General features: G+C 47.3%; 8 protein-coding genes, 1 long non-coding RNA gene and 3 other non-coding genes across 31 annotated transcripts; 8 read left to right on the forward strand and 4 right to left on the reverse strand.

Moving 5' to 3' along the window:
• Positions 1–871: 871 nt before the first annotated feature.
• Positions 872–10,084, reverse strand: Proca1 (protein interacting with cyclin A1). 5 transcript variants are annotated; one of them, XM_038326764.1, is made up of 5 exons: positions 9,833–10,084; positions 4,164–4,247; positions 2,315–2,438; positions 1,929–2,087; positions 872–1,845 (listed from the first exon to the last, which is right to left on the reverse strand). In XM_038326764.1, exons 3-5 carry the CDS (start codon positions 2,347–2,349, stop codon positions 1,191–1,193), a joined length of 849 nt encoding a protein of 282 aa, XP_038182692.1. In that variant the 5' UTR covers positions 2,350–2,438; positions 4,164–4,247; positions 9,833–10,084; the 3' UTR covers positions 872–1,190. The 5 variants fall into 5 exon arrangements, with proteins under 5 accessions (XP_038182692.1, XP_038182690.1, XP_038182693.1 ...); XM_038326762.1 differs by having other exon boundaries at positions 9,709–10,084; XM_038326765.1 differs by lacking the exon at positions 4,164–4,247.
• A 3,723-nt stretch (positions 10,085–13,807) lies between these two features.
• Positions 13,808–17,412, reverse strand: Rab34 (RAB34, member RAS oncogene family). 3 transcript variants are annotated; one of them, XM_038326878.1, is made up of 11 exons: positions 17,325–17,412; positions 16,440–16,643; positions 16,148–16,239; positions 15,586–15,651; positions 15,397–15,498; positions 15,244–15,308; positions 15,061–15,112; positions 14,713–14,794; positions 14,538–14,628; positions 14,312–14,419; positions 13,808–14,218 (listed from the first exon to the last, which is right to left on the reverse strand). In XM_038326878.1, the coding sequence occupies exons 2-11, from the start codon at positions 16,491–16,493 to the stop codon at positions 14,151–14,153; spliced, it is 780 nt and encodes a 259-aa protein (XP_038182806.1). In that variant the 5' UTR covers positions 16,494–16,643; positions 17,325–17,412; the 3' UTR covers positions 13,808–14,150. The 3 variants fall into 3 exon arrangements, with proteins under 3 accessions (XP_038182806.1, XP_038182804.1, XP_038182805.1); XM_038326876.1 differs by having other exon boundaries at positions 15,586–15,654; XM_038326877.1 differs by lacking the exon at positions 17,325–17,412 and adding an exon at positions 16,897–17,056 and having other exon boundaries at positions 15,586–15,654.
• Positions 17,413–21,566: 4,154 nt separating this feature from the next.
• Rpl23a (ribosomal protein L23a) lies at positions 21,567–23,815 on the forward strand. The gene is made up of 3 exons (XM_038327076.1): positions 21,567–21,665; positions 22,354–22,537; positions 23,620–23,815. Exons 1-3 carry the CDS (start codon positions 21,641–21,643, stop codon positions 23,798–23,800), a joined length of 390 nt encoding a protein of 129 aa, XP_038183004.1. The 5' UTR covers positions 21,567–21,640; the 3' UTR covers positions 23,801–23,815.
• LOC119813815 lies at positions 22,214–22,282 on the forward strand. Its single transcript, XR_005285263.1, has one exon. It is a non-coding gene; the product is annotated as a small nucleolar RNA SNORD42 (small nucleolar RNA).
• On the forward strand, positions 23,455–23,526 carry LOC119813830. Its single transcript, XR_005285276.1, has one exon. It is a non-coding gene; the product is annotated as a small nucleolar RNA Z17 (small nucleolar RNA).
• A 44-nt stretch (positions 23,816–23,859) lies between the features above and the next one.
• Positions 23,860–24,447, forward strand: LOC119812424. Its single transcript, XR_005285081.2, has 2 exons — positions 23,860–24,090; positions 24,232–24,447. It is a non-coding gene; the product is annotated as an uncharacterized LOC119812424 (long non-coding RNA).
• LOC119813816 lies at positions 23,882–23,945 on the forward strand. Its single transcript, XR_005285264.1, has one exon. It is a non-coding gene; the product is annotated as a small nucleolar RNA SNORD42 (small nucleolar RNA).
• A 26-nt stretch (positions 24,448–24,473) lies between the features above and the next one.
• Positions 24,474–28,417, reverse strand: Tlcd1 (TLC domain containing 1). 4 transcript variants are annotated; one of them, XM_038327074.2, is made up of 5 exons: positions 26,866–26,988; positions 25,889–26,076; positions 25,660–25,742; positions 25,492–25,574; positions 24,474–25,301 (listed from the first exon to the last, which is right to left on the reverse strand). In XM_038327074.2, exons 3-5 carry the CDS (start codon positions 25,721–25,723, stop codon positions 24,918–24,920), a joined length of 531 nt encoding a protein of 176 aa, XP_038183002.1. In that variant the 5' UTR covers positions 25,724–25,742; positions 25,889–26,076; positions 26,866–26,988; the 3' UTR covers positions 24,474–24,917. The 4 variants fall into 4 exon arrangements, with proteins under 4 accessions (XP_038183002.1, XP_038183003.1, XP_038183000.1 ...); XM_038327075.2 differs by lacking the exons at positions 25,889–26,076; positions 26,866–26,988 and adding an exon at positions 28,375–28,417; XM_038327072.2 differs by lacking the exon at positions 26,866–26,988 and having other exon boundaries at positions 26,058–26,425.
• Positions 28,297–40,211, forward strand: Nek8 (NIMA related kinase 8). Of its 4 annotated transcripts, none has more exons than XM_038327069.1 (15): positions 28,297–28,569; positions 32,448–32,653; positions 32,861–33,093; positions 33,289–33,420; positions 33,924–34,132; positions 34,266–34,345; positions 34,433–34,614; positions 34,701–34,851; positions 35,749–35,825; positions 36,154–36,271; positions 37,972–38,122; positions 38,379–38,542; positions 38,647–38,805; positions 38,945–39,103; positions 39,507–40,211. In XM_038327069.1, the coding sequence occupies exons 1-15, from the start codon at positions 28,523–28,525 to the stop codon at positions 39,530–39,532; spliced, it is 2,094 nt and encodes a 697-aa protein (XP_038182997.1). In that variant the 5' UTR covers positions 28,297–28,522; the 3' UTR covers positions 39,533–40,211. The 4 variants fall into 4 exon arrangements, with proteins under 4 accessions (XP_038182997.1, XP_038182996.1, XP_038182998.1 ...); XM_038327068.1 differs by having other exon boundaries at positions 28,300–28,569; positions 39,504–40,211; XM_038327070.1 differs by having other exon boundaries at positions 28,505–28,569; positions 32,503–32,653; positions 39,504–40,211.
• Positions 40,212–40,794: 583 nt separating this feature from the next.
• Traf4 (TNF receptor associated factor 4) lies at positions 40,795–46,633 on the forward strand. Its single transcript, XM_038328533.1, has 7 exons — positions 40,795–41,026; positions 43,764–43,815; positions 44,426–44,530; positions 44,601–44,762; positions 44,848–45,009; positions 45,094–45,249; positions 45,479–46,633. The coding sequence occupies exons 1-7, from the start codon at positions 40,884–40,886 to the stop codon at positions 46,109–46,111; spliced, it is 1,413 nt and encodes a 470-aa protein (XP_038184461.1). The 5' UTR covers positions 40,795–40,883; the 3' UTR covers positions 46,112–46,633.
• Positions 46,634–49,190: 2,557 nt separating this feature from the next.
• Positions 49,191–103,030, reverse strand: Fam222b (family with sequence similarity 222 member B). 5 transcript variants are annotated; one of them, XM_038327696.1, is made up of 3 exons: positions 102,889–103,030; positions 59,667–59,788; positions 49,191–52,191 (listed from the first exon to the last, which is right to left on the reverse strand). In XM_038327696.1, exons 2-3 carry the CDS (start codon positions 59,746–59,748, stop codon positions 50,585–50,587), a joined length of 1,689 nt encoding a protein of 562 aa, XP_038183624.1. In that variant the 5' UTR covers positions 59,749–59,788; positions 102,889–103,030; the 3' UTR covers positions 49,191–50,584. The 5 variants fall into 5 exon arrangements, with proteins under 5 accessions (XP_038183624.1, XP_038183625.1, XP_038183629.1 ...); XM_038327697.1 differs by lacking the exon at positions 102,889–103,030 and adding an exon at positions 52,561–52,688 and having other exon boundaries at positions 49,191–52,079; XM_038327701.1 differs by lacking the exon at positions 102,889–103,030 and having other exon boundaries at positions 49,191–52,079; positions 59,667–59,790.
• Positions 103,031–116,175: 13,145 nt separating this feature from the next.
• Eral1 (Era like 12S mitochondrial rRNA chaperone 1) lies at positions 116,176–124,393 on the forward strand. Of its 4 annotated transcripts, none has more exons than XM_038328845.1 (11): positions 116,176–116,467; positions 118,471–118,598; positions 118,998–119,075; positions 120,997–121,043; positions 121,185–121,246; positions 121,402–121,514; positions 121,595–121,837; positions 122,966–123,115; positions 123,231–123,311; positions 123,423–123,473; positions 123,569–124,393. In XM_038328845.1, the coding sequence occupies exons 1-11, from the start codon at positions 116,185–116,187 to the stop codon at positions 123,641–123,643; spliced, it is 1,311 nt and encodes a 436-aa protein (XP_038184773.1). In that variant the 5' UTR covers positions 116,176–116,184; the 3' UTR covers positions 123,644–124,393. The 4 variants fall into 4 exon arrangements, with proteins under 4 accessions (XP_038184773.1, XP_038184775.1, XP_038184774.1 ...); XM_038328847.1 differs by having other exon boundaries at positions 122,969–123,115; XM_038328846.1 differs by having other exon boundaries at positions 123,423–124,393.
• Positions 124,394–127,957: the final 3,564 nt, after the last annotated feature.

A 127,957-nucleotide genomic window follows, 5' to 3' on the forward strand; every position in this document is an offset into this window, starting at 1 on the left:
CCTTCTGAGTGCTGGGATTAAAAGTGTGAACCACAACCCCCAGCTTATTTTTAATTATGTGTGTGCATGTGTGGGTGTGTGCACAGAAAACCAAAAGAGGATTATGGGTCCCTTGAAACTGGAGTGGTAGAGCTTTGAGGACCGTGCATGAGCATTGAGAACTCAGGCGTTTTTCAAGAGCTGAGCCGTTTGCTGGCCTGCCTCTCCTGTCTTACATTAGCTGTCCTATCTATGAAAAGGAGACGGTGGCACACTCAGGGCTGAATGAAATGTTGGGCCAGGGCCTGGGCCTGGCAGTTTTTAGCCATCAGACTACTGTGATGTTCTCATCTCCCACACAGTGTAGAAAAGTAAGCCTGAGCCCCTGGGCACCCTTTCATTTCTCAGCTGTGCCTTGGTCTCTGACAGCCAGAGAAGTCAGTTCCTGGCCCAGAATGGGTCCCTCACCTGATCATCCTCAGACACTCAGGCCATGGGAGAGGGACTATTTCCCACCCCTTTCCCTTCCTGGCTCAGTATCAGCCAGCACCCTGGCTCTGGTTCCTTCTGCCCGCAGCCTTCTTTATTCTGTGTGTCTGAGGCTTTATCTCGCAGTGATTCAGTGTGGGAAAGTAAAGCCTCCCTTCTTTGTCCCTGCTGAGTCGCCACTGGTGCCTGCATTGAACTCATACCCGCTTTTCTTCACCCTTTGATTGTGTTGGTGGGAAAGGGCTGGCTTTCTCCTGGAACTCTCTACTTTCTCCAGCATAGCAGGTCTGCTGCAAGGGGCTCCACCAGCTGGGAAGATTGTGTCCTCTGTGGTGCTACAGCCCTTCCCTTGGGCCACTTGAGGAGGGACAGGCAGGCCAAGTGAGCAGCAGGTTCAGTTTATTGAAGGTGGCGCTGCATAGTGCTGCCCACCACAGGAGTTTCACAAATAGCGCTGGTCTCCAACATCCGCTCCCTCCCTAGACAGATTCTGCCACCTGCTCCTAGGTGGGTTCTCTCTCCCTCCTACCTAACTTCCATAGACATAGACTTCCTCCTTGAACATAGGATTGTCCCTTGAGAATCCCCCTGACCTCTGGTCCCTTGGCTCTAGTAGGCCCAGAGCCAGCCACCTCCCCCAAAAAGAGGCCCTGTTGGAGGGAGAGAGAATAGCAGTAGGGGTCAGTTACAGGCTTGATTTATTCACTCTGGTTGCCCTGGCCTCAACTGAGATTGGGGTTGGACACTGGGGGAGATTTTCTCTTGCTCGTCTTCTTGTTTTGTAAGGTCTTTGTCCCATTCTTTTTGGTTTGGGCGGTGCTCTTTTCTTTCTTCTTGGGCGATGTTGATTCCACAATATTTTCATTGAAGCGCCCCTCTTTATTCCGTTCATAACTGTCCTCGCTCTCTGGCTCTTCTCGGCTTTCTGGGCTGGACTCTGATGTCCTGACTAGTTCTGGAGGGGAAGACTCTGATTTCATTGGGCTTTTCTTCTTAGTTAACTTGCCCTTCTTGACATTTTTCTTCTGTTTTGCCTTTTCGTCCACCATCTCCTCGTCTTTCTCTTTCTCCTTTTTCTTCTTTATCTTCTTGATGACCTTGCCCTCCTGACTCTTGTTTGTGGGGCTCTCAGAACGCCAGATGGTGATGGGCGCTGCTGAGTCGGGAGCCCTGGTGACTGGCCTGATGTCTGGGTCAGTAGGTATGTCAGTGGGACACAACTGAGTTGGACTGGGAGGTGGGGTCTCTTCCTCCTCCTCTTCCCCCTCCTCCTCCTCTTCCTCTTCCTCCTCATTTGGGTCACCTGTCCTACATGTATGATGGATGGAATGGGGATGGTGGATTACTGCCAGAGAGAGGGGTCTGTAGCGTTTGCACCTGGGGGGAAGAGACAGGAAGAAATGAATGAAGCTGAATCAGGCACCCTGGAGTCCTGTCCCCACCAGCCAGCTGGTACTCACCACCTGTACCAGATCCGCTCCACACACTCTTCCTCTGGGATGAGTTCAAAGCAAGGGGTATGGATGATGTTGAAGCAGGTTGCACACCCATCTCTGGAGCAGGTCGGGCCTACATCTCGGGAGCTGCTAGTATTTGTCTTCTCTGAGCAGTCCTTCAGCCTGCCATACACCAGACTCTCAGCTTGGCTCCCATACCTCCATGACTCCCCAGGGGCCCAGAGGGACAGCCAGCTGCTTCTGGGCCTGGCCCAGGCTGCCAAGAGAGCTCCCCATTCATTGTTCTTGGAGCCGAGCAGGGTTTAAGAGCTGGGGCTAGGCTGGCTGCACCAGGCCAAGGCTGGAGGGGAACCTGAAGGGGATGGGTCCCCCATGAAGGGGGCCCTCACCTAGATTCACAGTTGCAGTGTCTGACGGTGTGCATGTGCTGCTTGTGATGGCCACAGTCCGAGAAGGGGTGGATGACACACTGCTGGTGTTTCCAGCAGCACCTGTCAGTGTCCTCGCAGTCACCTGAGGGAAGAGGGATCCGGGTCATTGGGAGGCAGCCAATCACACCCACACTGCATTCCCCCACTATGTAGTTCCCCAACAACAACTGCTACCATCAGAGGTGGTGACATGGTGACTTAACTCCATTTCTCTGCATTGCCCTGTCCTCTTATCCACTGCGCTGATAATGTCGGGGAAATATTGCCACACATGGGATAGAGAGGATCCCTGCCAGGCTTCCCTTGCTGTTCTGTATTGCCTTTGTCACTTCCTCTTCTGGGGAATCCACTGTCCCAGGCCCTCTCCAACTCCACAGTGTGGGTAGGGAATGGCCATGGCCTTGTCTGGCAGCCTCCTGCGTGGGTGGCAGTGGGTCCTCGACAGCACGTTCCTTACCTGCTCTGGCTCCTCTGCTCCCTGGCTTCACCTCCTCACTTCTCCTCATTCTCCCCTGCTCTTTACTAGTCAAAACCCTTGTCTCGGGCTGGAAGGTGCTCAGTGGGTGGCATAAGAGGAGAAACCAAGCTCCTGCAGGTTGTCCTCTGCCCTCCACATGCTACCACGGCCACACATCAAGGCTTTTTTAAAATTGCTTTAAGCTGTTGGGTGGTGGCACTCGGGAGGTAGAGGCAGGTGGATCTCTGAGTTTGAGGACAACCTGGTCGGCAGAGAAAATTCCAGGACAGTCAAGACTACTCAGAGAAATCCAACCTGGGTGGGGAGGCTGCTTTAAATATCCCAGAACCACAGAATGCTGAACAACCTGCCCCAACTTAATGCCGGTCTGTGAGACTGGGGAAGGTTCCCACTTCTTACTGAGCTACGTGGGTTTTCCATGGGACTCCCAGTGTTCCATCTCTGACCCTGCTTAGGGTTCCAGGCAGCCCCTGATTTCTGCACCCGTCTAAAAGGTAAACATGTCTCCTGCCCCACGTCTCACAGAGGAACAGCCCTACAGGGGAAGTGATGAGTTCCGCATCCAGGCTGGAAGGCTGTGGTTGGCTTCCCCCCAAGAGCCCTTGGTGATTATGCCTTTATCCAGCTCCTGGGAGTGGCAGAGCTGGGCAGGACATCAGGCAGCATGAGAAGACAGCCGTGTGGTCTGAGGTTTTCTTCTGCTCTCCTCTTTCCCTTTCCCCCACAAGACTGTGAGGCTCCCTAGAGATTCCAGAATACCTCTCACCCACTTTCTCATGCCTCTTCTCCCCAGGGAAAGTAAGGGATGTGTACAGCAGGAGCTTGGACTATCGCCCCTGCTTTTTTTTTTTTTTTTTTTTTTTTTTTTTTGGCACTTAAATTGAGGCAAAGGGCAGCATAGAGGCATATGCTCTGAGCCTAGAGTCAGTCATGCCTGAGGTTTGGGGCTCTTTCACTTGACAATTTGCTTTTCTGTGCCTCTCCTACCCACAAAATGGGACAGGGATAGCTATTATGCAGGGTTACAAGGACTCAGTTCATGTTTGTGACCACAAAGTATTTTACCAAAGACAGGGGTGATGAGGACTCAAGGCAGGGCCTTCTCCAGCATTGCAGAAGACAAAGAAAGGATGGGCAGCTGGGTTCTCTACCATATGGCTCCTGGGGTCACACTCAGGTTATCAGCAAGCACCTTTACTTGTTGAGCCGTTTCACTGGACCCTGGGACACCTGAGTGATCCCACTGAGAGCCCTTCCCTCCTCCAAGATGTTAGCTCTCACAAATAGGGGTAATGTAGCCTCTGGGGGCCATAGGTCGCATGGACCCACCTTCAGAGGAGAAGGAAGACACATCACTGCTGGACTCCACACTAGCCAGATGTCTTCTCTTCCAGCTGGGAAACCTGCTTATATCTGAGAGAGTACAAAACGGCAGCAGTGACAACAGCCACCTCCCCATGTCATTCAGTCACTAAACATTTTCTAAGATGCTAGGATGCTGGGCCCAGATATATATCCTGGGGATGCAGGGATTTAAGAACCAAGCCACACTTCTCCAGAACTGAAGGGGAGAGGCCAGGAGAGAGCAAAAAGGTTCATGGCAGCAGTGTGAAAATGGAAGAGAGCCAGGCGGTGGTGGCGCACGCCTTTTAATCCCAGCACTCGGGAGGCAGAGGCCAGCCTGGTTTACAGAGCTAGTTCTAGAACAGGCCCCCAAAGCGACCTGTCTCAAAAAAAGAAAGAAAAAAATTGGGGGAGAGAGTAGGGTAGACTGGAGGGTGAGGACTGTGAACTTGAGCGGAACTGTAGTGATTAGGCAGGGAGGATAGGGCCAGACTGGTCCGAGGTGTGGAGAGCCTGGGCAGACCACTTGTTTGTAGGGTTCCATAGGATAGACCCCATGGCCTCAAACATACTCAGCAAGTGTTCTGCCACTGAACCATAGGAATCAGAGATGCACGGAGCCAGCTGTTGAGGCATACTGTCATCCCAGCACCTAGGAGCAGAGTCAGATGTTCAAGGTTATCTTCCTCTAAAGCTAGCCTGGTCTACATACCAAGTTCTAAGCCAGATAGGGCTACACTGGGAGACCCTGTCTCAAAAAAAAAAATCATTAAGTGCTGAACGCTTTGTGAAAATTTCTACAGCACTGCTGTTACCCTCTGCAGCTCCAGCCTGGGAAAGAGGTGCCCAGTGTCCTATGGTGCTCCAAGCCTCCCTCTTTACTCTTCTCCTTGACAGGCTACACTTTCTTTTCTTGATGTTTATTTTTTTTTTTTTTATTTATTTATTTATTATGTATACAATATTCTGTCTGTGTGTATGCCTGCAGGCCAGAAGAGGGCACCAGACCCCATTACAGATGGTTGTGAGCCCCACCATGTGGTTGCTGGGAATTGAACTCAGGACCTTTGGAAGAGCAGGCAATGCTCTTAACCTCTGAGCCATCTCTCCAGCCCCTTGATGTTTATTTTTATGTGCATGGTTGTTGGGCCTGGGTAAGTGTCTGTGCATAATGTGTATAGTATCTGTGGAGGCCAGAAGGAGGCCTAAGAACTAGAGTTATAGCCTGGAGCTGGTGGGCCTTTAATGCGAGCACTTGTGATGTCTGTGAGTTCAAGGCCGGCCTGGTCCACAGAGTTCCACAGTTCCAGGAGAGCCGGGGCTGTTACACAGAGAAACCCTCTATTGTTATAGAGAGTTGCGAGCAGTCATATGGTCACTCTGGCAGACCAGTTAGTGTTCTCACCCACTAGGCCATCTCTCCAGACCCGCTCTGAACATTTTCAAATGGAACACTCCAGCCCTTTTTCTAATATGCATTTCCTCCCTTTCCTTCTCAAGTCATTCATTCACTAACATTCAGCAAGCAACTCCATGAGGCAGTAATTAAGGGGGTTATAGGCCCACCTCCAGTGAACTCAGACTCATGTTCCTTCTCAGCGACCTGCCCCTTTATCAGCATAGCCTTGACCAAGGCTGCTAGCAACATCTCAGCTCCAGCCCCAGCCTTTTCCTCTGAACTGTTAGCCAGTTACTCCCTCGCAAACTCTTCCTTGGACTTCCATGAAAGCCCTCATCTTTGTTTCAAGACAGAGTTTCTCTATGTAGCCCTGGCTGTCCTGGAACTCTGTAGACCAGGCTGGCCTCAAACTCGCAGAGATCTGTCTGCCTCTGCCTCCCTAGTGCTGGGATTAAAGGCGTGCGCCACCACCGCCTGGCTTGCTTTATTATATTCCACTGATGTGTGTGTATATTGTGAGCACGTGCTGTGTGATTTTGTTACTATGGCTTGTGGCCTTGCTTGAAGTCAGACGTGGTGAGCCCTCCGGCATTGCCGTCAGCGCTGCTTTAGCTGCTAGCGGTTTTGTGCTTCCATGTGACTTTTATTTTCCATTTCCGTGAAGAATGACGTTGAAATTTTAATTTGGATTACACTGAATCTGTAGACCGCTTTTGATAAAATTTGCCATTTTCATAGTATTAATTCTTCCATAGAAAATAGGTCTTTCATCCTTTCGTGTCTTTATTTCCTTTATTCAGTGTTTTAAAGTTTCAGCTGTTGAGATCATTACATCCTGGATCAGGCTTGTTCCAAGGATTTCTTGTTGTTGCTATTTCAGGTCATTGTGAGTGAGGTTATGTCCTTATTTTCCCCACATTTATTTGTGAGTCTGCGTGTGTGGGCATGCCATAGTGCGCATGTGGAGGGCAGAAGACAACCTGTAGGCATCTGCTCTCTCCTTCTATCCTGTTGGTTCTGGGGATCAAACTCCAGTCATCAGGCTTGGTGGCAAGAGCCTGTTCCTGCTGAGTATCTCACTACTGGCTACTATTGTAATCTAATTTTATAAACAGCTACTTTGTTGAAAGTATCAGCTCTACTATGCTTTTCTGGTAGGAACCTGCTTGTCTCTTATGTATAGGGTTATCTCCAAATAATGATACATATTTATGTTCCTTTAATTTCCCCCATTTGTCTTATCGCTCTAGCTAAAACTTCAAGCATTATTAAGAGTGGACTCGCCAGACAATGGTGGCGCACGCCTTTAATCCCAGCACTCAGGAGGCAGAGACAGGTGGATCTCTGTATATTTGAGGTCAGCCTGATATACAGAGTTAATTCCAGGACAGGCTCCAAAGCTCCAGAGCTAAGGAGAAATCCTGTCTCAAAAAACAACAACATGCACTGTAAAAAATAAAAAAAAAAAAAAAAAAAAAAAAAAAAAAAACAACAACAAAAAGTAATTGTGACCCCCAGCCCACCAATCATCTTCCTGCTCCCCATGTGTTTCCCGTAGTTAACCCTTTTCAGAAAGCACCATACATTTCTGCTAGAAATCAAGGGATAAGCCTTGCACTCCCATGCCGTATTGGTCTACCCCTCCACCTTCCTGTGCCTTCCCTTAGACCCCTATTATCTTTCTGCTTGTTTGTTGTTTTTGAGGCAGAGTCTCGCTGTGCAGGCCTGGCTGGCCTGACTTGCTTACCTCTGCCTCCTAAGTGCTGGGATTAAAGGCTTGAGCCACAAAACCAAGCTCAAACTCCACCATCTCTGACCTAAGATACAGCCACAACTTCCCGCCTGATCTCCCCAGCTGTGGTCCTCACTGCCTGCCTTCAGTCCTTGCCATACAGCCAAGCTGAGTTTTATAGAGTACCAACTGGCGGCTTCTCTTCTTCCTGCCATGTGCTGGAATCATAGGCATGTGCCACCAGGCCTGGCTTCTGCCCTTCCTTCACGATGAAGTGTGGACTTCTTATCATGCCAGTAGGACCCAGAACCCAGTTCTGTCCTCACGGACAGCTTCTCCCATCCCTCACTTTACTTTCTCCCCTGCCTCTCTCCCACATGTGACCTGCTCAGCTCATGGGAAAATGTTGTCGCCCATGATGGCCCACATCTGTAATCCAAGAACTTGGTAGACTGAGGCAGGAGGGCTAACCTGGGCTATACAGCAACACCTTGTCTCAAACACCAATACTGTCCAAGTGGAATTAATTGTGTGTGTGTGTGTGTGTTTTATGTGCCCTCTGACCTGCTACCATGGTTCTAGGAAAGACATTCCTGTATTTACTCCTTAAGAATAATAACCGTATTTCATCCGCCTCTGTATCCAGAAATAGCTCAGTCTTTGTTGGCTGACTGAGTGTATGTATTCAGTCTCCTACTGGAATACATAAATTCACTATTTGAGCCACAAAGAGGCACTAGAGAGTCTATCCCTGGTTCAACTCGGGTACTATGTTTTATCTTTTTATACATTTATCTTTGGGATCATTTCATACAGATCTATTTCACATAGTGGCAGGAGGAAGAGGTACAGAATCGAAGAGGAGTGGCATTTAGAAAGGCAGCTTAGACAACAGGCTGGCCCAGAATTCCCCACATTGCCCAGGCTGGCCTTGAATTTATAGTAGTTCTCCTGTCCCAAGAACTGGAGTCACTAGCAGGAGCCTCCCTGCTCACTTTATTTATTTACTTACTTTGACTGGGGCTGTGTTGTGGAAAACGTAGGGGAAGTCTCTGGGTTTCACACAAGCTAAGCAAGCATCCTTAGCTACAACTCTGGCCCTCAGCTCTCCTGGGAGTTTTTCTGGGGGAGATGGTTTCCCAAGATGTACACTTTCACAGTCCTAGACTTAGGGGTCAGGAAAAATGGCTCAGAGGTTGAGGTCCTGAGTTCAATTCCCAGCAACCACATGGTGGCTCACAACCATCTGTAATGAGATCTGGCGCCCTCTTCTGGCTTGCAGGGGTGCATGCAGGCAGAGCACTGTATACATAATAAATAAATCTTTAAAGTGTGACTAAAAATTGTATAGCAAGGGACCCAGACCCAGAGAGGCGAAGTGACCTGCCCAGGATGAAAGGTAATAGACAGCAGATGCAGAAGTAAAGCCCAGGTCTTCTCGGTTTCCTAGCCTGTGTGCTTTGTTAGCTAAGGAAACATACAAGCTCCAGAACTGAGTCTTAAATCATCATCCCCTAAAGCACTTGTGTGTAATCCCTATCATTGCTAATTCCTCACTTCTGATTTTTTGTTAATCATGATCCACAGCCTCCCCTATTTATTTTGAATCCTAAAGTCATTCCAGTAAGGGCCTGCGTCTAGGTCAGGATCAAACTGTTGGTTTTCCTTCCTCCTGTCACTACGAACAGGATTTGTGTGGGACTGAAGCTTGTTCATGTCCCACTAATACCCTTAATAGATGCTGATAGCATCAGCTGTTTGGGAGGGAAAGAGGATTTAGGAAGGCAGTCTGCCCCTTTGTCTACAGAGGAGAGAGGGGAGCAGTGACCAAGGCAGTACTCCAGAGCTCCTGCAACAGAATGAGGATGGGTAATGGTTTGAAAGGAGGAGAAAAGCTGTGGTCTCTTCCTTGGAACAGGTAGCAAGGGTCTAACTCAAACTCACTCATTTGTATGCTCATTTGTAGAGGTCTTCCTTGTCCTGCGAAACCCCTCCCCTCCTTTGAGGCCCAGAGAATGGGCACCATAGCGCCAAAAGGAGACAGTAGGAAGGATGAAACAAGAAACCAAAGAGGAGGCTGCAAGAGAGGGGCAGTGAGTCTTCCGGGAAATGTCTCCTAGGCTCAGGGACCCATCTTGGAGGTGATTATGATGTCACTTGTGGAACCCTCGGACTCTTTCCTGCCCTCAAGGTCAATGGAACCGATTGTCCAGCCCCGGCTGGATGGGTGGGTTCTTGTCAGAGCCTCCCGCCTCTGGGGCAGCAGGCTAGGTCGGCGGCGGGCAACCTGACGCTCAACATTTAAGCTTTGACTCCGGAGCGTTTGCTTCAGGTCAAGGCAAGAGGTCTTCCAGAGCCCCACCCAGCCACGCCCCCAGCCTTCCGCCCCGCCCCTTTACCGGTGCTCTCGCTCTCGTCCCAAATGTCAGTTTTGCAGCCACTCTTTTCCTCAGTCCATCTTTTAATCGTTAGTGTCGTCCTGACCCACATCGCTGTCAGCCCAGTTCTTCCACAGAACTCTACCTCGCAGAGTTCAACGTTGAATCTCAGCTTGGTGGAGCCCTCGGCCCAGCAGTAAGCTCCAGTCCAGCCCTTAGCTCCGCCTCATGCTTGCCCAGCTCTCAGCCCGCCTCCCCCCTCCCTATCTTCCAGCCCGGGTCTAAGCGTCAGGCGTGTTCTACATCCGGGATCTTAAACTCCTTCCAGGACCCTTCGTCACGCCCTCAACGCCAATACCTGCTTTTGCCTTACAGATCACATGTCATGCCTAGCTCCTTGCTGATCCCTGCTTCTAGAAAAACCCTACCGAAACCCCGCCCCCAGCAGGTACGCCCCGCCCATTCCAATCTCAAGAGCCTTTGCCCTTGTGGACCTGCCCCGCCTTCGGAGGCCGGGACGTCCACGAGGTCCGCCCCCTGACAGTTCAGAGAGCAGTCTTCTTGAACTTGGCCTTGCGATGTCCTGGCTTTGGGTCTGCTTGAAGACATGCTGGCTCTCTTCTAGTCTGTACGATACCTCCCCACACTCCCAGACCACTAGACCCATCCACCCCAGTTCCACCCTTCAGGTTTCTCCCAGTCCCAAAGGTCACTTAGTCCTAGGTTCCATACAGCTCATTTTCCTGTTCAGACAGTAAGGTGGCCTACATTCATGGTAACTTCGTCCCAGTGCACACCCTTTACACCCTCAAACACAGCATGCACACTTATACATCACACACAGTGATGCCAAAAGTCTACACACAATACACAGAACTATTTTAACAATGTGCACCCACACATGCAGACGGTGGAACTCTACACTCAGGCCCCAGGGAGCACTCCAGTACTGAGGTGGCTTCTCGCATGCACGCTGAATTAACCAGCTCTGTACAAGGAGGAACCCAGAGCTGTGGGAACAGAGATGGAAAATAGACACAAGACAGAATGAATGAATGAGAGCTACTTTGTAGACATTCTACACAGCACATACCACTTTCCCTCCAAGCAGCTCCCCAAACCAGAATATGTGTACCTCAAAAAACAGAGAACAGCTGGGCAGTGGTGTGCTAGCCTTTATTTGTTCGTTCGTTTGTTTTTATGTGCATTGGTATTTTGCAAGCATGTTGGTCTTTGTGAGGGTGTTGGATCCTGGAGTTACAGACAGACAGTTGTCAGCTGCCATGTAGGTGCTGGGAATTGAACCCGGGTCCTCTAAAAGAGTAGTCATTGCTCTTTACCACTGAGCCATCTCTCTAGTCCTGGTGCTCACCTTTAATCCAAACACTTGCAGGCAGATCTGTGTTTGAGGACAGCCTGGCTTTCATAGTGAGTTCTAGGACAGTCAGGGTTATATAGAAAGACCTAAACTATAATAATAATAATAATAATAATAATAATAATAATAATAATAATAATAATAATAATAATAATAATAAAGCTGGGCGGTGGTGGCGCACACCTTTAAACCCCAGCAATTGGGATGCAGAGGCAGGTGAATCTCTGTGAGTTTGAGGCCAGCCTGGGCTACAAGAGGACAGGCTCCAAAGCTACAGAGAAACCCTGTCTCGAAAAAAACAAATAATAATAATAATAATATTGAAAAAAAGAAAAAGAGCCGGGCGGTGGTGGCGCACGCCTTTAATCCCAGCACTCGGGAGGCAGAGGCAGGCGGATCTCTGTGAGTTCGAGACCAGCCTGGTCTACAAGAGCTAGTTCCAGGACAGGCTTCAAAGCCACAGAGAAACCCTGTCTCGAAAAACCAAAAAATAAATAAATAAATAAATAAATAAATAAGAAAAGCAGGGACAAGGCCAGGTAAGATGGCATGTGTCATTGTGCCTTTTAATTGGGAGGCAGACGCAGGTAGATATCTGAGGTCCAGGTCACGTGGGGTTAACCACGAAACCCTGTCTCAAAAATAAATAAATGTAAACCCCTAGAGCTAGGGGTGGATTACCTCCACAGGAGTTGTTGGCCAGGGAGACCCACAAAGCCTCTAAGACAATAGGACTATGACCATTGCTGCCAGTGACATTCCAAAACTGAACTGAAAGACCCTGTTGTTACTGATGTCACGCATTGGTTACAGAACTTGGAGAAATAAGTCTAGGACTGAGCCAAAAGACGTCCCCTACCGGTGGTCTAGCTCTTGTAGTACCATAAAGTGCCACAGAGGTTGCTGGGGTGAATCATGGCCTAAAGTCCTACTCAGCTGTGAATTCTGCATGCTTTGTGGGTTACGCAGGCACGCTGTGTCAGCTAGTGCAGCAGTGGATAGCAGTTATGAATAAAACAATTTTTTTGATTGGGTTTATGCCAAGTCTGCTCCAAAAAGGAAACTTCACATCTAATATGGGCCTTAGATAAAACCTATGGTCAGAGAAGTCATAGGCCCCTGTGGAAAATCAACAGCTATTTTTTCTTTTTTTTAATATTTATTTATTATGTATACAATATTCTGTCTGTGTGTATGCCTGCAGGCCAAAGAGGGCACCAGACCCCATTACAAATGGTTGTGAGCCACCATGTGGTTGCTGGGAATTGAACTCAGGACGTTTGGAAGGGCAGGCAATGCTCTTAACCTCTGAGCCATCTCTCCAGCCCCCTTGTTTTGTTTTTCAAGACAGGGTTTCTCTGTAGCTTTGGAGCCTGTTCTGGAACTAGCTCTTGTAGACCAGGCTGGCCTTGAACTCACAGAGATCCACTTGCCTATGCCTCCTGAATGCCAACAGCTATTGCTTTGGTAAGTGAGAATGATGTCTACAAGAGCTAGCTCCAGGACAGGCTCTAAAGCTGCAGAGAAACCCTGTCTCGAAAAACCAAAAACAAGAGAGAGAATGATGTCCCAGCTAAGCTGCTTCCCAACATTTATGACTGTAAGTCATTTTCTCCATTTTCCCCACTTGTGTTTTACAGCAGAAGAAATACTGCCAAGACTTGTTACCAGCTGTGCTCTGAAAGATGGGAATAAATAAAAGACATCAGCATCCCACTGGAGTTAATTGACCATAGTCAGATTTCCATATCACTTCTTCCAAGGCTCAGGGACCATTATGAAAGGGGGGCAGAAAGGGTTTAAGAGTCCAAGGAGGGGGAGAAGTGTTATGTAGCAATTTTATTTGACATAAAACCCTCCATCTTAGCTGGGTGGTGATGGTGCACATCTTTCATCCCAGCCCTCGAGAGGCAGACATCTTTGTGAGTTCGAGGCCAGCCTGGTCTACAGAGCAAGTTCCGGGACAGCCACACACAGAGCTACAACAGAGAAACCGTCTCGAAAAACCAAAAAAAGTAAAAGAAACAAACAAAAACCCTTCCATCTTAGAGGGAAACCCCTTAAAGGACATAGGATGTTCTGCAGGAAGTTTTCTTAAGCTCAGGAAGTAAAGAACTCAAAGACTTCAGGAAGTCCCTGAAACTGAGCATATTTAAGTCAGGACTGCTTAAGAGACACTCTTAGACAAGCTGAACTGGCTGGAAGAAAGCTCCTCCAACCTGTTCAGCTGCCTGAAGATTGCAGTAAGCTCCAGGTTTCATAAGCTGGCACTCATACTGGGGTAGCTTTGGGTGATGCAGCTTGGCTGGAGCTATTTCTGCTCCTGGAAGAAGATGCTCACCCATGCTGCTGTAAGTCACCTGAATCAAACTCACTGGTTCACTAAGCTGGAGAACATATCCTTAGTCTGTCATCAATTTCCTATCTGGGACAAATGGACCTAGGGACACTGTCACACAGTTCGCAGATACAGAGTAATTTCTAGGTCAGGCTGGCCTACAAGAGACCCTGCCTCAAAGAGAGAGGGAGACAGAGAGGAAGGAAGGAAGAAAAAAGGGTTAGTTATTCAGATTTTATCCCAATGAGGATTGAGAGGATACAGTCAGTCCTCCAAAGCCTGATCTCTGAGGTTTTAGCCAATGTGAGCCCTGTGTTAGGAGCAAGAATAGACAGAATCCCCACAGGGGCTCCAGTTCCTAAATCACTACATCTATTATCCCCTGTAAAGAAACCCAGCCCAGAAAACGCTAATAACAGATTTTAATGCATAAGGCACAGTATAAGGCTGAAATTGTTATACATCATCATACATAACGGGCCCAGTAGGCTGAGCAAAAGCAGCAACACTGACCCCCATCAGGCACCCTGGAGAGCCCCAGAGGAACAGGGGGTCATCCAGTCTTTGGCATGGTACCTGGGGGCAGGAAGTGACTAGCATGGTCCCAGTTACCCTCTGGGGGCACTGTCTTTAAGGGGCGGCTCTTTGGTCTGTAAAAAGTCAGTGCAAACGTCCAGGGGTTGAGCTCAGAAGCAGTTGGGGTGGCACAGTCCCCCAGGAATGGGCAGTTTCTGGACAGTCCTCTCTTCAGGGACAACATGCGGCCTTTCTCTTGCTGGCAGTCAGGTAGAGGTTTTTGTCATCACTGTTGATGCCTGGAAAAGGTGGGAAATACATGAAGCAGGCATTGGAGGTTCATTCACTCTTCCTACTCCCTGCCTGTCACCTTCAACTGGGTAAACACTTACGAACAACATCCCCAATGCGCCGAGCCCCCGATTTCTCCAGCTCAGCCAGAACATTGGCCTCAAAGGTCAATGCTGCCACACGGAAGAAGAATTCCCGGACATTCTCACCTGACATGGGGAGCAGAAATGAGTGCTTAGGGGAAACAAGATGGACCCCGCTGTAGATGCAGGGGTGAGAGATGGGCAGGGGGGCACACACAGCAGGAGACTGGGGACCCCAACTCACCAGTGAGGGAGGATACTGCCCAAAACTCAGCCTTCATCTCTTGGGCCACCTTGAGGGCATCCTTCTCCATTAGGGAATATTGAGCGGGCGTCTGGGAGAGTAAAATCAGCATCAGATGGGGGATGGGAGTGGGTCCCCTCACCAAGCTGGGACGTCCTCCCACTGGCACACTCACACTCAGGTCCTTCTTGGAACCCACAAGGAAGAGAAGCACGTTGGAAGGGTCATTCTCCTTGAGTGCATCAGCAAGCCACTGCCTGCCACAGATGGTGGACGGCTGTCAGGAATGAGTGAGCCTGACAGGCCCCATCCACCATCTTTCCCTTGTCCAGTTACCAGCTCTGCTTTTTCTTTTTCCTTTGCCCCCCCACCTCCATTATTCAGAGGATTGATCCCAGTTTCCCATGCGTTGCTGGCAAGCGCCCTACTGCTCAGCTACAGCTTAGATACACCCTCTTTTCCTGACCATCTTTTCTACACCCTCGCTGGATTTCCCCACTGTGTGCTGGGCATCCTTACATACTTGGTATGCTCCAGGGATGCCACGTCATTCAGGTTGAAGACGATGATGATGGCTGAAAGAGGGACAGAAACAGCTGCAGGCTGGCAGACTGACGGTCGCCTGCGGCTCATTTCCCTTACCCACTCCGTCTACTCAGAAGCTTGATGCGCTTAGACTGCCTGCATCCCAGGGCTGAACCCATACCTTGAGCTCCTCGGTAATAGGTGGAAGCGATGCATTTGAACCTCTCCTGCCCAGCAGTGTCCCAACTGCAAGAAAGGAGAGTAGAACTGAGACAATAGGGTGTGTGCAGAACCGGGTGACAGGCTAGCTGGAAGGGGTGGAGGGAACACTCACAGTTGGAGACTGAAGGGGACACCCAACACTTCAAATCGTTCCATCTCAAAATCCACTCCAATGGTGGCCTTGTAATTTTTATCGAAAGTGTCTTTGCAGAACCTAGGGAGGCACCAAGTAGCCTGTAGCACTGGCCACCTCTCGGAGACTGATCCTACTTTGCCCAGCCACGCACCAGAATCCCATTACCTATTAATGAGACAGGTCTTCCCCACAGACAGGTCCCCCACAACGATGACCTTGGATATTTTAAATCTGCTGGACAGAGGAGTAGAGGGACAGAGAAAGTGAACATCAACTTTTCACTCTAGAGAGTTCTAATACTCTGACTGGGGCCTAGTTGTACCTAAGCAGAAAGTTACGTTACCATGGGAAGCCTGGGAGGTCCTGGACAGACATATGTGCTGGGGAGCAGTGTTTAACATTAGGGACATTCACGCCTCTCTTTCTCTGGGGTATGTGTTTTGGGGAGGGGCTAAGAGGGTCTTGATGGCCCAGGGTTTTATACATGTTACACAAGTGCTCTTTCTCTTCCTCTGAGCTGCACACAGCTCCAGCCTAGAGGCTGTATGGAAGGTGTATGACCTCGCCATGATGGATGCCTTCTCCATAGGCTTGCAACAACCTCGTTCAGAGGAAAGGGGAGAACTTAAGAGCTGAGGAATAACCATGTAGCCTCAAAGGGGTCATTCGAATGCCTTCAAAGTTTCTTGAGTATTTTTTTTTTAAGTTAGGGGTGTCCCTAACTCACCCCACGGTGCCTGTCCGGTGCTCCTGGCAGGCGCAAGTGACGCGGGGATGGAAGTCTTTGCGCACGTGCAAAGCGGCCTCCTTCCTCAGGCACTGAGAGGGACATTGTGAGAATGGGGCTTTTGTCCCGCAGCCAAGCAGCCAGGGGTGGGGGGTGGGGTGAGAAGCGGACCACCCAGAAACAGCGGGCCTTGCTGGGCGACAGGGCAGGGCCCAATCCAACTGCTCGGGTGCCACCTCTCCCCGCCCACACTCCGCTACAGCCAGAGGCCCGACGTGGCCCTGGTGCCTACCTGGGGCAGCTCCGCCAGGACGCGGTCCCTCCGCACGGGCGCCAGAATGTTCATCTTGTCTGCGGCCTTGCGGGGTTCCCCGGGAAGGCGCGGAAGCCTGATCCGCCCTGGTCCGTGGGGACCCGACGATCACCCGCGGCCGCGGGGTACCGACAATCACCCGGGGCCACGGGGAGCCTGCTGGAGCCCTCGGCCTCGGAGACGCTACGACCACCGTGGGCCAAGGGGATGAGACGATCACCCCGGGTCTGGGAGAGCCCACAATCACCCGAGCCCGGGGCGTTCCGAAGACCACTCGGGGGCGGGGAGACCCCTCGGCCACTAGCTGTGGGCGGGGAGTCGCGTCCTGGGGAGCCCGGACCCTCGCGGACCCTACAATGACACGGGGTCTAATAGCTCCTACGATAACCCGGGGCCGCGGACACCCGACGACAACTCGGGGCTGGGATGGCTCTACCATAACAGAGCGGCCTGGGGGCGCGGGGCCTTCCCGCCACCCCGAGTCAGTGCGCGCAGGGGCGGCGCTGCCGACGCCCGCCAACGGTGAGAGGAGGGGGCGAGGGCCCTGGACCCGCGGCGAGGCCTGCCGTCCCACTCGGTTCCCACTTCGCGAACGATGTAACACGATCCCCGGAAATTCCTGGAGAAGGGCCGCCCCCTGCCCCGCACCCAGCCGCTCCGGGGCTTGCAGCCGCCCTAGTGGCGGCCCTCGCTAACCCCCTCCTCTCTACTGCGCGCTGCCCGGGCTCTAGCTCGCGGGCCAGATTCCTTACCCCACAACAAGACTGCCTCCACCCAGGCTGGAGCCTTTTCAGACTGGAATCCCCTAAGCCTCTCTCCCCTTCATCTCCCTGTTGGGGCTGCATCTTCCTTGGGGCCCCTTACCCAGCGGAACTGGTGATGGGGAACCGGTGAATGTAGCGCAGCATCTGGCAAGACCCGGAGCTGCCGAGGGGAAAAGGGGGAGAGAAGGGGCCCAAGGAGAGGCGGCGCTTACCCTCCACGACTCTAGGCCTGGAACATGACTCATAGAGTCTGCCCGTGCTTGCCCTTCTGCCCTGAGAGGTGGGACCAAGGGCCTTCAGGGGCTGCCAAGATCGGAACGAAGTGTCCACCAAGGACCAGACATCTCAGATGTGTTGTCTTTCCGTCGAGTCTCCTACTGTAGAGGATGTAGGTAGACTGTAGAATTTCGTCTCCTAGAATAGTCACCGTTCTGGGACTCCAGGACTCCCTTTCTAAAGGTGTTCACCTTTTTTCTCCCCAGATTAGAACTGTCAAAACCAGAACAATTTTTACTTTTTACACACACACACACACACGAAGGAAACTTATGTCTGGAGCTAAATTTTTTTAAAGATTCTATTTATTACATATACAATACAGTGTTCTGCCTCCATGTCAGAAGAGGCACCGTATGTCATTGTAGATGGTTGTGAGCTGGGAATTGTGGTTACTGGGAATTGAACTCAGGACCTCTGGAAGAGCAGTCAGTGTCCTTCACCTCTGAGCCATCTCTCCAGCCCCTGGAGCTAAATTTAAAGATGTGAAGATGAATGGAATACAGTCCTAGAGAGGAACAACTAGTTCTGAGGTGAGGACCAGGAAATTACTCACAGGAAAAACTAGGCTATCCTAGAGTGATGGGTGATGGCTCTCAACTTGGGGGTCACAATCCTTCTAATCCAATATCTAATAATCTAAGATCATAGGAAAACACAAATATTTACATTACTAATCATAACTAGCAAAATTACAGTTATGAAGTAGCATCGAAAATAATTTAATGGTTGGGGTCACCACAGCATGAGGAACTGTGATAAAAGGGTCTCAGCCTTCGGAAGGCTGAGAACCTCTGTCCTGGAGAAATCATAGGCTGTTTCAGCTGTGGCTCACACCTGCAATTCCAAAACTCATTAGACTGGGTTCTGGGTTACATAGTAAGATTTTTATTTAAAAAAAAAAAAGAGAGAGAGAAAGAAAAAAGAAAAAAAATGGTCAGTAGTGGCACAGGCCTTTAATCTCAGCACTTAGGAGGAAGCAGAAGCAGACATATTTCTGTGAGTTCCATAACAGGCTCTAAAGCTACACAGAGAAACCCTGTCTCAGGGGCCTAGGGGTGGTGGTGGTGGTAGTGGTGGTGGTGGTGGTGGTAAGGGGACCTGTTGTGTGTGGTGGACTCACACTTGGAAGCAAAGGCAGGCAGTTTTTTTTTTTTTTTTTTTTTTTTTTAAGGCAGGCAGATTTTTGTGCTTTTGAAGCCAGCCTGATTTACATTGCTAATTCCAGGCAGTCCAGAACTGGGTAATGAGAGCCTGTCTCAAAAAATATAAGAGAAGGCCAGGTGTGTTGGCACACACTTTTTTTTTAAAAATATTTATTTATTTATTATGTATACATTATTCTGTCTGTGTGTGTCTGAAGATCAGAAGAGGGCAGCAGACCTCATTACAGATGGTTGTGAGCCACCATGTGGTTGCTGGGAATTGAACTCATGACCTTTGGAAATGCAGGCAATGCTCTTAACCACTGAGCCATTTCTCCAGCCCAGGCACACACTTTTGATCCCAGCACTGGGAGGCAGTGGCAGGTGGAATTCTGTATGTTCATCCTGATCTACAAAAAACAAAAGCTTAAGGATTAAAAAGACTGGTGGCTCTTGCAGAGGGGGAGAGCAGGGGTTCTGTTCCCAGCACTTACACATACACAGCTCACGTCATAGTAACCCCAGTTCCAGGGGACTGTACACTCTGCTGGTCTCCTCTGGCACCAGGCACAGATGTGCACAGACATGCATGCAGGCAAAACATTCGAGCACATAAAATAAAATTGCTTAAAATATTAAGGGGTGTGGGAAGATTCAGCAGTTAGTGGTGCGTGATGTTCTTTGGGGATTTTTTTATATTTATTTACTTATTATGTGTACAATATTCTGTCTGTGTGTATGCCTGCAGGCTAGAAGAGGGCACCAGACCTCATTACAGATGGTTGTGAGCCACCATGTGGTTGTTGGGAATTGAACTCAGGACCTTTGGAAGAGCAGGCAATGCTCTTAACCTCTGAGCCACCTCTCCAGCCCCCTTCTTTGGGGATTTTCGTGTTTTTTTGTTTTCTCTGGTTTTTTTTGTTTGTTTGTTTGTTTTTCGTTTTTCCAAGAAGGGGTTTCTCTGTGTAACAGCTCTGGCTGTCCTGGAACTTGCCCTGTATACCAGGCTAGCCTTGAACTCACAGAGATCCTCCTGCCTCTGCCTCCCAAGTGCTGGGATTAAAGGCGTGTGCCACCACTGCCCGGCCTATTTTTGTTTTTTCTAGATAAGTTTTCTTTGTGTCCTGACTGTCCTAGCACTCACAGAGATCCTCCTGCTTCTGCCTGCCAGTTCTGGATTAAAGGCCTCCACCACCCGGCATAAATAAACACCATGACTGCCCGCAAATAAAATCTTTAAAAATTACACACAAAAAATTATTTGGAGAAGTGTGTGTGTGTGTGTGTGTGTGTGTGTGTGTGTGTTGTAGCTCTTCTGGAACTCTCCTTTATCTCATGCTTTCATTCTTTAATCGGCCACTAATTCACTGTGGTGATAACTAAACCATATCTATCCGTGGAACCTCGATTTCACACAGATGTCATATGGAGAAGTTAGAGAAAATCCTGTTTTCACACCATCCAGCTTTGTTTCTCCTCTATAGTTGGTCACGTTGCAGTCTATTTGTACTGTTTATAGTTGTGACAGCCTCACTACATGTAGTGCTAGCTGGTGTAGAACTTACTACGTAGAGCCTTGACTTTGGGTCAATCTTTTGTCTCAAGAGTGCTGGGATTTTGGGTAAGCCTACAAAAGGTTTCATCTATCTATATCTACTATCATCTACTTATACTTTTTAACAATTTATTTAACTTTATCTTATGTGCAGTTGTGTGAAGGTGTCAGATCCCCTGGAACTGGAGTTACAGACAGCTGTGAACTGCCATGTGGGTGCTGAGAATTGAACCCCGGTCTCTGCTAGATTAACCAGTGCTCTTAACCACTGAGTCATCTCTCCAGCCCCTATTTATTAGATATATAAATAACTAAACCATATCTATCCCTGGAACCTCGATATATATAACTGGCTTGCAAATTGCAATGTAGCGCAGGCTGACCTTGAACTCACAGAGCTCTGTCTGACTCTCCTCCTGGTGCTGCAATTAAAGTGTGTGCAACCACAGCAAGCTACAAATTAGATTTCAATGCTTTCTTTTTCTTTTTCTTTTCTTCTTTTGAGGCAGGATCTCTATATATAGCTCTGTTCTGGAACTTGCTATGCAAACTAGCTAGGCTGGACTTGAAATACTGGAACTAAAGACAAGTACAATCCACATTCAGTTTAAAAATTCTTTTTAGGGCTGGAGAGATGGTGTAGAGATTAAGAGCACTGGCTGCTCTTTCAGAGTACCTGGGTTCAACTCCAAGCTCCCACATGGCAGATCACAACTGTCTGTAATTCCAGTTCCAGGGAACCTGACATCCATGGCAAAACATCAAAGCACATGATAAAATAAAATAAGTAGGAAACACACACACACAATTCTTTTTAATACTGTTCACGTGAGGGTCTCTGGCCACAGAGTGCCCGCAGAGGTATGTATGCTGGGAATTCAGCTCAAGTCCTCTGAAAGAGAAGTACATGATCTTAATTGCTGAGCGGCTTTCCAATCTCCCAAACTGTATTCTTCGCAGTTGGTAATGTTACTGGCTTCTGAAATGGCAAACCTCTCCCCCAGCGCTGGAAATTGTCCAAGAAATGAAGTGGAAAGGACCAGATTCAACCAGCAGGTTCTATAAACCACACACAGGATCAGTCCTAGAGAAATACACTTGGATCTTATATAAACTACAATTCCCCCAGAAAACAAAAACAAACAAACAAACAAAACCAAAACAAAAAACAAACAAACAAACAAAAAACAAAACAAAAACCTTGTCTTCAAAAAAAAAAAAAAAAAAACTACAACTCCCAAGAAGCCTTAAGGCCTTTCGAAAGGACGAGTAGCGCATGCTTGATTTCGCTCTTTAGGAAATTAAGTGGAACTGCAATTCCCAGGAATCCCCATACTATCGATCACCCAATCAGCGTTATGTATAAGCTATCGCGAGGCTCTGATGAGACTTCATCGTATAAGCTCATGGGAACGAGAGTAGGCAACCCTTTTCGTCAAGATGGCGCCGAAAGCGAAGAAGGAAGGTTTGTAGCGTCATGGGGCTGTGGCGGCTTGGCCTGGGATCTCCGCAGAGCGGACGCACGGGGAAGGTTGCCGCTGGGCTAATCCATGGGGGACTTGTTTTGGGGCTCCTGTCGCGATTAGGCCCACACTACAGTGTATGAGGACCGCGTGGGCCAAGCCGCATGGGCTGGTTCTAGTGAAGGGAGTCGGAGAGGGCACTCAGCCGGCATCACTCGCCGCTGATCGCCAAGCCATTGGCTTTCGGAAGCTACTTAAGATCCACAGGATGGCCGGGCGGTAGTGGCTCACGCCGTTAATCCCAGCAATCGGGAGGCAGAGACAGGTGGGTCTCTGAGTTCGAGGGCAGCCTGGTCTACAAGAGCTAGCTCCAGGACAGACTCCAAAGCTACAGAGAAACCATCTCTCGTAAAACCAAAAAAAGACCCCAGCAGGTTGGCGCTCCGTGTCTCCATACTTATAAGAGATGCTCTTTTTTTTCCCCACTTAAAACGGGAAAATTGCACCAAGTTGATGTTACTCCGGGTTAATTATCTTCGCCTGCAATATCGTGCATATGATGGATAAAACTTGAAATCTCCTGAGACTTATGATGTCTTCAAAGGAACCACTGATGCGCGTGTTAACAGGGCCGCCTGAAAGGATCAGTTTATGAATGGTGCAGTCTAAGTTACATTTCTTCCCTCTCAGCTCCTGCCCCTCCCAAAGCGGAAGCTAAAGCGAAGGCCTTGAAAGCCAAGAAGGCAGTGCTGAAAGGCGTCCACAGCCACAAAAAGAAGAAGATTCGCACATCGCCCACCTTTCGGCGGCCCAAGACCCTGCGGCTACGAAGGCAGCCTAAATACCCCCGGAAGAGCGCGCCCAGGAGGAACAAGTCAGTACCTCGTACCCACTAGTATGTTGTAGGGATCTAGGGTTAATAATTACCTACCTACACAGCAGTTGGCCTTGGAAAACACATAATTGTCCAATGTGCTGCTTTGGTGGCGGCGTGAGATCTTTGTATGTTAATTATTAACGTGATCAGTTTTTGAATACTTCAAAGAGATGGTGCTTATCTTAGGGTTCCAAGTGTCATGACATTTCTTGCTGGAAGGAACACGTGTGAGTGAGAGAGTGGGTTGATTAATTTATCTGCATTGGGCAGTGATGCCCTCCTAATTAATCTTGTATAGAAGTAAACTTTCAATTAACACCAAGTCTTAACGCTGTTCAAAGGAAGTTTGGAGGAATTGAAGAAATGTGTTTACTGAAAAAGCCACGGCAGGGCTGTGTCTATGGGGGTCAGTAGTTTTGAGGCACCTGGTCTTCTGTTAGGAAGTTTTGTGTGAGGCATGACCTGGCTTCAAAACAAAAGTTGTCCAGGTAGTAGTGGTGCACACCTTTAATCCCAACACTCAGGAGGCAGATCTGGGCAGGCAGGTCTCTCTGAGTTTGAGGACAGCCTGGTCTACAGAGTTCCAGGACAATCAGGGATATATAGAGAAATCTGGCTTAGTGGAAGACAACCTAAAAGTATTTGGATGAATAAAGCTTGGTCTCTCAGACCTGCAAGGAAAAAAGGTGGGCAGTGGTGGCCCACGGAAGGCAGAGGCCTGGGGGGGGTATCTGTAGACAAGGCCGTCCTGATCTATGAGAGCTAGCAAGTTTCTCTATTTGTGTGTGAGGGTCTGGCCTCATAGTAAAGTGCTAACGTAGAACTCGAGTGGCTATATGTGCGTGAGGGTGAGGGCCCTTGAAGAGAACACACAAATGGTGACCATTTCTGGGGCGTTTGGCCCCTAGAGCTCAGGTGCATGTGATGACACTGTATAGCGACCAAAGTCTGATAAAGATGATTGCTGTTTTATTGTCTGATGCACCTACTCTTTCCTAGACTTGAGCTCCAAAGTGTACCACTCTTGAATACTGGTCAGCAGCAGTTTTACTCCATTTTGTTCCTCCCATCCTTGCTAGGCTTGACCACTATGCCATCATCAAATTCCCCCTGACCACCGAGTCAGCCATGAAGAAGATAGAAGACAACAACACACTTGTGTTCATTGTGGACGTCAAGGCCAACAAGCACCAGATCAAACAGGCTGTGAAGAAACTCTACGACATCGATGTGGCCAAAGTCAACACCCTCATAAGGTGAGTGGGGCCAGTCAGGAAGGGCTGTGTGGGTTTACTTTTTGCTTAACTATCCCCTGGTTTCTTGGTGACCCTTACCCCCTTTGCGCAAATGATGGAAAACTCATGTTTGGAAAAGAATGACACCAGCAAAGGAACCCCTGATGCCGCAGAGGGAGGGGGGAGGAGTGTGGAGGGCGTGGGGGTTGGAAGAGCACTCAACTAGGGCTTCCTTCTCCACTCAGGCCCGACGGAGAGAAGAAGGCGTATGTCCGGTTGGCTCCTGATTATGATGCTCTGGATGTTGCCAACAAAGTAAGCATCCTGTCCAGTCTGTTCTGTGTCTACACTCGGTCTGCCTGTATTCCCCACTTTCCCCATCTGGCCATCCCAGCTCATTTAACCTTAAACAATTACAGCTCCACAATCATAGCTCCTTTTTTGTTTGTTTTTCAGATTGGAATCATCTAAACTGAGTCCTGCCGGCTAATTCTAAATATACACTTTTTCAACATAAATAATGCTGCTTGTCTTTTTTTTCCGCTTTCTGGTTGGGCTGCTGACATTGCTGTACTGTGGTATACACTGAGGTAACAGTGCTTATATATGGGGTGGGTGCTGGGAAGTGTTTTTCCAGCTCTGAGCAAAAAATAAATATTTACTCCATTGGAACCATGTCACTGTTACAGCCTTCATGCTCAGGTACCAGAGGTATTTATTACTTCAGACAGTGTTAGTTGTCCTGGGGCATGCCCCCATCAGATGTTCAGAGCACAAACTTTACAAGAGTTCCTTCCTTTATCCCTGGAACAGGCTGTTGTGAAACCAGTGCCAGAGTTTGGAAGAGCAGAGGGGTTATTTTAGAGTCGCCAGCATCCATTTCAGGGTGGTGTGGGTTGACTGTCTCATCCTCACCCATCCTACCGTGTCCAACCGGTTGGTCTGCTTCCCTCATCCCTTGCCCAAGAAGAGGACTTAAGAGAAGAGCTTTCATTAGTGTTTTCAATAGTGTGGGTGTAGGCTTAAGGTGGAAAAGCTGGCCCAGAATACACCCAGGCTTGAGGCAGAGAGAGTCCTAGTTTATGTTACAAAGCTGTTGGCTGTGCTTGCTGTCCCTGCCACATGTCCTGGGTTATCCTTTCTCACTCAGTCAAGAATTTGTCTTTGTGTTGGCGGCTGGGAGCACGTTCAGGGCAGAAATCAGAACGAAGGAGGCGGGAAAAGTAGATGAGGATCATCAAGTCCAACATGAGCAGGATGACCAACAAAAATGTCCCCAGGGTTCTCTCGCCAGCATACCGCAGGAAGAACTTGGTGAGGTAGACTTGGGGGGCCAGGCGGAAGAGAAAGTACATAACCAGGTTGACATACTTGTTGATGCGGTAGAGGAGGAGATGCTGTGCGTTGTTTATCTTCATCATCATCCTCAGTGTGAGGAAGATATTGCTGACCTCCACCAGGAGTGTTAAGACGCCCCCACCAACAAAGCTTTTCCAAAAGATACCAGAGAAGAAGGCACCCATAGCCTAGGGAGGAAGTGACAGAACAAGGGCTGAAAGGTGTCAGTCTTGCTGGGTACACACAACCAACATTCCCTAAGATTAGACATTTCTAGTCTGTTTAGATAAGTGAGGCCCGGAGGGAGCAGTGAGTCTTAGGCAACCTAGAGGTCGGACACTGCTGGGGTTAGTATCACACCACTGGTTTCTCACTTACCATGACATGATGAACAAGGTATTCCCAAGAAGCTCTAGTCTGTTTACTAAGCACAATGTCCACCGTGTCGTGGATGAAATATCCTAGTGGAGGGGAGGGAAAGAACAGACTGAACACTACTAGCTCCCTCCAGCCTCTTTACTCTCAGTCTCCTTGGGCATAACCTACCTGCGGAGAAGCACACAAGCAAGTAGCCAGAAAGTGACCATGCCGTCTCGATCTCCACTAGCATTTCAGGGGTTTGCCATATGCTGGAAAGGAGAAAAGGGATGTTCTCGCGGTTGCAGCCTCCCGGAGGACCCTCACCTCCCCCAACACTTGCCAGTCCCAGGGCACTCTGGGCGCCCACTATTGGCTGATTGGAGAGTGAGGAGGGGCTTGGCCGAAACCCAGGTACCTCGGGTTTCCCACAGCCGTTTTTGGTTGGGTAGTTTTCCAAACAGGGAATCAGGTGAGATCCTTGGCGTCTGTTCACCCATGAGTGATGGGAATAGCAACAGGGAGAACAGTCCGAGCACCCCGCGTAAGATCCCACGGCCGTCTCACTACCCCGGTTGTTCACTCACCACAGCAGTGCCCAGATCCCTGATACAATGGAGTGGGTGAAGGAGACAAGTAGGTTATGCCAACGCCAGGTGCGCAGGGGGTCGGTGCGCACGTGAGCGGGCAGGGGCAGGCGACTGAGCGCGCGCCGGAGTGCCCGGAAGGTCAGCGTGGCGCCGAGGAGCAGCGGCCAGGCGGGGTGCAACAGTAGGTGCATGCTGGCCCTCCCTGCCGTCTGTCTATCCGCCCTTTAGGCCGACTCCTCCGGCAGTTCTGGGAACACTACTCCGTCTCTGGCCAGCGAGCTACGATCGCTTCTGCCGCGGGCCGCCAGACCCACAGTTTCAGGGAGCCCTCAAGGCCCCTTCGCTCCTCCCCGCGCTCCCGGCAAGGCCTCTGCCCGCCCCTGCCGCCCGCGCCCCCGCCCCGCCCCGCCGCCTGCCCCCGCCCCTCGGGCGACTCTGCCGCGAGGAGGGCGCGAGCCCCATGTCCCCCGGGGCCCCGCCCGGATTCCTCCGACTTAGGGCGCGAAGGGTTTGTCCCTGCCGTCGTGGCCGAGGCACCCCTCTCTGACGTCTCCCGACAGCCGAAGGCGTCCTCAGCCCCTTTAGTGCGTGCGTCCCCACTTTCTCTGCGGCGGCCACCGGCTCCCACACCCTGGGCGGGGACCGCGAGAACGCTCCTCTTCTCAACTCTTTTCAGGGCAGAGCTGGGCGGGATCATCACACACCGGGGCCAGCTCTACCCTGCTCCTGGGGTCGGGAGCGCCGCGTTGGACCATGGCTCCGCCCAGACTCGAGTCCTCTCCGGGACCTAGACAGACATGTTTACCTGCCTCTCCCGCGCCCCTCACGAATGGTGCTTAGGAACTGTTGAGTCACCCATCATCATACTTCTCCTCCCCACCACACTCGGGCTCCTGGAGCCTAGCGGCTGTCACAATCCTCCCTCAGACAGTCCCAACCCTCTTCTGGCTCCTTGGAGGCTGGGGCGGGGAAGGCTGCGGATTTGCCCAGACAGCTGGGGTGACCCTCTCTCCATGGCAGTGGCCTGAAGCAGTTGCGGCTTCTGGCCACTAGATGTCAGCCTGCGCTTACTGTGGTGCGGGCTCCAAGCCCGCCTCACCGTGAGAAGGCAGTTCTGCCGAGTGGGATAAGCAGACACAGGAAAAGAGAAGGGCCGGGAAGTGATGGGGTGTGCTTAGGGAGGTGGAAGTAGAGGACGCGAGCAGAAAGTGGGGACTAGGAGAAGTGTTTTAAAATGGGGGAAAAAAACTAGAAAGCGGCGCTCTGACACCCAGGGACCAAAGCCTTTTGGGTGTTTGCTGTCCCCCTGATGGTTCCCGGATTACACATTAACTCCCTTGGGGCTCCAGGGTCACCGAAGGCCCAGCTGGTTACTAAGTGACAACATGATGTGTTGTCTTGGGTGAGCAGTTTACCCTTTCTTGTTCCCAAGTTCCCCGTTTGCTCACGGAAAGCCTGTCCACCAGCGACTCCGGCCTGAGCCAGTGACTGCAGGTTCCCTCCGGTCTTTCCACGTAGGCTAGCTCTGGGCGGGGCGGGGACAAAAGATAAACATCCCTTCCCACGCCTTCCTCACCCTTTCAGAAATAGGGATATTAACCCTTGGCTAACGACCACCTCCTGAATACTGGGGTTTTAGAGCAGCGGCGTCATGAATAAGGATGAAATAAATCCGGTCTAAACCCTAGCAGTGATACTAACCAGCCCACTATTTCTGGACAGAAGTGTAAGACCCACTAGGGCCCTCCCGCCCTCCACCCTGACGCTTTCGGGCTTACTTCCACTCCCATCTCACCCCCAGGAGGTTCGCGATGAGCACTGAGAACTGGGTCCCCTTAGTGCAGTGTTTTGTGCGGGCTTCTGAAAAGCCCAGAGCGCGGTGCTCAATAGTTGTGACAACCTGGAGACCACGTCACGTACTCTCCAGGTGAATCAGTTTGCCCATCTGGGGTTTTCCCGGTCACTCCCTTGGCAAACACCAAACAACCCCCGCATCCCGCCCCACACAGCACGCTCTCGGTGGTTTATCCTTTACGAGCCAGAAAGGAATCCCTTTATCTTCCTGAAGTAGAGCCACGCCTAGGCAGCGGGGACTGCTTCCTCGCTTCCCATTAGACCTTTGGGGGGACAGTCTGGTTGGCGCGGGGCAACTTAAGTGAGCGCCGCATCGCTCCAGTCTAACAACCAATGCCGAGTCACGCGTGGACAAAGTGGCTGGTAGGATGCCGAGCACTAAGGGGCTCGCCCAGAAACCCGGAATGTCTATTCTCCGATCCCTCGCTGGGGGCAGGGCCGGAGGGGAAACGCGACTCACAGTCTAAGAAAAGGCGCGGGTCTTAACAAACGGCTCGGTTCGTCCGCTCCGCCCTGAAAAAGTCTTACGGCTACAAGGCGGAGCTCCAGGGTGGGCGGGGCCGCGCACGCGCCGCACGGGAATTCCAGAAGCGTATCTGAGACATGAGATGGAGAAGTACGAGCGGATTCGAGTGGTGGGAAGAGGTGCCTTCGGGTGAGCCAGGGCTGTGGGGAGGAAATGCTAAGGGAGAAAGAAAATAAACCCCAATTCTGAACAAGAAATCCTGGCCCTGCTGGCCCCGCCCCGTAGCAGGAGCGCCACTCCAGAATACCCCGCCCAGGCATCCTGCCCTTAGGTCTAGGCGGGAAGCCCCGCCCCCGGCGGGATCACGCCCACCAGACCAGTCTGTGCTCTTGGAAAATAGTTGTTCTCACCTATTGCTTCTTTGCTGCGATTGATAATGAGCGTTAGCTACACAAGTCAGACTGTTCGGAGTATATATACAGTTATGACAAAAGCAGGCTTGATACTTCCCCGTTACGAACTTAGCTAATAGGAAATTGATACAAATAAACAGGATTTTCTTAAAGCAGTTAATAAAGTTTGAACAGTTATGAACAGTTATTAAGAGGCCGCGCACCAGATGGGATGGTATATGCCTGTAATTCCAGTACTTGGTAACAGATACAGATTTTGTATATTTGAGGCCAATCTGGTCTACAAAGAGATTATCTCCAAAATAAAAAAATTAAAAGACAGCAAGCCGGTTTTTATGGTCCATGCTGCCGTCTCAAATTTTAGAAAAAGACGAAAAAAGGGGGAATGAGGATGCATGTCGGTGGTAGAGCTCCTGCCTAGTCTAGCATGCTTGCTTTAGTTTCTAAGAACCAAAAGGCAACTTAAGGAATCCACCGGGAAAGGAAGAATCTTCTAGAAGGTGTGGTGTAAAGTCAAGACTTGAAAAAATGAGGACCAGGCAGTCCTTGTAGCAGATGAAGCTGAAGCAGCGTTTGCAATGATTCTCACCAGGAAAACGTATATAGCACTCAAGACTGAGAAAACGACCGGTGTAGTTGCGATGTAGTGGGCAAGGTGGAGAACGTGACTGTCATGGAGGGCTGAGCCAGATTATGATCTTGTAAACTGAAGGAAGAGGTGAAGTTGATTTAAAGTATAAAAGCAAGAGGGTTTTTGTCTTGTTTGTGCTAGAGATCAAGCTCATGGTGTCATAAGAGCTACACCCCAAACCAGGGAAGCGTCTGAAAACTGAAATGGGGTATGGTGGCCCACACCTGTACCCGCAGCCCCAGCGGTGGAGGGAGATAGAAGCCTGAGGATAGGCGTTCCAAGGTCTTCAGCTAAATGTCTGTGCGTCACAGCAAGTTCACGCTCTGCCTGAGCTGCGTGACATTGTGTGTCTGAAGAAAAAAAAGCAGTAGAGTGAATTTTACAAGGACTTTCTCAGGCTGTGTTAGACGGCACTGGATCTGATCCCCAGCACTAGGAGACTAAAACAAGTGTCATTGTGTCTGCTGTGTAGCGTTCAGACCTAAAAGCGATGGGAGTGAAAAGGCTGTGTTAGGACGACAGGGGACATTTTTTGTTCTGTTTTGTTTTTCAAGACAGGGTTTCTCTGTGTAGCCCTGGCTGTCCTGGAACTACTCTGTAGACCAGGCTAGCCTCGAACTCAGAGATCTGCTTGCCTCTGCCTTCCGCGTGCTGGGATTAAAAGCCTGCACCACTACTGCCTGACTTTTTATCTGTTTATCTATTTTTTTTTTTTTTGGCAGGGGCATTTTTAAGGAAGAAATTACTCATCTCTAGAGGCAATTCAGTTATCAATAGCTCTGAAGGCTGAGTTCTTTCTACAGACCTCTACCCAGAAAACAGTTTCAGAACCTGGTATCTCAGGCCGTGACAGCAATGCAGGCCTTTAATCCCAGCACTCGGAAGGCAGGGGCGGGCGATCTCTGTGAGTTTGAGGTCAGTCTGGTATAAAGCAAGCTCCAGGACAGCCAGGGCTACATAGAGAAACCCCTTGTCAAAAAAAAAAAAAAAAAAAAAAAAAAAAAAAAAAAAAAAAAAAAAAAAAAAAAAGAAAGAAAGAAAGAAAAGAAAAAGGAAAAAAAAAAACAGAAAAAGGAGAAAGGGAGAGAGAGAAGGGAAAACAAAAAGAAAACCCGGAATCAATTTCAGCACTTAGGAAGCTGAGGGTAGGTAATTCAAGGCCAAGCTCCGGGACAAAGTGAGTTTTTAAGATCATCCAGTGCTACATAGTAACACTCTATTTTAAGACAGCCCAGTGGTTTAGAGCCCTTGTTCTTTTTTTTAAAAATATTTATTTATTAAGTATACAATATCCTGTCTGTGTGTATGCCTGCAGGCTAGAAGAGGGCACCAGACCTCATTACAGATGGTTGTGAGCCACCATGTGGTTGCTGGGAATTGAACTCAGGACCTTTGGAAGAGCAGGCACTGCTCTTAACTTATGAGCCATCTCTCCAGCCCTAGAGCCCTTGTTCTTGCAGATGACCCCTGTTTATTCCGAGTACCCACATGGTGACTCACAACCATTTGAAACTAGTTCCAGGGGACCTAACACCCTTTTCTGGCCTCTGCGAGCACATACATGCAGGCCGGCAAAACATTTATGCACATAAAATAAATATCTTTAAAAACCTAAATTGGGTGGTGGTGGCACATGCCTTTAATCCCAGCACTCGGGAGGCAGAGGCAGGCAGATCTCTGTGAGTTCGAGGCCAGCCTGGTCTACAAGAGCTAGTTCGAGGACAGGCACCAAAGCTACAGAGAAACCTTGTCTGAAAAAACCAAAAACAAACAAGTAAAAAAAAACCCAAAACAAACAAAGAATTTTCTTTTGTAAATGAGATTACAAGTTGCTTATGAATGCATTGAATAGATTTATATAGGAGGAAGTCATACTGCTAAGAATGAAAACACAGGTTAAAAAGTAAATGTCTAGGGGCTGGGGCTCAGTGGTTAAGAGTGCTCTTCCAGAGGTGTACGTTTGTTTGTTTGTTTGTTTGTTTGTTTTTCAGGACAGGGTTTCTCAATGTATCCTCGAACTCACTCTGTAGACCAGGCTGGCCTCGAACTCACAGAGGTCCTCCTCCTTCTGGCTTCCTAAGTGTTGGGGTTAAAGGTGTGGGCTACCACGTAGGATTAAAGGCATTTGGTTATTTTATATCATATGTATGAGTTTTTTTGCATGCATATATGCATATTCACCATGTTCACGCAGTGCCTGTGGAGGCCAGAAGATGGAGTCGGATCCCCTGGTACTGGAATTCCAGATAGTTGTGAGCTGCCATGTGGATTCTAGGTTCTGGGAACCAAACCTGGGCCCTCTGGAAAAACAGCCAGTGCTATTAACTGCTGAGCCATATCTCCAGCCCAAGATTTATTTTTATTTATTTATTTGTTTGTTTGTTTGTTTGTTTGTTTATTTTTGAGACAGGGTTTCTCAGTAGCTATGAAGCCAGTCCTAGAACTTGCTCTGTAGACCAGGCTGGCCTCAAACTCACAGAGATCCCCCTGCCTCTGCCTCCTGAGTGCAGGCATTAAAGGTGTGCACCACCACTGCTCAGCTCCAAGATTTATTTATTTATTTTTAAATATTTATTTATTTATTATGTATACAATATTCTGTCTGTGTGTATGCTGCAGGCCAGAAGAGGGCACCAGACCCCATTACAGATGGTTGTGAGCCACCATGTGGTTGCTGGGAATTGAACTCAGGACCTTTGGAAGAGCACGTAATGCTCTTAACCTCTGAGCCATCTCTCCAGCCCTCCAAGATTTATTTTTAACAGTTTTAATCTTCTGTGTGAGTGAATGCCACCTGCGGAAGCCGGAAGAGGTCATCAGACCCTTTAGAGCGGGAGTTACAAGTGGTTTTGAGCCCACGGAAGCAGGTGCTGAGCCCATCTCTTCCTGAGCTCGGGGTCTGGTCAGACTGGCCTTGGACTCCAGGTCGTCTTCAGCCTCCGCTGTGCTCAGCTCAGTCATCAGAAGAACTTGTGGTCCATGGGCTGCCCTAAGCGTGGCTGTCACCTGCTCTGTGTCCCTAGTATTGTGCACCTGTGCCTCCGCAAGGCTGACCAGAAGCTGGTCATCATCAAGCAGATCCCAGTGGAACAGATGACCAAGGAAGAACGGCAGGCGGCACAGAACGAGTGCCAGGTGCTGAAGCTGCTCAACCACCCCAACGTCATTGAGTACTACGAGAACTTCCTGGAGGATAAGGCCCTCATGATTGCCATGGAATATGCACCAGGTAGGCCGGATTCCTTGCCTCCGCCTAGAGGGGCCTTTCCCTGCCAGGAGAGTTGGGCACCACGAGGTGGCTTCCCTCTGGGAGAGACTCGGCTAAAGGGCAGAGGTATAGAGTTCTGGCCCCACCTGTGTGCCCCTTACAGGCTCTTTGCCCTCTCTGGTCCCAGTGGGTTGTCCCCAGGATCTTGACTAGTTCTCTGGGGCACAGGTGGCACCCTGGCTGAGTTCATCCAGAAGCGCTGCAACTCCCTGCTCGAGGAGGAGACCATCCTCCACTTCTTTGTGCAGATCCTGCTCGCCCTGCACCACGTGCACACGCACCTCATCCTGCATCGGGACCTCAAGACCCAGAACATCCTTCTCGACAAACACCGCATGGTCGTCAAGATCGGTGACTTTGGCATCTCTAAGATCCTCAGCAGCAAGAGCAAGGCCTACACGGTGCCTGGATTTGCGGGGGACACTGAGGGTCTTGGTAGCTAAGGCTTCGCTCTACATCCTGCCTCTTCCTCTTCCCATATGTGGTCCTGCAAGAGGAAGCCCCTTAGCCTGCTTTGAGAAGCTACCCCCAAATGTGTCTCGGGCAGAGCCCTGCTCCTCTCTCCCAGGGCTGTAATACAGACTTTCCTCCTGTAGGTCGTGGGTACCCCATGCTACATCTCCCCCGAGCTGTGTGAGGGCAAGCCTTACAACCAGAAGAGTGACATCTGGGCCCTGGGCTGTGTCTTGTATGAGCTGGCCAGCCTTAAGAGAGCCTTCGAGGCTGCGGTGAGTACCTACACCCCTGAAGGACTCAGAACCCCAACTCCTTTGCCATAGTTCTGACCACTTCTGTGTTCCTTCTCTTGTGGCTGGCTGAGTCACCTCGGCCCTCACCTGCTGGGCTTACCCCAGGGCAAGGCTGTGCCTCTCCCTTGCTCAGCTCAGACTATGGTTGGGCTTGAGTCCTGTTTTAGCCTGAGAATTCCTGAGGGAAAGGACGTGATCCCTGACTCTTCCATCAGATTAGAGACATTCACAAAGGAAAACCAAAGCAAACCAAAGCTTTGGAGTTTCCCAAAGCACCTGGGATTTCTGAGGACACAGATAAAACTTCCTTATCAGACTAGGAAGTTCTGAAAGCAGTGTTAGGCTCTCCTACCATTCTGCTTTTTCGGGTGAGACTGGATGTCATGGGGGTGGACCTGTTTCTATTCCCTTGGTGGGGGAACTGCCTTGCCTAAGAGCCCAGCCCAGCACCCTGGCCATTCCTACATGTGGTGCCTTTACAGAACCTGCCAGCCCTGGTGCTGAAAATCATGAGTGGCACCTTTGCGCCCATCTCTGACCGGTACAGCCCTGAGCTGCGCCAACTCGTCCTGAGTCTGCTCAGCCTGGAGCCTGCACAGCGGCCACCCCTCAGTCACATCATGGCGCAACCTCTCTGCATCCGGGCCCTCCTCAACCTCCACACCGATGTGGGCAGCGTCGGCATGCGGAGGCCTGTGCAGGGAGATGGGTCCTGGGCTACCCAATGGGAACACAGGAGGTCTAGAGCTAACTCTCCATGTATGAGCAGTCACATAAGACTGCCAGGGACATTACTCGTCCTGAAGCCCCTCTGTATTCTGCAGGGCAGAGAAGTCCCTGACCCCAGGACCACCTATGACCCCTGGCAGCACAGGGAGCAGGGCCACCAGTGCCCGCTGCAGGGGTGAGTGAGTTGGGACCAGCCGCAGAGGCTCCATGCACTATCTGCCATTTCTACTAGTTTAACTGGCCTCAAACCCTGTCCTTGCAGGTGTTCCCCGGGGACTTATGAGACCGGCCATCCCACCACCACTGTCTTCAGTGTATGCGTGGGGTGGTGGCCTTAGCGTTCCCCTGAGGCTCCCGATGCTCAACACTGAGGTGGTCCAGGTGTCCGCAGGGCGCACGCAGAAGGCTGGTGTTACACGCTCTGGGCGCCTCATCCTGTGGGAGGTCAGGTTGGCAGTGGGCTTGTTCCAATGAGGGTGGGAAATCAGAAGTGGAGTTGGGGTCCTCAGGCGCCGCCCACTTCCCTGCAGGCCCCGCCCCTAGGCACTGGAGGCGGCGTGCTCCTCCCAGGGGCAGTGGAGCAGCCTCAACCCCAGTTCGTCTCACGTTTCCTGGAGGGCCAGTCGGGTGTGACCATCAAGCATGTGGCCTGCGGGGACCTGTTCACGGCTTGCCTGACTGGTGAGCTTGTTAGGGAGTACTCTGTGGAGACAGGAGAAAGCCAGACAGTGCAGTTTCTCTCGTCCCAAATTGGTCAGTTAAGGCTGCTCTTGCCTAAAGGGTTACCGCTTCTATCTGGTAGCCATTGAGATTTTCTGGCTCCCTCGCCTTTTCCTGGAGCAGTAGGCCTGGCTGTGAACCGTGTTGTAGTATCCCCATTTGACAGATGGAGAAAGTGAGGCTCTTACTAGTCTAAAACTGCACATTGGAAGGAGACCACCTATGCCTTTCCCCCCCCATCCTGCTCTTCCAGCCCCTTTTCAACGTCTTCCCTCCTCCTCTTTTCAATCCCCACACCCTCAGTGGAGATTGAACTAACGACCTGTGGGCAAGCTTTCTACTGCGAGTTGCCAGTTGCAGTCCCAAGTTTGTTTGTTTTGAGATAAGGTCTTGTCACGTGGTCTTGGCTGTCCTGGAACTTTTAGGGATCCACCTACTTCTCCCTCCTGAGTGCTGGGATTAAAGGCATGCACCACCACACTAGGTTTTTTTTTTTTTTTTTTTTTTTAATTTTATTTACCTTTTTTTTTTTTTTAAAAAAAAAGGCAGTGTTTCACTGAGTTTAACCAGACCTGCAATTCTCCCTCAACCCCAGTAACAGACTGGCGCCACCAGACCAGGCATTAGTTCCTGTTGTTTTGTGTGTGTGGTTTTTGAGACGGGCTGTCCTGGAACTCGTTCTGTAGACCAGGCTGGCCTCTAGCTCAGAGACCCACCTGCCTCTACCTCCTGAGTGCTGGAGTAAGGGCGTGCACTAGCACTGTGCCCTGCTTAGCTCCCAGTACACTCTCCCTTCTTCCACCTGCAAGTGAACCAGAAGTGCTGATCCCCTTGTCTCCCTCACTGCCCTCCTCCCAGACCGAGGCATCATCATGACCTTTGGCAGCGGCAGCAATGGATGTTTAGGCCATGGCAACCTCACTGACATCAGCCAGGTGGGCATTTTGTGTACCCTGGAGAAGAGAAGTGAGAGGGGAGCCCTCTCCCGAGATTGGGGGCAGGGGAGTTCCCAGAAGCCACATGTGCTACCAGCTCCCAGGCTGCACCTGTTCTGGGTCAGCGCAGGGGAAGTACAGACAGCTTCCCCGATGGCGTCCCACCTGTTGCTGTGTCTGCGTGCTGGGCATGTGTGCCTGTGCGGTTGGTGTTAAAGAGACAGTTATCTTCTGAGAATTTGCAGCTTCTAACTTCCGCTTGCAGGGAAGGGACAAGTCTGACATGCCTCAACCACCCTAATCACCCTGCTCTCTTCCCTCTCTCTAGCCCACCATTGTGGAAGCCCTGCTGGGCTATGAGATGGTACAGGTGGCCTGTGGGGCCTCTCATGTGCTGGCCCTGTCCACCGATGGAGAACTATTTGCCTGGGGCCGAGGAGATGGTGGTAAGCCCACTATCCAGCTCCAGCCTGAGGCTCCCTCTCAGAGCTTTCTCCACCATGGCTTCTTTCTCCTCATGCCCATCTTCCTCTCCATGGCCTAGTCTTCCTTTCCTGTTTTTTCTTGAGTTCTATTCATTCACTGGACAAACCATTATTTTTTTTTCTCGAAGATTTACTTATTGCCAGGTGGTGGTGGTTCACACCTTTAATCCCAACACTTGGGAGGCAGAGGCAGGTGGATCTCTGTGAGTTTGAGGACAGTCTGGTCTACAAAGCAAGTTTCAGGACAGCTAGAATTGTTACACAGAGAAACCCTGTCTTGAAAAAAAAAAGATTTATTTATTTGTTATACTTGCAGTATTCTGCATGCATGTGTGCCTGCAGGCCAGAAGAGGACACCAGATCTCATTACTGATGGTTGTGAGCCAACATGTGGCTGGGAATTGAACTCAGGACGCCTGGAAGAACAGCCAGTACTCTTAACCACTGAGCCATCTCTCCAGCCCTATTATTATCATACCTACTATGTATTCACCCTTTGTTAGGTTTGAACTGGTAAGATGAACAAGATGCTGCCAGATGTGGTGGTGCAGGCTTTTAATCCCAGCACTCAAGGCTAGCCTGGAACATAGCAAGTTCCAGGTTAGCCAGGGCTACATAGTGAAACCCCGTGTTTTCTTTTTCCTGGAGACAGGGATTCCCTCTGAAGCCCTAGCTGTCCTGGAACTCACAGAGATCCACCTGCCTCTGCCTCCTGAGTGCTAGGATTAAAAGTGTGCGCCACCACCGCCCGGCTCAAAAGCAAACAAAACAAAAATGTGGATTCATTCAGGCTTACGACATAGGGGAAATTTTGTTCTCCTAACAGTATTTATTTTTAATTTTTTTCAATGCTAGGAATCAAACTTTGCACATAGTAGTAAGTACATGCTCTATCAATGACCTATACCCACAGTCTACCTGGCTAGGTACTGAAAGCGATGATGTCATAGATGGGTTTCTGTCTCAAGTGTAAAGTGTGTGTGTTGGAGGCAGGAGGGGGAGGGATGATAGAGGGCACCAGGGCTGTGGCAAAGATTAACACTGGAGTGTAATTAAAGGAGGCAATGCCAGCCTGGTGAGGCAGGTGGCAGTTGGACAGGGTTTTTCCTTTTTGCGAGACAGTCTTGCCTGCAGTTTGCTGCTTCAGCCTTTTGAATGTAAGATTTTTAAAACTTTCTTTTCAAATAATGTATTTTTTATGTGCATTGGTGTTTTCCCTGCACGTGTTTGTCTGTGTGAGGGTATTGGATCCCCTGGAACTGGAGTCGCAGATAGTTGTGAGCTGTCACATGGGTTCTGGGACTTGAACCTGGGTCCTCTGGAAGAGCAGACAGTCCTCTTTACCACTGAACCATCTCTCCGGCCTGCTTGTTTTTTGAGATAGAACCTTCCTAATGTAGCTCAGCTAGTCTGGAATTCACTGTAGTCCAGGCTTGCCGCCTATTGTCCAGCATCAGCATCCTGAGTGCTGTGATTGATCCGAGGTGTGCTCCATCATACCCAGCTGCTGTCGGATGGAAAGGCTTTAAAGGATTTTCACCAGCAGTAGGGCCTAAGGAAAGCATTTCAGGCTGAGAACAGCCTTTATTCATTCCCCTTTCATCTTGGCATTACTATCCCTGAAATTCAAACTAACCAACCCCTTCTTTTTTTTCCTGTAGGGAGGCTGGGACTAGGCACCCGGGAGTCCCATAGCTGCCCCCAGCAGGTGCCCGTGCCCCTAGGACAGGAAGCTCAGAGAGTTGTTTGTGGTATTGACTCTTCCATGATCCTCACCTTGCCTGGCAAGGTCTTGGCCTGTGGAAGTAACAGGTAAAGTAGAGGCATCAAAGTGATAGGCCTGTCTTCCTACAATCCTTGGCTACAAAGTGTTTCTTTCCTTATTGTCTCCCTCCTTCAAAGGGTCAGAACTAAAGAAGGATGAAACTATTATTTGTTTCAACTCAGGGTAGGATCTGTCTCTCGATGGGACAGGTCCTAGCAAACCCCCTCTCCGCAGCCTCCCCCCCCCCCACTTGTGGGCAAAAGGCAGCCTGTACAAACCTCTAGATTCTGGCTCCATCTTTAGGTTCAACAAGCTAGGCTTGGACCACCTATCCCTGGAGGAGGAGCCTCTTCCCCATCAGCAGGTGGAGGAGGCCCTGAGCTTCACTCCCCTGGGCTCTGCACCTCTGGACCGGGAGCCCCTGCTGTGCGTGGACCTGGGCACTGCCCATTCGGCTGCTGTGACTGGTGAGTGGGACCCAGGTACAGGAGACCGAAGGGGTATTCGCCTCCTCCCCTCCCCTCCCCCCGCTTCTGTTCAAGTGCTCTTTATTTTCTTCCTATCTCCACAGTCTCCGGTGACTGCTATACTTTTGGCAGCAATCAGCATGGGCAATTGGGTACCAGTTCTCGCCGCATCAGCAGGGCGCCCTGTCGGGTCCAAGGCCTAGAGGGCATCAAGATGGTGATGGTAGCCTGTGGGGATGCCTTCACTGTTGCCATTGGGGCAGGTGAGGGTGCGCAGGATAAGGGTGGACAAGGCAGGATGTGTTGGGTTATGTTCAGTTCCTTCCCTTTGGAGTCGTTTTTTGCTGTCCAGTGTTTGGCCGCTTGCTTAGACTGTGCCCCACTCTCTTGAATTCTTGGCAGAGGGGGAAGTGTATTCTTGGGGCAAAGGAGCCCGAGGTCGACTGGGAAGGAGGGATGAGGATGCTGGACTCCCTAAGCCAGTGCAGCTGGATGAGACTCATCCTTATGTGGTGACTTCAGTGTCCTGCTGCCATGGGAACACCCTCCTGGCTGTTAGATGTGAGTCCTGTCCCCCCATGCCCCCACCCCCCACATGACCATGGGGGGGGCTGACCCAGCTCTCCTCCACTCCCCACTCCATCCTTAGTAATTACAAGTGAAATTTCCCAGAGCAGTCTTCTGCCCACAGAAAAGTGAAAGCAGAACCAGTGGGGACTAGGAAAGGGATGTGTAAAACAGAGTTTCCAGCCCGGGGGAGCAGGAGCTGCCTCCACTGCTCTCCAGGCCTCACTTGAATTATTTCTTCTAATACTTCCTGGATCTAGTTGATATTAAATGTCCACTTCTGGCCTGGCAGGAGGGTTTTGGCTCCAGGGCTCAATGAGATCAAGGATGGGTGATGCTTGCTAAGGCACTGCCTCTAGCAAGGCTGCAGGAGCTTCTCTTTGATACTCTCCAGCAGTCGCCGAGGAGCCAGTTCCCCCCTGAGGCAACAGGACTGATTATCCGAGAGACCGCCTCTGAGTGCTCTGAAAACGACTGTCTCAGGGGTCTGAGGAACGACTGTTTGCTGCTGCCTGGATGGTGTCACCAGTGAGGTGGAAAGGCCACCGAAGGCCATTTTGTTCGTCCAAGTCTCTGCCCCCAAACTCTATCTTTTATGCAGTGTCTCCAGGCTTCAGTCTGGCAGGAATTAACAGCAGGACGGTCTTCAAAGACTTTGCTAAAAAAAAAAAAAAAAAAAAAATCACACACACACACACACACACACACACACGAGGAGCCCGGTTGGAAAGAAGTCTCTGGAGGAGCCCGGTTGGAAAGAAGTCTCTGGCGGTGTCCTGATGCCATTCTTTGGACTAGGGCAAGCCAGGGCCTGTTTGTACTGGCCATTAGGCTGCCTAATCTCTGCATGGCTTGAGGTCGGAGGGGTCCCCTTTTCTCTTTCCTGTGGCAAGGGTTTGCTCTACTTCTGAGAGGGTGCCCCCCCCCACTCCCAAGAAGGGAATGCTGGAGCTACTGAGTGGTTGCCAAGGGGATCCTGCTAAAGGGTGTTCCTCACCCCAGGCCATTTCCCAGACCTAGACTGGGGAAAAGGTAGCCAGACCCGACCAGTTTCTTAAAGGTTTGAAAATAGCGCCAATAAAAATATCAAATGCCTGCTTGACATATGGTCTTTTCTGGGGTGGAGGTGGCCTCCAGACACCCCAAGACTGGGCTGGGCCCGACTGTGGTTGTAGGGCAGCGGCCAGGAGGAATGTGGGCGCAGTCAGAGGCTGGAGGCCGGGACCAAGGTTCCGCTGGCCCAGCGCCCAGCCCAGTTTCCTTGCTCCAGCAGGGTTTTCTCGGATCCTGTTGCCAGGCTTCGCTGCCTAGCACCTGGAAGCTAGAGCCACTGGTCCCTGGGCGGTGCGTGGTACAGGAGACCTTAAGGTGGCCTCTAAAGTCGTCTTATGGTGCGACCCGACAGGCACCATCACAGCGCCTTAAGGGGCCTCCACTTCTGGAAGAATCTCAGCCACGCTCTCAGTTCCAACGGGAAAGAGAAGCTCCAGCTTCCGGGGGTGGGCGAGGCTGATTTAACTTTCGAAGCCTGGCAGAGTCCTGAGAGCGACCGCATTCCGTGGGGTTGTGGAGTGGGCGGGGCGCGAGGGTGGGCTCTAGGACCGTGGGGACGCGGCTCCGCCCCCTCTTCCGGCGGGCGGGGTTGCGGACCCGGGCCGCTCGCGGCCGCCAGTCGGCGCCGCCCGCAGCCGGGGGAACGCGGCCGGAGCGAGGCGCGGGCTGTGGGGCCGCCGCGTGCCCGGCCCCGCTCGCCCGTGCCCGCCGCCAGCCCGCCATGCCCGGCTTTGACTACAAGTTCCTGGAGAAGCCCAAGCGGCGGCTGCTGTGCCCACTGTGCGGGAAGCCCATGCGCGAGCCTGTGCAGGTGTCTACTTGCGGCCACCGCTTCTGCGACACCTGCCTGCAGGAGTTCCTCAGGTGCGAGCCCGGGGCGCGGTGGGCCTCGGTGCAGGGGGCGAGGGCACTGCACGGGGAAGGGCTCGGGCGGGAGACACGTCGGGCCTTTGTCTGCGCGGCCGCCCCGTGACCTCAGGAGCGCCCACCATGATGTCAAAGGGCGGCAGTGACGTCAGGGCTCTCGGGAGGACCCCACGCACCCAGGCGTAAGGTCGCCCGGGACCTACCTGCCCAGCTCCAGGTGGGAAAGACGCCCTTCCCAACCCGTGGCCGGCCCTTCCCCCCCCCCCCCCACCTGAGCCCGGGCGGCCGCAGCCTTGAACTTTGAATCCTTTAGGGAAGGAAAGGACAAAGCCTCTCCCGCGCGGCGCTGCCAGCCTGGGGAGTTTTCACCGTCCCTCCTCTTACTCTCTCTGACGCTGAAAAAGCGGCCGCTATTGTTCTCCCATTTCACGGAGACGGAAAGAAAGGCTGCGATTTGCCCAGGGTCACACGGTTGAGGTCTTAGCTGGGAATCCAGCCCGGCCTGCGTGTGGTCACTCAGCAGAGGTTGGACTGTGACCTGCAGCCCTCCCCGCCTCTCAACTGGAAGCCCTCCTTGGGGTCTTGAGTATGACGGATGGTCGGGCACACTGGCGAAAGGGGAATTGTTCCCGGGTTGGTACTGCATATCTCTTGCTCTCTCAGGACCCAGGTTGTGCCTTGCCGCCTCAGGCAGCCGTCACATTTCTGGGCACCCTGTGCGGACTTAAGTCTCCTGCCGCCAAGGGCTGCGGCGTGGAAGGGGAGATCGGGGAGCCTCGACGCCTGGAGCGTTGCCGCGGTCCGAGGGGTACTGGCAGGGACTGGTGTGGGACTTCTGCCTCAGTGCCCCATCCCGCTGCCCTCCGTAGATCCTGGCTGACGGAAATCTCAGCAGGCTCTTTGTTTTTTGTTCCTAGCAGCCGCGGGCTCTTGCTCTCACATATGCTCCTGCTCAAGCTGCTGTGCTACCCCCTCCTCCCTTCTCTTCTCCCTCCTCCCTCCTCCCTGCAATGTACACACTTAACTCCTCTACAGACACACGGGCCCATTGTCTCCTCGGCTCCCTTCCTGGCCCTCTGGTTTCCAGATGAGGCCAGCTGAGCCAGCCCCCTCCTCCAGCTGACCCACCCTTATTGCCTCGGGGAAGGAGCCAGGAGGGGCTGTCAGGCTCACTTCCCTCCTCCTTCACCTCCTTCTCAGTCCCCTCGAGGCTGCTTCTGCCCCTCCTCCTCCCGGAAATCCCCTCTTCCTCTCCCACTGCCCCCTCCCCCCCATCCTGTCTTCTCCCCTGGGCTTGGGCCTCCACTGTTCAGACTGGAGCTGCCTCTGCCTTCTCCCCTCCCCCATCGATCTTGTGTTTCGTGGCCACTGGAGGTAGTTGAGCAGGCTCTACACCCCCCCCCCCCCAATCACTCCTATCCTACAAGTTAGGTTGTCCATAGCCTTGGCCAAACCTTTGTCCTGGCTGGGCCCCAAGCTTCGGGATAAGCCTCTGCCTGAAGCCTAGGGACTCGCCTTAGTCCCCTTGTCTCCAAAATCACTGGGTCAGCACATTCCTGAAGCAGCCAAGTGGACCCCCTCCCCCTTGGTCCACTCCTCTTTCCCCACTCCTGCTGAAGCCAGAAAGGCTGCTAGCCCCGTAGTTGCAGGCATACCTGTTTGGTGCCTGAGCATCCAGGACATGGCCAGTAGTGGGGCCAAGAGAAGGTGGTAGGGAGTGGACTGGGCACCTGGGTATGGACTGCCCAGGCTCTGGAAAGCGCTTTCACAATAGGGCTGCCAGGTAGCCTCAGCTTCCGCCTTGAGGCCTGCCTGCTTGCCTCCCGCCTACCTGACTCAGATCCGCCAGGAATGCCATGCCTAGGGGCCTCTGCCCTGTTGTGGGAGCCCTTGTCTTGCCTGGGCTGTGACAGTCGTGTGTGACAGGTCTTGTTGGGGTCAGCTAGGGCGTACTGGCAGGAAGAAGCATGTTACTAGGTTCTGGGTATTAATATCTGGGTGGAGACTGGGGGAAAGGGGGACAGAACAGCTGGCACGGGTTGGGGGTCACCAGGTTTCAGAAACCTAGCCTGTCTGAACTGTATAGTTGCTAGGGACAGACATCCCCAGGTGCTGCTTCGCTAGGGAGCCTGGGTTTTTTTTCCTTGTTTTTTTTTTTTTTTTTTCCGTCTCTGAGCAGGGACTCTAGCCCTCAGGTGATGAAGGCAGGTGGGATGTGAGTGAGGAGGACCAAAGGCCTCACTTTCCTCACTTTAGGAGCACACCCTCAGAGAGGAGAGGGGTGGTAGAATGGCCTCAAGATGCCCTTTGCCCTTGTTTTAGGCCTGGCACAGTCATGGAGGCTGGGTAGCCCTGGCATTTATCCAACCCCATCCTTGTATACCCTCCCATCAGCTTTCAGAATGGCAGTGAAAACCATTTTGTGGGAAGGGGGTGGCAGGCTGCCTGTTTCTTTCAAGTCCAGCTGCTGTCGTGGGGGGAGGGGATGCCAGCTGCCACCTGTTGGGTGAGTGCTGCCCGAGGCAGCTGTGTCTGTCCGCACTGGACGTAGACTAGCCTTTGTGGGTAGTCCAGCGCCCTTGAAAAGTGGGTCCTTCTGACCTCTGCTTTCCGTTTTGTCTCAGCTGTGGCTAGCTAGGAAGGGGCCTGGCAAGGGAGGGTGGGGACCCTGGTGGAAGGAGTGAGGCCCAAGGGCTTGAGGGACATTGACCCTCCCTGCCTTCTCCCCTTTCAGTGAAGGAGTCTTCAAATGCCCTGAGGACCAGCTTCCTCTGGACTATGCCAAGGTGAGTCCACACTGCGGGGTTGGAAGTCTGGGTACATAGTTACAGACTGTTGCCCTTGGTGGAGGCTGGAGTGTTGGCAGCCAGCAGGCACAGGGCCAGTGTCAACCGCAAGCCTCTGGATCTCGTGCCCCCACAAAGGTAGCCTGTTCTCTCCCACCAGGCCAGTTTGCAAACGAAGGCTGTGTTTTGCCCTGGGGGGCAGGCACAATGCCCAGCCTGTAGGGGTGCACAGAGCTGCTCTGTGCCCGTAAAAAGATGCTCCCTCTTCCTGTGGCAAGTTAGACCTGTGGCTGGGGGCCAGGACCCCTCTACTCAGAGGAAGGAAGCGGAGGAGGGGGGTGGTGTGCCTGAGCAGGCTTATGTGATAGGGTGCCCCCCGAAGAGACCGTGTTCCTTTGCAGGCAGTTTGGGGACCCTGGGTTCCAAGTCCAAGTAGATACCACCTCCTGTGTCCTTCATCCTTGGGCACAGAGACAAACAGTCTGAGGAGGTCTTTGCCTAAAGAGCTTATTACTGGCTGATAGACCCAACCAGCTCAGTTGAGAGTTGGGGTGAATGTGACTTACTGCATGCTCTGATCCTCGCTGATCCCCTCATGCTATGCCCACAGATCTACCCAGACCCAGAGCTGGAGGTCCAAGTGTTAGGCTTGCCTATTCGCTGCATCCATAGTGAGGAGGGCTGCCGCTGGAGCGGGCCTCTTCGCCACCTCCAGGTGAGGCTCTGGGCTGGGGAGCTGGGACTAGCCATCACTGGGCCGGTGCTGACTGAGCTTCTCCCATTAGGGCCACTTGAACACTTGCAGCTTCAATGTAGTCCCCTGCCCCAATCGCTGCCCAGCCAAGCTGAGCCGGCGTGATCTGCCTGCCCACTTGCAGCACGACTGCCCTAAGCGCCGCCTCAAGTGTGAATTCTGTGGCTGTGACTTCAGTGGGGAGGCCTACGAGGTAGGTGGGTCCAGGCTGAAGGGAGGGTGAGGCACCTAGGAGTCCAGGAATCCCTTACTTAACTCAGCCCCTGTGCTATTTTTAGAGTCACGAGGGCATGTGCCCCCAGGAGAGTGTATACTGTGAGAACAAGTGTGGTGCCCGCATGATGAGGCGACTGTTGGCCCAGCATGCCACTTCTGAGTGCCCCAAGCGCACCCAGCCTTGTGCCTACTGTACCAAGGAGTTTGTTTTTGACACCATCCAGGTGAGGCCCTTTATTGACCTATGTGCTTTGAGATTGGGAAACAAGAGTCCCGTTATTGACGACTGCTTCTGTCTCTGGTCCTAGAGCCATCAGTACCAGTGCCCACGGTTGCCTGTTCCTTGCCCCAACCAGTGTGGCGTGGGCACCGTGGCTCGGGAGGACCTGCCCGGCCATCTGAAGGACAGCTGCAGCACTGCACTGGTGCTCTGCCCTTTCAAGGAGTCCGGCTGTAAGCACAGGGTGAGATGCCCCTTTCTCGGCCCCCTTTAGCCCTTCAAGTCCTAGACAGTTTGCTGGCAAGCTGAGGCCTTGATGGGTCCCACTAGCCAACTCCTGCTGCTTCCCAGCACCCTCTGTCATCGTCCTGTGGAATTGGGTGCCCGCTACCCCTACCTGCTTCTTCTCTCCCCTGGACCTTCCTCTTTTGGTAACTTTTTCCTTCCCCCATGGCCTTGGGTTTTGCCAACAGTGCCCTAAACTGGCAATGGCACGTCACGTGGAGGAGAGTGTAAAGCCACATCTGGCTATGATGTGTGCCCTGGTGAGCCGGCAGCGGCAAGAGCTGCAGGAGCTTCGGAGAGAGCTGGAGGAGCTATCCATAGGCAGTGATGGCGTGCTCATCTGGAAGATCGGCAGCTATGGGCGCCGTCTCCAAGAGGCCAAGGCCAAGCCTAACCTGGAGTGCTTCAGCCCGGCCTTTTACACACACAAGTACGGTTACAAGCTGCAGGTGTCTGCCTTCCTCAATGGTAACGGCAGCGGCGAGGGCACACATCTCTCCATCTATATTCGTGTGTTACCAGGCGCCTTTGACAATCTCCTTGAGTGGCCCTTTGCCCGTCGGGTCACCTTCTCCCTGTTGGATCAGAGCGACCCAGGTCTGGCCAAGCCACAGCATGTCACTGAGACCTTCCACCCTGATCCAAACTGGAAGAACTTCCAAAAGCCCGGCACTTGGCGAGGCTCCCTGGATGAGAGTTCTCTAGGCTTTGGCTACCCCAAATTCATCTCCCACCAGGACATCCGAAAGCGAAATTATGTGCGGGATGATGCAGTCTTCATCCGTGCCTCTGTCGAACTGCCCCGGAAGATCCTCAGCTGAGAGTACAGCCTTCAGGGTCTAAGCAGGAAGGGAGGTGGGACAGGATCTCAGCCACTGGCGGAAACTGGAGAGGAGGCCGGACCCCCTCTCGGCTTCTTTTGCCTAGGTTGTTAGCCCACCACAACCTTCTCCCCACCACCACCACCACCCCTACCCCTCAGGTGCCTCCAATTGGTGCTTCAGCCCTGGCCCCTGGGGGGAGCAGGTCTCGGGGTTATCAAGGGCTGGAAACAAGTGATCCCAGGGCCTGTCTCCCCTCCTGGGCAGGGCAGACATGCCTTGGTGCCAGCCACATTCTACCTGGACTGAGGGGCCTGCTCAGGTGCTATGTCCCAAGAGCCATAGTGGGGGTGGGGGGGATTGGAAAAGGGAGGGGTAGTTATAATAATCTGCCTTGAGATGAATTTCTCTTTCCATTTACCCAATGTTGCCCTCTCTGGTTATTTATTTCTTTAGTGCTAGGAGGGCACAGCAGGGGAACTCTGATTTTTAATAAACCCTGGATTGTATTTATTAACTTGATTCCAGCCTGTCTCCTCCCAGTTGGCTAGGGTTCTGGGAGGCTGGGCTCCACTTAAGGAAGGGGTAACTGCTGCTCTGCTTGCAGCTGGACCTCTGGTGGACAACATGGGAATTGGCAGCGAGCGTTCTGTGGGCATGCCACCTGCAGCTGCCCTCTGGTGGTTCAATGGGTGGATGCAGGGACAGCTCCTAAGGCTGGCGTTTCTAGTCACTACCTCATCAAAGACAAGTGTTCTACTTAGGCAGGTGTGTCTTTCCCAGTAATCACCATGTGTATACACACGTGCAGGCCAAAGGTCCATGTCCAGTGTCTTACTCAGTTACTTGCCACCTTTTTGAGTCAGGATCAGAAGCCCCAGCGCTCTGATTCCACAAGACTAGTTGGCCATTGAGCTCCAAAGATCTTGACTGACCCAGCACTAGGGTGTTACAGGTGTGAGTGGTTGTGTCCAGTTCTTTTACATAGGTGCTGGGAATACAAACTCAAGTCCTTGTATTTGTGTAAGCACTTCCACCAAGGAGACCGTCTTTTTGTTTTCTGTTTTGTTTGAAACGGGGTTTTTCTGTGTAGTCTTAGCTGTCCTGGAACTGCCCTGTAGATGAGACCTACCTGCCTCTGCCTCTGCCTCCCAAGTGCTGGGATTAAAGGCACACACCACTATTGCCTGGCTTTCTGGGGCCTTTCTTGTGCTTGAGAGTCAAGTGAAACAGCTTTTACTATGAGAATTCATGGTAAAATTCATGGGCATTCATGAAGAGTTAATGAGGCTGCATGTGCCAGACATTAAGAAGTTACTGTTAGTCTACTCCAGGAGCAACAGGGGCCTTCAAGATGGATTAAGCACTTGAATTTTACCTGTAATCTCATTTGCTTTTTGTACAGTTTGGAATGGTTGCCTCCGACTATATACATTCCACTGGTCAACTAAGAGCAAAAGCAAATTGACTCCTTCAGGTGGTCTGGGGTAGGGTCTGGGATTGTATGTCCATCTGCCCCCCCGTATCCCCTCCCCCTCCCAAACTACTCAACTACATGTCCACTGCCTGGATTCATGACCAGGGGCATACAGCTCCAATCTGGGCAAGCTTTTGCCAAGTTACTTGGGTTATCTGCCCTTACTGGTAAAATAAATTTTGCAACTACTGGTTTTGGAATCTGATCATGACAGGAGCCAATGAAGAGCCTTACTCTTGGGGCCTAGACAGGAGGGTAAGCCTGTTTTGCAGAGGGAAGCAAAGAGAGAAGACAGGAGGGCTGGTTAGCTCCCCACTAGGCTAGTATTTTCACTAAGCTCAGGGCCAGTGGTCCCTCATGACACCTTGTTAGACACAGCCTGGAAACTAGAGAAAACCTTGGGCTTTAGCAGATACACAGCTAAAGTACTGTACCAGCATTTCAGAACAGCTTGGAGTAGCACTGTTCTAAGACAACTGCATGACAGACAGAGCTGGCGTGGGGTTCAGACCAGGGCGTACACCAGGCCGTGAAGTGGGCACCCTGAGCACCAGCCTGCCTTGTTAGCTCTGACAGTGGGCAGCCTGGCTTTCTTTGCAGAATTCTGACATCCATCTATGGAGCAGTGTGAATGAGGGTGAGGCGGCTTCCTTGATTAGATTACAGAACTCCCTCTCACCTCTGTCAGAAGAAATAAATGGGAGGTTTATAATATGGTGGAGATTGTATGGCAAAACATGCCCACCTCTTAGGACCAACGGCCCTTGGAGTGGACGTACGGCAGGGCCCTATGGGCCTCCACTGAGGGCTTGACTAAACTGTATGTACGGGTACGACCTAAAGATGGGTTCAGTGTGGGACGATAAACTGGGGAGCGTATTTGAGGGATGAATAGAATATTGCCACCACCGTAGAAACAAACTATTCCCCTTTTACTCGGGAACATCACAGGCTGTCCTCAAGACAAAAACCACCTCAGGCATTCACCACATTAAAATAGGACAAGGTCAGGAGGAGGCTTTTTTTGTTTTACTGGTTTATAATTAAAAAAAAAATAAACACACCACACCCATAACCACCACAGGTGGGGTGAGCGGTGGGGAAGTAGTGCTACAGTGTGAGCGGAAAGGGGACCCAGGTTCTCCCTTCGGGTGGCACGGAGTGGAGGTGAAACCCTGGCCTGGACCCTTATTGCTGGCTGGGGGCAGGGGGGGGGGGGAGGAATCAGGTTGAACTAGGAAACACCTTACATCAAAGCTGGGGGCAGTTGTTCGGAGGGGAAGGGAACCACAATGTTTTCCATGCAGACTAGAGGTGGGAGTGAGGTGTGCAAGCCCCCAAGTTAGTGTCTCGTCAGTTTCCTATGTTGTCAACGCACTCCCGGGAGAATCTGGGGAGGGGGGTTAAGCACAACGTCACAGGAGATAGTGGAGCTCTTTAAATATGACACACAAAGTCTGCTGATGGAGGGGCCCTGGGTGAGGAGGCTGCACCAGAGGTTTGGGGGCTTGGGGATAGGGCAGTAATACCAGTGTTCACAGACGGCAGGGAAACAATAATTTAGGACTTCATGTTGCTATCATTTGGCATAACACACTCAGGCATTGTTTTTTCCTTTTTTTTTTTTCCTTCTTTTAAATATAAGGCAACTTGCCAACATAATTTAAAAGCTGAGCTTCGGTCACATCGCTTCAGATCACTACAGAATTTCTGGCTAAGGAACAGTGAGAATGAACCCCAGGCCTTCAGCTCACATTCCCCAAAGACAAGAGGAAAGGCAAGGGCTTGTTATTTTTAAAGCCCACTGTGCAACAGAAGACAGGTGCAAAACTTTACAACAAAACAACCTAAAGTTACAGAGAAGTGGTGAACTTTTAGACAGCTAACTGTCACTTGGGAATGAGACACACTGGTCCTGGAATGAGTGGAAGCTGCTCTAACGGGCAAGGGGCAAGAAGGGCTGTTTCCAATCTAAGCCCCCCTGCAGCGCTCAGAACCATGCTCATTTGGTAGAGGAAGAATTCAAAGAGCTTAAGGCTTTGTGTTTTTCTTTTTGTTCTTCATTAAACTGAAGGGCCGCAAAATGTAAGGGTGTATGTATCTGTGGGGCCACGCATACAAAATGCTCCTCAAACCCACATTCAAACAGAAACATGACATTTAAAACTTACAGTGTGGACCATAATTCTTAGCCAGTGTAGAGAACCAAATGCAGTTTAACTTTTTAAATTATTTTTTTGGTGATTTTAATTCCAAACTCTAATGTGATCATCCTTTACCTATATCTAATTCTTCAAGTAAGGTAGTTTTTGTTTTGCTTTTTTTTTTCCCTTAAGGGGGAAGGGAGGCAGGGATGAGGACAGTAGTTGAGTTTGGAGAGAGGCCACAGCGACAGGTCGTCTTGGGAATGCCAGGTGGCCACTGCATTTCTCTGGAAAGGAAGTCAAGAATTAAGATGCCAACGCCAAGGTTTTCTGAGTCTCAAGGCTTCAGCAAGGCCAAGTACAGTGACTTGGGAGCAGCGTAAATGCAGAACCAAGCCTTGGGGAATGGGAGCAGCTGGGGAAGATGGAAGCTGGGTGTATTTTCATTTGACATCTTTACGGGAGTCAAGAATTAGATTCCAGAGCACTCAGAAAGTCTGGCTTCTTAGTCCTAGACAGAGAAGCCTAACTTAAGGCTCTAGGCCACTTTCCTCAGCCATACCTCAGTCTCAGCAAAAGATGGCAAGAGCAACAAGTGGTCAAGGTGGAGACTGATTGACAGGCAGGTGCTGAGATAGGATTAGCTTCTAACAGAAAACCAGGAGTAGCTCATGGGAGGAGAAAGGACCTTCTTCTGCCTCCAAATGGACCCTGCCAAGTTCCCTTCCTTAGATATCTAAGGATGATCACACTGGAGCAGCGAAACTTTGAAACTATCCAGTTACTTCAAAGTAAGACTAAGCCTAGAAGGGTGATGTATGGCGTGTTGCCTGAGGAGGGCATCATTGCCCCCTATCTATACCCTGGGTGCTGAATATGAAGACTTCGACTATCTGCGGGATCGGGGGCTCGGGTGCCAGGGGCTCGGTGGGCCTTGCTCAACATGGCCAGGCTCTGTTCTCGGAAGCAGGCCTGCTGGAAATCCCCACTCAGGTAATCCACCGTTTGCATCAAGCTGTTCTGGCTTGCCACTGGCCCACCCCCAGTTCCCGCTCGGTAGTGGGCCCCAGGAGCTGCTGCACAGTCGAGGGGTGCACCTGTGGGCTGCCCAGCATGGAACGGCATGGCGAGGTCCTGAGACCCCGAGCTGTCGCTATTGGGAGTTGGTAGGATGTTGTTCCACAGGGGTTGGAAGTAGTGACCATTGGGATAGGCCAGTGGGGCCGGGAGCCCGTTGACAGGTGGGGAAGGGGTCGGCTTCTCCAGGGAAGGCTTCAGATGGAAGGACTGCGCCAGGCAGAGTTCCTGCGGGTAGGCAGGGGCCTTGCCCACAAAACCGGGCCCTGCCAACTCGCGTCCTGCTGTATGTTTGCCTGTCAGGCCAGGGGCTGGTGTCCCACCAGCCTCGCTGCACATTTGCTGTAGGTGGGCCAGCTGGTGCTGGTTCCAGGTAACTGGCTTGAGGTCGCTAGGGTAGCCAGTAGGGGCTCGAGAGATGCCTGTGGGCAGGTTGACAGGACCTGCAGCAGGCAGCGCGGCTGTGGCCGCGTGGGTGTGCTCCATGGGATTGACCACACATGAAGGCATTGGTGTGGGGACGCTGTGGGTCGACACCCGGGTGCTTGCATTGATGAGCAGACTACGACTGATGGGGCTGGGGTTGGCGATCTGGCCCTCACACACTGAGGTAGTGCTGATGCCTGCCCGCGTCTGGCAAAACTGGTTGATCTGGTGCACGATGCTGCTCAGGTCCGGGGGCTGGCTGTGTTGCAGGGTGGCCGCCATTGAAAGGGGGATAGTTGAGGTAGACACGGTCACATTTGGGGGGGCATCTGAGTCTGGCATCTTCCGGCCTCCATGCAGCAAGGGATTAGGGGGATGCTGGAGACCCTGGTGAGTCAGGGCCTGCGGGTGGACCAAGCCCTGGGTTTGGGCTATCGGCTGCGGGTGGCCCAGGCCCTGAGGCTGCTGGAGGCTCTGGGGGTGAGACAGTGCCTGTGGTGGTGGTATACCCTGAGGGTGTTGCAGTGTCTGGGGAGGGGCATGGGCCAGGGTCTGTGCATGCTGCAGGGCCTGCTGGCGGGCCAGAGCCTGGGCCTGGGGGTGGGCTAAAGTGCTGGGTGCCACAGTAGCATAGGGTGCCACTGGGGGGTTCATGATGGCCTCAGGGAGGAACCGGGCTCGGGTGCCGTCAAAGTCCTTGAGTATGCTTTTGGCTGGCACTTTGACAATGGCAAGCAGGCCTGCCTTGGTGGCAGCCTGAGTCGGGTAGGGGCTGTAGCGCTGGGCTGATGTGTCGAGGCCGTTCACAGTACGACGAACGTGTTTCCGCTGAGGAACCTTCACACTGTTGGGGAAGATTTTTATAGTCAGTGGGTTGTTTGCGACCTTCTTAGCATACGCGTCCAATTCGGCTGGGGTAGGATAGTGAGCAGTTCTCATTTTCTGTGTAGTGTCCCCTAGAGAGAGGGAGAGAGAGAGAAGAGAGAGAGAGAGGGAAGGAGAGCAGAGAGGAGGGGCTCATCAGTCCAAGCCAACCAGCCTTTCTAGAGCCTGCTGAAGCCGTCTGTAGCCTTCCCTCGTGTCAGTCAGTCCCCAGAGTCTCGGCACAGCTGGAACTCACTGGGTGTGTACAGTATCCAGGCACTAGGGGACAGACTGTCTAAATGACCCTCACAACCACAGGAGGCAGGTGTACTGTGAGCCTGATCTAAAGATCAGGATGGCAAAACAACTTTCCAGAACTCCAGCTTGGAGATCCAAAGCCCACTCAGCCATTTCTCACAGACATTACCAGAGCTCTTCAGGACGTGGGGCTCCGTCCCTACCCGCCATCATGGCGCTGCCTGTCGGCGCCCTCCTCAGTCAGTTGGGACGCTGGTAAAGGTCCTACTCTTCCCTCTGCAGTGGCCAGCGAAGCAGCTGGGGTGCCATGCCCATGGGTGGGCAGGCCCATCTGGCACAGAGAACAAGACACTATTTCAGGAGAAGACGAGGAATCTGCCAATGTCTCCCACTCACAAGCTCACTTTTGTTTACAGTGTATTTGGTGCCCAACTGGTTGGAGATCAAAAGGCTGTATTTATCTGCCTGTGTGGAGGGAGGGTGACAGCAAGTGACAGCAGCAGGGAGGGGCTGAGAATAAAAGACTCAGACCATCTCTACGTCTATGTGACCCAGTCTGTCACTGTCCAAAAGGAAAGAGGAGGAGCTGGCCTCTTTGGAGACTGCAGGAATATCCACTCACTGTGCCTCATTACTGGCAACACTCTCCTTGTTCTCGTATCCGGGGGCTTCCCATCAAGGGGCTCCAGCGGATGCTGGGTTTCCAATCCAGAAAGAAAAATTTCCCACGACAAGAGCTCTTTAAGTATGCCAGACTCCCCCCTACAAGGGATCATTGCTGTTTTCTTCTCTAAGAGAAGGGGTCTACCCTAAGCATACACAAAAAGTACACCATTAACACTTGCTGAATGAGTAAGTATACACACTGCCCAAAGCAGAAGGAAAATGGCTTGGCACAGAGCCTGGGCTCAGCTGGCTGACTCTCCCCTGCTTCCTCCCTTGGCAGAAAGTAGCCAGGAAAGACCAAGGACTAATCTATTAAGTGCCCAGCTGGTAGCTTTGGTTGGCCTTGGCCCAAAGGAGACTCCATTCAAAGTCATGTCGCTGGGCATCAAATGGAGCAGAAGCAGACTTAGAGGAGCATGTTGGAAGAACTGGGTAGAAACTGCTCTTCTCTGAAGCAGGGAAAGAAAGAGTTCAAGTATAGGAGAAATGAATATGTGGTCCCATGCTCACAGCAGCGCAGGGATGGAGATGTAGCCAGTCCCAACTGTGTCTCCATCTTATCAGCCTCTACTACTGTCCAGTGCACCAACATTAAAGGCCCTAGAACTCTTAGAAAAAATGCTTCCGGAAACACTGCAGACAACACAACTTCAGAAGCACTCAATCATACACCTGGCTATTGTTGAAGTTAGCAGCAGCAGCACGGGGGCATGGCTACATCAGCCCTGGCAGTGCCCTGAAGGATCTTTACTTACTGTACTGGGCTTCACCAGAGGAGAATTTCAGGAATAGTGAGTATGAAGCAGAGTTAGCAGGTTCATGAAAAGATTACAATATAGATTTTAAGCATAGGGGTTGGGGAGGAGAAAGGCATCCAGGAAAGATAAAAAATAGCTGAGCATAAGAATGGACAAGTCACCCCAATGTATATTTATGATGGTAAATCACATCATTTAAAAGAGTGTAATTTACTGCAAGATTTAAAGGTTGAAGAACTCTGTCAGGCATGGTGGTGCATGCCTTTAATCCAAGCACCCAGGAGGCAGAGGTAGATAGATCTGAGTTCGAGGCAAGCCTGGTGTAGAGTGAGTTCCAGGTCAGCTAGGGCTACAGAGAAAACCTGACTTGGAAACCACCCCCCTCCCACCCCAACACCATTCCTAAAAGAAAAGAGAAGAAAAAGAAGAAAGGGTCCCAGGTTCGAGCTGGCTGAGTTGCGGTGGTTCACACACACAGTGTGTGTGCAATTACCAGCTGGAGACAAAAGCAGAAGTCTGGCCTTGAGTTCCAAGCCAGCCTGGGCTGCAGAGTGAGATCCTGACACACAAACAAACAAAAACCTCCCTGCAAGCCTGAGTGTTCACCAGGCTGCACAGACAGTAGCGTTTTGCTGCTGACTCCCAGTACAGCGCCTCCCTAGACAGGCGGCACACCTGGTGAGTGTTAGGACAGTTATCACCAAACAACAACTAGGACCCCCTGAGCAACAGGAGCCGAAAGTGCTGGGCTTTATTTGGTTCAGAGGGAACATGTAGACCTGCTTCTCCACCTCTACTTGAGATCCGCGCAGAAGACCCGGTATGGAAAGTGGTTTGTGGATTGAAGTTCTCTGCTCAAAGTGAGCATCACTCCTCAGGTTTTTTCCTAGCATGGCATTGTTCTCCTGATGCTGACCGTGAAGAAAGGCAGAAGAAGAAGAAGAAAATGAAGGTCGAGAGGGAGGGTGCAGATGGGGAGCTCCTGCTGGGGAAGATCCCTAAGTGACTAGCACACTGAACAAGAGTGCCCTTGCTCCAGAAGAGCCACCACTTGTCCCATACGAGATAGAATTAAGCATTAAGCTTAGTCCTTAAAAAAATAAATTAAAATAAAAAAGCCCAACACAGACCTTTCCCTCTTTTTCTAGGTCTCCGATACCTCATGCTGACCTTGAAAGCCTTACCCTCTTGCCTCTACTGCTGATGCCACCACCACCACACCACATTGCACTGCTGTTTTGAACCAAGGTCCCACAAAGCAGACCGGGCTGTTCCTGACTCCTTTGCCATGGCCTCTCAAATGCTTAGATTTAGAGGCATAACACCACGTCCAGTTTCCTATTTGGTTTTTGGAGATAAGATCTCACTGTGTAGTTCTGCTTGGGCTTGACTCCTTGACCTAAGTACTGGGTGCCATCATGCTCGGTTTTGTGAGCGTGTTCTTACGGTGCCCCTCCCATGTATACAGGCTCACCGGCACCTTACTTCCGGAACAACTTCCTCTAACCACAGATAATAGATCTTCAGTTTTATCTAAAAAGAAAAGGCTGTCTTAAATAGTTGGTACGGTTATAATACAGATACAGGGCAGCATAGAGAACGGGCGATCTGTGGCTAGAACAACAGTTTCCACCTAACGTCAAACTATGGCTCTACCATTTAAAAACTGAAGACTCAGTGTGGTTCCTCATTTGTCAATAGAAATGAAACCTGCTTTACTATGTTACAAAATTACTAATATTAAGAGACTCAAGCAGGAAAAATGTGATATGAACATGAATCCCAGCTGTTTATAGTTATTCAAGAAAAGCAGGTTAGGCAGAGTCTGCCCAGTCAGAACAAAGGAACTGATCAAGGAAGCAGCAAATGTAGGACCCCTGACTTCAAGCTGAGTTAAATGTCAGAAAGCAGTTGCCTAATCTAAGGCAGGGAGGGAGTGTGCATGTGTGGTTTGTAAATCCAGTTTCCTCCAGGGAGCTCCTTGGTTTTCCTTTTGTTTTGAGGTGTGGCAGAAACATGGAATCCACAAGTAGAAGACCTGGGCGTCTGATAGGAGCAAGTGCTGGCCCAGAAATGAGTAGTCATGTGACATGCAAGCCCCATGTGAAAGACAACAAGGTGCAGGGTCCGTGACTCTCACTGTACTCTGCACTCTAGCAGCTGATGAATTCCAGGTCATCCTGGGTTAGAGGAATGTCCTGTCTCTGAAAACTAACAAAAGGAGCAAGAAGAGTCTCCCATGCAGAATTACTGAATAGGACAGAGAGGCCCAGCAGGTAAAGTTCTTACTCTTTGTGCAAGTCTGGCAACCTAATTTAGATTCTAGGAATTCAGGGTGAAAGGAAAGATCAGCTCCTGAAAATTATCCTTGAACTTCACAAATGTACCACAAAAACATGCATGGATCTCCACATATACCTGTACAAGCACACGGACACTTCATACAGAAACACAAGTAGCAGTGGGGTTGTGGTGGCGCACACCTTTAATCCCAGCACTCAGGAGGCAGAGACAAGCGGATCTTTATGAGTTCGAGGCCAGCCTGGTCTACAAAGTACTGAGTTCCAGGACAGGCTACAAAGCTGCAGAGAAATCTTGTCAAACAAAACAAAACAAAACAAAGCAAAACAACACAAAACAAACAAACAAAAACCTCACAAGGTAAAATAAAAACTTAAAAATATATATGTGGGGACTGAAGAGATGGCTTAAAAGCACTAGCTGCTCTTCCAGAGGACTGAGTTTGGTTCCTAACACCCATATAGCTACTTACAACATGCGCGCGCGCGCACACACACACACACACACACACACACACACACACACACACACAGAGTATTCTTCTTATTTGGGAGGCTAGGAAAGAAGGATCACTGCCCAGGAGTTTGAGACCATCCTGGGCAACATAGTGAAGCTCAAACTCAACAAAATAAACAAACATATATAAAAATTGTAATAGAGCACCTAACTCACAGTAATTGCTTTTCCACTAGGGGGCATGCCGATATCTGAAGAAATCAAGTCACTTCAGTATTTGTTCCAGGCCCTTCCAAGGCTCTGTATGCAGAAGGTAAACTAAAAAATGATATGTTAGGTGCTAGAAAGATGGCTCAGTAGTTAAGGGCACCAGTTGCTCTTCCAGAGGATCCAGGTTCGATTCCCAGCACCCACATGGCAGCTTGCAACCATCTGCTACCCTAATTCTTGGGGATCTGATGTCCCCTTCTGGCCTCTGTGAGCATCAGGAATGCAAGAGGTACATAATAGACATATGGGACAAAATACACATATACATCCAATTTTTTAAAAAGCTAGCATGCTAGCTAGGTGTGAGCCCAACACTTGGGGAGGTAGAAGCAGGATCGCTTGGGATGCTTAAGTAAGACTCTGAATTAAAGCTGGGCATGGTGGCACATGCTTTCAATCCCAGCACTTAGGAGGCAGATAAAGGTGGATCTTTGAGTTCAAAGCCAGCCAGCCTGTTCTACAAAGCAAGTTCCAGGACAATCAGGGCTACACAGAGAAACACTGTCTTGAAAAACAAAACAAACAAATCTGTTTCAAAACGAACAGAAACAGAAAAACAATCTAACAACAAGAAGGACAACGAGAAGACCTTGACTGTTTCGGTCACTGCACCGACTGCTGTGATGAGCCGCTGCAGTATCCTGTGCTGAGCTAGAAAAGTGAGCAGATGGGCTTGGAGTTAAGGAAAAAGAGAATCCAAAAATTACAATTCCTGGGAAAAGATGGGTCAGGAGAAAAATCAAAGTTACAAAACAGAGTTCCTAAACAGCTGCAGACTCTCAAAGTAAGGGACACCATGGCACATACAATCTTCAGATGTCCAAGAGGACATCCACCTGACCCAAGTATGCGCTCCACCAGCCACAGACCCCCTTGAAACTGACATATGTCTTAGGTTTGTTTTGGCTTTGAGGCAGAGTCTTGCTCTGTATCCCAGGATGGTCCTGACTAGCACAGCCTCCTGCCCCAGCTTGTCAAGCACTGGGATTACAGGGGGCACCCCCCTTCTGAGCAAATCCCCCGTTGGTATCACTGAGCACCCTGTCGTTGTATGTTATGGCTCCAAGTGTATTTCCTCTTAGCTGTGTTCTGAGTGTGCTTGTTGGGATATCACAGAACACAGATTTATCGCCCAGTCACCACCAGGACAAAGTTAGGGCTGGAGGTCTATCGTGTGGTTGAGTACTTCCGGAGCATGCCAGGGACGGAGGGTGGGAGAGAGAAACGCTCCTTGAGGAAGCTGGCACAGCAGGACCGACTTCCAGAGTCAGACAGCCACAGCCCTTCCATCAGACAAATTCAGACCCAGTGAGGGCGAGTTTTCTGCTTTTTCAAGGACGTGAGGTCTAAGTAGGTGTTTGTTGCTGCTGATTTCTTTTTGGGGGAGAGGGGTTGAGACAGGGTTTCTGTGTAGCCCTGGCTGTCCTGGGACTCGCTCAGCCTGACTCTGCCTACCAAGTACTGAGAATTAAAGGCCTGTACCAACATGCCCGATTTATTTGGTGCTGAGAACAAATACAGGGCTTTGTGCAAGCTAAGTAATAAGCATTCCACCAAACTGAGCTACACCCTCAGCGCCAACTTAATTTTACTTTTTTGTTCACTTTTCTGAGACTGGGTAGTCCTCACCAGCCTGGAACTTGCTATGTAGACCAGGCTGGCCTTGAACCCAGATATTCGCCTGCTTCTGCTTACCAAATGGTGGGAATTAAACTTGTGTGCCACCATGCTCACCTCTTGTTTTATTTTTACACATGGTTCAAGAGCTAAGCTGCCTAGATGTTCTTGAACTTGAGATCTTCATGCCCCAGTCTTCTGAGTGGCTGACTTCATACCAACCGCTGGTTATAAACTGACTGCTCCACGCTCACCTGGTGCAGCTTCCGTGTGCTGCTGTAGGAAATGTGACTGAGACAAACTACACTAGGCATGCTGTCTATGGCTGCTTCTGATCTACAATGGAAGAGCTAAGCAGACGACACACAAAGCTCAAAATATTGGCTTCTGGCACTTACAGAAAAAGTTTGCTAATGGCTGCCATGAAGGACTTGGGTAAACTGCACAGCATTAAAGAAAGCCCCATTGCCTCACCAGCTGCCCCGTTTCGCTCTAAAAAGGTTTATTCCAAATTCAGGGCTGTTTTTACTTAGACACTATTCATGTAAGAGAGAGTCAGAAATAAAGACTATTTCCCTCGCCTATCATGTAGTACAGGGACAGAAGTCGGAAGCTGGGGAAAGTATGAATTACAATGCTCTGAAAGAATGAAGTCAAGACACGAACCTAACAGTTCTCAGAGGTCCAATCGGGCGGGACATAGACAACCACACCCAGAGAAACCAAGGAAGTCGGCTCCTGACCCCTGGGGTAAAGTTTGTTTCTAGGAGCAAAAGTCATGCTGGCTCACGGGGCAGAGAGCAAAGCCAAAGAGAGCTGTCTGTTTCCATGACAGACCATATTCAGAGATCAAGAAATCACCAAGAGTGTATACAGTCACTTTAGAGACACAAAAGTGAGCTGGACAATGAGTTTTCAGTCAGCTGCTCTCGGGGTTCAAAGGGAACATTTCTTTGAAGGGTCCTATGATACACATCCACTGAAGCGCCTTGTGGCTTTGCTGTGCAGCAGAAGGCTGTCAGTAACAAGTTCATACACACTGGAAACTGTAGGATCTGAAAGTATCTCGCACTGCTGACAGACAGGGCCTTTGTGCCTGCTGTCCTGCAATGTCAGCTCACGAATATCTTGGAAGTACCAAAAGTCATGGTCAGTGCATCACAGACATGATGCTGAGACAGCCCTCATGTAGGACAAAACACAGAAGCACACACCCTTCCGTGGGAATCCAGCCTACTTACATTTCTGAAGTCCAGTGTTCATCTGCGTGTGAGAAAGAAGCTGAAAGGGCAGGTCACCTGGCCCGGGTAGACAGGCTAGCATGGCAGACCAGCATCAACACAACACGGGGCAGCGGCTCACACTGTAATGAACAATAAAGAATAAGGTCATTGGTCGTAGGGCAGCTTCTTCAAGGAAGGTACAAGGACATCTGATATGGGAGGCAGAGTGCTAAGTATGGACAGATAAGCAACTTAATTAACAGCATGCTGGTTAAAACTTACCTAGAAATCTGTCTGTAGCAGCAATTTACTCTCAACCATTAACACAGCAAAAGTGACACCGCACTCGGAACACGCGTGAGTGAAGGAATAAAACGGGGCGAGAGCTAGCAATGTAAACACACGTCTTTGTAAAGCTTCCAGGTAGGGCCAGAAAGATAAAAGGAAGGCACCTCCTGCCAGGCCTGATAATCTGAGTTCCATCTCCAGATCCCACATGATGGAAGGAGAGAACTGACGTCTGTGGCGCAAGCACCCACACCCGTTCACACAAGTGAATGCTTAAAACAAAACAAACCTCCAGGAAACTAGCCCTGGTGAACATACACAGAAAAATTCCCCACAAAAATCATCTGCCACAACCAAGTGGGGTTTATATCAAGGATGGAAAGATGATTAGGCACACATAAACCTAGAGATAAGACGAACCACATCAATCACATGAAAGACAAATTATCCTCTAACAAAACTCAACATCCTTCTATGATAAGACCCTCCCCACAGATGGCGGCACACACGGAAAGCCCTGCACTACACAGGGTGACAAAGGAGAATCATGACTTTCAGACTAATCTGAACTGCAGAATGTGAACTTTTCTCAAAAACAACACAAAACAATTCAGGTATAGTAGAAACACCTCAAATAAAACAAAGGCCACCTATAGAGCTCCTATAATCCCAGCACCACGGAGGTAAAGGCAGGAGGGTGCTAAATTCCAAGCTAGCCTGTACTACCTACCTATATTTTAATCTCTTATCAGATAAAAATGAATGTCCCTAAAAAAATGTAAATAACCAAGTTACACTGGTTGGAGACAGCTAGTCCAGGTTTTACATATATGTTCATTATATCACACAATAAGCTTGAGTTCTGAAAGCCAGGTTAGGTGTGTGTGGTGCTGGAGCTCATAAGATTTCTTAAGCAATCTAGGAAAATGACCAACTACTGAGATATATCACCAGCCCTTGAAATATATGTTCTATACTAACATAGATACAAAAGAAAACCTTGCAATATTAAAGAAAGCTTGGCTTTTAGGGTTCATTTATGTGAGTCGCTTATCAGAACAGTGCTAACATCCAATAAGCATTTACCCTTATGCTCACGCGTTATTTAGTTGACTGTGGTTTGGCTGATCAATATTCATAACGGCTGAGTAACCCTGTTCCAGGTTCTGGTCAACTATACCCAAATGAGGAACACTGCACACTTCTGATGTCTTCAAAGTTATAAATGTTCCATTAGTCAACCAAGACACACAGGGAACTCCAAGAGACAGAGTCACCTCTCCTACCACTACGCTGAGAACTACAACTGCATTCCCATGAGTAAATACTCAGTGCTTTGTTTCTGCATTTAAAATGCAGTCATTTCATTCCTCATCTATAACATGGCAGGTCCTGAAAATAAAGAGATGTCCTGGTCCTGTGGTCTCTGAGGCGGTATCTATAGGCTCTCCTGCTATTGCCTGGCCCTGAAAACTACCTTAAGACTACAGATGGAGCCAGGCGTGCTTTTATTCCAGAAATTTTGAAGCAGAGGCAGGTGGATCTTTGAGTTTGAGGCCAGCCTGGTCTACATAAGGAGTTCCAGGACATCCAGGGCTACAAAGAACGATCCTGTCTTGAAAAACAAAACAAAACAAAAAAACAAAAAACCAAGGGGGGAAAAAGACTGCACACAGTTAAGATACATCTCCACTCTTCTGGTATAGGCAGAACAAAGCTTATGTATGTCTGAATTAAGTCTGTTGGTTTTCCTCCGGAGAAAGTGAAAAGCAGACACTATGAGAAACTTCCTCCAGGTAAGACACAGGCTGGATTCTTGTCATCTTCCACAATGTCCTGCGGAAGGCGTCAGACTATGCGGATGAAATATTACTCAAGATTACAATCGTGTAGCACTTGATTTTCAAGGCTCCTAGTCCCCCATGAAAAGATGCTGGATGACAGAACAATCATCTCCGCGGAAGCCGAGGCTGGCAGACAGCCTGTGTCTTCAGTTCTGCAATGAGATCTCAGCTACAGGGCTTCACCTCTAGGAAAGTACTCCAGCACCTAACTCAGTGCACTGCTAAAACTCCCAGTGGTCGGTACAAATGAGAGAGACAGAAGATGTTTATGTTTTAGGATATTTAGTCTTTTTGTTTTATTTTGTTTTTGAGACAGTCTTACTATCTAGCATTGGCTGGCCAGACTGGCCTTGAACTCATAGAGATCTGCCTAATTCTGCCTCCATCCATACACATTAAAGGCATGTGCCACCCAGAGTCTTTAAATAGGCACTGACTATGGCAAAGAACATCAGACATCAGGCAAACAAGTTGTTTTATTTTTTTGCTTTTTGAGACAGGGTTTCACTGTGCAGCGCTGTCTGTCCTGGAACTAGCTCTGTAGACCAGGCTCTCCTCAAACTCAGAGATCCACCTGCCTCTACCTCCTCCACCTGCCTCTACCTCCTCCACCTGCCTCTACCTCCTCCACCTGCCTCTACCTCCCAAGTGCTGGGGTTAAAGGTATTAAAGCCACCACTGCTCAGCCAGGCAGGTTGTTTCTAAGATTTGTCCTTTTTGTTTTTAAAATTCTGTGTGTGCATGCATGGATATATTCATGTGAGTAAAGGTGCTACAGAAGGCAGAGGTATCAGACCTCCCTAGACCTGGAATTAGAGGCAGTTGTGAGCTACTTGACACGTGTGCTAGTGATGGATCCTCTGGAAGAATGGCAGATGCTCTAACCACTGGGCTATCTCTTCAGTCCCCAGACAACGTTCAAGAAGCCTGGTGTGGCGCATGCACTACAAAGTCAAGGCAGGAGTACTGTTGCAAATTCAAGGCCAGCTTGGCTTATACATCAAGTCGCTAACTTTAAGAAGGAAAAACGTTCCTCAGTACAGCTACAGGCTATGTAATTTTATGGATTGCAGTCATAACCTGAAGTAAAAAGGGCCTTCACAACCTTAGCAATCGCAGGCTCTGGCGAAGAGGTGTTTGGAGGTCAGCAACGTAAGCTGCACTTTTATAGCCTTTCTGCTTCCTCACAATGGCACAAAAGGCCAGAATTCCACAGGCAACTCCCTTACCGCGGTCACTTCACCAGAAAGGACGGCGTCTAATCCAGTCTAGATGTGACTTCCAAGTATGAAGGGTGACAGAAAGGTCACTTGGAAAGCTTGTTCTATTCTAAGCACACAACTCACAAGGTGTTACTTGCAAACAGCTTGGACGCCATTTTGAGGTTGTGGGTAGCCATGTGTCTAGGCCCACGGCATCTATCATCACACCCGATGATACTCCAGTGCACAGGCACCTTCCTGATCTGTGCTGGAAGTGTCTCATCAAAGCCGGGCGGTGGTGTGGACACCTTTAATCCCAGTACTCAGGAGGCAGAAGCGGGTAGTCCCCTAGTTCAAGGCCAGCCTGGTCTACAGAGTGAGTTCCAGAATAGCCAGGGCTGTGAAACCCTGCCTTGAAAAATAAGGAGCCAGGCAGTGGCGGCGCATGCCTTTTAATTCTAGCACGTGGGAGGCAGAGACAGGAGACAGGGAGGAGAGTTTGAGGCCAGCGTGGGCTACAAAGTGAGTTCCAGGACAGGCACCAAAGCTACACTGCGAAACCCTGTCTCAAAAAAACAAAAAAAAAACAAAAAAAGAAAAGAAAAATAAGCAAAAAAAAAGGAAGAAATGTTTTATAAAGTATACCCCTGGGTTTATAAACATTTCGAAAGGCATTTGTAACCTTTTATAAACTTTTATTTTTGCTATTTAGTAAGTAATACTGATTCTCACTGCACATAAAAAGGCTGTTTATCAAAACTGCAGAGTTGACTTAAATGAAACAGAACAGATGCTGAAGACTTATGAATAGCTCAAAAAGAAAGGACCTACAGGAACACTGAGTGTGTGCCAGAGGGTAAGGGTATGACTCCTACCAAAGACACTGGTGGAGAAATATAAACAACCACTAAACATATAGAAATAGTACAACAATCTAGTAATTAAAAACAAAACAAAACCAAACCCTAAACTTTGGGCAGTGACATACTCCTGTGGACCTAGGCCAGGTTCAAGGCTAGCTCCAGCTACATGCTGAGCTAGAGGTTAGCCTGGACTACATGAGCCTCTGTCGAAGAGACAGGAGAGAACGGAGGAGGCAGAAGAGGGAGGGATTTGCTGGTTGGTTTCTGTCAACTTGACACAAACCTACATGTATCTGGGAAAAGGGAATCTTAACTGAGAAAAACATTTCCAGAAGATTGGCCTATAGGCAAGTCTACGGGGCCATGTTCTTGAGCAAGCTCCAGGACAGCAGGGCTACAACAGGGAAACCCTGTGTGTGTGTGGGGGGGGGGGGGGGGGTGGTGGAAAAGAGAACATTATAAAATGAGTAGGCTGGGTGCTTGCCTAGCATGCAGGAGGCCCAGCACCAAACACCCAGCATGGCGTTTCACAACTCTCATCTCGGCACTTGACAAGTGAAGAAGGATCAGAAGCACAAGGTCATTCTCAGCTGCACACCAGGTGGGAAGCCAGGCTGGGTTACAGGAGACTGTCAGTAAACAGTAATATACCTTTAGAGCTGAGGAAGCAGAGCTTTAGCATCCTACTGATTTTAAAAATAATCAAAAAGTTTTCCTTTGTACTTAGGACAGAACTTAAAATACAACCAGAGACCAGCCTGTTCTTGCAAATTACTATAATCTTATAATTAGCACATACTGCTGAGAATGACATTTAGTTCTATCTTGGTCTAGTCTCCTATGATAAACAGAAGTGAACTCAAGGGTATGGTCTCAGAATGTAAAAAACATTAAGGCTTGTTTCTAATAGATTCTTTTAAAATATGACTCTACATGTTTGAATTGTGAGGCAGATTTCTGTAACATTCTGACCTCTTGTATAAAAGAGGTCTGGACAAAGAAATAACTGTAGTGCAGAGAGGGAATAAACTGTGTCATGGTGGTCATTAAAACCCATCAAGTTCATACTCCAGCCTTGGGATAACTGCAGCCAAAACTGACTCAAAGTAATTATCCCTGCTATCTGCAATAAAAGTTAATTGGACATAATTGAACTAACGCCCTAGTCGGAGGGAAGCTGCAATTGGCAAAAAGCCCATTTCTCCCACTCCTTCTATCTGACAGCAAATGAAACTACTAATGCTAATTGTGGACAAACACGAAATTGCTCTCATGGTTCCCCCACTGCAAATTACTCAGCATTTCCAGCTAATGCCCAGCATGTTGGGCTGGAAGAAAAATCCTCAACCAGTGCTTCTTCTGAGAAAGATGAATTTAATGATAGCCAACTGCATTAAAGCTAAAGCTTGCTAAGAACTGTTAAATTCCCCCTGAACGACCTAAGGAAAGCAAGCATTGTGGGCTTATCCCCATGCTCTAAAGTTGTGTGCTGTATGCACTCTATGCCCACCAGCATGTTCTAGTAAATTATGCAAGGAGGCTGGAGAGGTGGCTCAGTTAGAAATGCTACTGCCCTTGCAGAGGACCCACATGGCAGCTCACAACTCCTGTAACTCCAGTTCCAGGGGACCTGACAGCCTCTTGTCTCCTTGTGCTCCTGCATGCACACAGTGTACATACTCATGCATATACATAAACATAACTTAAACATTAATTAAAAACAGAATTCAAAATAAATTCTTCCCTGTTTTTTCTTACATTTTATTTGTGAGTGCACATGTGCCATGGTGTGCATACAGCAGGTGAAAAGGCAACTTGGCCCCTCTTTCTGTCTATTTTTCTTCCATATATCCTTGCTGGCACTGGGTGAAGTAGGTCGTCCACACTCGCCTTGAGCTTGCAGGGATGCTGCTGCTTCTTCATTACATACAGCCTGTGCACTTTCAGGTATGAGACATCCCAACTAGCTGACCCCGCTCAGGTACAGAAGTTTAAAAAACAACAAATAAACAAAAAATCTAAATGGTGGTGGTGCACACCTTTACTCTTAGCACTTGGCAAGCAGAGGCAGGCAGGCAGATCTCTGCATTCGAGGTCAGCCAGAGCTACGCAGAGAAACTTGGTCTCAAACAAACAAACATAAAAATCAAACACACAAACAAGTCAAAGTGCTACTCTCCCCCACCCTCATTTTTTTGAGATGGGATCTCTCTAGTAGCCCTGACTACCCTGGAACTCACTCTGTAGACCAGGCTGGCCTCGAACTCTCAGAGATCCACCTACCTCTGCCTCTCAAGTGCTGGGATTAAAAGGTAAATTTCTCCAAGGGATGAAGAAATTGTTCGGCATTTAAGAACACTGACTGTTCTTCCTGAAGACCAGGGTTCAATTCCCAGCACCCACATGACAGCTCACAACTGTAACTCCAGTTCCAAAGGATATGACACCCTCACACCAATGTACATTGAATAAAATAATTTTTTTTCTTTTTTCTTTTTCTTTTTTTTTTTTTTTTTTTTTTTGGTTTTTCGAGACAGGGTTTCTCTGCAGCTTTTTTAGAGCCTGTCCTGGAACTAGCTCTTGTAGACCAGGCTGGCCTCGAACTCACAGAGATCCGCCTGCCTCTGCCTCCCGAGTGCTGGGATTAAAGGCGTGCGCCACCACCGCCCGGCTCTGAATAAAATAAATTTTTAAAAAACATTATGTGCCACCACAACTAGCCCTTAGTGCTACCATTTTAAAAAAATATTTTTATATTTATTGCTGACAAAACACATTTTGGTTATATTCAGAAAAATCTGTGTGTATATACATGCATGGCAGAGTCAGAGAACAAGCAGGAGTCAGTTCTTTCCTTCCACCAGCTAGGTGTAGGTACCAGACATGGAACCAAGGACATCAGACTTGGCAGCAAGTGCCTTTTACTCATGTGCCCTCTCCTCCTGAATATGTTTTGTTGTTTACTGAGACAGATCTTGTTACATGGTCCAGTCTGGCCTCAAAGTCTAGGGAGCCCTCCTAGGTTTGCCTCTTGAGTACTGGGATTACAGACATGTCCCAACAAGCTCAGTTTCAGTATTACTTTTTCCCTTGGAAAACTCCAGACCACTCAGGTTTACATAGCAAGTTCCAGAACAGCCAGGATACATAGAGAAACCCTGTCTCAAAATGTAATAAAAAGTGTGAAAAAAATCAATCAATCAAACAAACAAACAAACAAACAACAAAAAACCAAAACAAAAAAATAGTGTGAAGAGACAGCATGACCTGGCAACTCTTACAAAGGGAAATGTGTAACTGGGGTGGCTTACAGCAGAGGTTCAGTCCGTTGTCACAGTGGGACGTGACAGCACATGCGTGCGCAGGCATGGTGCTGGAGAAAGCACTGAGAAGGAGCTTGATCCAAGGGCAACAGGAAGTGAACTGTGTCACTGGGCATAGTTTGAGCATAGTAGACCTCAAAGGCCACCCCCACAGTGACACACTTCCTCCAACAAGACCATACCTAATCCAACAAAGCCACACTTAATAGTGCCCCACCCCACGGGGGCCATTTTTTTTCAAACCACCCCAGTATGAGAAACCCCCTTATGAATTATTATACAAGGAGGCCTGGGACAGGCTATTGCTCTTTGTAGTACATCAGGGCTAGACAGCAAGTCCATACTGCTGGCAAAAATTTCGGTTACAAGACAGAAAAATCAAGATGGAACTGACCTGAAAACTTCCTCCCTTCTGGCTAGAGCTGCCACAGTGCTATAAGGTGCTATGCATGCTGAGGGGAGAAAAGCCATCAATGGCGACCATACAATCTACAATATCAACCAACCAAGCAAGATACGCCCCTTGTACAACGAAGGCATGAAGGTTAGGTTGTCAGTGCTTTCGGACTAGATTTGGGACTTGCTCCACAGGAGGGAGTAAGTCTGATATTGGAAACCTATTAAGAAGCCCATGTTTGATGAGTCGTAGGCCCTAGCAGGTAACCTATAACAATGACTTGCTAAAAGACCTTTAAATGTTCTGTGTTTATACACACAGTCCTTCAACCTCCACCAGGAAAGGTTCTTCTGCAGTGAGCAGCAGTTAGTGAGGGACTCGTAACTACCCAGAATGCTGAGACTAAGTGCACCGGGTGCTCAGCCCCAGACAGTGCATCAAGCCCTCATCGCAGAAGAGGGGTCCTGTACAGATGTAAGAACCAGAGGACGGTAGGAGCGTGCAAATAAACACCATGTTCTACGAGGTCCTTGCCCTTGTGAATCCTCTGCAACTTGGTGACCTGCCCAAGATCAAGCCAACAAGATTAGTAAGTGTTCCAACAGGCAACATTAATTGGACTCAGTGGGCTTTAAAAGAGAAAACATGAAGTGGGGAGGGGGCCTGTTGGGGATACATGAGATGGCAAGACGGAAGAGTAAAGGAGGGGAGTGCATCGTTCACACGTAAAAAATACCAAAGAATACATGAAATACATTTTATAAACAAAACAAATTTTGCCTTGTTATCATTAGAAACATGGGATGCTGCTACTGCTGCTGCTGATTATTAGGATTTTTCAGGACAGGGTGTCCCTCTGGCTGTCCTGGAACCCACAAAGACCTACCTGTCTCTGCCGCTCAAGTGCTGAGATTAAAGGCATGTACCACTACAGCTGGCAGATGTTTTAAGCTTTTGATCTTTGCTTAAAAATAAAATAAAATAAAAATACTCCTGAGTTAAAATTAGGTGACAGAGTCCTAAAATACATATAAAATTTGGTTGTTCTTTCCTAGTCATCCATTAACCATGTAGTCAACAGTTCCGAAGTGCAGCACCGCTGAATGTTATATGTTACTCTCGTACTATGTAAGGCTTCTAAAATTAATGCAAGTGCAGCTTCAGAAAAGGGATCTTGAACAAATGTTTTTTTTGAGATGCTATGAACTGCTCTCAGGACAGACAGAATGAACCTGAGACCAACTGGGGCAGACCCTGTGCTGGTGCCATGAGAAATGGAGAGCAAGCCAGCAGGTGGTTAATCAACAAGTCTTCTGAGAATACTGGTCACAGAGCAGAGGGAGCTGGAGGAATTTAAAATGAAGCCATGCTACATATGGCAACCTTTGCCTGCTATACTAGCACTTGGCTGTTTGTTTCTTTTTTTTTTTTTTTTTTTTTTTGGTTTTTCGAGACAGGGTTTCCCTGTAGTTTCTAGAGCCTGTCCTGGAAATAGCTCTTGTAGACCAGGCTGGCCTCGAACTCAGAGATCCACCTGCCTCTGCCTCCCGAGTGCTGGGATTAAAGGCGTGCGCCACCACCGCCCGGCTTATACTAGCACTTGGGAAACTGAAGCAGGAGGGTCCTAAGTTTGAGACCAGCCTAGGCATCAGGGCAAGACTCTGTCTCAAACCCACAAGATGGAGTTGATTGTGCAGCTCTTCAAAAAGAAACTAAAAGCCAAGAGGTTATGAGGAAAAAACGATCTTCTACACTGCTAGCTGGTATCAACTAAATGCATTCCAACTGAGCTCCCGTCAGTTCGTTAGATTTGTTTCATGGACATATACCACTTCAAAACCAGGTGTTAAAGGTAGAACATGTTAACCAATTTGACAGAAATGAATATATTCTAAATAGACACTTAGTTATCAGACCATTAAAGCAGTGGGCCCCGAGGAAGTTGGAATTTCCTCAGGAATCTCATGAAAATCCTGGGCCAGGTATCACAGAAACTCTTCTCTACAGAGGAGATTATAAATTTAGAGACAATGATGGGCCAATGGTGTGCTGTACCACACCTTGATCAAAACTGGACCTACAATCTCACTTCAGGATCCAAGGACAGATATATGGGGTCACCAGATCTCTTTGGCCTTTTTCCCAATGTGGTGGCTACACTGAATAAATCTCCCTTTTCTACTTTTTAAATTTAAATATATATATGTAACTTCTAATATATATATATCAGCTGCAGAATATTTAAACACAATTCTGCATAAAGGGAGGCGAGTTATCTGATGTGAAATAAAAGTATAATCATACCTGAGAGATTTAAAAATTATTATAAGTGAGGGATCTATGACCAGGCAGTGGTGGCACACGACTTTAATCCCAGGACTCGGGAGACAGAGGTAGATCTCTGTGAGTTTGAGGCCAGCCTGATCTACACACATAGTTCCAAGACAGACAGGACTGTTTCACAGAGAAACCCTGTTTTGAAAAGCCAAAACAAGGGGGGGGGGGGGGAGGAAATATAGAAATTATAATATATTTACTGAAGGTAAATAGCCTGAAACAAACACATTTATAAAGACATCAATCACTTACTGAGTCACCTTATATCAGGTGTACCAGGTGCTGTACTAATACTGTATATTAGGAATACAAAAGTTGTTAAAAAAGAAAAAAAAATCAAAGATGTCAGGTGTAGATGTAATAGTAGTGGCAGACAATTTTAATCCCAGCACTTGAGAGGCAAAGGCAGGAGGTCTGAACTAGAAGTCAGCCTGGTCTACATAGCAAGACACAGGACAACCAGGGATACACAGAAAGACTCCAGCGCACGTGCGCGCCCATGCGCGCGCGCACACACACACACGCACACACACGTTCTTGTGCTCACAGGTGAGCACTAGGTGAATGTTAAAACACATGGAGTTGTCTCTTTAAAGGAAGAGATGTGTAACTTGTTTACCACCCAGAAGGCTGGGGTCAGATGTGGTTAACAGCCTGGTGACCTTTGCACTATCTGTGTGGCCAAGACCACACTGGATCCTCCCCCAGATACTTATTCTGAGCCTGCAGATCTATAGAACCTCTTTAAGGAAGATATTATATGTACTTTACAAAGGGTTTTAATGTAGTCATGTCTTAAGCACTTTTTTTTTCTTTTTTCTTTTTCGAGACAGGGTTTCTTTGTAGCTTTGGAGCCTATCCTGGAACTAGCTCTTGTAGACCAGGCTGGCCTCGAACTCACAGAGATCCACCTGCCTCTGCCTCCCGAGTGCTGGGAATAAAGGTGTGTGCCACCACCGCCCGGCTATCTTTCTTTCTTTTGATTGGTGTCCTGACCTTTGTATTCCCTTGGCAACCAGAGGGAAACAAACAAACAAACAGCATCTCAGGGTAAGACAGGAAGCTTTTACTTGTTGATGTATTTTTTGCAGGGCCGGGGATGAAACCTAGAGCTCTGGGGAGGATAAGCATATGCACGCTTTTCCTTTGAGTTATTATATTCCTGTCTTTAAATAATTTCAAATAAAGTTTTTCTACCTTATAGGAGAAAATAGTTAAAAATCCAGAAAAAAAATCAAAATGGTAAAATGTTTGTAATTCTAGTAATGAGGCTCAGGCCTGCAATCTCAGTTACTCAGTAGACTGAGGCAGGAGGATTGGAAACTCCAAGAAGGGAAGATTCTAACTCAGAAATCACAGTTCTATGTCTGACCTTACTACACTGTCTGGATATTGGCAAAGCCTTGGTTTTCACTACCTTGGGAAATCCCGAGAATGGAATTATTGAATCATTAGATGAAAACAAACCTAGAAGTTTAAAAAATTAATTTATAATTTATTTAGGTTTTTCAAGACAGGATTTCTTTGTGTAGCCTTGGCTGTCCTCGAACTCACGGAGAGATTCACCTGCCTTTGCTGGCATGTGTCACCACTACAGGTGTGTGTCACCTGCCCAGCTTAAAGTAAAAATATTTAACTTAATACCAGAAATGATTCTTGAGCTAAAGAAACTCTTGGTTTAACCTATTCTGGGTTGTTAATACAATTATATTATAAACACATTTCATTTTGAAGTATGATTTGTACTCGTTACCAAAGAACTCCTTCAAGGCAGACCCAGGCCTTTTCATTTGTCTCATGAATTTGCAAATCATGAAATTTCTCATTAAGCAGAGGGCTAAGATTTTGATAAAAAAAAAAAAAAAAAAAAAAGACTGCTCAGTGCTCACAGAAAAACAAGGTTGGGGGGAATGAAGCAAAGGCTTGCATTCTAAAGAGTTAAAAAACTTGATTTATTTGGTCAAAGAAATAAGAGATAAATCTATAATGCAAAGGTAACTTTGGGGATGGACAGATGGCTCACTGGTTAAGAGCACTGACTGCTCTTCTAGAGGACCTGGGGTTTGATTCATAGCACCAAGATGGCAGCTAATAACCCTCTACAACTTCAGTTCGAAGTGATCTTACACCCTCTTCTGGCCTCTGAGGACACTGGGTATATCACAGTACACAAACATATATGCAGGCAAAACTCCCATATGCATAAAATAATCTCTTTTTTAACTGAAAGGTAACTTTGTCTTGAAAGGCTCTAGCAATCCCATAATGTATTCAGTAACAAACATAGTCCAGGTAATTAATTCAGTGGCCTCCTCTTCTCTCACTGACAGACTGAACAGCTTTGAAGATAATCTCTCTCACTCTATCAAGACTCAGTAGGCAGATTCATTATTTATACCCTCAATTGTTTACTGTCCTATTTTCCCATCCATCCAGGCCCAAGGGCAGTGTTATCATTGGCCTGTTTCCAAAATGAGTATGTAGCTCACTGTCTCACCAGCTACAAAACTAGAGATGTTCAAGCACAGTGTGATCTAATAGCACAGAGCAACCTCATCTGCCACCTGACCCCAAACACAAATTCCTTGCTTAAGTGAAATCTATCTATCACTATGGTTGGCTGTTTACTTGATTAAATTATTAATTACTTGTTTCTTTATGGTCTCTACATAGCCCAGGCCAGGCTCAAACTTAGAATCCTATCTTAGCCTGCTGATCGCTAGGATTACAGGCAGGCAGACTGGCTATTCTGAGGCACTGAATAACACATATACACATACTCAACAAGCTTTTATTTTTAATTAACCTTTATTTTATGTGCATCGGGGTTTCTGCCTTTATTCATGTCTAGGTTGGATGACCTAGAACTGGAGTTACAGACAGCTGTGAGCTGCCATGAGATGCTGAGAATTAAACCCAGGCTCTCTGGAAGAGCAGTCAGGGCTCTTAACCACCCTTTTTTTGTGAATCAGCAAAAATTCTTAAAAGGCAACATCATTAAGAGAATGCTTTCTGTCTCTCTCTAAGCCGCACTCTACAGCAGCATCCCCAGGTATTTTTTTTACCTATAAGATTTTCTTACCTTGAGTAAGTTTTTCCCGGTTCCAAACTTTATCACGTCCAAGCAGATTATTATGGGAATTAAGCAAAGCCACGGGTCCAATGCTTCCTTCCCTTCACCTCCCTTGAGACTTTATACTTCACACATTACACTAAAATCTCCCTTTAAAGAGAACATAAGGCCTTTTTAAAAAAAAACATTCTAAGCTGCAAGTCACAGAGATAAACAGAATGGATATAAATACATTGCTAAAGAAAATTCAGTAAGTTACTTCAATTTCAGCAGCACTGTCTCTTCAACCAGTAAACAAGTCAAAGCTTTGCATAATTGTTTCCTTGAAGATAAATCTGAGTTTCCAAGCCATTTAAATGATACCTGGAGACAAATGCAGATACACCCATTAGTAGTTCTATACATAGCCTCTTGCCTCCAGGGAAAAATTCTTTGGGGAACCCCAACTAATTTGCACCATACAAATCACTGACTGCACAATCAGACAAGAAAACAGGCATGCAAGATCTGGAATATAACTCAGTTAACAGAGTTCCTCACCTACATGCACTGCAAAATTAATATAGTAAGAAAAGACTGGCAGAAGGAGCAGAGTTCGAGACCAGAGGAGAGGAAATGGCTCACTGGGTAAATTCCTTGCTGTACAAGCATAAAGACGTGAATTTGGGAGCCAGGCATGATGCACACCTTTGACCCCAACACTTATGAGGCAAAGTTCCAGGCCTGCCTGGTCTACATAGAAGCAAGTTCCAAGACAGACAGAATGACACAGAGACCCTGTCTCAAAAAACAAATAAAGCAAACAAACAAACAAAAGTAAATAAATAAACTTAAAGTCAAACAACGAAATCCTGAATTTGGGTTCCCAACAGCAGAGAATGTCTATAACTCGGTGCCAGGCGGCAGAAACAGGCAGATCTAGGAGGAGGAAGGGTGGGAGCTTGCTCTGCCCAAATCAGCAAGATTCAGGTCTAGTAAGAATACCTAACTTGGGGCTGGAGAGATGGCTCAGTGGTTAAGAGCATTGCCTACTCTTCCAAAGGTCCTGAGTTCAATTCCTGACAACCACATGGTGGCTCACAACCATTTGTAAAGAGGTCTGGTGCCCTCTTCTGGACTGCAGACATACACACAGACAGAATATTGTATACATAATAAATAAATATTAAAAAAAAAAGAATACCTAACTCAAAAAAAAAAAAAAAGGTAAAGGAGCTGGAAGGCTCAATGGCTAACAACATTGGTTGATCTCCCTGGGTTCAATTTCATGCACCCACACAGCAGCCCACAACTACTTGTCTATTAACACGAGTTTCAGGGTATCTCATGATCTCCTCTGCCTTCAGGGACACTAGGCACTCACAGGGTTCACAGAATATATATTCAGACAGAACATCTATACACATAAATAATTTTTTTAAAATCTTTGAGAAGCCAGTAGGTAGTGGCACATACCTTTAATCCTAGCACTTGGGAGAAAGAGACAGGCGGATTTCTGAGTTCGAGATCAGCATGGTCTACACAGTGAGTTCCAAGAAAGACAGGACAGGCTCCAAAGGTACAGAGAAACCCTGTCTTGAAAAACCAGAGGGAAAAAAAAAGAGAGATAAAGAAGCCATTTGAAGAAAACATTTTATGTCAACCTCTGGACTCTACATGAGGCACCTGGACCAGAAAATCTGTACAAGCACGTGCAAACAGACACATACACCCTAAGGCCACACTGAGCTACACAGTAAGACCTGTACAAGCACGTGCACACATACACCCTAAGGCCTCACTGAGCTACACAGTAAGACCCTATCTCAAAACAAAACAAAAAGCAGGGAGCAAAGTATAACATAACTTTATAAAAAGCCTTTTAAAGTGTTTACACCTGAAAAGAGAAAAGAGGGCAAACAAACCAAAGCGCCACAGTGGCCTTCTCACTACTTCCCCACCCTGCTAGAGAGCAAAGCAAACTTCACAGGGATCACATCTATAATCCCAGAACTGGCAAGGCAAAGGCAGATGCCCTCTTGAGTTTGACGACAGCCTGGTCAATGTACTGAATTCCAAGTCAGCCAGAACTATATAATGAGCCCTGGATTCAAACAAGAAAAATAAATAGCCAGGCGGTAGTGGTGTACACCTTTAATCCCAGCATTTAGGAGGCAGAGGCCAGCCTGGTGAACTCCAGAGTGAGTTCCAAGACAGTGAAGACTCTTACACAGAGAAACACTGTCTCGAAAAAATCAAAACAGATAAATAGATATAGACAGACAGACAGACAGACAGATAGACAGATAGCATTTTATTCAAAACACTAGATGCCCATGATTTTGACATTGCATTTTCAGTAACCAGTTAGGTAAGACACATCTGGAGGACTCTTCCCTTCCCAATGTAAACACAATTCAGACTTTAGGGAATAAAAGCATAATACATGAAAAATCCCAGAGCTAACACAGGACTATTGTGAATTTCCTTTTTGTAGATAATTCTATACTAATTATACTTGAAATGTTTTGTATATAAAATATGTGTTTGTATATGTATGTGTATACATATACATATATTTGGAGACAAAAGTCCATTTCCTTTAAAAAAAAATTCATTTCCTGATCTGTGTTTCCATAACTGAGGTGAATTCCTGTCCCATCATTTCTATTTTTCTTGTTTGAGGGCAGGGTTTCATGTAGCCCAGGTTGGCCTTGAAGTTCTAACCTTCATTTTTTTTTCCACCGTTTCCCTAAAGCAGCAGGGATGCTAAGCAAGCACTCTACCAACTAAGCTACATCCCAAGCCCCTTATTTTTCATCCCAATTGTTCCTGATTGGCTAGAGATAAAATAAATCATGGAGAAAAATTACTCATCCAGCTAAAACTGTGATACAGCTGTGGAACATCAATTATATCTTCAAAACTGATCTCAGATACAATCATTGGAAATTAAACCTAGATTATTAAAGTAAATGAATCATTTTTATTAATATTTATAACAAAATGTTGTCAAGAAATTAGTATTCATCTCTTCTCACATAGCTCTTTGCTAATCAACATTAAAGTAACACTGGTCCCAAACACCTTCAATTGAAAATGCACAATTAAACTGGGTGGTGGTGGCACACACCTTTAATCCCAGCTCTTAGGAGACAGAGGCAGGTGGATCTCTGAGTTGGAGGCCAGCCAGGGCTACACAGAGAAACGTCTCAGGGGAAAAAAAACAGAAAGAAAAGAAAATGCACAACATGGAGGCAGAATGTTGTGTATATAAAAAATAAATCTTAAAAAAAAAAACAAAGCAAAAAAACAAAAAACCAAAAGATACACTGCTATCCAATAAGCATACCCTTTGTTCCTAAAATGTCCAGTTTCTGAGCATTTTACCTTCAACTGATAACTTTCCTTCTATTTAAAATATGTAAACAAGTTTCTAATTTGAGCTGTAGAGACCCATTTATAGCAGAAAGGACCCAAATCTCGAGCGGTGGTGCACACCTGTTAATTCCCAGCCGTTAGGGAAGCTAAACCAGGATGGTGGAAAGTCCATGCCAGCCTGAGCCTGAACTATAGAGAGTTCCTTTTATAAAGGAATGAATGAATTAATGAATGAACGAACGAATGACTATCGTAAGTTACAAAAGCAAAGGAACTCCAAAAATAAACATCGTCTAAATTGTAATGCCACAGCCACCCAATTAATAAAGACTGTGGAGGAGAACACTTAAAAAGACAAATTAAACTATCAGTACTTTTCTGAAATATGCAGCTTTGGTTGTGACAGAAACAAACCCTTCACGAATCCATGAACAGTACTGACCTATGAATATAAAACAGAGAGCAAAGGAGAAGCTGATAAAGCCTTCAAGTTCAGTAAGAAGGTAAGTTTCCCTGCTCTAGCTCTTTCTCCTATACGATTGAGCCAATACACAAAGCCTGTGACAGTGTTCTCAGGGAAGAGACTTTACCAGAGTTAATCGCTAACAATTATCAGGATTGCTTTTAACTACCGAGGCCAGAGGGCTGCTCCCTTTTTCCACCAGACCCTCCTCCTCTAAGATTACTGCTGCTGATTAAGCCCGACCCAGAGGGGAGAATAAGGGCAGCCTTAATAAACGCAGATGCTGTATAGTTTTAAAAACCCAAGCCTGGGTTTTATCTTTTCCCCTCCGGTTTGCTGCATCAGATACCATATAGAAAGGGCTCCTCTTTTTTCCATCTGAGCAATTTACTACGCGGCCGACATCTACACATCGGTAAGAAAAGATTAAGTGTCCTGAATCTCCTTAACCAGCTGCAGGGGTGAAATGAAGAGACAGAAAGAAGGATGGAAGGGAGAACTGGAAAACAAAAACAAGGTGATGGAGGCGTAGAGATCATACTTCCCATTCCATTTCCCCTTTCTTACAAGGTTAAGTCGGCTAAAGTCCGGGTGGCGTTAAGAAAACACACACACACACACACACACACACACACACACACACCTTGCGCCCTGGGCAGGAGAGGTTGGCTCTGCAGCGCTCAGTGGGGCTCCGGGCTCCGCCCCACCGGCCTGGGACAGTGCAGCCCTGCTCGCCCTAGTCCAGGAAGGACAGAAGAGAGGTGGCTTCTAGCGGCTCTGGCAGGGGGAGGGGGAGACGGCTACTCCCGGTGCCAGGCTCACCGAGAGCGCTGCACTCCGTGGTGCGCCGACACCCCCTCCCCCAGCCGGCTTCGGCTCGCTCCCCGCCGCCGGAAGCCAGCCCCGCCCCCTCAACTCCATCCCCGCTCTTTGCAAGCTCCCTCCTGTCTACACAGCCAATCGTCAGCCAAGGAACCAGCAGAGCGACTTGCCACACAGCCAACTGGGGAGGCCCACTGGGAGGTCAGTCGCCGGGGATAGGCCAGCTACCCGCCGCCCCGGCCCCGGCACGGCTCCTCTTTGTTAGCGCTGCCCCCATCTCTCCTGGTGCCCACACGGAAACTAGGAATGTAGCCTCCAGCAGCTAGGCAGGTGTTGCCGCGCCCGCCGCCTCGCCAGCTCCTCCACCCACTCTCGACCTGGTACCAAAAGTGACCAGCCCTCAGGTGTTTCTTGCCTGAACACTTCAGACTTCCAAACCAATTAACCACCGGAAGACACCCAGCTACAAAAGGGATGCTCTCTTCAGGCCCTCAATGAATTTACCTTCTTTTAGTCAGCCTAATCAACTGCACTCCGTCAAAATGGTGGAAAGATTTAGGTATTAAATCAACTGCATCAATTTTACCTGTTGAAAATTCCTGCTTTCCCTGGGGAAACTGGGGATGGGGAAGGACAGTACTGAGAAAGTATTGTACCTGGAAGTTGGTGGAGTTGGGGAAGAGGGCAACATATCAAATCTTCTGCAGAAATAAAGAAAAGGAAACATACATGATCACGAAGTTGGCTTCAACCTGTATCAGATCCAAAACATGTAAATACAATAATCCTGAGATGATCATTTCCTTATCAGATCTCAGTATAATTAAGATACAGAAGAATCAAGTCTCCTTAAAATAACATAGGTAACCTTGCTTAAAACGACAACACTGCCATTGCATAACTGGAAGTCTATACCCAAACTTTAATTGCTAATGCCAGTGTTGGGGGCACACTGTGGCTGGGATGGAATATGCTAAAAACAGTATGGCCTAATTGCTTGGGTTGTAGTAGTGGAGCAATATATGGAGTTCATTTAGGAAAAACAAAGAGGGGGTGTACTGGGGATGTGTTTGGTTGTTAGAATGCTTGTTTAGGATACAGCAAGTCCAGGTTCAAGCCTCAGAACCCCATACAAACCAGGCATGGTGTAGAGAGAGGCAGGAAGATCAGAAGCTTGAGGCCACCCTGGGCTTTAAGAAACCTGGGGAGGGGGTGGGTGTTGAGAGCACATGGGCCACTCAGTGGCAGAACAGCAATATTAACTAATGCAAGGCCATGGGCTCCATCAGCAACACAAGAAGAGATGAGAAGATAGGAGAGGAAGCGGGGAGGAGGGGGAAGACCAGAGAGAGATATAGGCCGTCATTTTTGTGCAGAATTCTTGTAATTAATTGCAAACTGAACTGCATCACATTCTCCAACCCCATTTACTTCTGCACCGATAAAACTTAAAACAAAGCAAGGGTGTAGCTCAGTGACAGAGCACTAAGCTTAGCACATTTGTTGCAAATTAAATAAATAATACAGGTAAGAGAAAAAGAGCCAAGTATGGTGAGCTGCAGATAGGTCAGCACACAGGAGGTAAAGGCTGAACTCCAAGCTCAAGGCCACCCCGGTCTAGATAGCCAAAGGGCTGCATATAGAGAAGTTTTCTCAAAAAGAGAAAGGGCTGAACAGATGGCTCAGTTGTCCTTCCAGAGGACTCAGGTTAAATTCCCAAAACCCATATGGTTGGTCACAACCATCTCTAACTTCAGTTGCAGGGAATCCAACACCCTCTTCTGGCTTCCACAGGTTTCAGGCACACACAATGCAAAGACATACATATATACAGGCAAAACACCCATACACATAAAAGAATTTTTTAAAAAAGTCAGGTATAGTGACACATGCTTTTAATCCCAACACTCAGAAGGCAGAGGCAGGCGAACCTCTAAGTTAGAGGCCAGCTTGGTCTACATAGCCAGTTCCAGGACAGAACTGGCTACAAAACAGAGACTATGTCTCAAAAATATAAAGTAAATCCCCAAATAACAAAGTTTAGGAATGCTACCTGGTGGGAGAACATTTGGCTAGTACTCAAATGTGCATTTACATATATATATATGTGTGTGTATGTATGTATATATATGTATGTATGTATATATGTATGTATGTATGTATATATATATATATAATTATAAATGCAGCATCCAGTAGACCAGACTAAAAAAAAACAGTAGTAAGTGGTGTAGCCTGACAAGAAACTAAGTTGTATTCTGTGTGTGTGTGTCTATGAAAGTCAGAGGGTGAGGAGTCATTCCTCCACGACTCCTTTATTTTGTGTATGCACCTGAGTATATGTGTGAGCACCACCTAGGTACAAGTGCCCTTGGAGTTCAGAAAAAGGCATCAGATCCTCTGGAACTGAAACTGCAGGCAGTTGTGTTTGCCTGCATGTATGTCTATGCACCACATGTGTGCTGGTGGAAAAGGCCAGAAGAGGGTGCCAGATCTGCTGAAACCAGAGTTACAGACCATTATGAGCTGCCAGAGACTGAAACCTGGGTCCTGCAAGAGTAACAGTGCTCTTAGCTGCTCAAGTGCTCTTCAGTCCTTCCTTCAGTTTTTGAAGCCGAGTTTCTCACTGAACCTGAAGCTCACCAACTCAGCTACTCTAGCTGGCCAATGAACTTCTGACATCCCCGTCTTTATCCCATTGCCCAAGTTCTGGGGTTGCAGATACCTTTTAGGTGGATTCTGGGGATTCTAACTCAGGTCGTCATGCATGCTAGGTAGGCAATTTACCAACTGAGCCGTCTTCCCCATCACAGATCCATCTAGAAAAATATATAACCCATAAACTAACCTTTCTTTGGGAATTATTTTGTTCACTCATTCACACACATTAAAAAATTATGATGTTCCTCAGTGCCAAAAATGCTATTAAACCCTATAATAAAAATATAAATGAGGGCCAGGGATGCGGCTCAATGGGTAAAAGGGCTTGCCAACAAACCTAATGGTCTGAGTTTGATGCCCAGGATACACATGGTAGAAGTTGTCCCTTTACCTCCACACATGCAGCAGCTGCACATGTGCACGGCCCCAAATAAATAAATAAATAAAGCAAGCAAGCAAGTGAAATTACTCTTTTATTTTGATTCAGAGACAGGATCTCACTATGTTGACATGACTGGCCTACCATTTGCTTTGTAGACCACGTTGTCCTGGAACTCACAAAGACCTCCCAGCAACATTTCTTTTCTTTCTTTCCTTTTTTTAAAAAATTCATTTATTTTTATTTTACAAGCATTGGTGTTTTGCATATATGTCTGAGGGTGTCAGGTACCCTGGAACTGGAGTTATAGAGAGTTGTGAGCTGCCATGTGGGTGCTGGGAATTGAACCCAGGTCCTCTGGAAGAGCAGCCAGTGCTCTTACCCACTGAGCCATCTCTCCAACATCCCCAGTAACACTTCTTAGATAATAATAGTAACTTGGGTGTTGTGGTTCATTACTATAATCCCAGCACTGGGGAGGCTGAAGCAGAAATGCCAGGAGTTTCCAAAGCCATAAAACAAGAGCACTATAACAATTAGCTTACCACAGACATTTTGTTAACTCTTTTTTGTTTTTGTCTATGAGACAGGGTTCCACTATATATCTCTGACTGGTCTTGAACTCTCAGAAATCCTCCTGTCTCTACCTCCCAAGCACTGGGGATGGCGCATATCTTTAATCTCAGTCCTCAGGAGGCAGATGTAGACTAATCCCTGAGTTTGAGGTCAACCTGGTCTACAGACCTAGAACAAACAGCCAGGTCTATTTGCCTTATCTCAAAAATAGTAAATTAATTTAAAAAGAGAGAGAGAGAGAGAGAGAAATCTAAACATATCAAGAGAGATCTTGGAGCTGAGCATGGCGCCTTAAGCCTCGAATTCCTCAATTGAGGAGATATTTGAGTTCAAGGAAAGCCTGGGATCATATTGTAAATTCCAGGCCAGCATAGCACAAAGTAAAACCCTTTCTAAAACAGAAGAAAACAAATAAACAAAAAGGACACCTTAGTGGCAAATCATTTCTGCAACTAAATATTCAAGAATCCACAGAAAAGACATTAACTGATAAGCCAGAATAAAAGCTGGAAGTCAGATAGGGTGATCAAACGGAACACTGTAGTATAAATTTTCCCTAATCCTGGGAAGGTCCCTATGTTTGTGGTTTTTGGGCTGTGTGTGTGTTGGGGTGGGGAGCTGGGGGGATAAGTTGTTAGTTAATTGCTCATACTAATGGGGTAACACATGGTAGAAAAAGAAAAAAAAAGCCAACATCTTGAAAAAGTTTCACACACATACACAAAATGAGACAGCAAACTTGCGAATCAAGCATGATTTGGCATCTTTAAATACAGAGCCAGTTTTCTTTAGCACCAAAGCCCATGGCTTCTCCTGTAGATAAAATGGCTCAGTTCCTGAAAAAGCCCTGGACGCTGTTTCCCCACAATCCCAGAATCTGTCAGAAGACAGAAAACAAAAAGAAGGCTGTGCCAGCCAGAAAAAGCAAATTATAACCAACACAGAGCCAAACTTGATTTCAGACAGAAGGAGCTGTTCTATGTGTCTCTGAAAGAGGAGAAACAAAAGAAGCTTACCATTGCTCCAATAACCAAGGGCAAGCAACTAATTTAACCAAACACTGCGTTGAATTAGCATTTGCTGCAAGAGGCAGCCTTCTCACTTCCTATTCATAGCCTAAAAGGGTATTTGCAATGCTTATTAAGAAGAGTTGATGCCAACAATATACAAAAATTTTTACATGCCAGAAGAGAATAATGTAAGAAAGAGAACAGAAGCAAAGGAGAAAAGTGCTCACGGAGCATGAACTATTCAGTCAGTAAGAATACGGTCAAGGGCTGAGTAGAAAGATTCACAGGCCTAAGATCCCAGCACTTGACAGACAGGAAGATCTGAAGTTCAAGGTCATTTGAACTATAAAAGGGAGTTTGAGGCCAGCCTAGACCAGAGACCCTTTTATTAAAAACATGGGGTGGGTGGCCTAGCTGGAGAGAGGGCTCAGTGGTTAAGAATACTTATTCTTGCCAGCACTCTGGAGGCAGAGGCAGGTGGATCTCTGTGAGTTCGAGGCCAGCCTGGTCTATAAGAGCTAGTTCCAGGACAGGCTCCAAAGCTACAGTGAAACCCTATCTCGAAAAAAACAAAACAAAACAAAACAAAACAAAAAGAATATTCTTGCAAAAGACCAGGGTTTGGTTCCCAGCACCACCAATGTAATTCAACAATCTAAAACTTCAGTGTCTGAGGATCCAGCGCCCTCTTCTGACCTCTGCAAGCACCAGATACACAAATGGTACAGATAAGCACATACAGGCAAAATGCTCATACACATAAAAGAAAATAAATCTAAAAAGGAAAGCAAGCAAGTGTACTTGGTAGAGCTTCATGCAAGCTAACACATGCTACACAGAGACACACGCTCAACTCTGTTTACCTTCTCTATTAAGACATCCAGGCTGGCCTTATATCCCAGCCTTGTCAGTCCTTCAAGGAAGGAGGCCTTAGCCTTCCAAGGAGCTTACAGTTTGTTGCTTCTACACTAGGCCATGGTCCCCTTTTTCTAGTCACCGAGTAAGCAGGTATGCACACCTGCACAAACGCACACAACCAAATAGAATTAGATTACAGTAAAAGCAAGCAATCTTCACATCAAAAAAGAAACCTAAGTTTTTGTCCCTGATTTAGGAGGCAATGGAGACCAGGTGTGGTTGAATACATCAAGAACAAGGAAAAGGATCAGTGGTTCAAGGCCAGCTTAAGCTACACAAAACCCTGTATTTAAAAAAGAAGAGGGAGCCGGGCGGTGGTGGCGCACGCCTTTAATCCCAGCACTCGGGAGGCAGAGGCAGGCGGATCTCTGTGAGTTCGGGACCAGCCTGGTCTACAAGAGCTAGTTCCAGGACAGGCTTTAAAAAAGCTACAGAGAAACCCTGTCTCGAAAAACCAAAAAAAAAAAAAAAAAAACCAAAAAAAAAAAAAAAGAGGGGAGGGAAAGGAGACATAATAGAATGAGAGAGAAATACCAATTCAGAAGATTCAAAGATTCAGTTCCAACCTATATAAAACCAGTATCTTCATGTCACCTTATTCTAAAATTAGTGACTAACAGGTCCCTATTCTGTAAGCAACGCGCAGGATCCCAACTGACCTACAAGCAGAATAAAGTTCAGTTTCACCACCTAATTAATGATTTCACTTTCCCTCATCAGGTCTAGACTACATCCTAATTTCACCTTATTGTTAATATCCCTCTAGAGGCTAAGAAAAGTTAGTCCAACAGATTCAAATTTCAGGCAGGCCCCAAGTACGTTAAAAGACAACGATGCCGCTGATTCTGTGTTTAGACTCAGGTGTGGGACAAAGAGTGCTAATTTTACCTGAAATGGTACCATGCCCTTCTTTAAATACTAACTGGAACAATAGCCTAACTCGGTGGCTCCCAACCTTCCTAATGCTGCAACCCTTTAACACAACTCCTCCCTTTGTGGTGACCCCAACCATAAGACTGTTTTCATTGCTATTTCATAACTGTAATTTTGCTAGCATTATGAATCAATCATATTTGGAGGCAGAGGTTTGAGAAAGAAACTGTGATCCACAGGTTGAGAACCACTGACCTGACGGCACTACCAGTCAAAATGTCTGTTCAGTGTTTTTAGTGTTTCTATTGACAGGCTATGGAGCTTTAAATATAGACAACAAAACACCCCAAACAAATGAGAATACACTCCACCTTGTAAGGTACTACAGGGCAGCAATCATCCCTCTGCTTGAATCAAAAACCAAAAGGATAAAAATCATATAAAAGGGACTGGCAGAATGGCTCAGCGGTTAAGATCCTTACCCCACAAGCCCAATCACCTTGAGTTAAATCCCTGGAACCTATGTATGGATGGAAAGCACTAGCCTATGGAGCTGTCCTCTGATCACACCTGCACTTGAGTGTTCTCTCTCTCTCTCACACACACACACACACACACACACACAAAGATGAAGTCTGAATTTTTTCCTAAATGGAAAAAAATCTGTAATAGGAAACCCATAAAAGTGATATTGCAATAAATCTCTAGAGAAATATGTCTTTAATAAGAAGTTGCTTCATTATGGTGTCATAATTGACACAGTCTAGAAATTAGGCTAGCAATATCTTTTCACAAATTCTGAGCTATTTTTTCCTCAAATAGTATTTTAAAAAAAATATCACCTTTCTCAAAAGGAACTTAAGCCTCTAGCAGACATCATGTCGCTAATTTTCACAACATCCCAATAAAGAACTATTATTTAACATTTAAATCACACTTGAACTTGCAAAAGTGTTTTACAATTATTTTCATTAATAGTCATACCTCACAACCACCCACTGTGAGTGAGCTAAACTGGTCTTGTCATCCTAAGGCCAAGGTCAAGCCTGTCTACTTTTCCAAGGCCAGGACCTAAACCTTAAAGTCACATTCACTTACCCATTAGGTGTATTGCTCATAGCCCCAACGACAGCAGGCTTTTACAAAGAAGAACGTCATTTAAAACACTAGATCAAAATGTTGGGAAATTATAATACTTCAGCAAAAACATAATAACCACTTAGAATACAAATAGGTAAGGGTTTAGTAACAATGACAAAAAGTATTAAAAACAAGCCGGGCAGTGGTGGCGCACGCCTTTAATCCCAGCACTCGGGAGGCAGAGGCAGGCAGATCCCTGTGAGTTCGAGGCCAGCCTGGTCTACAAGAGCTAGTTCCAGGACAGGCTCCAAAGCTACAGAGAAACCCTGTCTCGAAAACCAAAAAAAAAAAAAAAAAAAAAAAAAAAAAGTATTTAAAACAAACAAACAAAATACTGAGTCAGACGTGGTTGCTCATGCTGGTAATCCCAGCCCACTAAAGAGGTTAAGGCAGGGGGATTATAGTAAACTGAGCCTGCCTGAGCTAAAGAGTAAGACCCTGTCTCAAAAGGGAAGGGGAAGAAAACTAGGTCTGATGCCACAACTGTAATCCTAGCGTTAAGGAGGCTAAGGCAGGAGGATTGCTAGTTCTGGCCACTTTGGGGTACATAGCCAGGGTTATTTAAAAGAAAACTGGCTTGGTGGCACTGGCCTGTAACACTGGCACTCAGGATAGGAGTAACAGGGCAGGAGAATCAGTAATTCAGGCCTCACTCAGCTATGCAGTGTAAAGCCAACCTGCACTCCACAACACCACCTAAAAGAATTAAAAACAAAACAACATTAGGGGCTGGAGAGATGGCTCAGTGGTTAAGAGCACTGGCTGTTTTTCCAGAGGTCCTGAGTTCAATTCCTAGCCACCACATATAGTGGCTCACAACCATCAGTAATGAGATTTGGTGCCCTTTCCTGGCATGCAGGAGTACATGCAGATAGAACACTGTACACACAAATAAGTTAGTAAAAAAGTAAATAAATCTTTAAACAACAACAACAAAAAAAAAAACATGGGAGGTGGCAAAGTCAGATCCTCAAAAACTAACAAGTATCGTGCCAGCAGCACTCAGGAGGCAGACACCAGGACCTCCAAGTTCAAGGAAAGTGACATATGTCTTTAATCTCAGTATTCAGGAGGCAGGGGCAGCCAGTGCTACATTCTGAGTCCTTGCTGGGGGTGCAGGGTGAAGATCGAGAACAAGGAAGACATCCAACATCAACTTCACACTGTGGCAAACACTAAACAGGTACCAAGGGGGAAGGGACTGCAGCTCTAGCTCACAGATCAAACGTCTGCCAGGCATGGCACAGGTTCTGGGTTTCATCCCCAGCACTGATGAATCAACTGATGAATCAACAGAGAGAAGAACTGGCTTCCAAACAAAATGTCATTGTTTTTTATGAAAAAAAATTTTTTTAAAAAGGTTAAATGCATGTTTCATTTCCTCCTAATTCCTCTGCACTCGTCCCTCTGGTGAGCAGCTTTAGACAAAGTCACAGTAATCTCCAGGTTATCAAATCCCTCAAGTATTTCTGTTCTTACCTGACCCTCAATAGCATCCAATACAATTAACTAATCCTTCCTGTAAAACATTTTTGCTCCCCTCAGCCGACATCTCAGGTTGACCTGAATTCATGATCTTCCTGCCTCAGCTAAGTGCTGGGATCCTTGACGTGCATCACCAGGCCCAGCTCTTCTTGACTGACTTGTATGCAGAACTTCCGTAATTGTTTTCCTCTGTTTTCTTTTTTGTTTATTTGCTTGTGTTTTGTTTTTGTTTTTTTCAAGACAGGGTTTCTCTGTAGTTTTGGAGCCTGTCCTGGAACTAGCTCTGTAGACCAGGCTGGCCTTGAACTTACAGAGATCCGCCTGCCTCTGCCGAGTGCTGGGATTAAAGGCGTGCGCCACCACTTCCCAGCTTGTTTTCAAGACAGGGTCTCTGTCCTGGAACTCACTCTGTAGACCAGACTGACCTCAAACTCAGAGTCCCGGGTGCTGGGATCAAAGGCAGGCATTACCACTATCCAACTACTTCCCTGGATTTCTACCTGACCTTGAGCTGCTTTTTTCTCAAGCTTCTCTGCTCTAGCCACAGCCTCTTCCGTGCCCTCCTTATTTAATTCTGTAACTTCGAATTCATCCATATGCTGAGAATTCCAGTCTGAAATCCCAGCCCCTATTTCTCCCTGGAAATGCCAGGTTTTTCCATCCAACTATATATTTCAAGCACCTTGAATCTGGAATGACTAAAGCCAAATCCTTAAAGAATATGTTCTGCCAGTTTTATCCTGATCAATGAAGAGCAAGACCCCTTACTCACCAAGCCCCACCCACTAAGCCCTCTTGTGTCCACATCCTCAGTTGTGATAAGGCCAATCAGGCCCTGTCAAGTCCATTTCCAAAGACACACTCTGTCTACATCTCTACTGCTTTTCTACCACCACTCCGTCCCTCTGGCATCAACTCAACTCTAGTTTGAATATATGTCTGTCTTTAATTATTTTTATTTACTAGACACAATTTATTATGTCTATAATATACCACTAGTCTTGAGCCCCTGTACAACTCATTTTCATATTATTTCTACAATAATATTCTTTCTAATCACAAGCCAGTTCACATCATTCTCCCTCCTCCAACTCCCTCCTCCAAGAAAGAATATGTCTGGCTGTCTTAGTTATTCCTCTGCTGCTGCCATCAGACCCCAAGGCCAAGGCAGTTCCCTGCAGACTCGGAGGGTGGGGTCACAACCATCATGGTGGGGAGCATGGCCGCAAGCAGGCACGGTGCTAGAGCAGTATTTAAAAACTCACATCTGATAAATGAGCAGGAGGCAGAGAGAGCTAAACTGGGAAATAGCTTGGGTTTTTGAAATCTCAAAGCCTACCCACAGTGACACACCTCCTCCAAAAGGGTCACATTCCTAATCCTTTCCAAAGAGTTCCATCAACTGGGAATCAAGAGTTCAAATATGTGATCCTATGGGGCCAGTCTCATTCACACCACATACCCGCTTTAAAACCTACCTACCAAACAAGTGACTAAATGTTGATAGATGTCATAGTCAAACTGATGAACTTGGGTGAAAGACTGATCACCTAATCTTTACAGCTAGCTGCCTTCACTTCACCAACTTTTTCTAGTATGATGGAGACCTCATCTTCTTGTATTTGCAGAGCTTGCTGTTAGCATCAGGCCTCTTTAAACTTTTATCTTCCCTTTGTATAATTCCTTCAAAGCACTGTTTGTTAGTTCCTTTCTTTACAGAATTCAAATATTATGATTAAGACAAACTGTCCCTTTTTAACATTAGTTTGTTTTCTAGAGTTTGTGATATTCCTTAAAATTGAGAAAATAAATGGCCAGACTAGTCAAATTTAAAAAATAATAATAATAATAATAAAACCTACCTACCCCCTGCCTGCTTCACCTTGGATCACTCTCCCTCCTAGTCAAACTACACTGCCCTTGTTTCTGTTCCCACAGTCCAGCACACCCATTCTTCCCTAGCTAGGGGCTTTATACTATATTCTGCTGATTTGCAAAGAGCCTCTAAGATGTTAAACCATCAAATTCTCACAGCTGTTCTCCCAATCAGAGCTAGCTGTATGTTCATCCTCTACCACATCCACTTTTGCTCTCTATAGAGTATGAGCTTTGTTTTGAGACTGACCTGAACATGCTATATAGACCAGGCGGGAATCACATTCACAGGAATCCACCCTAGCACTGGGACAGAAATCTCAGTAAACAAATGGTGTCAATGTGGACAACTAAATCCACTTAAAATCTGAGAGAGTTTGGGAAGGAATTCTAGACACAAAAAGAACAGATTTAAGCATGGCTTCTTGGTAGCAGCGTTTTCTCAGATGGGCTCTGTTTGCTAGAGGCAAGCATGTCTCATTTAAGAGAGGCTTCCTGACTCAACTTTAGCTGCAAAAACCTTGCAACTTTTTTAAGAGGCCCCACCACAAAACACTTAAATGCTGTTTATGAATAGTCAACAGCATGCTTCTTGGTGGTGGCAGGAACCTTGAAACTCCATAGAGTTGTGGCAATAAACATGGCTCTGGCCAGTACCTCTGCCACGAAGCTAGACTCTCAGAAAGCTAAGGAATGGGGTGGAATCCAGCCGTCAAAGCCATGGCTTTAATCCTAGCCATATTGCTTAGCAAATTAAAGATTCATGTGGTCAGGAAAAGAGAGATATACAGGAAAGATAGATTTTAACAAAAAAAAAAATTAAAAACCTCTAAAGGGTTTACAGTGTGTTTAAAACTATATGTAGGGTCAGGAGAGAAAAGAAAATGAATAAAGTGCTTAAAAAAAAGAAAGAAAGAAAGAGAGAGAGAGAGAGAGAGAGAGAGAGAGAGAGAGAGAGAGAGAGAGAGAGAAGTTGGGTGTGGTGGTACACACCTTTAATTCCAACATTTGGGAGGCAGAGGCAGATGAATCTCTGTGAGTTCAAGGACAGCCTGGTCTATAGAGTGAGTTCCAGAACAGCCAAAGATACACAAAGAAACCCTGTCTCAAAAAATAAAAAAGAAATAGTATAATGGTTTATCCTGTCCCTTTAAGAGACAAGCCCTGCCCACTCCCTCCCTGATCCACCACCAAGGCAGGCAGATCTTCCTTCTGCTTTTGGCCTGAGCTCTCTTCCTTTCCATCTCTCTCCCAAAGAGGTAGCTGCTGCCATGGCTCCTCCTCTTCCCCCCCGCCCCGCCCTTTCTGGTTTTCTCTCTCTCTCTCTCTCTCTCTCTCTCTCTCTCTCTCTCTCTCTCTCTCTCTCTCTCTCTCTCTCTCTCTCTGCTTCCCCCATCTCCCCTTCTCCCCTTTTCCCTTACCACTCCATACCCCACCAAATAAATACCCAATTCCTCTGCATGGCATGCCTATCCATCTGCTCTCATCCACCATGCGGCTCTCAACTGCCACACAGCCCACTGTGGTCTGGGGACCTGCTGCCCACTGCTGCCACTTGGGGACCTACAGCGTTTCTGCTGCTGCATCCCTCAGAGAATAGCGCCGTTTTACTTAAACCATAACAAATAAGAATTTAAAATAAAGCTACCTGGTGATGGAAAATACACAGAGAATCTGGATATTGTATGTTATTGTGTTGTATTTGAATTGTTTGATGGCTGAGGAAGGATCAACAGCTCCTAAAAGACATTTGATTATAAATGCTGCTGGATTAATCCAACATATACATTTTGAAAATGCCTTGACTTTAAAATATAAGTCAAAAGATATGTTACTTTGGAGGAGAGGTTTTGCTTTTGTCTCCACAGGAAATGAGAGGCTGTGGATTCATTCTGGGTTTAAAAAAAAATCATGTTTGATTAAGAAAGACCCCCCCTGATAAATCTCTGATAGGAGTGGATGGCCCAAATGTCTGAGTTCTACATCCAGAACAATTTCAAGACTGCTGGCTGAAATAATCAAGCCTCACAGAATACTCCAGTCAGGACTTGATCATAATTCTAAATTTTCTTTAGGTCCCCATAAGATTATCAGCGCCCTCAATCAGCAGGAAGTAGTCTAGAAAACTATGCCCACATTCCCAAAAAAAATGTATTAAATGGATTATGGATGTTTGTCTTTATTTAGAGTGTTGGTTACAAGTTGTTATGGATAATAGTCAGGAAGAAAGCTAAACAAAGGAGATTAGATTCAGAGTTTTTGTTTTGAAAAAAAGGGGGTGGTGGGGAAGTGCTGTGGGACAATGATCCTATATTCTGTAAAGATTTGTCAGTTGTATTGCTTTAATAAAATGCTGATTGGCCAGTAGCCAGGCAGGAAGTATATGCTGGATGGCCAGAATAGGAGAATTCTAGGAAGAGGAAAGGCTGAGTCTGGAGTCATCATTCAAACACAGAGGAAGCAGGATAAGAATACCTCACTGATAAAAGGTACCGAGCCATGTGGCTAACACAGATAAGAATTATGGACTAATATAGGATATAAGAATTAATAATAATTCTGAACTAATAGGTTAACCAGTTTATAATTAATGTAGATCTCTGTGTCTTTGGGACTGAATGGCTGTGGGGCAGTGGGACAGAAACTACTGTCAACAATGGGGCACAATTAGCTATCATTTTATTTGCTGATTTCTAAAAATTGTCTATTTACTCTCTTTCACTAGAATACAAGCACCAGGATAGTAGAAACTTTATCTCCCTTCCCCAAGACAGGTTCTTGTTATTATCAACCAAATGGGTCTCTGTTTGTTTGTTTGGATGGGTATTGTCTGACTGTATGTCTGTGCATTATGACTGCAATACCTTCAGAGGCCAGGAGAGGGCCTCAGACTCCTGGGACAGGTAATTTTATCACTGTATGAGTGATAGGAAGAAGGGTCATCCTTAAGAGCAGCCAATGCTTTAACCACCATTAAATTATCTCTCCAGTCCCCTCAAGAGGGTGTCTCATATTCACAATCCTCCTGCTTGAATCTTCTAAATGCTGAGATTACAGACTGTTAGGATTATAGGTACAAGCCACCAGTGAATTTAAAGTTAGCCTATGCTATCTGAGACCGTCTCAAAATCAAAACAAAAAACCTCTTGACCTAATAGTCTAAGCATCTGAGATTCATATATTAACCAGCAATTAACTTGATAAATGTCACCATTGGAAACTTTACAAGTTCTCAGCAGAAAACATGTTTTTAAGTAACACAGAGTCCTAGGACAGACAGGAAGAGGAGACTGAAATAAAGAAAGCTAATTGAAGCATGTTTGGCACAAGCTTGAGGCGACAGGAAGATTAGGAGTTCAAAGTAACTTTAGCAATTAGATCAAGGCCAGCCTAGGTTACAGGAGACCCTGATTCAAATACAAATAGGTTTGAAACAAGGTCTTATTATGGTCGCCGACCTTGAGCTCACCATCCTGTCTCAGTTTCCAAGGGCGAATATTACTGGTGTCTACCACACTTAGCTCTAGTAAAGTATGCTTTAAAAATACCCTTTTAAAGTTGTTGAATCTCTGTGAGTTCCAGGCCATCCTAACTGAGTACTTGCTTTTGCAGAGGAAATTGGTTCTTAACACCTGCTTTGGGTGGCTCACAATTGCTCTAACTCTCTAGTTCCAGGGGAATCCAGTGTCCTTTTCTGGCCTCTGAAGGCAATTACACTTACATGTACCTATATAAAAATACAGAGATGCACACATACACATAAATTTAAAATTAATTTTTGCTTTTTGGAGGCAGGGTTGGATAGCACTGTGTTGTTTAGCCCTGGCTGTTCTGGAACTCACTCTGTACACCAGGTTGGCCTCGAACTCACAAAGATCTGCCTACTTCTGTCTCCCAAGAGCTGGGGTTAAAGGTGTATGCCAGATTACTTTTTTCTTTCAAAATTTATTTTTATGTACACTGGTGTTTTGCTTGCATGTATGTCTATGTGATGGTTACCATGTGCCCTGAAACTGGTGTTGCAGAGAGCTGTCAGCACACACGATTGTCCCCGGTCTGCTGAGCCATCTCCCCAGCCCCATAAGTAGTCTTGAAGCATTAAAATCAAGGGCCTGGGGCTGGAACGATAACTCAGTGGTCGAGGGCACTAGGTTCAATTTCCAGCACACACAGGACAGCTCACAACTGTCTGTAACTCCAGTTCCAGGGGAGCTGGCCCTCTCACACAGACATACATGCAAGCAAAACACCAATGCACATAAAAATAAATAAAATCCTTAAAAATTAAAATCGCCAAGAAGTGGTGATACACACCTTTAATCCCAGCACTCGGGAGGCAGAGGCAGGCGGATCTCTGCGAGTTCGAGGCCAGCCTGGTCTACAAGAGCTAGTTCCAGGATAGGCACCAAAGCTACAGAGAAACCTTGTCTCGGGAAAAAAATTAAATAAATAAATAAAATAAAAAATAAAATCGAGGCCTAGAGTTATGGCTAAAACCTTGATAGTACCTGATGCACTAACATAGTACCTGAATTCAGCTCACATGGTAGCTCACAAGCCAGGGAATCTGGCTCTCTCTCCTGGTCTCCCAGGATACCAGGCACACATGTGGTACATATACATTCAAAAAGGCAAACACTCATATACATAAAACCTAAAAAGCTTAATTAAAAAAAATACACACGCTAAACCAAGACAGATATGGTAGGTGTCTTACACCTATAATTCCAGCACTTGGGAAGTAGAAACAGGAGAATTAAGAGTTCAAAGCCAACTTTGGCTACATGACAAGACTGTCTGAAAAACAAAAACTAATGGGGTAGAGAGAAGGGAGGGAAGAGTGGGAAGGTTGGAAACCTTACAGCTCTTTTGAAAGACTCTGATATTTCATTTGCACAGATGCTCTGGTGTTTCTGCAGCAGTGCAGAAGGGGGAAATGTTCTGTATAAAAATAAGCATTACTGCTAACATGGTGTTGCACGCATTTAACCCCCTCATTTCTGGGAAGCAGAGGCAGGTGGACAGATCTCTGTGAGTTGGAGGCCAACCTGGCCTAACAGTGAGTTCCAGGCCAGCCAGGGCTACACAGTGAGACCTTGGTTTTTGTTGTTGTTGTTGCTATTAAAAACAAAAAAAAAAAAAATCATAAAGATAAGCATTGCCAGTACAAAAATCGTAAAAAGGACAATTCTTCTTAACATATACTACATGGAGTGAAAGTCTATTAATCTTCATGTAATTTATAAACAATGGCCCTCTTCTGACAGTGATTTTTCCGACTCCTTAGCCTGTACAGTCCACATCCTTCTTGGTGCCCTCAATACACTGGTCAAGGCTACCATGTCTCCACTGACTTTAATCTCCCATCATCACTTGGGTTTCAGTTTTATTTTGAGAGATCTCCGATGCAGCCAAAACTGGTCTGGAACTTCTGAATTTCCTACCGCAGCTCCCAAGTGCTGAGACCTGGAGCACATGCCTCATTACCCAGGTCTGTCTGTTTTTCCTTCTTCTCCCAAAGTTCTGAGGTTTGAGCCCCAGGCTTCCTGCTAATTCCAGACAAGTGTTCCATTATTGAACTAAATCTCTATAGACAGCTACGATCAATTTTTTTTTCTTTTTTAGAGGTAGGATTTTCCAGATGTTGCTACACAGTTTTAAGAGTTTAAAACCAAGTATTAGGCACATCTCTCTTCTGAAAGAGTCCCGAGCTTCCTGCCTGGCTGGCTGCATTATCCAACAGTACTCTGCAAAGTCTTACTTCATTTCTGCCCCTTGTTTGTCCTGTCTTAGTAGTGCTATCAACAGTGCCTCTGGCTTCCCGTCTTCAAACTTTTCTTTTTGTTTATTCTTCAATCTTTCTTTATAGGAGAGTCTGAACACAGATCCCCACAACCACAAATTAAGCTGCTGAGTTTCTCAAATTAGGAAACAGAGCAATGGACAAGCCTCAGATCCCTGCATGATCTTGTTATCTTCCCTGTCAGGTAAGTTTTTCATCTTCAAAATTTACTGTTTACTTGGAATGCCTTATCTTGTCCCACTTGGAGGCCTTGTCTTACAGGTTCAATGGAGAGTGTCTCCCAGCCGCACTCCTCAGCCCTGCGTCCACTCTCCTAACAAATCATCTATTTTGCTTCAACAGCCATTCACAATTTTTTTCTTCCATTTCAGCTTCTCTGAAAACAGGCTCTATCTTATATCCTGATCAGCATGCTGACCTGATAAATAGTACCTTTCTCATTATGCCCGGGACGGTGGGTGCAGCTCTGGGGAAAAGTCCTGAGATCAGTCTTCAGCACCACACAAAAAAAATGACTTTAGGGCCAGGTGTGGTAGAACACACCTTTATTCCCAGCATTTGGGAGGCAGAGTCAAGCTTGGTGGACACAGGGAGTTTCAGACCAGTTGGGGTTACAAAGTAGCCAGGAGTGGTGGTCCAGTACCTTTAATCTGGGGAGACAGAGGCAGATGGACCTCTGAGTTTGGGGCCAACCTGGTTTACAGAGTAAATTCCAGGACCGCCAGGGCTACACAGAGAAACCTTGTCTCAAAAGATACCTTTTTTTTTTTTTTTAACAATCCCTGACACACACACAAAAAAAAATTGATCAGATGGGATTATATTCTATTACAGATACTTCACAGTTGTTTATGTGCATGGCTGTTTTGGCGTGTATGACTGTGCACCATGTGCATGCCTGGTGCCTAGGGAGACCAGAAGTGGGCACAAGATCTGTTGGAACTAGAGACAGTTGTGAGCCATCATGTGGGTGTTGGAAATCCAACCCATCTCTCCAGCCTGTTTTGTCCTGTTTTGTTTGAGAGAGGATCTTAGTATCTAGCCCAAACTGGCTTCAAACTCAAGATCCTCTTTCTTTAGCACCGCCAGCGCTGGAATTACAGGGAGCACCGTGACATTCAGCATCCATCAGGATTACTTCATATGAATTCTTTCTTTTAAAGATTTGTTTGTTATTTTATGTGTATGTATATGTGAGTGCCCATTGAAGCTAGAAGGTCAGACCCTTGGAGCTAGAGCCACAGACATGTGTGAGTCATCTGGTGTGGTTACTTAAAACCACACTGGGTCTTTGGTGCCCTTAACAATTGTGCCATCTTGCTGAGGGTGTTGCTGCAGGCCTTTAATACCAGCACTTGCTGGGATTATGTCATGTTTTGGTTGTCATCCTCCCCCGACAACTTCTGCCATTCCTCAAGTAATGTCCACTTTGGTTGTTTTTGTTTGGTGGATTTTTTCTTCATCTTTCTCTGGCAGGGTCAAATGTAGCCCATACTGGCCTTTCTCTGTGTAGTAGAGATTGACCTTGAACAATTTCTCCTGATCCTCCTTCTACCATCTTCCAACACCTGAGATCATGCCTTGCCACTTTTTTTTCTCTAGTTTAAAAAAAAAAAAAAAAGGTTTCTCATTGGCATGAAACTCACCATGCAGCTGGCTGGAAAAGATCTGCCTTTCTAAAACTGGAATTAAGAGTGTGCACCTCCTGGGGCCGGAGAGATGGCTCAGAGGCTAAAGAGCACTGGCTGCAAACAGGTGGGGTGGTGCTGCCTTTAATCCTAGCACTCAGGAGACAGAGGCAGGTGGATCTGTGAGCGAGCTGGAGGCCAGCGTGGTGTGCTGGGATTAAAGGTGTGCACCACCACTGCCGGGCCAGTCCAGGCTTTTCTTTCTTTTTTTTTTTTTAAATTTATTTATTTATTTATTATGTATATATTCTGTCTGTGTGTATACCTGCAGGCCAGAAGAGGGCACCAGACCCCATTACAGATGGTTGTGAGCCACCGTGTGGTTGCTGGGAATTGAACTCAAGACCTTTGGAAGAGCAGGCAGTGCTCTTAACCTCTGAGCCATCTCTCCAGCCCCCAGTCCAGACTTTTCAAACACAGGTTCTGAAGATCTCGAGATTGAACTCAGGTCTGCAGGTTGCAGAGCAAGCATTTAACTGACTGAGCCCCATGTTTTGGCTTTTGTTTGTGACCTTGTTTTTATTTGAAACAGGGCTTCATGTAGCCCAGCTCAAGGAGATCCTACACTGTCTCAACTTGCTCCTAAATTCTGGTCAAGTCTGTATTTACCGAAGAGGACTCTAAGGCAATGGTGTATTATGTAAACTCCTTTAAAGACACAATTAATCTGAGGATCTCAACCCAGGTTTGTTGATTATGATTCATATAGATTGCCATTTTCATTCAACAAATATTAATGAGCAATTACTCTATGCTAACTGTATAAACACTAGAAGCAAACCCTTGGCATCTGGGGAGCGATTCTGCATCATTGGTCCCTTTTTAATTCCTTTTTCTTCCTTGCTCTCAATCTGGCTCTATAATGACCTGAACCTCTCACTTGTAATCCAGGCTGTCCTCAAACTCATATTTATCCTCCTGCCTTACCCTCGGGAATGCTGGGATTTTAGATGTAAATTACTACACCCACGCCATTCTTGAATTACTTATTGTCCAAATAGGATTACTTTACAATGCTTCCCACCCCCACCCCCCTTTTTTTGAGATAGGGCCTCCAACTCCCATGTAGCTGTGGATGACCTTTAACTTCTGACCCTCCTGCCTCCATCTCCCTATGCAGCTGTGGACAGATAACCTTTAACTTCTGACCCGCCTGCCTCCATCTCCCTAGTAGCTGTGGACAGATAACCTTTAACTTCTGACCTTCCTGCCTCCATCTCCCTATGCAGCTGAGAATAACCTTTACCTTCTGACCCTCCTGCCTCCAACTCCCACATGCTAAACTTCCAGGCAGGGACATCCGAGCCCAGTGTTACCTGTGCTGGAGACAAAACCCAGGGTATGAAGCATACAAGCATTCTACCAACTCAAGGACGTTACCATCCTAACTGACAAGTTTACTAAGGAAAATCCACTCTCTTTTTTACAGTTTGTTGTTGTTTGTGCTGCTATTTCTATTTTATTATTGCTTCCTCCGGCACTGGAGCTACAACCTGGGGCTTCATGTATGCAAACAATGTACTCTACCACAGGCCTAAAGTCCCAACTAGTTTCTCTTTTAACATCTTCTCATATAGTTCCCCTTTAAAGATAATCAGTATTTCAGAAAAAAAAAAAAAAAGAAACCATTTATGGGGCTGGAGAAATGGCTCAGTGGTTAAGAGCACTGACTGCTCTTCCAGAGGACCTGGGTTCAATTTCCAGCACCCACATGGCAGCTAACAACTGTCTGAAAATCCAGTTCCAGGGAATCTAACACCTTCACACCAATGCACGTAAAATAAAAAAAGATAAATCATAAGAAAATTTAAAAAAAGAAAAAAAAGAAACCATTTATGCCTTACTTCTATTATTAGCCAGTTGCTACAAAATATCACAAAAGACTGTTTCTTTTTATTCATGTTTATTGTTACATTGTGCGGGGGCGGTGCTTCAGCTGGAGGTCAGTAGACAACCGGCAGGAGTTGGTTCTCTCTGTACAAACTCCAAAGACCAAACTTGGGCAGCTGGGCTTGACAGCCAGAACCTTGGCCGGATAAGCCATCTTGTGAAATGGGTTGCAAGATCAAAAGGTCAAAAGGACTCAGGAAGGAAGTCAGGTAGTGGTGGCGCGCGCCTTTAATTCCAGCACTCCAGCACTTGGGAGGCAAAAGCAGGCGGATCCCTGTGAGTTCCAGGACAACTAGGGCTATTAACACAGAGAAACCTTGTCTTGGAAAACTAGAAATAAAGACTGTGTTGGGAAGCAATTATTTTCATGATTATAAACATCATAATCTTGTTTTCAAATAGAATAGGTTTGATGCCAGGCAACAGTGGCACACACCTTTAATCCCAGCACTTAGGAGGCAGAGGCAGGTGGATCTCTATGAGTTCAAGGCCAGCCTGGTCTACAAGAGCTAGTTCTAGGACAGGCTCCAAAGCTACAGAGAAACCTTATCTCAACCCCTCCCCCCCAAAAAAAAGGTGTTTTTTTTTTTTTGTTTTGGTTTTTGGTTTTTCAAAGTAGGGTTTCTCTGTAAAACAGTCTTGGCAGTCCTGGAACTCAATCTGTAAACCAGGCTGGTCTCGAACTCAGATTAAAGGCATGCGCCACTACCACCTGGCTAAATAGAATGTTTTAAGTTTCCCTTGAAGCACATGACTTTTTTTTTAAGAAAATGATTCACTAGCAGAATAAAAAATAATTAAGTTGGGCAGTGGTGGTGCACGCCTTTAATCCCAGCACTCGGAAGGCAGAGGCAGGCGGATTGAGGCCAGCCTGGTCTACAAAGTGAGTTCCAGGATAGTCTCCAAAGCTACATAGACACTCTGCCTCGAAAAACCAAATAAATAAATAAGTAAATAAATAAATAAATGTAATAATTAAACCTTGTTCCTGTGTCTTAACTCTTACAGGGTCATGAATTGAGCAGCTCTTATGTCCTCATAATTAATTCGTTTCTCACTTTAGTCAGACTGCTCACATAAGAGGCAATCAAGGTACTGGCCAGGCCCTACTTCCTCCCCAGCAAAGGAAATCCTCATCTGGTCACTATTATTTGCTCATACAAGTAACTAACATGGTTAAAGAACTGAAGTAGATTTGAGGCCAGCCTGGTCTATAAGAGCTAGTTCCAGGACAGGCTCTAAAACTACAGCAAAACCCTGTCTCAAAAAAAAAAAAGTTGTATAGGAAGTTTTCATAGGCCCTCAACAAACCTATTACTCTCACATAAAATGGGTGATATTTATGGTCTTGTTTTAACTAATGGAATTCTCCAATAAGGGGGAAAGGTACTATCATCATTAAAAACAGATGTCCAATTATTAAAAATAAGATGGCTAGCCGGGCGGTGGTGGCGCACGCCTTTAATCCCAGCACTCGGGAGGCAGAGGCAGGAGGATCTCTGTGAGTTCGAGACCAGCCTGGTCTACAAGAGCTAGCTCCAGGACAGGCTCCAAAGCCACAGAGAAACCCTGTCTCGAAAAACCAAAAAATAAAGAAAAAAAAGAAAAAAAATAAGATGGCTAGGCAGATTTGAATATGTTCTACCTCTATTTCACTTATGATGTGTAAAGACAGAATAACGTTGGGGTCTGGAAAGCCTGTAACAGCAACAAATACTTTAATCTGTGTGCTGGAGACAGCCCAAGGACCCAGGGGTGCTAATAAGTAAGTGCCCTACCTGAACTACATCCCAAGTCCACGCCCCCGACCACACACTCCTTTCTTTTCTCTCTGTTTTAATTTTGAAGTACTGGAAATTAAAACCAAGGCTTTGGACACGCTAAGTAAACATTCTTCACTGAGCTATATCCACAGCTGGGGCACGCAGGATCTCACTATACTAATGCTGGTTTATTAGCCTTGAACTCTGTGTGTGTGTGTGTGTGTGTGTGTGTGTGTTGGGGAGGGGCGGCAGGATCTCACTATACTAATGCTGGCCTATTAGCCTTGAACTCACTCTGTAGCTCAGGCAGGTCTTGAACTGGACCTCCCACCTAGCTTTCACATTCCCCAGCAGCTAGCTCCAATTATAGCCTGGGTCAGCAGGGATAGCTCAAGTACACCCCTTATGTTTAGACAGAGTTCCACTGTGTAGGCCTGGCTGGTCTGGAACTCACTATGTAGACCAGGCTGGCCTCAAACTCAGGGACTAGCCTGCCTCTCCTGCTCCACCACATCCAGTCCTCAATCCCCTTTAAAAACTACCCCTGCTGGGCTGGAGAGATGGCTCAGAAGTTGGGAGCACTGACTGCTCTTCCAGAGGACCCAGGTTCAATTCCCAGCATCCACATGGCAGCTCACAATTGTCTGTAACTCTGGTTCCAGGGGATCCGGCACCTTCACACAAGCATACGTACAGACAAAACACCAAAGACATAAAATGAAAGCAAATAAATTATTTTAAAAAAGAAAAAAAAAAAACTAGGAGTGGTGGCGCACTCTTTTAAACCCAGCACTCAGGAGGCAGAGGTAGACAGATTTCTGTAAGTCTGTGGCCAGCCAGGTCTACATAGTGAGTTCCATAACAGCCAGGGATATTACAGAGAAGCCCTGTCCTGAGAGGGGGGGGGGACGGGGGGGGGGGGAGAAGGAAGAGAAAAGAAAGAGATCGGTGGGGGGCTATCCTCTAACCAGACAGAGAATTTATTGGGAGAGTCAAATAACTAGATAGAACAAAAAAGGTTAAATGTTGCTATATAGTTTCAGGAGAGAAACATAAAAATAATGTGTTACCAGACAGAGTTAAAGACAGCTAGGGTTCACTTCCTCCACGCCTCTAGAAGAGTTCACTCCTCTTATCTGTGGATTTCATGGATCTAGCACAGCCACTCCCACCTTTATTCAGCTATAGCAATCACTCCCCAGTTTTCAAAAGGCCTCACCATTTCAAGCTCTCAGTCCTCAGAACCAGCAGAGCTAAAGTGTCTGCCTTCCTGCCCACTTGAAAGGCATCTGCACTTATCTTTCGAAAGCTGTGCCTAGAAAAGCACTCTCTCTCCACCGAAGCAGGTGGTTTAACTCTGTCCTCTGCTTTATCTACCCTCAACAACAAAGACTCGAGAGTGCTCCTCCAGTCTCTAAAGAACCAGCCGTCTCTTGGGCCCTTGCACAACTCCCTACTTGTCTTTTTCACTCTAAAGAAAAGATTCCACAGACAGGAGAGTAACAACAACAGAAAGAGTTGAAAAGCTGCTGTACACCAATCTGAGCTCCAAAGCAGAGAATCCCCTGGGGCAACCAGACTCTTGCAAAGGAAGCTTTTACAATTAAAAAAATATCAGGGTCTAGCAGGCAATTCTTCCATTATTGTCATACCCTTTGGTTTCTTTGCAGTGTGCTAAATAAATTTGTTCTTTTTTCTACAAAATGGAGAAGAGGGTGAATCTCTTAGAACTGGTGTTATGGATAGTTGTGAGCCATCATGTAAGTGCTAAGAATGGAACCTGGGTCCTCTTTAAAAGCAACAAATTCTGTATGAGCCATCTCTCCAGCCTCCAAATAAACAAACGATTTTTTTGAATAAAAATAATAGAAGCTTGTTCTGGGCTAGATGATATTAAAAAAAAAAAAACTGTAATCCTAACTACTTGGGAGGCTAAGACTGGAGGATTGCAAATTCAAGCCCAGCCTAGGTAAATTAGTAAATTAAAAAAAAAAATACAAAAGGGGCTAGTAGCAGGGCACCTGCAGAGTAAACTCAAAACCCAGGCTCAGGTTCCAGTATCAAAACAAGTAAGTATAGACTGGGGAGATGGTGATGGCTCAGCAATAAATCGCTTGGCACACAAGCAATAACTGAGGACCCCTCCAAAACCTCAGCCAGGTATGCCAGTGATCTCAACTACTGGGAAAACACAGGCAGGACTGTTAATTCAAAACTAACGTGCTTAAATTCAAGACCCGGTCTCAAAATAAAAAGTAAAAGGAAGGCTGAGGATGTAGCTCAGTGCTTCAGTCTTGTCCATATTTCCTCCTCTTGGGTCAGGAGCTGCAGCTGCATACCATTCCCAGGAGTACGGTACTTTTCCCATACAATTTGACAGTCAAGTTGTCACACCACAGAATAAAGTGTTATTTCCACAGATGTCTGCTGTGCTTATGCAGAAAGCACGTTTTTTGTTCACTGAGGTTTTACAAATATGCTTTGTTTTTACTGAGAAATCAGTCACTCCATTAATAATCATAGGGTCTAAAACATATAGCATTGTCGGTACATAGCATCCGCATGGTACTTACAACCTATCGATTTCATAAGCACTCTCAACCACATACATGAAGCTTACAAAAGCCCTGCATTTAGTATTGCATCTTCCAGAGAGTCAAAAAGGTTAAGTGGGTTCTATCCAAGGTTATCGATCGGTTTATCTGTGATGGACTTGGTTCCAAACCTGACTCCAAGTCCTTGGCTCTTTAACCTAGATCCTCCTGGATTTAAACAGAGCTTTCGATTCCTAAGCATTACCCAGGACACACCATAACTTCAGTGACTAGCCCTTCTCTGCCTGATTCAGAGTTGGCTTCTTCAGCTCCAGCACGGCTTTTATTTTCCACCACCCTTCCCCCAGCAACCATTCTCTGAAAGAAGCGGAAAGGGAGAGGCGACCCAAAGCTCCTGGGGGAAGGGATGATGACAAACCAGGCAACGCAAGGCACTGGCCCTGCCGTGAGCTCCTTCACTCCACGAAACGCAGCCCCTTCCCTCCGCCAAGCTGTCCGGCTCTGGGACTCACGACCTAGTCATCCAAGCTCCAAATTCTCCCACCATCACCTCAAACTATCCCTCCCCCACGACCCTCCGTCCCCAACCAGTAGAGGCCAACCCGCCACATCTGCACTCCCCAGGGTGGATTCCCCTTAAACTTGCACTTACTGTCGGTGACTGGGCCCGGCCCTCATGGCTGCTCCGTTGTCGCCCGTCGCCGCGCCACTGCTGCTCCACGCCCCAGCTTCTCAGTCACAGCCGCCGTCCGGACTGGCCCGGAGCCGCTCTTGCGCCTGCGCAGCCCGGAGTGCCCGGGCCCTCTCAGGCAGCCTGCGCCTGCGCATCTTGCTCCGGGGGCGTCTTTCTCAGTGCCTGATGGCCGGCTTCTCTTGAGTCTCAAGTGCGCATCGCCACCGGCTGGCCTTGGGTACTTAAAGTCTTAGAGAATAAGGCTCCCTTACTTAAAAAAGTAAGGCCTCTAGAATATCTTGCCTAGATTACTAAAGTCTTGAGCTGTGACTTATCTAAGAGGTCATACATTTAAAGACTTCCAGCATTCTGGATCCTGCTTGCTTTTAAAAAGGCTGATGTTTTAGGCATCGAGGAAATTGCAGGTGAAAGTTCCCTACTGTTCATCTCCAACCGTAGAGTCTGATCTTTTTGCAAACTGGAAAAGAAGACCTTTAGCCCTGTATGTATGGTAGTAACACACGCTTGTTAACCCAACAGCTCTTGGAAGATTAATACAACCGATTATGAGCGGCTAAACATAGGTCCTAGGAACCGAACTCCAGACCTCTGCATGAGTGCTAAGCATCTATCTCTCCAACACCTATACATATATCTTTAATGGGACTCTTCAGGCCAAGCGGTGGAGACACACACCTTAAATCGCAGCATTGGGAGGCAGAGGCAGATGGATCTCTGTGAGTTCGAGGCCAGCCCGGTCTACCAAGCGAGTTCCAGGACAACCAGAACTACACTGAAAGGCTCTGTCCCCCCAAAAGAAACTAGGTGTTACTTCTTTCTGCCTTTTCAGAGAAATACCTAGGAACCTGAGGATTTTCAGAGGCTTACACCAGTATCAGTATTGTGGTAATGACAACGATGACGACTTTGGCTCTGTAAAATACAATCTTATTATGTAACCCACGGGTGGTCTTGACTCCCTATGTAGTCCATGTTGGCCTCAAATTTATTATCATCCTGCCTGAGCTTCCTGAATGACAAGATTACAGTCATGTATTACCATGCCCTGCATATGCTTATGGTTTTTAAGAATATAATTCTAGCTGAGCAGTGGTGGCTCACGCCTTTAATTCCAGCACTCAGTAGTCAAAGGACAGGTGGATCTCTGTGAGCTCAAGGCCAGCTTGGCCTAGAGTGAGTTCCAGGGCCGCCAAGGCTACACAAGGAGACCCTGTCTCGTAATATATATATATATATATATATATATATATATATATATATATTCCTATGTTGCTACATTAGTATGTACTAATTGGCATATATAATACAGTACACACAGTTTCAAACTTAATGAGTGAGCTGCCTTCTACCTGGTCTGGGGTGGAGGGACTCTCAAATTTAATTAGGGTTGCTTACATAGGTGACATTGTTAACAGGAGTATGGACAACTTAACCAGCAGCTGTCGTACTGGACAAAATGTCTCTCTTCTCTCATTTTTTTATTTTTCTTTTTTAAGTGTCTTCCAGGGGCTGGAGAACTGGCTCAGTAATTTAGAGCCCTTGTTGCTCTTGGAGAGGAGCTGGGCTCTATTCTGAGAGCCTACATGGTAGCTCACAACAATCCATAACTCCGGTTTCAGATGCCCGTTTCCTGCCTCCTCAAGCACCAGGCACACACATGGAGTACATGCAGGCAAAACACTCATACATATAAAATAAAAAAATCTAAAAGTGTCTTCCAAATAACTATGAGCATTTCTCAACTATGTTCTGGGTGCTGTTCTTTTTTTAATATTTATTTTATGTGTATGGAAGTTTTGTCTGCATATATGTATGTGTGTGCACCACGTGTGCATGCCTGATGCTCTAGAAGACCAGGAAACTGTCACATTCCTTTGAACTGTAATTATGGATAGTATGAGCTACCCTATCAGTGCTGGGAATCAAGCCATCTCCTCTGCAAGAGCAGCGTCTTAGGGTATCTATGGCTGTGACGGAATACCATGACCGAAAGCAACTTGGGAAGAAAAAGGCTTATTTTTTTGCTTACAAATTTCCACAAATCCTAGTCCATCATCAAAGGAACACAGGGCAAGAACTCAATGACTGCTAAAGAGGCCATGGAGTGCTGCTTACTCAGCCTGCCACCTTCTCTTCTTCCTCTCTTTCGCTCTCTCTCTCTTTTCTGAGACAAGGACTTTCTATATAGCCTTGCCTTAGCTTTCCTGGAACCAATCTGCTTTTTTTCTTTTTCTTTGTTTGTTTTTTAAGACAGGGTTTCTCTATGTAACAGCCCTGTCCTGGACCTCTATTTGTAGACCAGGCTGGCCTCAAACACACAGAGATCCACCTGCCTCTGCCTCCCGAGTGCTGGGACTAAAGGTATGCGCCCCTACCCCCTGGCCCAGCCTCCTTTCTCACAGCACCCAGGACCACCAGCACTCCAGTATCAATAGCCAATCAAGAAAATGCCCTACAGGCTTAATTACAGCCCCATTTTCTTCTTTGTTTTCAAGACAGGGTTTCCTTGTGAGCCCTGGCTGTCCTTAAACTCAAGCTTTGTAGATCAAAATATCTTCCAACTCAGAGATCCACCTGCCTCTGCCTTCCCAGTGCTGGGACTAAAGGAGTGCACTGCCACTTCCAGGCTTACCGCTCCATTTTATGAAAGCATTTTTCAATTGAGGTTCTCCCACACACAGATGATGTTATCTTATGTCAAGTTGACATAAAACTAGGCAGCAAAGTAGTCATTCTTTTTAAGTGCAGAGCCATCTCTCCAGCTCCCTCTTGTTATTTTTAAGATCTCATACATATAGCCCCAGTCTGGCCTTGAACTCCTGGTCATCCTGCCTCTACCTCTAACTGCTGAGATTACAGACACACACCAGCACTCCTAACACAAAGTCATTTTGAGGTGTGTAGAGTAAAAGATCACAGCTGACAGAATTAGGTACTGGTCAGTAACCAGGACATCCTGTGAGCTAGCTCCTAGCTTGAAAGACTTGACACTATTCAAGGTGACACGTTTGTAATCTCTGCACTTAAGTGGACAGAAGGGCTGTCTCAAATCAAGACCATCTTTAGAAAAATAGCAAGAACCAGGCCACTCTGGCCGCATAGCAAAACCCTGTCTGGGGCGGAGGGGTGGGGGTGGGGGTGGGAAGCATGTATTAGTCGCAAAAATATTGCACAGTTGGAACCAAAAGAGAATTGCACAGCCAGGAATGATCGAGAATTAATATTGACACTACTTCCTGATGAATGGATGACTAAAAGGAAGGCCTGAACTGACCTTGAAGTTTCTGGGAAAGATGCCTTGCTTCTCACCTCCCTGTGCTACATCATCAATGTCTCCATCTCCTGGATCCTTGCCTACTGAACTCTACATGATAATACCTCTACCCACATTTAAGCCATTCTGGGTGTCCTAAGACAACTCTACACTCGAATTAAAGTTTATGTGCTAGGGTTAAGACTCGGCTGATGTCTTTATGTATGCCAAGACAATCTCCAATTCTTAATCCCCCCACTTTCGCTTCATCGGTGCTGAGAATAAGGCATGCACAACCACACACTGTTTGTTGGTGCTGCTCTTTGAACACAGAGCTTCCTGCATGCTAGGCAAACACTCCATCACCTGAGCTACATCCTCATCCTCCCTCCCCATTTTTTCAAGATAGCGTAGCCTCGGCTAGTCTAGACCCTACTAGGTAGATCAGACTGGCCTCGAATTTGCAGGGATCTTCCACCTCTGCTTCCCAAGTGCTAGATAACATCACATTCAGACCTATTTGAATTGTTGTTGTTATTATTGGAGACAGGGTCTCACTATGTAGCCTTGGCTAACCTGGAAATCACTATGTAGAGCAGGCTGGCTTTAAACTCATAGAGATGTACCTGTGTCTATCTCCCAAGTGCTAGAATTAAAGGCGTGCGCCACCACTGCCCAGCTTGAATTTCTTTCTCTAAAAAAGATTTTATTTGGGGACCGGTGAGAAAGCTCAGCAGTTAAGAGCACTTGCTGCTCTTCCAGATAACCAAGGTTCGGTTCTCAGCACCAACATTTCACTTGGTAACAGTCTGTAACTCCAGTTTCAGGGGTTGTAGCCAACACCTTCTACCTCTAGCACTGCACTGCTCATGTGGTGTGTATGCACACATGCAGACAAAACAGTAACACACAGAAAAGGTTTTTAATTTCTAAAAAGTTATAAAAGATTTATTTATGTGTTTGTGTTTCTCCCACCTCTGTGTGTGTGTGTGTGTGTGTGTGTGTGTGTGTGTGTGTGTGTGTGCATGCCCACAGAGGTCAGAAGAGAAAGGCAGATCTCCTAGAACTGGATTTACAGGCATCTGTAGGCCCCTGATATAGATGCTAGGAATCAAACTCCAGTCCTCTGCAGGAGCAGCAAGTGCTCTCAGCTACTGAAACACCTCATCCTCTTGGACTTTTTTCTTTCCTTTTTTTTGTTGTTGTTTATTTTGTTTTGATTTTCAAGACCAGATTTCTCTGTGTAGCCCTGACCTGGAACTCACTCTGTAGACCAGGCTGTCCTTGAACTCACTTTGTGGACCAGGCTGTCCTTGAACTCCAGATCTGCTGTCCCTGCATCCCGAGTGCTGAGATTAAAGCCCCACAGCCCAGCTGGCTCTTTTGTTTTAAACCAGGTGTCACTATATAGCCCAAACAGGCCTTGAATTTTTAGTCCTCTTGCTCTGCCTCCTGGGTTTTGAGGTTATAAACCTCTGCCAACACACTCCACCAGACTACATGGAGTTCCTTCCAGGCACAGATAACATAACCCAGACCAAAGTCAACCATTAGCCTAACACACATTCAAGCCAATCAGGATGCAACATTCTCAAGGCTACAGAGGTTTTTAGGATGGACACAGAACTCGGTCAGAGATGAAAAGGATCAAGGATTTTCGCTAAGAGCTCCAACCTGAATTTCACAAGCACCTGAAATCCCATATTCAGAATGCTGAGTCAGGAGGATCATTAGTTTAAGGCTTCCCTGGGCTGCACAGTGAACTCAAAGCCCCCCTGATTTACATAGAAAGACCCTATCTCAAGGAAAACAAACAAACAAACCACTCAGGAAGCCAAGGCAATGGATCACAGGTTCAAGACTAGCCTGGGCTACAGAATCAGAACCTGTTTCAAAACAACAACAAAGAGTAGTGAAGTATTTCTTATGAAGCTAGACATAGTGGCACACACCTAGGAGAGGCCGAGAATCACCACCAACTCAAGACCAGCTTCATCTGTAGACTTCATCCAGACCAGCTGGGTCTACAAGTGAGACCCTATCTCAAAACAATATAAAGTCACTAATCTTCACCACACACTAGATAGGGCAGTAAATACCATATACAGACTCAGTCCAGAAGGGACATGCAATAATAACATGTGAGTGGTCCCCGCACCTCTGCCTCCTGGGTGTTGGGATTCTAACACTAGCAGTTAGGCTATGTGCCAATTCTCTTCACCATGATAACCCTATGAGGGAACTATCATTACCCTCATCTTATCGAGGAATGAACTCAGGTTAAGCAATATTTCTTGCTCAGAATAATACAATAAAAAAATGAAGCCTGAGGTAGAGGCACGAAAACCCAAAATTCAAGGTCATCATCAAGGCCATTAAAAACTATTTTCTCAACCCTGACTACACATAAACACAATAAACAATATTAAAAAATCAAACCTCGTGTATAGTCAACCAGGATATAAGAGACATACATATCTATTGAAACCTTTTCTTTTTTCTTTCTTTCTTTTTTGGATTTTCAAGACAGGGTTTCTCCGTAGTTATTGGTGCCTGTCCTGGAATTAGTTCTTGTAGACCAGGCTGGCCTCGAACTCACAGAGATCCGCCTGCCTCTGCCTCCTGAGTGCTGGGATTAAAGGCATGCACCATCACTGCCCAGCTCTATTGAAACCTTTTCAGTAAAACAGACTGGCCTCCAACTCAAAGTCCACCTGCCTCTGCCTCCCAAGTGCCAGCCCCACCTGAAACCATTTCTTAAAACAAAAAGCAAACAAACAAACAAAAACTAAAGAATCAGTACCTAAAAATGTAACTCTGTTGGTAAACTATTAGCCTAGCCTCCATGAAGTCATGGGTTTGTTCCTAGCACCTAATAAACCAGACATAATAGTATAGGACTGTATTCCCAGCACTTTGAAGCAGGAGGATCTATAGTTCAAAGTCAGCTTTAGCAACATAGTGACTGTAAGACCAGTTTGGGGTAATGGGTTGCAAAAACAATAGCTGGGGTTGGTGAAGTATGTCTTTAGTCATAGGTTGTGTGGGTGGGAGTAAGAGCTTGGAATATGGCTCAGTGATAGGGCATTTGGCTAGCATCCAGGAGGTCCTAGGTTCAATTCCATCCAGCACTGTAAATGAACAACAGCAAAAATCCTTTGTGCTCCATCACACACCTGTAAATCCAGCACTTAGAGTAAACAGAAGGAGCAGGAACTGAAGCCAGCCTCTGCTTGGCTACACATAAAATTAGAAGCCAGCCTGAGCCACAGGACACCATTTCAAATACATAAGCCAGTGTGGTGGCAGAAAGGTCAGTGAGAACGAAAAATGGACAAGGGAATGAGGGACTTAAAGACAGTACAGGCTGGCTAGGTGGTGGTGGTGCACATCTTTAATCCCAGAACTCAGGAGACAGAGGCACGCAGATCTCTGTGAGTTCCAGGCCAGCCTGGTCCACAAAGTAAGTTCTAGAAGAGCAAGGGCTACACAGCGAAATCTTGCCCTGAAAAACAAAAACAAGATAAAAAAGTCAGTGCCGGCCTTTACTGGGGGATCTCTGTAAGAATCAGAGCTGGGCCAGGCGGTGTGGTGCACCCTTTAACCCCAGCAGGTTCCCTTTGAGGGCCGAGGGCCTCACCTCTGATTGCTAGGGTAACCAGTGAGTTTTGTTTTGAAACAGGGTCTCACACAATGTAGCTTTGGCTGACCTAGAATTAGCACGTAGACCTCGAAACTCACAGAGACACACCTGTCTTGTAAAGGCATGCAGCACAATACCTGGTTCAGTGAGTCAAAGAATATCAGGTCATCAATAAACATCTTTCCTGCCTGGCTATTACTTGGTGCCTGTAGACAGGGCAATCAAGAATCTAGAGGGTGGGGGTTGGAGAGATGGCTCAGCAGCTAAGAGCACTGCACTGGGTGCTCTTCCAAAGGACCCAGGTTCAATTCCCAGCACCCATTCGGCAGTTCACAATGTCTGTAACTCCAAGATCTAACACCCTCACACAGACATACATGGCAAAATACCAGGGCACACAAAATAAATAAATCTTAAAAGCAAAAAAGAATCTAGCAGAAATAGCCAGGTGGTGGTAGTGCATACCATTAATCCTGGCACTCGGGAAGCAGAGACAGGCAGATCTTTGTGAGTTTGAGGCCAGCATGTTCTACAGAGTTAGTTTCAGGACAGTTAGGGCTACACAGAGGAACCCTGTCTCAAAAGAAAAGAAAAGAAAAGAAAAGAAGAGAAAAGAAAAGAAAAGAAAAGAAAAGAAGAAAGAAAAAAAGGAAAGAAAAGAAATCTAGCATAATTTAGTGAAATGAGTTAATTTACTTCTAGAAACCAAATAACCAAATTACTGGCTGGGGAGGTTGTGGGGCACACCTTTAATCCCAGCACTTGGGAGGCAGAAATAGGTGGATCTCTGTGAGTTTGAGACCAGCCTGGTCTACAATAGCTAGTTCCAGGACAGGCTCCAAAACTACAGAGGAAACCCTGTCTTGAAAAACAAAAAACAAAACAAGAAAAAAAAAAGAAAGAAAGAAAAAAGAAAAGAAATCAAATTACTAGAGTTGTCACCAAAATGGAAAAAATGGAATAGCTATACAAAATGGTCTATTCATAGCTAACAGTGGCATATGTCTATAACTCCAACAATCAGGGGACAGAGACAAGAGGATCTGTACAAATTTAAAGCTGGCCTGGGCTACATATGAGTTCCAGGTCAGTTTGGGGGAAAAAAAAAAAGACCTATCTCAAAAAAAGAAAGAAAAAAAGTTGAAGAGAGAAAAGGGGAAAAAGGAATTATTTGGGGATATAAATCAGTGGGAAAATATTGGCATAAATTTTGAGAAATTCTGCATTGAGTTCCCAACACTGAAAAAAATAACAAAGCACAGGCTAGAAGGATGGATTTGAGTTTAAGAGCATGTATTTTCTTTCTTTTTAAATTATTTATTTGCATTGATTTTTGTTTTGTTTTGTCATTTTTGTTTTTGTTTTTGAAGACAGGTTTTCTCTGTGTAGCTTTGGAGCCTGTCCTGGAACTAGCTCTGTAGACGAGGCTGGCCTCGAAGTCACAGTGATCCACCTGCCTCTGCCTTCTGAGTGCTGGGATTAAAGGTGTGCGCCACCGACCAGCTTCCAATATTTTCCTGCATGTGTGTGTGAAGGTGTCAGACATCTTTTCTGTCAGGTCCTCAAAAGAGCGGTCAGTGCTCTTAACCACTGAGCCACCTCTCCATGTATTGCTTTCAGAGGGAATGGGGTTCCATCCCAGCACTCACATCAGGCACCCACAACTGCCTGTGACCTCTGTGGATACCTACAGACATGTGGCACATACACACATGATTATAACTAAATACAAACTGGGCATGGGGGCTTGAATCGCAGCACTAAGGAGGCAGATTCAGGTAGATCTCTGTTTCAGCCAACCAAGGTTACATAGAGAGACTGTGTCTTAGAAAAAAAAATAATCCCAGAGCCGGGCGGTGGTGGCGCATGCCTTTAATCCCAGCACTTGGGAGGCAGAGGTCTACAAGAGCTAGTCCCAGGACAGATTCCAAGGCTTCAGAGAAACCGTCTCGAAAAACCAAAAATAAATACATAAATAAATAAATCTTAAAGAATAGCTAATCACGGGGGCTAGAGGGATGGCTCAGTGGTTAAGAGCAGTAGCTGCTCCTCTAGAGGATCCAGGTTCAGTTCCCAGCACCCACATGGCAGCTCACAACTGTCTGAAACTCCAGTTCCAGAGAATCTGGCACCTTTATACCACATGCACATAAAATAAAGTTAAATACTTTTTAAAAAGAATGACTAATCACTTAGACACTAACTCATTTAACTTAAATTTTGTCACTCCTAGATTCTTCTGTAGTCTTGTGTGTTAGCACAGAAATACTTACCAAGTGATTTTTGCTGACTTTGCATTCAGTAATTTATCTACTTTTGGGGTGGTGGACAGAGTCTCACTACGTTGCCCTGGCTGGCCTGGCAATTGATGTGTAGTTCTGGCTGTCTTCAAACTTTCAGATTTTGGGATAGCAGGAATATACCACCACACCCAGCTACTTACTATCTTTTGACCTGAACTTTTTCCTTTAGCCTAGTAGCAGTTTTGATAGTATTTCACCTACTTGTCCATCAAAGAAGATTCATGTTTTTCTAATTGCTGGTTGTCCCCTTATTTAGTAGCATCTTGTTCTCTGGGCTTCCATATGCCCACAGAACACCCAGAATATAATGTTCCAAAATGTTTGTTTCCTCCATGAACAGAGAAGAAAGCTGGAAACTGGCTCCATTTGCAAACCTAATTGGGCTTTTCTGGTTCCGTCCATTCTACATCAGTCAGAGATTCTCTGGACACCATTACTTTAACAACAGTCCAGCCAGTTAGTTCTCTCCACCTTCAAAACTGTCCTGTATCATCAGGGTTTTTTCTCCATGTACTAAGTTATTGCATCAGCAAATACCAATCTTTTGTGTGTGTGGCGCTGAGGGTTGTTCAGTTTCACCCTGCAGCTTAGACTGGCCTCAAACTCATGGTGACTCTTCTGTCTCAGTCTTCTCAGTACTGAAATTGCAATTACAAGTATAAGCTGCCTGGATCATCTTCATATTTTTTCTTTTTTTTCTTTTTTCCTATTTTTTTTAAGATAGGGTCTTGCTGGACAGTGGTGGTGCATGCTTTTAATCGCAGCACTCAGGAGACAGAGGCAAGTGGATCTCTGTGAGTTCAAGGCCAGCCTGGTTTATAGGGCAAGTTCTAGGACAGCCAGGGCTGTTATAGAGAAACCCTACCTCAAAAAAAAAAAAAAATAACAACAACAATATAGAGGCTGGAGAGGTGGCTCTTCCAGAAGACCTGGGTTCAATTCCTACCACACACACGGTAAATCACAACTGTCTATAACTCCAGTTCCAGGGCATTCACCCTCACAAAGACATACATGCAGGCAAAACACCAATACACATAAAATAAAAACAATGACAACATGAAGAGATGGACGGATGGAAGAATGAACGATAGGGTTTCGAGTATCCCAGGCTGGCCTCGAACTTGCTTTGTAGATGAATATGACCCTGAACTTCTGATTCTCCTGCCTCCATTTGCTGAGTGCTGGGATCAGAGGTGTGTTCCAGCACACCCTGTGTTGTGTGGCGCTGGGATCTAACCAAGGCTTTTGTGCTTTATAGACAAATATTCTACCAATTGAGCCATATCCCCAGGTTTATGGGTTTTCAGGGAGGGGGCTGTTTTCCCCACTTTTTTTTTTTTTTTTTTTTTTTGCAGAGTTCCATTCACTGTGTAGCCCAGGATTCCCTTGAACTCACAGAAATCCTCCTGGCTCAGATTCCCAAGTGCTAGAATTATCAGTGTGAGCCAGCCAACATACCCAGCTCCACTCCAGCTCCAATTGCATTGTCTCTTAAGTTCACTTCATTTAGGCTTTCACCAAAGCACCGTACTGATGTACTGTAACCTCCTGTCAGATTACTGTCACACACACGGTGGCACACACACAGACATGGGACTCGGGACCTCTATCTAATGTGTGCTGTCTCACAGTAGGAGTTTACGTCCATTTCATTAGCTGACACATCCCCAGCACCCTACAGTGCATCTATATAGTAGAAGCCAAATAAATTCTCATCTGACAGATATACCTTACAGTTTCAAGAGTTTGACTAACTAATCACGAGCACAAGATGCAGAATGGTGGAGGTGGGGGAGTTTGACTAAAACGCTTGAAAGGGCAGCAGTAGCTCAAGGCCACAAAATCCAATGATGGCCAAGTTATGTTCTTCTGGCTGCTACATCACCCGGGAGATCCTAGGTGGCTAAGCAGCTCCATCGTTTCTCTCCTCCCCACTTCCTTCCCAGGCGCTCCCGCATGCTAGGGAAAGACTACCGAGTTACATGCCTGATCTTTATTTAAACTGCCCCCCTACCGTGTGTGTTTGTGTGTGCGCCTGTACATACATTATGAAATATAAGAACAACTTTCAGGAGCCAATTCTCTTGACCTTGATGGCAGGCTCTAGGCTTGGAATCCAGATCAAGTCTGCACAGCAAGCATTTGCACCAACCATCTTAGCCATCATCTCCCCTGTCATTTATGTTTTATTTACTTAGAGACAGGGTCTCACTATGTTGCAAGGTAGTGCTGGCTTGCCTAGGATTTGGATATGTAGAGCACGCTGACTGCCAACTCACAGAGATCATCCTGCCTCTGCCTCCTAAATCCTGGGATTAACAATCTAACATACCAGGTCCTCCTCCCCGTCGTGTCCCCCACCTTTTTTTTAAGACAAGGATCCATCCAAAGCTGGCCTCGAACATCCTTGAACATCTTCCTTGGTTACAGGAATGCCCACCACATCCAGCAAACTGCCTTGTTTGTTATTGTTATTGTTGTTTGGTTTCCTCCAGAAAGACTTAGACTCAGGGACTAGATAAGAGCTGATAGTTAAGAAAGTAAATACAGTCTATTGCTCAACAGGAATACCATCCACAACACCACTCCTTAACAGAGGGCTAGCATACTAAAAAAATGCAGATTTCCAAAAGCAACCCATGATACCTAGTTTTATGTCAACTTGAAACAAGCTGGAGTCATCTTAGAGGAGAAAAACTCAACTGCAATGTTCCCTCCATAAGACTGGGCTGTAGGCAGGCCTGTAGAGCATTTTCTTAGTGATTGACATGGTAGGATCCAGCCCACTGTGAGTGGTGCCACCTCTAGGCTTCTTGTTCCTAGATGCTATAAGAAAGGATAGTGAGCTGGGAGATGGTAGATAAACCTTTAATCCCAGCACTTGGGAGGCAGAGGCAGGTGCATCTCTGAGTTCAAGGGCAACCTGGTCTACAGAACAAGTTCCAGGACAGTCAGGGCTACACAGAGAAACCCTGTCTTGAAAAAGCCAAAAAAAGCCAAAAGAAAGCAGGTTGAGCGAGCCATGAGGAGGAAGCCAGTAGGTAGCACTCCTTTACACTCTCTGTATCAGCTCCTGCCTCCAGGGCCTGACTGGTTCCTTCCTTGGCTTCCTCAGGGTATTGTGATTCAAGATATGGAAATCAAATAAACCCCCAAGTAGCTTTTGGTTATGGAGCTTCATCAGAGCTACAGTAACCCTAAGACTGCCAAATCCAGCTACAACACAGCTAAAAAGGAAATAAGAAAGGATCCTGCAGGATTGAGGTTAGAAAGCACTTAAAAGCCAGGCGGTGGTGGTGCACGCCTTTAATCCCAGCACTCGGGAGGCAGAGGCAGGCGGATCTCTGTGAGTTCGAGGCCATCTTGGTCTACAAAGCGAGTTCCAGGACAGTCAGGGTTGTTTGACAGAGAAATCCTTTAAAAAAAAAAAAGAAAGAAAAAAGAAAAGAAAAAGAAAAAAATCAAAAGAAGAAAAAAGAAAAAATCTTGGACTAGAGAGTTGGTTCTGTGGCACTTCTTGTTGTTGTGAAAGACCCAGGTTTGATTCCCAAAAACCATGTGAAGGCTCACCGCCTCCTCCGGCACCAAGCACACATATGGTGCACAGATGTAGACATATAAAATAACAAAAACAAATATTCAAAAAAAAACTTTCCTGTGAAATGTGAAATTTCTTAGCGCCTTTTTCCAAGCCCATTCTTATCATCACGAGAGTTTCTCCTCTTGCGGCGCTGGAAGGACGGTTCTGGCGGCTTGGTTTCCGGAGGAATGGTGGTCAATCAGAAAACAGGACTAAAAAGCTCTCTTACAAAACTCCAGCAGAAGGAGAAATGGGAGTCCGAGACGACCGTTATACTCATGCAGACAATATATACATCACAGTCTTGCTTCCTGAGCCTCGGCCGATAGCTCGACCGGCTTACCCGTCCCAGGATATCCCGTGAGCCTCAGCTCCGTTGGGGTGGATCTAGCTTTCTTCTACTCGATGGTTTGTAGACCTCACAGCCCAACCGTAGCGCGCTTCTGTCGGTACCAGAGTGCATTGCGGCAAAATGGCTGCCCCCAGACGGCACTGTGCTGGCCTAGTTCGGTCTTTACTCGGGGTCTGGCAGCTCGGCCCGCAGACTGGGAGGGAGTGGGTGGCTTCGCCCGGCTCGCTTCTAGGTAACCAGGCGAGATGCGTGTCCTGTGTCGGGGGTGCCATTTCTTCTGGTCCCCTCCTGGCCGCCGCTTCTGGTCGCTATGGTCAGGATTCCGCCTTGGACCGAATCCTTGGATTCCCTCAGCCTGACAGTTCGTTGGCTCCGAGCGTCCCCGCGGTGTCGGTACACAGAGGTAAAGGGCTCAGTTAATGTTGGTTGCGGGTGTTCGTTTTGTAACAGGTCTCCCTGTGGAACTGGTGTGGAACTCGGATCTTCCTGCTCCAACCTCTGGAGTGTTGGGATTACAGGTGTAATGATGGTTTCAGCAGTGAAATCGTGTAGGTTAGTTAAAATCCCTCTGTCCCTGGAGATATCATTTTAGCCTCTCTTATTTGATAGAAAATAAATCTGACTCCAAAGAGAGACAAGTCGTGACGGCTGTTAGAGAGTCTGAGAATGAGGATCTGTAAAATAACTTAGCAGGTAAAGGCTCTTGTTGCTTGACAAGCTGAGCAATCCTTGGGACTCATATGGCGGGAAGAGAACCAACTCCAGAAAGTTGTACTGTGACTTCTATAAGCTCATGCAAATACACAAATATTGACTCTAACAGCAGCAAGAGTTTAAGAATGGGAGGAAACCTGTGTTGGTCGCAGTCAGTAATGCTTCCCCAAGATCATTAGCCACATGGCAAGCAAAGTGTAGATCCAGTAAATGAATGGTGAGCCCCATCTACTTGTTAAGACACTAACTTGAGCCAGGTAGTCATGGTGCATGCCTGTAGTCCCCATGCTGGGTAGGTAGAGGCAGGAGGATCTCCAGTTCCAGAAGTTTCTTCAGCTCTGACTGTAGCACCCTGCTAATGCTGCTGTGAAGGTTCTGCGAAATTTCTCGGTCTCTCCCTCTCATACCGTGTTGCGGCCAACAGTGACTAGTCTCCTGCCAGGCTCCAGTCCATGCTCCTTGAGAAAGAAAGTGCTGCTTTTCTTGGGAGGGGACATTGAGACAGAGTCTCACTCTTATCTAGCCCATGATCACCTGAAGCTCACTATCCCCAGTCTCCTGCATGCTGGGATTGCAAATTTGAGCCACCACATCCATTTTATTAATTTATTTATTTACTTACTTACTTATGTTTTTTGTTTTTGTTTTTTAAGACAGGGTTTCTCTATGTAACAGCTCTGACTGTCCTGGAACTTGCTTTGTGCGACCACCACTCAGCTTTATTTAGGTTTTTCGAGACAGGGTTTCTCTGTGTAGCCTTGGTTGTCCTGGAACAACTCCCTCTCTACAATGACCTTGAGCCCACAGAGATCTCCCTCCCAAGTGCTGAGATGAAAAGTGTGTGCTGTCACCACATATGTAAAGTGCTGTTTCTCCATTATAATTTAGTGAGGTTGTTTGGTTTTGGTTTTTGGTTTTTGTTTTTTGTTTTTTTTGAGACAGGGTCTAGTTATGTAGCCCAGGCTTGTGCCTCAAATGTAATTCATTCTTTTTTCGAGATAGAGTTTCTCTGTGTAATAGCCCTGGCTGTCCTAGAACTAACACTGTAGACCAGGCTGGCTTCGAACTCACAGAGATACTCCTGCCTCTTCCTCCTGAGTGCTGGGATTAAAGGCATGCACCACCACCACCCGGCCCAGTAATTTACTTTTGCTTAAGCCTCTCAAAGGTTGTGATTACAAATGTATGTGTTTATCACAATGTCCAACCTATGTTGAGCAATTTTTTTACACAGTTGTCATTGTGGAAAAAGTTATTCATATGGCTGGAGAGATAGCTCAGTGGTTAAGAGCATTGCCTGCTCTTCCAAAGGTCCTGAGTTCAATTCCCAGCAACCACATGGTGGCTCACAACCATCTGTAAAGAGGTCTGGTGCCCTCTTCTGGCCTTCAGGAACACGCACAGACAGAATATTGTATACATAATAAATAAATAAATATTTTTTAAAAAGTTATTCATAGATATTGTTAGTGTGATTCCACATTACATATGAGAAAACCAAGGGGCTTAGTTACAGAGGTTAGATAACCTGAGAAATCCAATAAAATTAAATACATACTAGTCTCAGAGTTAGGATGGGTAGCTTCAGCCTGGTGTACTAATCTTTTGTTTTGATTTCCTCCTTGGGTATCAGAGCTGAGTATCTAATAGAGTCTAGATTCCAATATATCACTCATGTTCCCATCATAACAGATGAGCAGAATCTGCTCTTGGTCCATACTCCTGACATGCCTGAGAATCCCCGGGTCCTCCGAGTGGTCCTCCTGGGAACTCCAAATGCAGGAAAGTCAACACTCTCCAATCAGTTGCTGGGCCGTAAAGTATACCACGCTTTTATCATCCCGACCCCTATATCTCCCTTTTTACACATTTCACTATTTTATGTATATGGGTGTTTTGCCTTCATAAATGTCTGTGTAGTACTTGTGTGCCTGGTACCTACAGAGGCCAGAAAAATCCCAGGATGTTGGATCCTCTGAAACTGCAGTTACAAACAGTTGTGAGCCAGCATGTGGGTGCTGGGAATTGAACCCAGGTCCTCTGGAAGAGCAGTCAGTTCTGTTAAACACTGGACCATTTACCCAGTTCCCCTACACCACCTCTTTCTCGTTTTATTTTTTATTTTTTTTATTTTTTATTTTTTTCATTCATTTGTTGTGCCTGGGGAGATGGCCTGGGAGGGATCAAGGATCTCACTGGAACCTCTTTCTTTCTGGAAGGTGTTTCCTGTCTCCAAGAAGGTGCACACCACTCGATGCCAAGCTCTAGGGGTCATCACAGAGAAGGAGGCTCAGGTGGTAGGTACCTGCAGAAGTTCTGCAAACAGGATAGAGTAAAGCTAATCAGTTCTCTCTTACCATTAGTCTTTTTTAAAATGAAGATTCAGCCTGGCGCGGTGGTGGTGGTAACACGCACCTGTAATCCCAGGCAGAGTCAGGTGAATGTCTGAGTTCAAGGCCAGCCTGGTCTACAAAGTGAGTTTCAGGAAAACCAGGTCTATACAAAGAAATCCTGTCTTGAAACACAAAAGCAGAACAAACAAACAAAAAACAACAGCAACAGAAAACTGAAGAAAAGAAAAAAAAAAGAATGCATAGAAGACACCACCCCCATTTTTTGGATTTTTTTGTTCTTTTCAAGACAGGTTTCCAGACTGTCCTGGAACTCCCTCTGTAGACCACTCCCAGCGAGGACTTCCCTATCTTAGACTCCGCGCAGTTCCTTCCTCTCCCTTCCCTCTTTTGCCATTGTGTTCTGAAGTTTTTATGTGTGTGCTTACGCGGGGGGGGGGGGGGGGGGGGGGGGGGGGGGGGCGGGGGGGGAGGGGAGCTTGCATGGGAGGGGATCAAGGACCACTTTCAGGAGGGTCTCTTCTTTATTCTATCCTGTAAATCCTCAGAACCAAGATTAGGTTGTCAAGCTTGGCAGTTTGCGCCTTTACTGAACCACTCCATCGTTTGTGTTTGTGACAATCTCATGTGACCCAGGTTGGCCTCTCTATGTACCAGAGATTACCTTGATTTTATGATCTTTCTGCCTACTCCATCTCTCAAGTGCTGGGATACAAGAAACACCACCATGTCCAGCTTGGAATCTTCATTTTTTCCCTTTTCAGAAATAGGGTCTTACCATGTAGCCCTGACTGGCACTGGTCTAAATGTATAGGCCAATCTGCCCTCAAACTTGAAATGATCCTCTTGCCTCTGTCTCCTAAATGCTGTGATTATAAGAATGAAGGAATGACACCCTACCTGACTAAACAAAGCATAATTCAGCATTGAACTCTGTGGTTTTGTGTTATATTTTGTGCAGTGCAGGGAATATAACCCAGGGCTGCTTGGGAACTACCCAAGCATTCTGCCAGTGAAGCCCGTGAGCCAGTGAGCCAGTGAGCCCGTGAGCCCCATCTCCAGCACTCCACTCACCCTTCATTTAGTCAACATCATTCTTTCTTTTCTTTTCTTTCCTTTTTTTTTTTTTTTTTTTTATTGAGACAGAGTTTCTCTGTGTAGGCTGTCCTGGAACTCACTCTGTAGACCAGGCTGGCCTTGAACTCACTGAGATACACCTGCCTCTGCCTCCTGAGTGCTGGGATTAAAGGTCATCCTCTTTCTTTGGAGTTCCCATGTAACATTAAGACAATGCTGAATGGTAAAAAAATCTAAAGTCAATAACAGCTTACCCATAAAGGAAAGGCAGGATGCTAATATCAAAGATGACCTCTAGCTATGTGTGGTAGTGCACAACTTTAATCCCAACGCTTAGGAGGCAGAGACAGATGGATCTCTATGAATTGAAGGCTAGCCTGTTCCACATAATGAATTTCAGGACAGCAAGGTCTACACAGTGAAACCCTGGCAAAATGAAAATAAATGAATAAAAAGCCTTTTGTTGCTCCACAGATTTATGTTAAAATATTTACTTAAAGCCGGGCGGTGGTGGCTCACACCTTTAATCCCAGCATTCGGGGACAGTGGCAGGTGTATCTCAGTGAGTTCAAGGCCAGCCTGGTCTACAGTGTGAGTTCCAGGACAGGTTCCAAGGCTACACAGAGAAACCCTGTCTCGGAAAACAAAACAAAAAGACCTTACTTAATATGTATAAAGCCCTAGGTTGACTCCTAGAACCTAAAGTGGGGATATGTGTGGTCTTTCTCCCCACTAATCCATTTAAAAAATACTTTTCTTTGTTGGGGATGGGTATCTCTCCTGATTCTAGATTCTGCTCGACACACCTGGCATCATCAGTCCTGTTAAACAGAAGAGGTACTACTTGTGGGAACAGATGTGGGGAAGGTGGGGTGATAAAGAGGAGGGCATATTCCTTGCTAGGAGCTGCAAGTTTTCCCTATTACACCCATTCCTCATAAGAGTACGATCTTTCTGACCGATAGGTTTATCTTTTAGGCACCATTTGGAGCTGTCTTTGTTGGAAGACCCATGGAAGAGCATGGAATCTGCTGATCTTGGTTAGACTCAAACTAAAAATCTGAAACCCTGTTTACAGAGCCTTTCATTCCTGAGAGTTTGGGAGCTTGGGATCTGGCCAGAACCTATAGCCAGACTTGTTGTGGGTCAGGAAGAAGGTCATGGTCAATTGTTTTGTCTCCCTGCCTCCTTCTAGTTGTAGTTCTTGTGGATGTGTCAGACAAGTGGACCAGGAGCCAGCTGAGCCCCCAGGTGCTGCAGTGTTTGACCCGCTTCTCTCAGGTTCCCAGCATCCTGGTCTTGAACAAGGTGAGTACTGCCCACCTGAGGAAGAGTCTCTCCACGGTCTCATCTCACTCACCATGTATTCTGCTCATCCCCATCTACAGGTAGATTGCTTGAAGCAGAAGTCAGTTCTCCTTCAGCTGACAGCAGCCCTCACTGAAGGTGTGGTCAATGGCAAGAAGCTCAACATCAAGCAGGCTGCACACCTTGGCACCCCCTGCCCCAGCCCTGCAACTAGGGACCCCAATACCCACTCAGTGAGAAACCCTCAGAGAATTGGCTGGCCCTACTTCCAGGAGATCTTCATGTTATCAGCACTAAACAACAAGGATGTGAACACACTAAAGGTCAGTTAGCCTTGCCCATAGCCCATCTCTGCCATGTAAAGATAGGCCTCACCCAGACCTGCCTGACTATAGACTAAGATCCTGTCTTTTAAAAGACAAAACAAAAACTGTGGCAATTTCTACTTGTGATCCCAGCACTCCGGAGGACAAGGCAAGAGGATCTTAGGAGTTCAAGGTCATTTTCAACTACTCAGTGAATTCAAGAGGCACTCCAGTTACAAGGAGACCCTATCTCAGGAAACCCAAAACAGCCAGCTGTAGTGACACACACCTGTTATCTCCACACTCAGGAGGCAGAAGCAGAAGGATTACTCAGTTTGAGGCCAGCCTGGTCTCCACTGAGTTGTAGGCCAGCCAGGCTACATAAGGAGACCAGAAATGAACAGAAATGTATCTCGGTGTAATGGTTGCCTAGTGTATAAGAGGTGCTGATTCGATCTCTAGCACCACATAAAGTGAACATGGTGGTGCATACCTCTGATTGTAGCATTTAGGACATTTTTAACACTGGAAATTCAAGACGAGCCTGAACAAATTAGGATGTACCGAGCCTGCTTGGTCTCCATGAGATCCTGTATTTTTTTTAAAAAGGCATTCCAGTCAGTTGTGGTAGCTCACTTAAATAGTTCAGGGCTTGTCAGGGTAAAGAAGAATCAAGAGTTTGCTAGCCAGGCTGGGCGGCGGTGGCGCACGCCTTTAATCCCAACACTTGGGAGGCAGAGACAGGTGGATCTCTGAGTTTGAGGCCAGCCTGGTCTACAAAGCGAGTTCCAGTACAGGCTTCAAAGTACAGAGAACCCTGTCTTGGGGGGCGGGGGGAAGCAATTTTTTTTTAAAATTTTTTAAGACAGGATTTCTCTGTTCTCTGTAGCTTTGGAGCCTGTACTGGAACTAGCTCTTGTAGACCAGGCTGGCCTTGAACGCACAGAGATCCACCTGCCTCTGCCTCCCAAGTGCTGGGATTAAAGGCGTGCTCCACCACTGCCCAGTTCTACATAGCAATTTTAAGGTCAGTTTGGGGGCTATATGAGGACCTGTCAAAAACAATGTGCTTGTTTCTCCTAGAAGTATGCATAAATAGGGAAGTACTGAGGGGTTTAAGGGCCCACTCTTCCTTTGTACCCACAGCAGTACCTTCTAGCACAGGCCAAGCCAGGACCCTGGGAGTTCCACAGCGGAGTCCTCACTAGCCAGACCCCTGAAGAGATTTGTGCCAATAAAATCCGAGAGAAGCTCCTAGAGTACCTGCCTGAGGAGGTGCCCTACGGTGTGCAACAGGTGCGGACGAAATGAAAGGACCCAGGGCCTGTGCACCAGGCACACACCTAGAGCAGTTGGGTACCACAAGATAAAAATGAGCCTGCCTGACTAGTCATGATGTCTCCTTATACAGAAGACAGTGGTATGGGAGGAAGGACCAAGTGGGGAGCTAGTGATCCAGCAGAGCCTTCTGGTACCCAAAGAATCTCATATGGTAAGTGAGAACAGGCTCAGAGATGGGGAAGCAGCAGTATCAGCTGAGGGTTCCTTCCCCCACCTGTGAGGCCAGATAACAGAACCAAGTGTCTCTTTTCACCACTTGCAGCGGATCCTGATTGGCCAGAAGGGCCTCTTGATCGCCCAGATTGCACAGGAGGTAGGCCGAGACCTCATGGACATCTTCCTCTGTGATGTTCACATCCGCCTCTCTGTGAAACTTCTCAAATGACCATCCTCTGTTGCTGTTCCCAGGGCCTCCCTGCTCAAGCTTTTGGGAGAATAACTGACTGGAACTACCCTATGAAAGGGGGACTGCAGGGCTGCTAAGGGCCATGGACACTGAGTGGCTGCTAGCCAGCCTGGACTTGTTGAGTCTGCATAGTGTCTGCCCAACATGTTTTCCATTGGAGGAAAGAAGCTGCCTTAGCTCAGTTCTCAGGTAGCTCCTCTGCCTAGGGTCTCAGCTATGTAGGTCTTAGAAGTCCATCCCCGTGGTGTGAATAGGGTCATCCCATTCATCCTGTAGCATTGGACCCAAACCCAAACTCTTGCCCTGTTTCCAGTTGTTGGTAGGAAGAACCTTTCTCTTTGTCCCCAAGTTCCTCACTTTGAAGTTACATAAGGACTTGTATATTTCATTTTTTTAATGGTTTATTTATTTGCATTGGTGTGTCAGTGTAAGGCTGTTGGATCCCCTGGAACTGGAAATATAGACAGTTATGAGCTGCCATGTGGTGGCTGGGAATTGAATCCAGGTCATCTGGAAGAGCAGCCAGTGCTCTCAACTACTGAACCATCTCTTCAGCCCTCCCCCCACCCCACCTTGAGACAGGGTTCTTACTATACAATTCTGGTTGACTATTGCCATGTAGACCAGGCTAACTTTGAACTCACAGAGATCCACCTGTCTTGCCTCCTGAGTGCTGGGATTAAAGGCATGTGCCACCACTGCCAGCTTCAACCTGTAGTTCTTAAATGAGATAGTTCCAACCACCTGTTCACCCATTTTCTTGATCCCTCCCACCCCATCCTGCTACCCAGACTTGGGTGCTAATAAAGTTAAGTGACAAGAGTTCATATTTTTAATCTTTATTTCTTTGGAACAGGGAAGAGAAAAATATGCCCATTCCCCTACCCCCATTCTCTTGTCAGCCTGGGGTCTCTTTTTCTTCCAGAGGTCTGCTCTGGGGCAATGAGCTCTTCTTGACACAGTTTCTGGGAGCAGCAAGAGAACCGTTACCATTACTAAACTCAGTAATGGTAACGGTTTCCTCGCCATCCCCAAGTGCCACAGCAGTCAGTAGGCTTGATAGGCTGAGCAGTGAGCCCCGTGGGCTTCAGCATTCTTCTGCCCTCCCAGGCAGACGCTAGAACTGGGGTACCCAGACTAGTACATCATCTATACTGTAGTGTCTCATCACAAACTTACAGTATATGATGATATCCCAGCCAAGGCCCTGGAGGAGAGAGCTGTGGATGTGGAGGGCCAAGGCATTGGGGCAGGATCAGTCAAGGCTGGACCCATACCTCCTTGCTCTTCCACTCCCCTCAGAGATTCTGTAGCTCCGGTAACCCAGGTGGCTTGAGGAAGAAGCTAAGGTCTATTCAGATCTATTAGGGGTGCAGAGTTACAGCTAGGAGCAATGAGGCGGAAGGCTCCCCCTGGGCAGACCTACAAGCAGGCTGGCAGCCGCTCTGAGGAGAGCTTACCTGGAGCTGGAGCTGCAGTCTGGGGAAGCCTCTGGATAGGGCCAGCCTATCTTGTCTCTTCTTCAGGCTCTAGCAGCTCTGCTTTTAACCCTCTGGCTCCTCCCCTGGGTGGGGTACTTTTCCCGGGTTCTACAAGTCCCTACTTCTTAACTCTTCCCCTGCTGGCTTCATGAAACAAATCACTGGCTCCTTTCCCTTTTTGTTTAATTTATTGGGGTTTTTGTTACTTTTTCTTTGTGCTGCAGCTGAAATTTAGGGCCTAATGCATACCAGCTAAGAACCCCATCACTGGCACTACACCTCCATCCTGCCTCCATTTCTTATATATTTTTTAAATTTTTATTTATTAGTTGTTTTTCAAGACAAAGTTTCTCTGTGTAATAGCTCTAGCTGTCCTGGAACTTACAGAGATCACTTGCCTCTGCCTCCTGAATGCTGGGCTTACAGGTGTGTGCTACCACCGCCCAGCTGCCTCCGTTCTTTCAAATGGGTGACTTTCACCCCCATCCCGTGGAGCTGATTACCTACCCACTTCTAGGAAGTAGAAAAGCCCTTACCCCATCCTTCAGGGCTTAGTTGTTTGTTGGAGCCCTGCTGGAAGGCCTTGTTTTCTTCTGGGTTATGGTTGGGAATGCTCATTGAATCAGTAGGACAGGGAGGTCTATATGGGAGTCTCTCTTGAACCAAGCTCAGTGGACCCCTCAGCCTAAATTTCCATTCCTAAAATTTGTACTTTGCTGAGCTCAGTACGCTGGAAATGGGCAGAGCCAAAGCATGTTGGCCACTATTCTGGCAAGGTTCCCCGGGGTGAGTGGTACCCTGCTGGGAAGAAGAGCACCCGTGGCCCCAGCTCTTGTGGGGGTCCACTCTTTAGAGCCCAAGGCACTTCAAGTGAGAGCCTGGCACTGTTTGGGTCTCTCTCCTTGGGGAAGGGGAGTTTCCTGGTGAGACACTCTCCACAGCTGAGCCTCTGCTATTTAGACCCTCTTTCTGGGGGATGTTCCTCCCCCTTTTCTTATCCTAGACAGTCTGGTCTGTTGTCTCCTCTGCAGGTACAAACTACATTAGAATGGGGTGGGGGTGGGGTGGGAGGAGAGACCTAACCTTTTGGTTTGTTAGAGGTGTTCTGTTTCCTGCCTCGCCACAGGCTTATGTTCCACCTCTGCCTCGCGTGAGCTTCCCTCTTCCAGTTAGCACTGTTCCGGTACAGGGACACCTTCTCTGCCTAGTCATTTTTTGTTTCATTTATTTTAATTTTTTAGATACAGTCTTATGTAGGTATGGATGGCAACACTTTTCTTGTTGTTACTGTTCTTTTGTTTGTTTTGAGACAGGGTCTTGTGTGTAGCCCTGGCTGGCCTAGAACTCACTGCTATAACTGTGTAGAACACGCTGGTCATGAACTCACAGAGATCCACCTGCCTCTACCTCCTAGGGTGCTGGGATTAAAGGAATGCACCACTACACCCATCTCCTGTTTGTTTTTTGAGGCAGGGTCTCATTATGTTTTTCTGACTGGCCTGGAATTCTGTATAGACCAGGCTGACCTGGAACTCAGAGATACACCAGCTCTGTCTCCTGAGTGTTTGGGTTAAAGGCATGTCTTGCTATTATTATTATTATTATTATTATTATTATTATTATTGAAATATAGTCTCATGTGGCCTTAAATCCCATTTATAACTGAGGATGACGTTGAATTTCTGAGCCTCTTGTCTCTAATTACTGAGTGCAAGGGCTGCAGGCATTCATCACTATGCCAGATTTATTCAACGCTGAGAAATGGACCCAGAACCTTATGTCTGCAAGGCAAGCACTGTAACAACTGAACTACATTTCCAGTCCTCTACCCCTCTTTTTACTTTCTATTTTGAGTTGCCCAAACTGACATTTAAACTCACTGTATAGTTCAGGAAGGCCTTCAGTTTTCAATCCTGCCTCAGCCTCCCAAGTAACTGGAATTACAGGCCTTTGCTTCAGGCTCAGATGTTAGCCACAGGAGTTCAAATAAGTTAGTACCCGAGTCTGCTCTGCTCCTTCCCACAGAAGATCACAGAAAAGACATCTGAAACCCTGCCTGCCTTCCTTTCCGTGTGTCTGAGCCTGTCCTAGGATTCCCTGTATAACTTGATCCTGCTTATCCTGCTTTCACTTGCTGAACTATAGGCAGGCATCCACCTCCATCCCTGGCTCCCATGGAATATTCTTGAAAACACTTTGGACCACTGAGATTGCCCAGCTTTAGCAGTGACAGTCACAGTTCACTACATCTGGCTCCATAACTTAGGACCTAAATCAGCCTCCATTTCCCCAAATATAAACCCACTGGGCTACTGCAGTCTGCTCCCTCCGCTCCTTTGTCTCACTAGCTACGGGGCTGGTGGCAAGTTCCTCTTCTCTGAGTTCTCGCTGCTGCATGCTCCAGCATGCTGTGAGCTCTAATGAGAAATGCCTAGGTGAGAAAATGTCACCATGTGCTCTAGCTACAGCCACATCGGCTCCCTGTGACCCCCTCCCAAGGTTCCACCTCTATGTAGGACCCGCAGACAGCTGAGCTTTTCAGAGTGAAGGCTTCCTGCGTCAGGACCCAGCTTCATGCTGAGGTCCAGTCCCAGGGTCACTTTGAGAGCCGTGAGGGTCCTGGAAGGAGAAGACAGCCATCTCTGCCAGCCAGAGATTCCGCGGCTGTAGCCTCTGACCATGGGTGGGGGCTTCTGTGATCAGGGTGTGGAACCAGAAGAGAGTCTGCGCCTGGGTGAGATAGCCTGGGCTCCCTGATAAGCTAGCCATACTATCGAGGTAGGGGCCTAGCACCTGCTTATCATGCCTGCAGGGCCAGAGCAGGACCTGGAGCCACTTTCCCCACCCAAGTCTGTCTTCTGCTGCCTGCTCCTCCATTTCTCTGCCTCCCCACAGGGAACTGGAATGGGA

This window comes from Arvicola amphibius, chromosome 4 (genome assembly GCF_903992535.2).
Source record: "Arvicola amphibius chromosome 4, mArvAmp1.2, whole genome shotgun sequence".
In the NCBI taxonomy this organism is placed as follows: Eukaryota; Metazoa; Chordata; class Mammalia; order Rodentia; family Cricetidae; genus Arvicola; species Arvicola amphibius.

Excerpts from the sequence above, each read along its gene's own strand:
- Rab34 (XM_038326876.1), bottom strand. The coding sequence starts at position 16,493 with ATGAACATTCTGGCGCCCGTGCGGAGGGACCGCGTCCTGGCGGAGCTG. Across the intron at positions 15,655-16,147 it reads CACCGGACAGGCACCGTGGG|CAGATTTAAAATATCCAAGG; the intron begins GTGAGTTAGGGA and ends TCCTCTGTCCAG. Across the intron at positions 15,499-15,585 it reads AAGACCTGTCTCATTAATAG|GTTCTGCAAAGACACTTTCG; the intron begins GTAATGGGATTC and ends GTGCCTCCCTAG.
- Tlcd1 (XM_038327072.2), bottom strand. The coding sequence starts at position 26,251 with ATGCACCTACTGTTGCACCCCGCCTGGCCGCTGCTCCTCGGCGCCACG. Across the intron at positions 25,743-26,057 it reads GGGATCTGGGCACTGCTGTG|CATATGGCAAACCCCTGAAA; the intron begins GTGAGTGAACAA and ends TCTCCTTTCCAG. Across the intron at positions 25,575-25,659 it reads GCTTGTGTGCTTCTCCGCAG|GATATTTCATCCACGACACG; the intron begins GTAGGTTATGCC and ends CCCCTCCACTAG.
- Rpl23a (XM_038327076.1), top strand. The coding sequence starts at position 21,641 with ATGGCGCCGAAAGCGAAGAAGGAAG. Across the intron at positions 21,666-22,353 it reads GCCGAAAGCGAAGAAGGAAG|CTCCTGCCCCTCCCAAAGCG; the intron begins GTTTGTAGCGTC and ends CTTCCCTCTCAG. Across the intron at positions 22,538-23,619 it reads AGCGCGCCCAGGAGGAACAA|GCTTGACCACTATGCCATCA; the intron begins GTCAGTACCTCG and ends CATCCTTGCTAG.
- Fam222b (XM_038327696.1), bottom strand. The coding sequence starts at position 59,748 with ATGCTAGCCTGTCTACCCGGGCCAGGTGACCTGCCCTTTCAGCTTCTT. Across the intron at positions 52,192-59,666 it reads GAACACTGGACTTCAGAAAT|GGGACACTACACAGAAAATG; the intron begins GTAAGTAGGCTG and ends CCCTCTCTCTAG.
- Traf4 (XM_038328533.1), top strand. The coding sequence starts at position 40,884 with ATGCCCGGCTTTGACTACAAGTTCCTGGAGAAGCCCAAGCGGCGGCTG. Across the intron at positions 41,027-43,763 it reads TGCCTGCAGGAGTTCCTCAG|TGAAGGAGTCTTCAAATGCC; the intron begins GTGCGAGCCCGG and ends CTCCCCTTTCAG. Across the intron at positions 44,531-44,600 it reads GGCCTCTTCGCCACCTCCAG|GGCCACTTGAACACTTGCAG; the intron begins GTGAGGCTCTGG and ends TTCTCCCATTAG.
- Proca1 (XM_038326762.1), bottom strand. The coding sequence starts at position 9,799 with ATGTGGGTCAGGACGACACTAACGATTAAAAGATGGACTGAGGAAAAG. Across the intron at positions 4,248-9,708 it reads GGACGAGAGCGAGAGCACCG|ATATAAGCAGGTTTCCCAGC; the intron begins GTAAAGGGGCGG and ends GTACTCTCTCAG. Across the intron at positions 2,439-4,163 it reads GTCTTCCTTCTCCTCTGAAG|GTGACTGCGAGGACACTGAC; the intron begins GTGGGTCCATGC and ends CTCTTCCCTCAG.
- Eral1 (XM_038328845.1), top strand. The coding sequence starts at position 116,185 with ATGGCTGCCCCCAGACGGCACTGTGCTGGCCTAGTTCGGTCTTTACTC. Across the intron at positions 121,044-121,184 it reads AGTCCTGTTAAACAGAAGAG|GCACCATTTGGAGCTGTCTT; the intron begins GTACTACTTGTG and ends TTTATCTTTTAG. Across the intron at positions 123,116-123,230 it reads TGCCCTACGGTGTGCAACAG|AAGACAGTGGTATGGGAGGA; the intron begins GTGCGGACGAAA and ends CTCCTTATACAG.
- Nek8 (XM_038327068.1), top strand. The coding sequence starts at position 28,523 with ATGGAGAAGTACGAGCGGATTCGAGTGGTGGGAAGAGGTGCCTTCGG. Across the intron at positions 28,570-32,447 it reads GTGGGAAGAGGTGCCTTCGG|TATTGTGCACCTGTGCCTCC; the intron begins GTGAGCCAGGGC and ends CTGTGTCCCTAG. Across the intron at positions 38,806-38,944 it reads CACTGTTGCCATTGGGGCAG|AGGGGGAAGTGTATTCTTGG; the intron begins GTGAGGGTGCGC and ends AATTCTTGGCAG.